Genomic DNA, 110143 nt, shown 5'->3' on the forward strand with positions numbered 1-110143 from the left:
TAACAAGCACGAGGCAAGTGGTTTCTCCAACTTCAAGGCGCACAGGAAAATGGCGGACGATACAGAAAATCCGGCAAGGGATGTAGATAGTCAATAGGGGTGATAAACTAATAAATATGAAAAATATGGCACAAAACATTTTATACATTGTCTTTTTTGCTCTTTTATACCCAAGCAATTTATTTTTATCTAAAATAATTCGAGATGCATACTACATTATGTAAAGTTCGTTTCCCTCGGTTCTAGATTTAGTTTGCGTTAAGCATTTCCGGTATATTTTAGCGCATGATATAAACAAGTAAATTTATTATCTAGTGAGTAAACTGTGTGCATATATATCATGTATTTAAAACACAAACTTCTTGAGAAATTGATATAAATCAAATTATTTCATATTCTAGAACATTTTTTTCGCAGTCATTTGATGCTTTATTTAATTTTTAAAGTACAACTGTAGCTCTGGTATGCAGGTATGTGAAAAAGAACTGAAGAACACAAGTATGCCAGTACCACTGAGTACGACCACATGTTCAAATTGTAATGTGTATTCGAGTTCAAAGAGAAATTCAAAGAGAAGATGAATGCATAGTTATATGCTATAAAAGGAGCATGAAGCACTCAATATGGTAAGTAAAAATATTGCAAGCCGAAGAATGGGAATGGGGTATGTACAGATTCTAACTCATATTGTCCTTTGGCTTGCAATAAGTTCCTGAAAGATTTTGTTACTGAAAGTGTAGCTGCAGAACTGTAGCTCTCCGATAAAATAATTATTGACCATGTTGACAGACTGGAGAGCTACAATGCCACCCACTGAAAAAGCTGTATATTGATAAAGCACATTAAAAAAAGGTTCAGGATTAATTCTATCAAATTTTTACCTCAATTGCAAAAAATCTAGATTCAAAAAATTCCTTACTCCTCTATCAAGGTAACTCTCGTGGTTTACATCTTTACGAGCTGGTTTGACCAAATTATCTTGTAAACCAAAATGGCAGTATAAATGGGCGAAATTTTTGATGATCTCAATTTCAGGGCTAGGAGGGCTATAAAAACAATTATAAAATTATAATTATGTGGAAACAGTGAAAGAATATGTTAGGAACATACGGTTAGTAATATTTTGAGATGAAAGTTTTAAACACATGGAAAAATACATTGAGAAACAGCGCACTTTTTTGTGCGCAATAAATATACAGTTTATAAATGGGTGGCACTGTAGCTCTCCGGTCTGTCAGTATAATTTTTTCGGAGAGCTACAGTTCTGCAGCTGCTGAAAGTGGAAAGTATTTTCTGCTAATATATAAATTCATTTATGGTGTTTAATAGTAAATATTTACAAATACAGAAGCTTCTTCAAGTGTTCATTGGTGCTGTGGTGCATTTATTTTTACCCTTTCAACACTAAAAATATCTAATCACTGTATGGCATCTTATACGTGTTATACCTGAATCTCTTTAAAATTTCCCCTGAAAATTTTTATGCAAATTAAACATGGGACAAAAATTCAGTCTCATTCCAACTTGAATAGTTACATTAAAACTGCAAATGAGAAAACTATCAGATTACTTAATTATTTGCATGTCTTTTCCACACCATAACATCATTCTACTGGTATTTTTTTTTAAAAATCAACAAGCGACAAAATTTAAGTCATTAATTTTATGGATCATTGGATCAATATGGAATTAAGCAAAATGGCCAAATGTATTCAGAAAACAAAAATTGAGCTTGGTGGGTTTTTGATATAATGTTAAAACAAGTATTACATTTTTCAAAAGATGAAATATTGGGGTTAGTTCTTCACATTATATTTGCTTTGATGGAACTGATTCATAACAGTTAACTTTTATATTAAATTCAGGACAAGCTGATTCAGGACAAGCCAAAATTATTTCAGGAATCACTGTCTAGTTAGTATGGTATGCCAGGGCATCAACGATAGTGGGAAACATGGGGTTATTTGCATAATGGACAAAGCCCGTTATGCATAAATTATCCCATGTTTGCCACTATCGTTGATGTCCCTGGCATACTATATACCTTATGATTCCTTATATTTCCATTTCATTGTGAAATAAAATTGTAAATTTAGACTTTTCAAATGTTGACTACCGTATATACTCGCCTATAAGTCGGTATTTTGGGAGTTAAATTTTAATTCAAAAGTCTATGTCCGACTTATAGGCGAGTCATAAAAAGACAGGAATTTTTCTGGATGGCAAATCATAGTATTCTATAAACATTTTCAACAGCTATCATTGAACAAAGTATGGATACATCATATCATTTATGTATTATAAGATTATACATAAGATACATTTTTAATCTTAAAAGGGCAGTATTTATTTTCTATGATTTAAATTTAAATAACGACTTCATTTCTTAAAAAAATAATTAAAAATTAGGGTAAAACATCATAGCATTTATTAGAAATTGTCATCTGATTCTGGCGAAAAATTGTACCGACTTATAAGCGGGTCAATGGCAAATCCCTGCCAAATAACCTTAAAAAATACAATCGACTTATAGGCGGACCGACTTATAGGCGAGTGTATACGGTAATAGATTAAAATTAAAAGGACTCCCATGCCAATTTTAATAGTCCTTGCCCAGTGATGTCAAACACAAAGGCAGCCGCACGTGATTTACATGCATATTTGGCCTCCTTAGAGTCAGACACGGAGACAGATGCGCACTAGAATTGCATATTAGGCCTCCTTAGCTCTTGACCTATCGGCCTGCTTAATTAACATTCCGGTAGAATTGTCAAGAAATCAACTCCGCTAACTTTTTAAAGAGTTATATCTATTAAAAATATTAGAAATGGAAATATTATATTTTACTGCACAAATAATTGTTTAATACTTACTAGATAGTAGAAATTTTATCAAAAATCTTTCAACTAAAAATATATTTTTTGTTTTACTGCAGCAGCTTTTTAATTAGTATAGAATTCATTGATTGTATTTAATTTGAAAAAACAAAATTCAAAGGCATTAAATCAAAATTTATTGTAAGAACTAAATCATGATGAAGATTTATTGAAATAGAATCACGTGCTTGCAGACAAACATGTACTAAAAGCTAAGGATTGAACCTCTGTTATTTATAATTCTGTAATATTGTAGTATGGTGTCCGATTTCTTTTATCCCAACATGGGAGGTGTGGAGAGCCACATCTATCAGCTGTCCCAGTGTTTGCTTGAGAGAGGCCACAAAGTGGTGGTAGTTACTCATGCTTATGGAGAAAAGAAAGGAGTAAGATACCTTAGCAATGGTCTAAAGGTAAATATAAAGTCATACAAATATGTTCACCCACACATTAGTTATAGGAATGTTGATGTTCTTGATCAGTATCTTACTATAATACAAGTATTCATGCACAGTTCTTTTGAATACTTTATACCTAGTCACTGTCAGACAGATTAAAACATCTACTGTTTCTTTTAAGCTCAAGTGAGGTTTTCTGAAATTTGTTCAAAATTTGTTCATGTTCTGTTGTAAACTTTTACAGTTTTATTTTCTTCTACAAAACCACTGGGCCAACTTCAACAAAACTTGGCACAGAATATCATTGGATAAAAATGATCCAAATTAATTCAAAGGGGATATAAAGAGCCCATTTACTGCTTTGGTTCCTTGTCATAAAAGGGGAATTACTAGTTAAACAAGATACACTGTAACATAACGATAAAAAATTTTGGGTAAAGTCATATTTTGCAATTTTTGGAAAAATCATTTTTAAAAAAGGTCTTCTTTTCTTGGCTAGAAATGATGAAATTTATTTGAAAGCTTCCTGACATAGTGTAAATTGAAGTTTGTTATAATCACCTTAACTGATTTTGCTAAGGCAAAAGATGTAAAGTATATATTAAGCTTTTTTTGTACTTTGCAAAATGGATATAAAGGGACACAACTCTTATTTGTTTACATATCATTTATTGAATTAGTTAGATGTATGGCTATTTTTGCAAAAATCATCTTCCAAAAAGTATTGTTTTCAAACTGAACTTTCATCTCAGCCAGGTAGATAATATTTCTTTAAAAAATAATCTAAGGTAGCTTTTTGTGGTGGTCAGGAGGCAGGTACATGTAGCTTATGTGGTAGGTCATATTCAGGAGATCAAGTCACAGGCCATTAGATCGCTTAGAAAAAAAAAATTGAGATGGTATCATACACATACAATTTAAAGTCTGAAATTGGTCTTTGACATATGATAAAATCCACTTGTGATTTTATTTTTTCATGATATATATCAGATTATAATACATATGTTCAGTGTGCTCTTCTTTTTCTTGATATAGGCTTATTATCTCCCTTTTATTCCATTTTACAACCAATGCATCCTGCCAACCATTTTCACCACCTTTCCTCTACTGAGAAACATATTTATCAGAGAGCAAATAACCATTGTACATGGACACTCGGTGGGTATATTATTATAATATGTAATATTGTCAAGTACAATGTAATAAATTATCGATAAAAATTCTTCATATCAACTCACATGTTATTCTTTAGTAATATTACAGACATGTTTTTATGATCTTTACAGAAAATTGCTTTTAACATGTTTAATTATATATTAAAATTTTAGATTTCTATAATTCTAAGAAAAATTACATTAAGAAAGCTCTTATAAAAATTTCTTTGGGAATTTCCTATTTTTGAATTTATGTTTCAATTAATAATTGCAGGCCTTTTCAACGTTAGCCCACGAGGCCATGTTTCACGCTCGTACAATGGGCCTGAGGACAGTGTTCACCGATCACTCCCTGTTTGGATTTGCTGATGCCAGCTCCATTCTGACCAACAAGGTCCTACAGTTCTCCTTGGCTGATACCAATCACGTCATCTGTGTATCTCACACTAGGTGGGGGAAATTTGAAAATGTATTAAAATCTGCTAAACTTGAAACATGAACAAAGCTGAAATTTGATTGCAATGAAAATGTATTAATTAAGATGTTCTAATGGAAATGATAGAAAGTTATAGAGATATCTGGTTCCAAATAGTATTAGAATGCAGAAATTAATTTTAATAATACTCAGGCCACTCAACATGGTCACCTAATTCTGTACTTTCATATTTCTTGTTAAGAGATAAGTTTTGTTGGGAATGAGTTTTCAATGCAGGTGAGAATACAAAGTACAGCAAGATCAAAAATGAACTACAATTAGTCATTACAATTTTGGATGGATTGGCAACAATGGAGGTCAATGAGATGGACAAAAATGACTTGATAATACTTAATATAAAAAAAAATTTTTGTATACTGTGAAATCAAAAATTTTCATGGGGGTTTAATTTTTGTTGTTTTCAAGGTATGAAGAGACCCATGAATTCATGTCCACCACGAAATGTAAAATGTTACATACCTAACTACTCCACAATACTTAACACTCATACCCCCCCCCCCAAAAAAAAAATATATAATTTTACAGTATGCAGTTATGTATAGAACTTTAAAACAAGCTGCAAATGTCTTTTTTAGCAAAGAAAACACAGTGTTGAGAGCCCGGATTAAGCCACAGATGGTGTCTGTTATACCTAATGCTGTAGATGGGACAATGTTTACTCCAGATCCAACCAAAAGACAGAAAAATAAAAGTAGGTAAGCATGCTTCATATTAGGAATGATAAAAAGAAAATATTAGAATTATAATATATACAAAAAATATGTTTAAGATTGCATCTGATTAGAACATTATGTTTATTATGCATATATTTCATTTTTTGGCATATACTGTTTCTCTATTATAAAATTAATTTCAAAATCATTTTAGAATTTACATTTAAAAAGATAATTAGAGATGGCCCCGTTGAAAAACAATTGCTGTGTACATGTCTGAAAGATTTTGTGAATATCAGGAAACAGTTTAGTTTTATGCATAACTTACAATAGAAATAAAAGATGAAAAAATATTATTCTTGTGAATAAATACAGCTTGCAAAATATATTACAAAATACATGTTTTTATTAGTGCTTTATTAGTTCATTTTCTGGATTAGTGGAAAGGTTGTACAGGTTTCATTTCCAGTAACACCATTGTAATGGTGCACACTAATGGAGTCAGACTGGACACATATTTTCAGATAATACGTAAAAGTTAGGAAGGTCTATGAAACTTTAAGACTTATATAAACCAAACTTGCACCTGCTGGCATGATGAAGTACGTCATCCAAAGTATCAAATCAAAACATAAATTTTGCATTTGCTCTGTTGGTTAATTGTGTCATCCAGATGTACAGTTCATCATAGGTAATGGCACACAAATACCTAATATCACTAAATTTTCATGGCCATATGATAGACATACATTAACTAATAGACATGCATGTATTAGCGGGGCAAAATTTTGAAGAATTGTTGTTTCTGCTCTTCATAATCTTTAGAAACACTTATATATGGGAGAATGATATTTTCATGAGCAAGCTGTCTCGCTTAGTTACCCTAAAATAAAGTTCTCATGAATAAAAAGTGATATACAGTATACAAAATCTTTTTGATCAACCATCAAACATTGTGTATTTTAAATTGCTTGTTTTCCCTGTTTATTCTCGTCCCTTTATTAATAAGGTGGGGAGGGACCAAAGAGGATAGTACTGGAGGAGATGAGAGAGAGCCATGACCTCCATGACAGAGTCCAGCTTCTGGGGGCTGTGAACCACAAGGATGTCAGAGATGTTAGTAGTAAAGTCTTAGTTCTGTACTCTGTAAAAATATCAAAGTCTTAGTTCTGTACTTTGTAAAAATTCAGAGATGTCTCTACATTTTTCGTCATAAATCAGCGCTTCCTCTCTTTCGAGTTATTCACTTGGTATAGAGGATGTTTTGGGTTTACTGCATGTTTTATATGGCAAGTTCAAATCAACAGACATTTGAAAGGCGTTATTCAATCATTTTTGAAGCTAGATCTCACCCGACACAGGTAGGAAATGTTGTAGAAATTGATTTAAATCAAGTGTGAACCGAGGCACCCCCAGAAATCCAAGATGGCGAGTGGTGCGCTCCTTAATTTACTCCCTTTTTATACAGTAAATATGACATTTTTAAAACGTGTTAATTTCAGCGAATTTTGATTTTTATTTGAATGAGGGTATTCAGACACACCTAGACACATCCTGAAACCAAGCGCCTATGCTCAAGAACAGTATACATGTATACCCATGATAAGTCATATAAAAAATGAAGCATCCTTAGTTTAGATTTCACTTTGTTCAAATAACCGTCAGTGGTACGATGAAGCTGTATTAAGCAATGAAAGTTTTATATAGATAGCAAAGCCAAGATTACATGTAGTTGTAATAATTTATAAGCAAGTTTGTTCAAATCATCAACTTAAGGGATAGGGTTGGACCTGGCACTTACATATTAAAACTTTTCAATACCTATCTGATTTCTACTTTTCTCTAATCAAAGTAATCTGATTTAAATCAGGTGAGAGATATGGCATATGGAATTTTCGTTTTTAACCTTTTTATACAATGTACAATATTTCTTCCTGTTTCTGTCAATCTGATAGAGAAATTTTCTAAAGAGTCTGCATGATTCATTAACTTGAATTTATTTTACAGTCCTCAAAATGACAACAAATATCTGTTATTATGCATATAGAAATATTCTATTTTTTTAAATGTACAGTGTATAGAATCTTAATAAATTAGTTAAATGATACGTGGACATGGATTAACTTAACCAACTTTAAAATGTTTTGTGCTTGCTAAAATTTTATTCAAATTTGTCCAAGTATAAGTCTGATATATTTATGAAAACTTATCTACATAATATTTGTGCATCCAAGTATGCAAAAAGCATCATTATTTTAGTTTGTTAAAAAAGAATAATAATAGAAGTAATTAATATAGCTACTGGGTTAAATGACTAATTATGAAAGAATTAGAGGCATGTAGGTATTTGACTGATTATGGACATCTATATGTGTACATAAAGTATATGAAGGGTATAAATTTTACAAATAATTGTATAGCATATGGTTCACTTAAATAGAAGTTCAGTCAGTTTGTTCAACAACACTGTCAAAAATGTCATTAGAAAGTCAAATAACAAGTCCACCATGAATCATGTTATGAAAATTGCAGATTGTTGTGGAAATAATTTTAATGAGCATTATTATCTGGCATTCTTTTGAATATCTCATTGTCTCTGGAAAACTCAGTAGAAAGAACATTGCACAGAAAAGTTTTTGCTCAATGAAGTTTTTTGAGGGGGGAAAAAATGAAGTTTATGCTAATTGATAGTTTATCATACAATGCCAACTTTGAGAAAAATCCTTATTTAGGATGAATTAGAAAGAGTTACATATATCTTTCTTGTCCAGAATGTTTCACCTCTTTTTGGTTTGATTTTTTATGACACACAGTGTTGGTCTTTTCCATGTTTGTCTAGATTTCTATGTAACCATCCATTTTTGTGTTAAGCAGTTGCATTTTTTCCATCCCAGACCTCTCCAATCCTTTACAACAGAGTTTTGAAGCCTAGACCTTCTTTATGATATTTCTTGATACTAGTATTTAATGGTTTGACTACAGCTCATTTTGCATTATATTAAATTGTTAAGAATTGCATCACAGAATTTTGAATGAACATCTGTAAAAGAGCACTGCACTCCACCCATAGTTTGATAATATGATCTTCTACACTGATTTTATACTTAGCTCATGTTTACATGAATATACATGTATCATTTAACTTTCTTCACACAGAAATATTGAAAGATTTTGCCTCCTTGGAGGGGGATGTAAACTTAATCCACTTTCATTGACTATGGCCTCACATTTTGAAAATTGTTCTATTATATTCTAAAAATTATATATATAAAAAAAATTTTTAAAAAGTGTTATTTGGTGTTTTGAAATGTGCTTATGATTTGTCATTTTCTTTCTGTCAAGATCACAGTGACTTTTCCATTTTGATTTTAAATGTATATGATACAGTTTCATTAATTTTTTCTTTCAAAATGGCATTTAAAAAAAATGGATATGTACATACATAGCAGGTATGGTTTAGGTAGTTTAACGAGATTTTTTACTATTCAGGTGCTTGTACAGGGAGACATATTAATCAACACCTCCCTGACGGAGGCGTTCTGCATCGCCATAGTGGAAGCTGCCTGCTGTGGGTCAGTATGTTAAACAAAATCACACTGTAACAATTGATTACCAGTCAAAATAATCAAATACTGCTCACTAATTGCAGCACAATGCATTTTTGACATTTAAAATCTGTCAGACTTTGACAGCATATGGACTGCTTAGTTTTGGATAGTGTGTCAATTTGTTATGTAACACTGGACTGTGAACATTGAGGAAGATAAAATCCGATGTAGACCAGGTGTTCCCTGGTTTTCCACAATCAGAACCTGGAATTTCCAATTTGTATACCCCCATAATCAAGAATTGGGGGTATATATATAGTTTTGTCCATCTGTCTGTCTGCAAAAACTTCAACCTTGCTCATAACTTTTGAGTGGGTGAGACTATGGCTTTTATATTTTGCAGTAGTATTCCTAAAGACAAGACTTTTCTTAGAGTACCACCAAATTTGACCTCTGACGTTGGAGTTTAAACCAATTTTATGAAAAAAATGTCAAACCTTTAATTAACTATTGCTCATAACGTTAGTTTCAGGCAAAGGTTATAAATTCTTGTATAAAATGATTTCTAGATTCACTTCAATACTGTCACAAGTAAAACACGGTATATATTGATTTGATGTGAAATTGTCAAAAACAAAGAGCAAAACCTTTTTTATTGGTACATTGTCAATGTTTTTTGCACAATATTTTAAATAATGAAGATAAATTACAATTCTTTTTCCAGGCATGCAATAATTCCTTTAATTTGGGGTAGGGTAGGAGGATGTCATTTAGATTAATTTTTAATAAATGAGCAACTTATGTGATTACAGTTGAGTTTTTCAGATATGTATAACTTATCTGTATGTCTCACTGTCTTAGGTTATCAGTAGTCAGTACGAGGGTTGGTGGTGCACCAGAAGTTCTGCCCCCTGATCTTATATATTTTGCTGAACCTAGTGTCAAAGGTGTGTGAATAACATAAGCATGTGCATAATGTAGTATACATGTACTACTATACTTGTACTGTATATCCAGGTATATTCTCTATTATGATAATTTCAACCAACACGTGATCAGGAACATGACATTGTATCTTGATGAATGACTTCCAGCATTATATGCAAATGCTGGTAGCATTTTTATTCCCCTTCATGATATTTTTACTAAAACTCAGACAATATGATACATATTGGTTATATAAAATTAAAATTGTGTCAAAATTTTATGACCTTGACCTTTCCCATTAACATTGACCTCTCTGTTCCTCAATTAGCATTTTGCATACATGTAGTTTCATAAAAAATGTTCTGTTATTTTTAACAGAATTTTCTGACCTTCATCTTTCCCATAACCTTGATCTCGCTATTCCTCAATTTGCACTTAGCTCAGTTTCAAAATAAAAATTGTAGACATTTCAATAACATAAGTTAAATACAGCTTCATAATGGAAATTTCTTTTTATTTTTTTGAAGATTTTGTACAAACTTTGCACAAAGCAATTGAGGACAGAAGAAAGGGAAAGTTTGTGCCACCTTTTGAGGCTCATGAGAGCATTAAAAAGATTTACACATGGAGGAACGTGGCCAAGCGGACAGAGGTTGTGTACAAGCATGTTATGGAGGAAGTTCCTAATGATTCAGGAGACAGGCTTATAAGGTGTTGATACAGTGGCTGGAACGTTATTGTTGACAACTTACACGAACGATCACGTTACACGAACGATCCGACGATTAACGCTCGATTAAACCTGTTACACGAACGATCTTTCACGTTCACGATTCTATACGTTACACGATCTTACACGATTTTTATGTCCCTTCACGATTTTCACTCAAAATAGTTCAAAATATTTAGGAATTCAATATTTTCAAAACGAAATACGGCTTAATAATTATTTAAGATTTCAAAGAATTATCAAAATTTTTTCATAGACTTTGAAGAAAAAACGGAAAATGATATTTCTGTAACTAAATATATGCAAGACTCAATATTTTAGATTAAAAATAGTTATTTCTAAGGTAATTCTCTGATTAAAAAAAAAACGGATTTTGTTCGTTCTATTAGACGATGTACATGTATGTGGGTCGTATAATTTGATTGAATTGGTTATCCTGATATGCAGAAAGGGGGATACGATTGAACAAAAATGGCAGCATGGAATGACTTAAATTATAATTACAAATTTATATCCAAATGTTTCCAATGATTCAATGTCTGATAAACTTGCCAATTATTCAACTTTTTTAGGGTTTGCAGAAATTTAAAATTAATTAATTACAAATAGACTCAAGAGATAAACACAGATCAACAAAATGAAAATCATGACTTGTCCATGTATATTTGTCGACTAACTAGTTATGTAAGCATTGTGAAATGTTTATTTCTTTGTAAAAATAAATATATATATTTATTTTTCAATTGAATTGATTTCAAGATTATCTTGACCACAATAAACCTTAATAAATAAAAATCAGATTTTGCACTTAGCTCAGTTTCAAACGGTTTATAAAAATTGATCGCGCTATTTCAATAACTTAATATTGTACGATTACTATATTGCTTGTTTACGGGCGAAATTTCTTTTTATTTTTTGTAAATTTTGCTTTTTCAAACTTTGGACAAATAAATTGAGGAAACAAACATGGTAAATGCTTACCTTTTAAGGCTCATAAAGAACTTACAAAAGAAATTTACACGATTCTACACGCACGATCTCGCACGATTAAAAACGCACAGAGGTTGTGTACAGGCACGTTTCACGAACGATCACTCACGATACACGAACGATTCTACACGATTGGTTTATAAGGTGTTGATATATTGAAATTCTGAAATTAATTGGGACATGTTTTCTGAATTTTAAAGTGGGTCCAAGTCTCAAGGCATTTAGTTGCATCTTCATCTTTTTAGCTTGCCTGAGCTGAAAGCTCAAGTGAGCTTCCCTGATCACCTTTTGTCTGTCCGTCTTTTGTTTGTCAGTCTGTAAACTTTTCACATATTCAACTTCTGAAGATTGATCCACTGGACCAATTTTAACCAATGTTGTTACAAAGCATCCGTGGGCAAAAGGGGAGTTAAAATTGTTAAAAGAAAGGACTAGGCACCCTTACATGGGGAGATAAGCTCATGTGAGCTAAAACAGCTTCTATAGCTTTTATGGCTGTTTGTACACATGTACGAGAGTAAAAGGTCAAGATGATTGATAAAAGCACATTGTGGGTCCTCATATATTTTTTTCAGTTCATTAGTTTCTGTAACAACAATTTTCTGTTGGTTTTTATCACATTTTGCTGTACATGTATATAAATTGTTTTAAATAAGAATCTCATTTCTTGTTGTATTGAAGCTTCTACAAATGTGGTCCATTGTCAGGGAAGCTGTTTGTTATAGCTGCAGTTCTCAACATGTTCTTACTGTGGATACTGGAGACTCTCTGGCAGCCAGCAAAGGTACCACTTAACTGTTAAAAAGGCATCTGTTGTATTCTGCAAGAAGAAAAATGAAATTATTTTCAGCTTTTCTATCTGCACCAACACTGCAAAACTGCCCATAGTTGATTTCATTTTTCAAGGCCTTCTCTAAGAATTCTATTGTGACATAAATACTGGTAGTTATCCTTTAACATTGATATAATAGGAAATCAGTTATTGATGTCTTGAGATAAAAGTTGACTTTTTCTCCTACAGGATATAGAGTATGCTGTGGAATTGACACCTTTACAGAATTTCAGACAAAGGAGTCAAAGTATGGAAAGTATAGACAGCAGTGCAATAAAAAGTAAACTGTCTGCAAAGAGGACTTGAACTAGTGCAATTTTTTATGTTATCTATAATTTATTTGAACTGTTACAGTTGTACATACATGTAAATGTTGATACAACATGTACTATGTACAAAGTTTTTAAATAGAATAAAGGATGATGTGACATAACTGCTATCTGGGGCCCCTTTTTGCACGATGAATTATATTTAATCTACAACGATGTTGGTAGTTTTCAAACACGAGTGAATAAATACGACCCTTTTTAATACTTTCAATAGTTCAGACATATTTTTTGATTATAAGGAATACTGCATTATCTTTCATTTTTTAGACCCTATCACAGCTAAATTCGGCCAGGTTTGTGAGAATATGTTCTTTTATGGAAAGAGAATGGGCGGGTCTTAGTACAATATAGGGATGTGCGTGTCCGAGAGGACCTTATATGGCTATTGTTATTATTTCGCAAAGAGTCATTGTCCAATCCGATGACAGAACATATGAACAAAACATGCTGGTTTACTACGTTTACATTTTATCTCAGACATGTGGTTTAGGTCAATTTACGTGTTATCCTTTTCTACATTTCAAATTTGTAATGGTCAGCCAAGGCTGTTTATACTTAAGGGACTCCGATCCTCAGCCAGGAAGGACAACTCTTTAATTTATAATTTATTTCAAAAAGTCTCAAAATGAAGCTTACAAATTAATTTTTTTCATGCAACAATTTTCATTATATACCTCTCAATGTGCAGTGCTTCAAGGTTCTTTGATGTTCTCAGTAAGGCCTAATAAAAAGTCGAAATTTTTACCCCGTAAAAGCATTTTAAAATTACATATATCAGGAAATTGATGTTTAATTTAATCTAACCATAGATGCTAATGTTTATTAACATGACATAAAATTAGAAGTGTTTTATGGTGCTTTGCAATGACAGGAGAATCTTTATACGCTTTGCATTGTAAAATGATGGAAGTAAATAAAAGAAATTTAAGTACATTATATTATGAAAACTGTGGAATTTCTTCAGAAGCCTGGATACCTATGATTTTTATTTTTAAAATGTGTTAATTGATCAAAATTGAATTAGAAAATGCATAACAGGTGTTTTTATTCGCAATTTCTGAAAATATATTTGAGATTTACTAATTTTCTCTATATAATATGATTAACTTGAAGGATGAAGTTTGAAGCATTATTTGGGTAAAAACGTGTTACTTTGAAAATTCAGAGACATTTTTGTGAGCATTTTCAATTAGTCAATGCTTGAATTTCAGAACATGAGGATCAGAGTACCTTAATAATACGCATAGATTTTCAGCATTTACGGTTTTAGGACAAGAAATGCACATGAAACTTGTATTCACTGATGCTCGGGAATTCGTGTAGACCTGGCGAATTGCTCACCAACACGCTAAAAAACTTGAAACATGTATATTTATCAATTGTTTGTAACTGTATATAAATTTTACTGTGATTTCGGAAATTGTACATATGTAGATCCGTGTCTAATCTGTGACTCAAAATGCATAAAAAATATCGGAAAGCAGTGAAATTCCAAGCATGTTTCTATAGTATTTTTGTGGTACTCACTCGTACCGAATTTCATTAAACTGATTGGTCAGTTAGAAAGTATCGCCAGTGCCTCGATTAGCATATGAATTCATTCTTACGTCAGAAAATCTAGTTCCGGCGATCTGTTCATAATGGGAAAGGCCAGCTAGATTTTAATTTCTTAAAAAATACCATGTGAGCACAGTTAGGTACAATTTTCTCCTTTCACATATAAGTAGATTTTAATAAAATACAGTGACTAGCCAAAGGAGAAAATTGTACCTACCTGCGCTCGTAGATTTTAAGGGCTTCAAAGAGTGGGGCGAGGTTAAAATGCAATGGGAATTGGATGTAAACATGATACCCCTACCGCAATAAAAGATCTATATCTTTCAAATCACGTTTCTATTTTTGTTAAGAATAGTACTGTAAATGATTTTTTATTCGCGAGAACTTTATTTTCGAGTAATTACGCGAGACGGTATGCTCGCGAAAATTTAATTCTCGCGTATAAAAGAATTCCTTAAGATTATATAGAGCAATGAAGTTGAATGAACACAATTCGTGAAAATTTTGTCTCGTTGATAAAGAGTCAATGACTATCTCGCGAAAATAAAGTGTCGCGAAAATTAAGTGATCTACAGTATTCTATAAAGGTACACATATCAGTGATTAGTTACATACAATAATTTGAATTAAATTTAGACATTTAATTTTTTGTCAATTTACCGGGGGCCGCAAGTCACCTAATCCTTTATATTGAATTCTCTCATATTTGTGCTTTATACCTAAAACTTCCCTTCTCCTTTCCAAATAAGGGTCTTGTTTCACTCTAACTTCAACATACATGTACATATAGGTGTGAGAGTACAAATCATAGAGTTAAGATAACTTAGATAACAATAGAAAAAAAATGTTATTTTTGGCTTGAAGAGCTACAGGCTTCACAAAATTGTACATGAATCCAAAAAATAATGTTAAGTTTTCTTTTTCATTCACTTAAAAAAAGCTTTTCTCGATGTCAATCCATTTTAAAGTACTGGGTTGGTATAGGAGGCAAACCATTTTTTTTTCTGCAAAGGGTGGTCTGATATATATGTGACATGAAGCAAGTATCAGTGTTGAGACGTAGAGTTTAACGCCTTTATTATTATAATTTATTCTATATGTCTGTTTTTGATTTCGATCACTTAGTACTAGTAACTATTTCTATAAGGGCTAAGTTACTGACAAACAAGTTGATGAAACAAGAATATTAGCAGTCTCATTATCATTCAGTCAAATGCTGACTGATGTTTTTCATACTAATTGTTAGACCATTATTTACACACTGAATTGTCGAAGGATTTCTCCGTTATTTATCGATCATGACTAGGAGCACACAGTGGATGTGACTGGTCAGCAGGGGATGCTCTCTCCTGTATGGAACCAGATCCCACCTCTGATACTTTGGAGGTCCGCAATTGCTCTGCTCCAATTGTATTGTTTAAAGGACTTAAAATTGAGCTTGAATACTGTTCGTTATCTCTATATACAGTGTATTTCATTCCTATATAGTTACTAAATATAGAAATTTAATATGTGAAATACTTTAAAACGCTATTCCTCCTACAGTTTTCATCTGGTTTTTATGCACTCGGATCAATAGATACGGGGCGTATATTGTTAGCTCACCTGAGTCGAAGGCTCAAGTGAGCTTTACTGATCACATTTTGTCCGGCGTCCGTCCGTCCGTCTGTCTAGCTGTCCGTCTAGCTGTCTGTCCGTCTGTCTGTAAACTTTTCACATTTTCGACTTCTTCTCAAGAACCGCTGGGCCAATTTCAACCAAACTTGCCACAAAGCATCCTTGGGTGAAGGGGATTCAAGTTTGTTCAAATGAAGGGCCACGCCCTCATTCAAGGGGAGATAATTGGGAATTAATGAAAATTTGGTGGTATGTTTTAAAAATCTTCTTCTCAAGAACCACTGTGCCAGGAAAAATGAAACTTATGAAACATCCTCTGGTAGTGTAGATTCAAGTTTTTTCAAATCAATACCCCCGGGGGTAGGGCGGGGCGACAATGGCCGACCAAAGTTTTACATAGAAATATATAGGAAAATTCTTTAAAAATCATCTTCTCAAAAATACCAAAGCCATAATTGATCATATTTATATGGAAGCATCCTCAGGTAGTGTCGATTCAAATTTGTTCAAATCATGACCCCCGGGGGTAGGGCGGGACCACAATGGCCGACCAAAGTTTTACATAGAAATATATAGGAAAATTCTTTAAAAATCATCTTCTCAAGAATAGCAAAACCATAACTGGTCAAAGGTTTACTTTTGGATTTAAACTTTTCAATAATAAACCAATTTCTACTTTTTTCCTAGCCACAGTGCTCAGGTGAGCGATGTGGCCCATGGGCCTCTTGTTTTTGTCCTGATTGGAGCAGCCAGACAATTTTTAAAAATAAACAAACAATGGATAATCATAATAATACATGTATTAAAACATCCCAAGATAGACGATAATTTCTGTAAATCATGACACCCCCCCCCCCCCTCTTTCGCAGAATAGATGGACCATAACAGGGAATCATAGTTATACAAAGAATTGAACGGAATGTATCGAAAAAAAATCTTACGAACAATAAAGCCATTATGCGTCATATTAATTCATATGAATCCTTAGGAAGTTAGTCCAAATCATACCCTCCCTCCAAAAAAGCTGATGTGAACCATGCAAAATAGTCAGTTTACATATGCATGTATTTTCGAATTCATGAGTGACTGTTCGGTAACTGTAACATTAATCAAGCACCATTTTCAAGTAAAATATTACTGAATGAAAGAACTTTATTCGGTAATAACCAATATTTGTCCCCCCCCCCCCCCCAATCAAACTTTGACGGAGAAATATTAACTATGCTTTAAAACGGGGGGATGTGTGCTGACTTCAAAGCACTGAATATTTTCATAAGCAATGACGTCATATGTTTGAAATGACGTCACGAAAATGATGTATATTTAAAATATCAGTGATTTCTACAGAAAAATGTATATATTACGTCGATATTTTGAGTAAAATTCACCGAGCGCAGGTCTGATCAGGCTCAATATTTTGATATAATGTGTAGAATGATAATATCAATTAAATATGTAAATATTGTTCCTGAGCAAACTTGCGCTCTATAAGTTTTAAAGGCTAAAATTGTTGAAAGAACTATATGCGGTATATTGCATATATTTGCCCCCACAAAAGTCAAATTTTGAAAACTTCCTGAAATGTGATGAACTCAATAAATTGTATGAGAAATATAAATTAACAGAAAATATAATAGTTTCTAAGAAGTGTATTCACAATTTTTTGTCTTTATGACGTCACAAACTAGTCCGATTTTATATCTTTTTTCAGAAAGAGGACAAATTGGACAAAATTTCAACAATTTTAGCTTTAAAATTTATAGAGCGCAAGTTTGTTCAGGAACAATATTGACATATTTCATTGATATTATCATTCTACACAATTCATTATATCAAAATATTGATCCTGAACACACATGCGCTCGGTGATTTTTACTCAAAATATCGACGAAATATGTACATTTTTCTGTAAAATTCATAGAAAACTGAAATTACGTCATGTTTGTGACGTCATTACGTACATATGACGTCATTACTTATGAAAATATTCAGTTCGTTGAAGTCAGCATATACTCCCCTGTTTAAGAACTTAATTAAATATATCTCCATCAAAGTTTGATTTGGGGGGCAAATATTGGTTATTACCGAATAAAGTTCTTTTGTCCATTTTGTCCTCTTTCTAAAAAATGATATAAAATCGGACTAGTTTGTGACGTCATAAAAACAAAAATTGTCAAAAAACTACTTTGAAACTATAATATGTTTTGGTAATTCATATTTCTTATACAATTTATAGCACATTCCAAGAATTTTTCAAAATTCGATTTTTGTAGGGGCAAAGATATGCAGTATACCGCATATAGTTCTTTAAAATACATGTTTATAATTGACATCAATTGAAATAAATTAAAATATATCTCAAATTACTTTTTTTCACCTTTATTAAAATAAAAATTCACTGCATTGTGTTTTCTGTGTAGGGATTACAATGTAATTACACTAAGAATATATGGACAGTGTACCATATATATCAGCCATCAGTGCATTTTCACCAATTTGTGAATGCAGCATATGCACCGTTTTTCACGGCCTATACCGATGAGAATTTGTCAAATGCATACCATCGGAAAATTTGTGTTACAGTGTAGTATCAGCGAAAACCGAACGGTACTGTATTGAAAATAAATTATATTTTAGATTAATTGATAAATTCAATTATTCATTAATTTTTGTGAATATGAATAAAAATATTTTTTCGCTTTGTATGCAAGAGGAAAAAAAATTACCATTTTTTATGAATATCATTTTAATTCCCGATTTTCGAATTCTCCTAAATAGAAAGTGTGGTATATGAAGTTGAAAACGATTAGATAAAGGATAGATAGCAAAGGACAACCTCTCCGTTTTCGCGTCGCATTTGATATTGGGTGTATTCTGGTATTTGCGATGAAAAGATTTCTGTTTGAGATAATTAAATTAATTTACGACAATTTATTTATTTATTTATTTTAACACACATTCCCCAAACTACAATAATTCGATTACCATGACACCTGTATGCCACTTCCAGTGCAGCCTTGGCGCTCCGCAACTGAAGCGTTTGTGTCATTTGAGACGCATATATGCTCTTATCCAAACGAGAAATTGACAACTCGAACCCCGCCCAATCAGCGCCCTCCTTTTATCACGTGATCAAAGATGGACAGAGAGATGTGGAAATTTGCATTATATTATCTTATAACAAACATATGCTTCATTAGTCAAAGATATTTATGATTCCCAAAATGTCGGAGACGAGAAATGAAAATTTTACGAATTCTGCTTCAGATGATAATTTGTATGACTTTAAAATGAGGTTGATGCGACCACCACCAAAATTTCTGGATACGGGATTTAGTGAAAGTTCTTTTGAAAACAAAATATTAAAACATTCCTTTTTGCCAAGCGAATTTTCATCAAATTGTAAATTTGGATCAAAAGTTTCATTTGGAATTGCAGCAAGGCTTGAGAACACTTCGAACAACAAAGAAAGTAAAAATGAAGAAACCGAAGAAAAATCTTTCGTGGAAACTAAGAAAATCAAATCGGAGAAACTTGAGGAAATCTCGAAGCCTTCAAACGGAAAAATAAAAACTGAAGATGAAAACAAATTCACCGACCCTGATCAGAAGCCACCTTTTTCGTATGTGGCTTTGATAGCCATGGCCATAAAAGAATCGACTGAGAAACGCCTTACTCTTAGTGGAATTTACCAATTTATCATCAGCAAATTTCCGTATTACGAGAAAAACAAAAAAGGATGGCAGAACAGTATTCGTCACAACTTAAGCTTAAATGAATGTTTTGTGAAAGTTCCCCGAGAGGGTGGCGGGGAGAGGAAGGGAAATTTTTGGACTCTGGATCCAGCATTTGAAGACATGTTTGAGAAAGGAAATTATCGCCGACGTCGGAGAATGAGGCGTCCGTACCGTGCTGCATTATCCCTCCCAAAGCCATTTTTTGCCCCAGAAACTCACTGTGGACCGTACAATCAATTTTCCCTGACCAAACCTTATTTCTCACCCCCTCCTTACTCTCAGTATTCCCAGTACCCAGGCTGGGCTCAAGCTCTGGCTCACAATTCTTCACAGGGAATGGCAAGTGCCATGAATCAAATCAACAATTACAGTTCTTGTACCCAGGGACGGGTACCTCCTCCGGGCGCCTCCATTGCACCGTGTAGCTACAACGCCATGCAACAGGCCATGCAGATATCCCCACCACACGCTCCCACGTACACACAGCTGAATGACTACCCAGCAGTCCCCACCCCCGGGACGGGGTTCCCCTTTACCTACAGACAACAGAGCGACACATTGAATCATATGCATTACACGTATTGGAGCGACAGGTATTTTATGTTAATGTTTTAAATTTTAAAATTGGACGCACTGTCTAAAAGAAGTCATTTTTCATAATATGGGCATAACTTTAATGTATTGAAATCTCAGGCACTTGTTTCGGAGATAAATTTTTAACCCATAGTAGTGTTATTATTATACCATGGGTTAAAAATGTATATCCGAAACATGTGCCTATGATTGAAGAAAGAGCATCGATATGCTACATCTATTACTTTGTTTATAAGCATCCCCATATTATACAAACTTAAATACATGTTTTGTATAAATATTTATGTAGTTATGTTGATATTTAAATTATTGGTGTCCTTCATTTTGTTTTTTGAAAACAAAAAATAATAGTTAGTTGCTTTAAACAAAATAAAATCAGAAAGCGGGAAAAAATATTTGCATATACAACGGTTATTATTTGGATAATAAAAATGACGTTTCACAAGAATGATAATACAATTTTAAAGGAATTAAATCTTAGAGCTTATCAGTAAAATAAGAAACAGTTTCAGATGTTTTCAAAACCCTGTTGCAATTTTTTTTTAAGCATGAAACATCTTTATCGAGATCTTTAGATCAAAATTTTCTTTTATATTTTTGAAGATTTCGATTTTTTTTTTCTATTTTGGTTTGATAGCATCATTTATTTTTTCATCTATAAGCATGAAAATAATTTTTTGCAAGATATTTTAATTATTCTTAAAACTAGAAAATGATATCGAAATAACGTAAAATATGTTTATTGCGATTTAACTATAGTATTAGATAAACAAAGGTTGATATAAAATATAATTCGATCCGCATTTTTGCGACAAAAATATTCCTTAAAAAATGCGCAGTGTATGAAAAAATACTTCCGATGGAGCCTTACTATCATGTCAATTTCAAGAAAACAATTTTTCTGTAAATATTATTCCGATAGTTTTATCATCCTAGTAAGTGGACAGTGGTATAATTTATTACAAAAAAAAATCAGATATTTTTTTTAAAAATTACCATAAAGTCTTCTATTTCATGTAGAGGAGATAATTTGCCGCGTGTTTAGTAATTAGTGCGCTATCTGATCGTACATGATCGTACGTGCTCCCCTCCCACTGATATAACAATAAGCTACAAGATTCCTCTCCGGTCCCGGGGGATTCCCCCTCGTCAATCAAGAGAGGCGCGGGTAAGCGCGTGCAGGTTTTTGTTTATCCATATTGGCCAACTGTTTATTTTGCATCTGTTTTTGTGGATAATCTCCACGAATATGAAACCTACACGGTTGTAAGTTACATTCAGTAGATGTTTGTCGTATGTTTCTGTTGCTTGAGACAGGACAAGGAAAATAAACCTGTTCAGTGTTATACACTACACACTATTTGGAAGTGTTGTATCCAATATTGCTTTGGCTTGCTATAAAATGTTTGGATATACAAGGTATAATTGATAATACTAAATAATAATGAAAAACGAAAAAAAAATAATGAAGAAAATCTGCCGAACTATATGAAAATGAAAGAAAAATTAGGTATCGACTACGTTCCGGATTTCCTTTAAAACATTTCTTTCTGGATGCAAAGTTCAATCTTTACCTCAAAAGATCTTTGGAATCTGGCCCCGGGATCATGAAGCATTTAGGTCAAATTTTTTTCTGTTGTACTAAAATATTGTGGAAGGCAAACAGGCCAAAATTAAACTGTTTCTCAATATTGTTTTTCAAAAGTGTTGTTATTTGCAAATCTAGAGATTTATTGAATAAATAATAAATATTTTACAGAAGATTGAAATTTTGACTTAATTCGAAGTTTGTTTCATGATCCCAGGGCCTGATGAAAATGTTAAGTGGTTTTTTTTTTCAGACAGACAGACACACTGAATACGTAAATAGAGATAAATTCAGATTCTCTGACGTAACATTAAATAAACAAATAAAAGAATAAATGAATAAAATTTATAAATGATAAAATATAAAATAAATTTTAAAAAGTGAATACTAGTAACTGAAAATTCGTAATAGAACAAATATAAAAACATTACACTTAATTACATTTATTATGCATATTGACAGTTGAATTTAATGTATAAATGATACCGGTATTTATAATCGTTTCAGAAAAAAGAATAATCACTTTATTACATGTGCATATATATTGACTTTTTTCTCTTTTTTAAAAAAATTCAATTTTGTTTTTATATTTTTATTTTAATATATATATGAATTCTCAAAATGTATTTCTTTTGTTAATTTTTTCGTTCGCTTTTTTTTCGATATGAATAGAAAATGTCCAGATGGGACCTCCTATTCAATATTCAATTCAATTCATTTATTATTACTATTACACGTTTACTCAAGTTAATATATTTATATATTAAGGAAGATTTTTTTTTATAAGATTGTCTCGAATACATAGTTTAAAATATTTGTCCTTTATCAATCTATAACAGAATTATTTTCTCCTGAAAGCTGTCATGTACATGTATGTACATAGACATTTATATTTACCTCGTAGTTTCAACAAATAAAAAATAAAAAAAAAAAGACAGAAAAAAAGAAGAAAAAGATCAAATCAGTTTCTAGTTAAAAAAAAAAGTTCAAGTGACTGATTAAACAGTCTAATAACAAACAAACTTGCAAATCAAATTAGTTGTTAAATATCTGTCAAAATTTATTTTTTATTTTTCAGATAAATGAAGGATATATCTCAGGAGAAGCAGTGTGCAGATCTCTGTATAAAATCTGGATCGTGAGGGTGTCATTCTGAACTGTTATTACAGAAAAACCATTTACATGTATCATTGTGCCATTCATAATTTATTCTGTTCATCTTTATCAATAATTTATTTGCAAAGAAATACCCCTATTGTGATAAATATGTATCTACAAATACAGTGTTGCAATTCTCTTTCACTTGGACAAAAATTCCACTTGAACCCAAGACCATTGAAATCAGAATTTTGTTTTCATAATTTAACAGCCTCCGGAGAAACAAACAAACGTGAAGTCCCATGCATGCTGGGAAGGAAATGCATGATTACAGAGACATATGCTTAATTCTCTCCAGCTGATACAAACCCACACTTAGAAATTTCTTTTTATCTCAAATTTCATTTGAACAAAAAACAATTTTTATATCCTGTCTTAAATCTAGATTTTTAAAATTATTTTTTATATGATTTTTTAAAAGAAACAGATTAAATATTTCATTTATGAGATGGAAACTCCAAAAATTTGGGGGGGGGGGTATAATCAACTTAAAATTCTTCTTATTGTTTAAAGGGTTCTTCGCTTTCATTGTTTGTACACAGTGTATATTTAAAATTAAATAAAAATAAATTTCCAATGATTCAGAATTTCTGTGTTGTGGATAAGGTTAAGTGAACTTGTATTCCGGAACCTTACCTTGCGAAGAAAATAATTAAGTTGATATTTACAATTTATAGAAAAAAATACTTTCAATTAATCAGGAAGCTTCATTAATCGGACAATTAACGTCCGGATGGAGAGGTTCGACTGTATTTTCCATATTGGAACATTTTAAATATTTTGTCGAGACTATCAAGCAAATATTTTGGAAGCAAATATATTTTAAACCCGACGATCGTATCACTGCAATTACGCAAGCATTTAAATGAGCGAAAGAAGCTGAAAGCTGAAAAATCTTCACTGTATAGTAACAAAAAGGTTTTAGACAATTTTGTGACAATGCAAAATGGGGATTACAACAACGACCTTTCTTACGGAAAATCGCTTAAATATTACACAGTCTGTGTGACCACTATTTATTTACACATAGACTTTTTCTTTTATTGGCTCTTTCTTCATATACTCGTACAATGTTATAAATAAAATGCATGCAACAAATTTAACTATAGACAATAACATTTATCTGCATCTTACAAGACAAGGTTTCTGATTCATAGATCATTAAAAATTGTTTGTGAAGCTTACTATCTGCATAAATTTACACACAGACTTATATTTATGTATTTAGGAAAAACTGACATGATGTCTGCGTAATTTTTAAAAAACAAAATGAATAAAATTATTTTTTTTATTTTTTTTTTTAACAAAAAAGAGAATATTTCGGTATAGCCTTTCACATACATGTATTCAGAATAAGAGATGAGAGGTTAAATTCCCCATAAGTAAAATAATTAATTTCTGGCACCATCCTCTTAAATACAAGTGCACATTAATTTTAAAAAAAAGTGTTTTAAAGAAGCCAAAGAATCCGAGGAATGTTGTTTGGAAGAATTAGGAATGGAGCTAATGTTAGTAATTTATGCAAACTAATATAATTATTTTGGGTGAAAGTGTTTTCAGATATGTTAAAGGTACCCTAGATCTTCAAGGTCAAGAAATAAAAAAATAACATTAATGGTACCCAAAGAAAGGTTTTGTCCCAGTAAATACAATTGTGACATATAAAGCCCAATTGCAACCACTCAGAAAATATTGATACGATATACCCCAAAAATCAAGATCTTAATATCAAAGACGTTGGTAAGCTTTTCTCGAAAAAAAATACACATATGACATTGGAAATTCCTAGCACCCCGGAATAACTCTTCAAAAGTTATAATTATAGCAAAGGTTTTAGTTTTTATGCCCATGATATCAAGGATTCGGGGTATATAGTTTTTGTCCTGTCTGTCTGTTTATCTGTTTGTCCGCAAAAACTTTAACATTGGCGAAAACTTTTGACTGCATGGTTCAAACTATGGCTTTAACTAATTTTAACCTTGGCCTTAATGTTTGAACAGTTTGTGCTAAGGTTTTCAAACTTCGTTTGTGAAACACTGATGCCACGTATGGCAGATTGCGAGGATTGAAGTTTTTCAAATGCAAGTCAAATCCAAGGTCAAGGTCAAAATTGTTGGCATCCAGAGAAATGTCTTATCACAAGAATTACACTTGTGAAAAATGAAAGCCCTTGTACAAACTGATCAAAAGTTTTGGCCTAGGTTAAAGTTTTTAAAAAGTAGGTCAAACTATAAGGGCAAGGTCAAAATGTCCAGAACTTTTAAACCCATTGAAAGGTATTGTCAAAATAAATATACACGTGAATAGCACCAACTGTTCAAAAGTTATGGCAAAGGTTAAAGTTTGATATTTTTTGTATAGGTCGGTCAAACTCCAAGGTCAAAGATAAGAGGTCAAAGTTTGTGGTACCCGCAGAAAGGCTTTGTCAAAAGGAATACACCAATGAAATATGAAAGTCATAGCCACACCCATTCAAAATTTATAGCAAGGTTAAAGATTTTGTGGACAAATAGACAGACAGACAGACAGAAAACTAGATAGACAGACGGACAGACAGGACAAAAACTATATACTCCTGAATCTTCTATTACGGGTGCATAAAGAACTTTAACTTTGGGCATTTCACATTGTATTTCATGTGATAAGACCTTCCTTTGGATATCAACAATTTTGACCTTGGAGACTGACCTACTTTAACCTTGGCCATACATTCTGAGATGTTTTGCTTGGGCTTTCACATTTCACATGTGTAGACCCACATTTAAAAACTTTTACCTTGACCTTGATGGTTAGTGCATTGGCTTTCACATTTCACAGATTTCCTCATGGCCTTGAACTTTGAGTTGATCTTTATTTAAAAAAAAAAAAAGATTTGTTTGTGAAACATCAGCAGCATCATTTTCATCAAAGACATATTAATTGAGAGGACAAATTATTTCTTAAAGTTACATTTTTTATCACTTTGGAGTTTGACCTGCATTTGAGAAATTCAACCAAAAGCTATCATACTGAAATTTAGAGCATACATGAAATGTTCCTTGTTTCTGCTAGGAATAACTTATGCATGCAATGGCCCCCTCCCTCGCAAGAAGCTAAACACCTGTTATTTGTCAAAAATGGAACCCCAACCCCCGATGATATTATCAATCTTGACTTAAACACAAGTGTTGCAATGCATTTTATTTCCATTGCCTTATTTTAAACTTTTTACATTGTATAGTAATACTTTGTGCCCTTGATTGCTAGATGATTGTATCTTGTTTAACGTCTCTCTCGGTTGAGAATTATTCTCTCGTATGGTGACATTGCCATTACTGGTAAAGTTCCTGTCGCGAGGGGATGCTCCGCCTAGCGGTGCTCTTGTTTTTGAATCGTTATACAATCAGTACGTGTGTGGCATGACTTAATTGTTAAATGAAATATCTGTCATAAATATTCAAAATTAAATCATACCTATACCCACTTTCCTTCTATAAAATGTTTATGATATATACATTTTTTTCCTGTTATTTTAAAATTCCTATATATTGGATCAACCCTTTATTGATTTCCTTCTTCCCATGCTGTTTTTAAAGTCTATGTTTACAATTTATCAATTATCATCTCAAAATGTACTTAATTATTTCGTTCGGAAATCAACATCTATGGATCCATGTTCAGAACCGAAAAACCATCTAAAATATCAATAAGTGACACAGACAAGACGATATACCAGACAAACATCAGTTCCTATTTAATCACAGAAAGAGATAATTTTCGAAAGCCATTATTACATTTCTATCTATTCATGTTCATGATGTTCAAAACCGCAAAACCATCGAAAATATGAATAAGTGACACACACAAGAAGATATATCATGCAGACAGACATCAGTTTCGATTCAGTCAGGAAAGAGCTAATCTTCGAAATCCATTATTATATTTTGAAACCCTAGCTGGTTCCCGTACCAATATTTAAGTGATCACCAACGATAAGAGTAAACAACCCCCCTCTCGTCTAGCGCCATCACCAGATCCCTTAATTACTCGGGAACAACGTTAATCTACTTTTATCCTCATGCCCTCTTGCAGATGAACAGTCAGGGGAAAAGTTTTGACACACGCATCCATGCAGAGTAAACATTTTGACAAATATTGGCTCACCTCAAAGAATTTTTTCCAAACTTTTTTGTGGCCAAAATGCAACTGGCGCGCGGGCTTTCACTCAACGTTGTATCGGAATGCTTATTTTTCCAGCGAATGTCATATAAAAAGTTAATTTTGTAACAACAACAAATAATCCTAATGGTGTTTTTAGTGTTTAACTGAATCTAAATGCCATGATGCCTCAAGTAATGGAACGGAAATTATCCATTTGAAAAAAAATCTTATGGAAAACGCATAGAACTACGTGTACTAGTATATTAATATCAAGAATTGTTATTAATAAAATTGATTAAAAATTGGATTTTTAAAAAAGATTATATTAAGCATATTTCCTCTTTCACTCTCCTTTTTAACTCACAATAATTAATTTAATTATTTTAATATTTTACATATGTACATTGATGTTGATAGTTTTGCTTTTATTTTTTTTTTATTTATCAATTCATAATTATATACCGGTATTTATTTATAAATTTATTTATTTCAAAGATAAATATTTTAATTCTTATTCATATTTGCATAGATTTATACTTCCTTTTTTCTACCATTCATATTGTTCATCATCATAAGGAATCAATTTGGGAAACATGGGATAATTTGCATAACGGGCGAAGCCCGTTATTTATTTCAAAGATAAATATTTTAATTCTTATTTCTAACTAGACAGTGATTCCTTATATTCTCATTTCATTGTGAAATAAAATGGTAGCTTTAGACTTTAAAAATGTAGACATAGAATTAAATTACACGAGGACTTCCATGTCAATTTCAATAGTCCTCGCCCAAACAACTAGGCAGCCGCACGAGATTTACATGCCCATTTTGCCTCCTTAGCATCAGACACAGAGACAGATGCGCACGAGATTTACATGCATTTTAGGCCTCCTTAGCTCCTGACCTAACGACCTGCCTAATTTACATTCCGGCAGAATTATCAAGAAATAAACTCCGACAACTTTCAAAGAGTTATCGCAGAGAAAAAAAATTAGAAATGGAAATATTTTGGAATTAATCTTCTTTAGCATATTTGTCAAAAATAAAATGCATAGAATATATAAAACTCTATAATCAGGGTATTGAAAAATATTTCTTTACACATGAAAATACTTTGTTACCAGAAATATGATACGGCTTTGATAGGTCTAATAAATCTGAAAAATAATAACAAATAAATGTACTAGTCTAGTATTTTTTGGAATGCAGAATGGAAAAGCGATATTTAGGGTATATGACTTCAAATGAGCAATCCTCTACAAGGTTCTAGAGGGTCCTGACTCTAAGTAACAGTCCTATGCACGACTACGTCTCCTTATGTTGTAAGGATGATTTTAGACTTTATGTGGAGGCGGGGGGGGGGATAAGTTAGCAATATGAAAATTATAATACATTTACATAAGTTTCAGAGATCATCAAATTCAAATGTACATGTATTTCATAACAATGAAGGGTTAATAAATTATGTGGAAGTACTCGCTGACATATTTCTAATAAAAATTGAGACTGATTTCTTCTTAGAGTGCAGTTAACATAATTATTACCTTTTTAAATAAAATACACAAATTCAGGTCACTGTGAAAAGACTTTCAGGGGGCGAGACTATCTCAGCTAACATATCGGTGTCGTGTGTATTTATTTAGCTTGAAAAGTCCTACCCTTATATCAATATTGAACTCATTACCAATATTTGATTTTTTTAAAAGGACTTCGGGTACAAAAAGCATACTTTATTTTTTACCGTTTAAAAACTGTAACACCATTTTATACAGCTCTCCATAACACAGCTCAAACTCTCACTAGATAAATAAATGCAGTGTAGCATTTTAATTTCAGATATTTTTTTTGTTTGTTTGTTGTTTGTGAGGGTGTGTGTGTGTGTTTGTTTGTTCGTTTGTTGTTATTTTTTTTTTTTAGTATGTTTTTGTTTTGTTTTGTTTTGTTTTGTTTTTGGCTACTGTAGTCACAGGTACTTGTTTCGGAAATAAATTTAACCCATAATATAATAGTCTTATTATTAGTACTACGGGTAAAATTTATTTTCGAAACAAGTGCCTGTGACTGTAGTTCACACTTAGTTCGTTGATTGTTTCTACCTCCGTTACATATAGTGACGACAAATTTCCATTATTATACAAACTTCTTCAAAGAAATGTTTTCATCTAAGAAAAATATTTACAGTATCTGCTCATAACCTGCGAATCTTATGTTGAATCTCACAGAACCCTATATTTGTTTTCTTTCCGGGATTGTATTCACTTCTGACTATTTATTTGTAATTTTTCTTGGTCCATCAAAATTCATCCGACCTCCCAAGCACCCAGTCATGTTGTGAAGAAAAAAACACCAAAGCATAGCTCTTTTTCTTCGTAATCGTATATTTAGTTTTCCGCATAGATTATTTTTTCATCTTGACGTTGGAATTAAATGAACGAAATGCCCTTCCGTGCTGTTTTCTTGCGCACAAGTCAAAATTGCATCTGCATTCATCCGAAATAATCCGTAAAACCCACCGCGTAAGCCCCGATAAAAGAGAAAGTAATATAGCATTTCGCCAATGTCCTGTTCGGTTTCCTGCTTTCAATTCGTCCGGTGTGATTTTTAAGTTTTCTCTCCAAATCTATCAGCAATAATTAGCCTTTTTCTTTATTTTATCTTCTAAACAAATGCACGGATTTCTTGTTCAACAGATGTTTTTGTGTAGCTCTTAACTCTGGCATATGTTTTACAAACAAGATACTGAAACGGAAAACGGTTGCTGAAAGCTCGACTAATCATCGGCGAGGCGGGCGATTCGATGTCCCATTTGAACCATGGGATTTGTTGAGTCCTCTTAAACTGCAGAATCATTGATGTTTCTGGTGATAGAACAGAAGACAAGCATGAAACAACTGCCCAGTAGCTACAGATTCCTGCATTGGTACAGAACTATCGATGGTATACACTATATACTTATATACTTGCTTTCATTTCTTCAACGAACTTACTGGGTAAGATCCCGTTTGAAGACTATTATCAAAACATCATCAGCTAATTCAGCTGAATTCTCCATTCATTTTTTATTCAGACCAGTTGGCTGGTAGTCTATTCCTTTTTATGGCTCTGTGATCAAAGACTCGATTGGAGTCAAAGTTTTTGGTCTATCCGTCTGTTTGTCTGTCAATGAGTGTCTCTTATCTGTTTGCATGACGGTCTGCAAAAACTTTGGCCCTGCCCATAAACGTTGATTGGTTGATGCTAGGTTTTCATAGGTATTCCTTTCAAAATCTCTCTTTGGACACCAACACACATGAATTTAACCTTTTGAACTGGACCTCAGAGTTAAAGCTACCCTTTGTAAAAATTTGAAAAACTATTATTAGCTTTGGTCATAAGTCTTGAATGGTTGGTGCTATAGCATATATACACTGTATATATTTCATTCTACACTACCTCAGGTTGCTTCTACATTAGTTTCAGCTTTTCTGGCCAAATGGATCTTGAGAATACTTTTTAATGTCCCCACCCCATTTTTGTCTTTTCTTGATTATCTACCCTTAAATTGGAAGCGGGCTTGGTCCTTGCTTTTTTTACAATTCAAAACCCCCTTTACTCAAGGATGCTTTTACCTATACTTACATTGTAAGTTAAAATTTACCCAGTGGGTTAATGATAAGAAGGTGAAAATGTGAAAATGTTACAGACGGACAGACAGCTAAACAGACGGACGGACGCTGGACAAAAGGTGCTCAGCAAAGCTCACTAATTGAGCCTTCGGTTCATGTGAGCTAAAAAGCCTAACTTTGGCCTTGAACTCCCATACATGTATGGCATCGATCAGTGTTTCACAAAGTCATCGTCATATATTTAAGACCCTGAACTTAATTAATTTAAATCTGTAGTTGATTGTGAATAAAAAGGCATCATTATGTGATAAAAAGAATTTACTTAACTTACTTAACATTTTTAAAGAAATACTAGTATTTATATAAGATACTTGTGTAATACACTGTATTATAAATGTCAAAGCCAATTAAGTTTCATCAATTCTGGTGTACTTTAACCGGGTTATGAGCGGAGATTTCCTGTAACTTTTTCTATATGGAAAATTATAGTTTGAGTTTATAAATAATTTTCACTATATACTCATCTTAATTGTTCAAGGGCGGATGATATCAAGCGTGTATAACTAGCGATAGACATTCCAAAAAAAAAAACGACAATTATTTTTGCAATGAATGAAGTTACTTCTTTATCCATAAAACTTTATTTTAACGATGGAGTTTTGCATCATCACCTGTCCACCTCAACTCAATATAATAAACTCTGTTGATGTGAATCAATTGGCTCAGAACCTTGGGCTGACTTTCAATTGAATGATAATTTGAAAAATATGGAAAGCGACCAAAAGCACGTTCACAGCGATTTAACATTGTATGTCATTCGTGTACCTGAAAACATGCAGCTGTTTAATCAATTCAAACTTAATCGATCAAAAAAATATATATTTCATACAGTGTATAAAAATAATAAATATTTTAAACTTTAGGAAATTTTTTTATGGCACTATAATGTGTTTTAATACTGGATGGACATGCATGTGTATTCATAAAATAATGACCACATATTATGTTCACAAGTGCAAAAATTTAAATGCTTAATTGAATCTTTGTCTTTGGAATATTTTCAGTTATCACATACTGGCGCTTTGAGTTGGATTTTTTTCACGGTTTTCAATCGTCAAAGTTAACTAAATATGTATTTGGAGTAGCATCTTTCACATTCCCTAACATAATTAATGTTTCAACAAATCTTAGGAGTATATGTCAGATTTTAAGTCGGTGCGGTTAACAGTCAAAAACAGTGATATTTACAAAACAAAGACCTAGGTCGGGTGAGGTCAATGCGATCCTTTGGAAGACCCTGATCCTCTGCGCTTATGGTGTCCTTTCTTTCGGCCTTTTCCGGAGCCTTTTCGGCTATGTCCGGAGCCCTTTCGGCTGTGTCCGGAATGTGGGCGGGGTCCTCCACACTTACAGAATTTGTTGACTTCTTTCATGACTCCCCCATTTCCTTTACCACTGCAGCATACATTCCCCATCTGAGACAGACATAAAATATTGATAAAAATCTTAATATACCGGTAAAAATATCTAAAGTTATAAATAGTTTCATAGTTTGAGGTGTTTTTTACTTGTTTATACAAACACTTTACTAATTGTGTTTGTGGAAAAATCGAAACAACAACACACTTTTTATCAGAATGTCTTCTATACACTGACTCAAGGAAAAAATTCATCGACCCATTAGGACCAGTCACTTTACACATTCTCTTATTTGGAGATTCTACTAAGAATTATTCCTTCAATACCAACATTTTTAAACATGTGCATCAATTTATTTCTGCCTCTAAAAGATTTGTAACTTGAATATTACTTGTGGCCGTATTGCTATTATGTTTGATTTTGTACTGCAATGTATGACTGTGTTTATTCCTCATTTACTATCAATGTTAATTTATGTTATGATATCTCTCTCTACATTTTTTTTTCTTCTCAGTTTTGTTTCATCTTTATTTTTTATCTGTTATTTTTCCCATTATACCTGTCATTCAACAAGGGCAAATGTTTATTTATAGTTGAAATTTAACTTAAGGAAACGGATTAATATAAGTTGTTACAACTTGTTTCGGAATCCTGTTTGTATTATGTATTGTGTATATATATGATGTCTAATTTAAATGAAATAAAGTTTAAACTAAACACTTTACTTGTATTTTTCATGCAACTTCGATATAACCAGATTTTGTTTTAGAATTGGAGTTAAACAAGAATACATAAACACTTAATATGGTGTTACATTTGTAAATTTAATTAAAAAAAAAAAATCAATAAAACATAATGAAAATAAACATAAAAAAAAGAAACAAAATTCGAAAAATAGAAAATATATAAGAGAAGACAACACCCCCTACCCCCTTCTCCCCAAATAACATGTACGTCCCTTAGAAACAGTCTCACAATTATTGAATTATATTTATTAGAGATCTTTTCATTACATTTTAAATAGATCGAGTAATATAATGCACGCTTACGTCAACAGTTGGATTTATTTGTTTAGCTCTCAATCACACGTAAACGCACTCAATACTCCCTGCCTAGTTTCGCTATACTGTCCCTTTTGTGTCTTTTACAATACTCTGCATTCAGTGCATATCACTAAGAATACTTCGCTTTCAGTTGGCCTTTATGCATATATTTAATTGCTTTGTCAACGATTAGAATTTTAAAAAAAAAATTATAATAAAGAGAATTCGTTTTAAGCGATTTAAACAATTGTATTAGTTCAATACGCTGTAAGAATACCTGCCCCATTAAGATTTTGTGTCATTTTGATGCAAATTGTTTGATTTCTCCTGATATACATACTGTAACTAACAACAAATCTTTGCATGGGGAGCCCCAACAAAGACCGTTGTGACATGACCCGGCGAGTTTTCCTTTGAAGTCAACCGTACTGTAACTGCGATACAGAACACTTTTTGTGGGCGTTTCTTATGCAAATGAGCAGAAACTGTACTGTATCTGCAAAATATCAAAGATACAGTACGGTTTATTTTTAGCGATGACGGAAAGCTGTATTCATATTCAGACACAACAATCGTTCAATTCGCATGATAGCACTGTTAGTAATTACTCAAAATTTGAGGTGATTTTATTAAGAATAAAATTTTACAAAATAAACTTATATGAGTGTCAGATTCAAAAAATTTAGAAAGGAGGGAGTGGGGCAGATCAAAAAGGACTATCTTGACCCCCCTAAAAAATCCCTGAAAATCGTATTGGGGGGGGGGGGTAGGTTTATAATCAACCAAGACACTATGTGCGTGAAATCGTTACTTGTTGATAAATTAAAAAGAGTATGTATATACGATTGGCAAAAATAATTTACAAAAGCGAAAAAAGAAAAAAAAAAACTTTAAGTTGGGTGGGATTGGGGGGGGGGGGGGCAAGTGTGAGTACTGGACCCCCCTTTGGTTACTCTACATTTTATTAAAAACATGAAAGTAAAATACCCCCCCCCCCTTTCTTTCATCTGTTTATTTCAATTTTGTATATGATTACAGGTTAGAGGATATTGTCGGAGATTTCTCTCAGTATACGATATCCCCGAAGCATTTTTGTTTCAAAATATGATTCTTATATATAAAAATGTTTTGCATTAATTCATAGCTTAAATAAAAAAAAATGTCAGCAAGAGCTGAATTGAGAAAAAAAAAGAAACATACCCAATCAAATCTAAATAAATTTTTTGGAAAACAAATTATATAATGCATCCCTCAAATAATTATTTTTAAAATAATAGTAAATAATTACCTGCACGTCCACCTCACTCGGCATTTCAGTTGCGAATGCTTAAAATGGGATACTAAATCAACTTTCTGCTAAAATCATCTGATTGGTTGAGAGACATGTACCCAAATATGAATGTAAATTGGTGAGGTCATTAGAAAGATCATGTCACAAGTCATTTAGAATACTCGTTTCCTTGTATCAGAGATACATGGCGGGGCCCGGCTCGAGCTATCGCTCTCGCCTCAAGCCCCGCCCTGTATCTCTGATACAGTAGGGAACTCGTACTCTAAATAATACTTAATATTAATAGAAAAAAAATCGATTTTAATGTTTTGTGATATTTATTTTTCGTTTGCACAAAACAAGTTGAATTTTAAAATGCAAATATTTTTGAGTAGTAATTTGAAAAAGAAATACCATCTAAAATCTTTATTGTGAATATTGCTTTATGGTTGTTGTCAAATCAACATGCAACTACATGCATAATTCCTGTCAGATGAAGCATATGAGGATTTTTTTTAAATATTAAATTATTTTTTTTTTATTTCATTCAACCTGATCGATATTTAATTATGTTTTATATTCCAGAAGACATGGTCCCCAACACTGCCTGACTAAGTACACAAAATAAATTATAAAATCTGGGTAATTTTATTTATAAGGGGTTGTAAATCCCTTCCTGCGAACTAGATTGTTTAGTTTGTTAAAGGGAGAAAAAAAAAACTTTATTGTAGGGTGTGAACGAATTTACTGTTTATCTTTATCAAGCATCCTTATACGACTTTAAATATATAAAGATCATTTAACAGTTTCGCGAAATTCATTTCGAGGAATTCTAAATGATTTTTATAGCATATTAATTGATTGGGAGAGACTCTCTCAGACACAATCACGTACACACACAATAAATAAAGCATACAATTTATATGTTTCAAAGTAATACACATGCAGTGCAGTCTCATTTTTTTTTTTTTATTTCGACGGTTATATTTTTCTTCAACGCTTTTGGTACTGGAGCATTTTTTTTATAATTTATAACTAATAACTTGATTGTACTCTATTCCTATAAAAAAAAATCCATTTTTCATTTTGTACAATTGTATAAGAATGATCTTATATCAGTCCTAAGGTAGTTTTTATTAAGCAGTGCGCTCTACTTATATGTTATTATTATTATTTATATCAAATTTCTGAAACCGCTATACTGAATGTCACAAATGATAATATACTAGTAAGTGTCTTTATACTTTCTGATTATTATTTAAGGCTCGAGCTCAATGAACCTTTAAGAAGAGAGACAACTCTCGCTTTGATTGCAGTTTCATTTCATGCAAATTGTCAAAAAAAAAAGCGATTTCTTAAAGTTTGTACCTAGATTTGTTTCCATGTCAATGGCAGATTTCTTTTACAAAATTTGTGAGACTGAACAAATCGAAGATGAACCGAACTAATTCCAGAATTCTTTTTCTATATATGGAAAATATCTTACGAGAGTAAGAATAGCTGAAGCAGTTAACTGTAGGGCATCCGTTTAAATTTTCAGTTTTTACATCATTGTGATATATTCATCCATATTTTTTCTTGATTTTTACACATACATATGCTTTTTCAAGAAAATTGATAAAATGTATATTTTCTTGCAATTTTTGGCAACAGTGTCCATAGCGTTAATTTATATTTTTAAAATTATTAAAGATTTACAGCAAAAGTGACAAACTAGACAAACATTTTCTACAGTACAACTTACCTTTAAATGTAATTTATAAAGTGCAGTGAAGCCTCTCGGTTAGAGATTCTATTTGCAGTGAAGTTACGCTGGTCGGCTGCTAATATGGCGGTTACTAAGGCGCTACCCATCAGAATCGATAACAAACAAAACACAAGGACCCCTACACAAGAGCTGATTTGAAAAATATAACTAGACTTTGAATAAAAGTGTTGACTTGTATATTAATGTGAACTTTTAAATTCATGTTTGTTCGTAGGTGGGGTATTTGCTTGGACAATTCCATAGGACGCGTTCGTTGCATGGTCTCAATTTATACCCGGTATAAAATGCATGATCTACGATCATTTTGCACTGATTGTAATATTTGTATTTCAGTTATATATACGTACGTAGTAGGCCAAAAAATTTACAACATACAGTTACAATTTTTACTCCCCACCCCCAATCCAAAATCTTATTCCGGAAGGGGTTGGATGGGTCTAAATTCCTTTTTCGACTAAATTTTATCAGTATCTTACCAAGTAACCATGTTTTAACTGTGCTACAAAAGTGGGGAGGGGTATTGAACAATGGTATGATTAATAGTAGCAAATAACTCATATAATTATATTCTTGCTCTAAAGTAAAGGATTATATTTATGGGAAGAAGAAAAGAGTGTGAGCATCTGTGTAGATCCCATTCCCGCTGGTTCCCTGGTTCTACAGAACCTGCCTGTATATTTTTTTTTTAAAATCATAGATACATGTACCATATACCTAAATAAACATGCATTATGTGAAAACATTTTAAACGTTAGTGATGATATATTTTGCCAATCGAACACTTGAAAATCCGTAATCATTTAAGTTTTGCGCGTTCATCAAACAAAGTTATAAAATACGATTCATTTTGTACACAGCTGATTGTACAGATATCCTTCCTCATAAAATTTACATATACAAAGTGCTTTATTATCATATACATATCAAAGGCATACACTTTCAGTATAAATCGTGTTTTACAGGCGCGCGGATCAAGGATTTTTTTCCAGGGGAGGGGCTCCACCCAGGTCAACATAAAAAAAAAAACGTAAATTCATACTACATATTTCGGGAAGGGGGAAATTAATCGTTGATTTTTAAAGGTTCATACCTTTGACTTAATATTTTCATATCATTTTCACATAGATCCTCGTTTTCGGGAAGGGGTCCGCGTTTTCTAGGGGGTCCACTTACATGTACTTACATAAAAGGATTCGGAAAGTAATAAATGAAGTGTTATTAGTCTTTTTTCTCAAGATAATTTATGATCAGCATGAATTAATGCATTTTCCACTATGATAAACCTACCTATAAATTATTTTGAAGGAAGAAATTCTTGAATGATGTAGGCGAATCCATGCATATATGTCCACTTCTTCAAGTTCAAGAGGATATATGGGGAGGGGGGTTACAGTATGTCGTGCACCAAATACTTGTGCAAAATTATAGTATACATGTACTTACTTTATGCCCCCCCCCATATACATGTGTAATCCCCGAAAAATGTTTCCTACGAGCCTCGATATACGTCCATGTCTCTTTATGTATTATGTGCAGAGCCCTACTAATTATTCCGGATATATTTTATGGACCAGTTCCAGTTTTTCAATTTAGCGTGTTTGTAAAGGGAGGTAACATGTAAACTTCCTGTAATGTTCTCGATGCTGACCATGTAGATATTTCATTGAATAGGATTTCCAATTTAAAACGTAATTTAAGGGTAACAAGATCAATTATATAAATATTTAATACATAAAGATATTGATGAAAATTAATGTATCGATTTCAAATCTTCTTTTCACGAAATATCACATGAAAGAAGTCATATGTGGACGAATTGCAATTCGAAATTCAGTTTTATAACAAATAAATTGTTATCGCTATTGTAAATGAAATCCACAAATGTTGTATGAATTATTTTTATATGTAATATATTATTGACGATATTGCGTGCTGATACTTACAGATATCTAAAATGACAGACAAGGCTACCCCTAATCCTCTTGAACAGTTTGTTCTGTTGGCCAAAACTGCAAAGGGGGCAGGAGCTGTAGAATTAATCAAGCAAGCTCTTGATGCTCAAGGCGTATATGTATTTGGAGAACTTCTGGATATGCCACATATTCAAGAGGTAAATACTGTGAATCACAAGATGTTGACATCTGACAACACGATTCTAGTCTACATGCAGCTGATAACATTCTCTATGAAATTGTATTTCTTTAAAAAATTGATTAAGATCAGAGTTCTTGAAATCTTTTTTTCACTGTCAGTCATTTGGACTGACTGCCATGTGAAGTCCGTCAGTCCAGACAGATTTCTATCAGTCCAATGTAAATTCAATAAAAAGATGAAAACTTTATTCAAATTTTATTATCAATATATTGTGCACCCTTTGTCAATAAACACTGCACACTTCATTCTGATTTGATCGTCAACTTTCTTTGAATTATCTCGGTGGTTGTTTCTTCATAGGTTTTTAATCTAGTTCGATTTTCTCAGAAATTTTTCAATGCACATTTTAAAAGCAGCTCAATATTTTAAGTAAACCGTCAGTCAAACGTTTTGATTGCAAAAGAAACTATCCTCTGCCACCTTTGAAAGATTACGATCAAACGGTTATTGGGAATTTGTACGAAATTTAGTTGGATTTTCGCAAGTTCGTCTGTAAACACTTACCGGTCATTTGGACTGACACAGAACGCAAAGTAATCAGTCCTTGGTTGTTTTTATCCGTCTTGCCGACAGGACCGAAAGATTTCAAGAACTCTGTAAGATGAAAACCTATAACTGTTTAACAAGTTCTTGTTTCTATATTCTTATACAATATTTTTGCAGGATTTTATAATATACCTTCATTTGTTTACGTATTTTTCAGCTTGCCTCTGGTCCTCATTCACAGTATCACAATCTCCTCAATATATTTGCGTATGGAAGTTACAAAGATTACAAAGGTACTACAAATGTTTTATTTAAAACATAAGATTATTGATTTATCAAATTCTTATTTTTGTTCAGTGAACTTTCTTATAAAAATATGATACATACTAAATTAGTTATCTTTATGACTTACAGCAGGTGCTGCGAACTTGCCAGCACTTAGTCCAGCACAGCTTACAAAACTGAGGCATCTGACTATTGTGTCATTAGCAACAAAGAATAAGGTATTATTTTACTTTCTGTAAAAAATGAAAAAAGCAGTTGCTTGTTCACTCATTTAACAGACAAACAGTGATGACTACTGAAGAACTGGAAACTTTGACAAAGTGGAAATGTTGACGGAATAAACAATTGACTCAAAATTGTTGACGGAATATACAAATCACTAAAATTGTCAGAATTTACACTGGTCAGCTTTTACATTCATAAAGATCACTGTTAAATAACAAGTAACTGTATATCAAAGTCTTTCAGATATACAAAAGTTATCAAACTTTCAGCACTTCAATGTAACCATGTTTATGGCATGTATTGAGAGGGTGAAATTTTGGAAATACAGGTGCTATATGTTTTGTCTTTGCAGTGCATTCCCTATTCAGTTCTTCTGGAGGAACTAGACATACAGAATCTAAGAACTCTTGAAGTAAGTCTCCATAAAAAAAGGTCCATCTATTCTGTTAGTTTTGAAAGTACATATAAATACATGTATATAGAAGTAAGCCATATGGCAGCCAAATGACAAACTATCAAGATTTGAACTTTGTGTTTCTGATATGCTATAGATGTTTGAATAAAAGATGGGTAAAAATCTTCAGATTTTGTATGTTACTTTATTTTTATATTTATACTAGTATTCTTTTTTGTAGGATTTAATTATTGAAGTGATCTATGCTGATATAGTACATGGAAAATTAGATCAGAAAAACCAGCAGTTAGAGGTTGATTATGCCCTGGGGCGAGACATTCGACCAGAGGCCGTCCCCGAAATCGTGTCTGTTCTGCAAGACTGGTAAAGTACCATGATGTATAAACATGTACATGTATTAAGCAAATTATACACTTAACACAGGTGATCAAAAAGTTTGAGGACTGGTTTGATAGAAAACTTGACATGTTTATCTCACATGATGTTGATGTAATTGCACCACTTAACAAACTTTTTGATCACCTCTTTTACATTGCAGCTATATACAGTGAAAAAGTATAAGGTGGAAAGACAAGTATATGTATCAGTAATACACTTACAAAACACAATACAGCAATGGGATGAAAAAACTATGAAACATACATTTTTATAAGGCTGAGCTCACTTATTAATAAAATGCATGTGAAAATTGACTTTGTTAGGTTAAGTTTATTGTGTAAAAAGCATTGTGAAGAAAATTGTTGGACAAACTTTCAGGTGTACAGGCTGTGAGGCGATGCTTCAGAGTATAGAATCCCAAATCTCCAAGGCGAACCAAAATAAGGAAAATAATATACGAATCAAACATCAAATAGAACAGGAGGTAGGACTTTTCATAAATTTTATGCTTTACAAGTCTCTCATTTGTTTTACTGGAATTACGAAAAAACAAGAACTTTCATGTTTGGAACACGATTTTACTGAATTAAGAAAAACAGCTTTAAAAACTACATTCAAACCTCAGTATGGAAAATACTGTGGCTTCCAGAAAAAAAATGTTAATTAGTGTATTCTAAATGTGTAAAAAATTATTATTATTTTATAATCAGGTGATAAATATAAAGAAAACTCTGAAGAATACACAGCAACAGGAATCAGAAGAACAGATGGTGACAGATAGCCAAGTGTCCATGTCCTGTGATAAACCCAGCAAGAAATCCTCCAAAACAAAAGGGTAACTATATATGCCACTGGAACAAATGTGTCCTTGTTACTTTACATACTGTACATTTTTTAGGGTTGTCTGGTAAAAATAGTAAGCATAGCATTTTAATTGCGCACCACCAAGGAATAAGATTTTTATAAGGGAATATGCTAGAAGTATTAAATAGATAAGGTTGGGGTAAAAATTATCAGATTTTTAAGTTCGCTCTCTATTATGTTGTCATTTTGAAAATACCAAGGAATTTGCCTAATTTTTGGCAGGAACAGTCTTTGAAATAAGAAATCAGTAAACATACTGCAAAATAAAATATGACGTTTGAAAACAAAACAGCTCTCTGAAGAGCAGTTCAGTTTGACCCTCTTAATATTTACAAAATGTAAGATATTCAATATCACCAATACATTAAAATACAAGTGGAATCGGTATTTTTCAGCTGAAGCTTTTTGATTAAGTCCTCGGGTACGTCAAAACAAACAGACAACCATCTTCATGAATTTGCAATATTAATGAAATACACTGCCAATGCATACTGCCAAAAACGACAGCAGTTTTAGTTAAGAGAAAGCAAGAGTATTTTCCATTTCTTAATAAAATGAGTTTTCATAAGGTGCCATATATATGCAAGATTGGTTCTCAAATGAAGTTCCAAGAATTGCAAATGTGATGTTGCTTTAGGCATTTTGATGTTATCAATAGTGCCCTGTATCACCAAACAGCACATAACATAAAATCTCATATATTTTTTTATTTGAGCATGAATTTTGCTATGTTTATTGACCAAAAAAATGTGCCAAAGATGTAGAGGAGGAAAAATTAGAGCTGATTATTTTTCACTCTAGATTACATGTTCATGATTTCACCAGATAGCCCCTTTTACGTATTGTACACAATATATTTTTAGCTCACCTCAACGAAGTTGGGGGAGCTTATGTAATACCCTCGGCGTCGGCGTCGGCATCCGTGTCGGCGTCGGCGTCCCAGGTTAAGGTTAAGTTTTTTGGAGCAGTTTTCTTTTTAAGTACTTTTATGTCCTATATTGATTAGACATGCATGGAAGATGGTTCTACTGTGTTTCATTGTACCATTCAAAGTTTCAGATGCTGCAGTTTCAGCAAAGGAATGACCAGGTTAATGTTTTTGGAGCAGGTTGACATTTTTGGTGCAGTTTTTGGTGTAGATTTCATTTCCAAGTTACTATAAGCCCTATGTTGACCAAACTTGCATGGATGATACATCTAAGGATGCATACTACCGGGCTTGCTTCGGATGCTGAATCTGACCTACATTTTCCGGTTGAGTGAACAGGTTAAAGTTTTTGGTGCAGGTTTCATTTCCAAGTAACTATAAGTCCTACGTTGACCAAACTTGCATGGATGATACATCTAAGGATGAATACTACCAGGCTTGCTTCGGATGCTGAATCTGACCTACATTTTCCAGTTGAGTGAACAGGTTAAAGTTTTTGGTGCAGGTTTCATTTGCAAGTAACTTTAAGCCCTATGTTGACCAAACTTGCATGCATGATACATCTAAGGATGAATATTGCCGGGCTTGCTTCGGATGCTGCATCTGACCTACATTTTCCAGTTGAATGAACAGGTTAAAGTTTTTTGTGCAGGTTTCATTTGCAAGTAACTTTAAGCCCTATGTTGACCAAACTTGCATGGATGATACATCTAAGGATGCACACTACTGGGCTTGCTTCGGATGCTGAATCTGACCTACATTTTCTGGTTGAGTGAACAGGTTAAAGTTTTTGGTGCAGGTTTCATTTCCAAGTAACTATAAGTCCTATGTTGACCAATCTTGCATGGATGATACATCTAAGGATGCATACTACCAGGCTTGCTTCAGATGCTGAATCTAACCTACTTTTTGTGGATGACTGAAAATGTTAGTTTTTAATACATGTTTCATTTCCAATTAACTATGAGCCCTATAATGAGCAAACTTGCATGGACGATACATCTTAGGATGCACACTAATGGACTTGCTTCGGATGCTGAATTTGACATACATTTTTCAGATAATAGACCAGGTAAAAGTTATGGTTGCAGGTCTATTACCAAAAACCTATAAGGCTCATATAACATAGTATAAACCGAACTTGCACAAATGTTGCATCAAGAGATGAAAATCTCAAATTTGCTTCAGATGCTGGATTTTGATTACATTTTTATTAAGAAGAACTAGTTTAAATTTTTTATGTAGGTCTATTTCAAAGTATCAGATCAAAATTGCTTAAATATTTTCATTTTTGGAATGTACACTTTTTTTTGGTTAATTGTGTGACTTTGCCTTACTTAAAGACAACATTCGTTGAGGTGAGCTCTGTAATCTCTGATTACCTATGTTTATGCCCCGCCATGAATATGGCCGGGGCATATAGTGTTTGTCATGTCCGTCTTCCGTCCTTCTGTCCTTCCGTCACACTTTGCATTTAGCTCTGTTCAAAGCTAAATTTCAAAGAAACTAACCAAGATATTTTCATCAAACTTCATATGCTGATAGATATTGATGAGAGCTATGCAACTGCATCAACATTTTTTGACCTTGACCTTTCCTTTGACCTTGACCTCACTTTTCTTAAATTAGTGTTTAGCTCAGTTTTAAACATACCATTCAAGATGGTGTTATCAAACTTCACATGTTGATACAAACTTGCACGATTGATGCATCTAGGGATGAACACTACAAGACTTGCTTCGGATGCTGGATCTGACCTACATTTTCCAGATGAGTGACCAGATTAAAGTTTTTTGAGCAGGTTCATTCCTAAAAACTATAAGCCCTACTCAAACCAAACTTGCACGGATGATGCATTTAGGGATGGACACTACCAGACTTGCTTCGGATGCTGGATCTGACCTACTTTTTCATTCCCAAGTAACTATAAGCCCTGCCTGAACCAAACTTTCATGGATGATGCATCTAGGGATGGACACTACCAGACTTGCTTCGGATGCTGGATCTGACCTATATTTTCATTCCCAAGTAACTATAAGCCCTGCCTGAACCAAACTTTCATGGATGATGCATCTATGGATGGACACTACCAAACTTGCTTCGGATGCTGGATCTGACCTACATTTTTATTCCCTACTAACTATAAGCCCTACCTGAACCAAACTGATCAAATTTTATTCAAATACAAATTTTCATGTTGCTTTACTAATATATCCTCGGTGGGGCATTCATGTCCTATGGACATATTTCTAGTTATTTTATACTTGTATAAGTAGGTCATATAGTAACATGTGTAATGGTTATACATATATACCCTTTGATTACATTTTTTAGCTCACCTCGACGAAGTCGAGATGATCTTATGCTATACCCCCGGCTTCGATGTCGGTGTCGGCGTCCTGGTTAAAGTTCTTGGAGTAGGTCCATTCCCAAGTAACTATAAGCCCAACCCTGACCAAACTTGCATGGATGATGCATCTAGGGATGAACACTAACAGACTTGCTTCGGATGATGGACCTGACCTACATTTTCCTGATGAGTGACCAGATTAAAGTTTTTGGAGCAGGTTCATTCCCAAGTAACTATAAACCCTACCTGGACCAAACTTGCATGGATGATGCATCTAGGGATGGACACTACCAGATTTGCTTCAGATGCCGGATCTGACCTACATTTTTCAGGCGAGTGACCAGGTTAAATTTTTTGGAGCAGGTCCATTCCCAAGTAACTATAAACCCTACCTGGACCAAACTTGCATGGATGATGCATCTAGGGATGGACACTACCAGACTTGCGTCGGATGCTGGATCTGACCTATATTTTCTTGATGAGTGACCAGATTAAAGTTTTTGGAGCAGGTTCATTCCCAAGTAACTATAAGACCTACCTGGACCAAACTTGCATACAATGTAGATGATGCATCTAGGGATGGACACTACCAGACTTGCCTGGGATGCTGGACCTGACCTACATTTTCCAGATGAGTGACCAGGTTATGGTCCAAACTTGCATGGATGATGCATCTAAGGATGAACAATCAAAACTTGCTTCAGATGCCAGATCTGACCTACATTCACAAACGAATAACCAGATTAAAATTTTTGGAACAGATCAATCCCAATGAACTTGAAGACCAATTTAAACCGAACTTGCTTGAATATTATTGTCAGAATAAATATTAACTGTTAAGAAAATATGATGTGAGATTTGCATTACTTAAACTGATAACATTCGTTGAGGTGAGCTTCGTAATCTTTGATTACCTATGTTTTTCAAATACACATGTACATGTATTTATATTAATTTATAACATTAAAAATGTTCAAGAATTCATGCATTATAAGCATTAAAACAGGAGTTATTGCCCTTCAAATTTCATTCATTTTCCTGATTTGCCAGTTTCCTATTTGTTATTTTTGCCTATCTATTATTTTACAGATTACGTGGTAGTAGTGGAACAAAGCTTTGGAAATGACATTGGATGCATGGATAATAATGAACTCATTGTGTTTTATTTGCAACAATGTGACAACTCATTTCACAGCGATAGGAAATTGATACCAGTTCTTTTTATAGATGACACTATTCCTCATGGATATTCCTCTGTATTATAGATATTATATGCAGTCAGAAACTCAGATCTTTAGTGCTATGTGAAAGATTTTGCCAACAGATTGCATTAAATGTAAATATTTCCATTTGTGTCTTGTTCTTCTTGTACCTGCAGCTCTGAAGAGTCTACAGTATATATAAAATACTCAGTTAAAATAGCAATTCAAAAGTTATGTTAATGCTGGACCTGAAAACTAAACAAAACATACATACATGTATACAGTAAATTAAGCAATAATTCAAGCTGGATCCTATTATTTCAAAATAAGTGCATGCTGTAATGTGGTCTAAAATTGTTATATATGTACATGTACTTATATTACAGTGAAACTTGTAGAGATCTACCAATAATTATCCAGATATGTATTTTCACAGAAGACAAAAGCAAATCTGCAGCACTAATTTTCAGGTCCATACATGTGAAGTCCAAGGGCAATAACTCTCATTTGCATCAGTTTGACCCATAGTTTCTTCAGCAGTTTATTTAGAATAATTTCCTCTTTATTCTCATGAAACTTTTCATTCCGAATTGTGGTCTTAGTGGATGCAGGGAATACTTCAGTATTGTTATAGCTAACCTTGGGTTGATGCTCTTTAGAAAAGGATAGTTTGGATTAAATGTGGGAACATGGGTGTCGATACCCTAAGTGCCAGAGATACTGAGGTCAAGTTCTGCTTAACTTTGATTGGAAGAAACATAACCCCCTTTCAATTAAAAATGTGTGTGCCCCTAAGAACTCAAAAATAATGAAATTATAATTTTTATTACTTTAAGATCTTCAAAATTCAATATATTCAATTTTCATTGTTTCAATAAGGTTTAAACAAAAAAAAAATTTTTACTTCACTCTTGATATGACCATACAATTATATTACCGGTATTTGGTATTGTTGTAGGAAAGGAGAAATGCATCAAGAAAATATCTGGCTGGACTTGGAATCAAACTCATGACCCTTGTATTACTAGCCAGATGCTCTAACACTGAGCTACCCAGGCTAATATCTGTGGTCCATATACCGTATATAAGTGGAAATTTTAGCGAGATGCAAATTTAGAGATTTGTCTTTAAAATAGGGTATTTTATTTTTAGTGAGATTTAATTTTAGCTATTTGAAAATAGTCACTAATAAAGCTACTGCAAATTAAAGACAGTTTATTTTTAGCGATATTTAATTTTAGCGATCTCAGAACCTTCAATAATAATGCCAAAATTAAATCCTCACTAAAAATTCTACTTACACACTGGTATGTTCAATTTGAATTCATCTACAACAGACAACCAGTAATTTATTCACAACCTTTCTGCATGAATGCATATTCTAACTCAAAAATTACCTCAACATAATGATTACACAAAAAGCCAACCTGCTTGTAAGCAGAATGTCTTACAGTATCTTCAATTATTTTTAGTACTTTATTAACTAATTACACTAACAAATCAAACAATACATTTGTTTGATTAAGTCTTTTATTGATAAAGTTCAATTTTGTTCACACAGACACAACAATAATATATTGCCAAATGTACAAAGATGATTGACTATAGAAATTCCTGCTAAATTAATGACGTGCGACAATAATTACTCAAGTTATTACATAAGTTAAGCAAGAACTACTGACTGATAATATTGGGTTAATCTTCATAAAATACCCTGTGTCAACACTAAAAATTTGTTTATAAATGTTATTTTGCTACCAAACGTGTGATATGCCTATGACAAACAGTACAATAGACACTGATTATCAAATACAAGTAGCTCTTAAACCAGTGGTGAAGTTCACTCAAAATTTGACCAAGGTCAGTCCTGCGTTGTCTCAAAATGAAATAAAATTTTAAGCATGCAAGAAAAACAATTTGGGTATGCATGGTACTATTACTAAAACTCTAAAATATAATGGACTGTTGAATCGCCTCTTAAAACCGAAAAATTATGTGGAAAATAAATTGTATGAGAAGTCTTGACTTCATTCTTTAAAGTGTAAAGCCCCTGGCAACCTAGGATTTCAAATGCAAGATCTGATGGGAACAAAAATAAGTTGACAGATAGAAGAAGCCATATCATATGATAGCAAGGCATTTGAATAGAAATAACTGGACGGAAAAAGAAATAAACCTTCTACAGCAAATACATCTATTACTAGTTCATTAAGGGCTCTATGAATTTTTTACTTCCAGTTTCAATGGCAGAATTGTGTTAAAAATATTCTTGTTTCCGATATTGACAAACTACAAAAAATTGCAATGAACATAGTTTAACAACATCAACAAAACATAGGTAATCAGAGATTACAGAGCTCACCTCAACGAATGTTGTCTTTAAGGAAGGCAAAGTCACACAATTAACCACAAAAAGTGTACATTAAAAATGAAAATATTATGCAATTTTATCATGATACTTTGAAATAGACCTATATAAAATATTCAAACTAGACTTTTATGTAAATAAAATCCAGCATCTGAAGCAAATGAGAGTTTTCATCCCTTGATGCATCATTTGTGCAAGTTTGGTTTATACAATGTTATATAAGCCTTATAGCTTTTTGGTAATAGACCTGCAACCATAACTTTCACCTTGTCTATTATCTGAAAAATGTATGTCTAATTCAGCATCCGAAGCAAGTCCATTAGTGTTCATCCTAAGATGTATCATCCATGGAAGTTTGGTCATTAAAGAACTCATAGTTACTTGGAAATATCATAAAAACTTTAACCTGTTCACTCAACCGGAAAATGTAGGTCAGATTCAGCACTGAAGCAAGCCTGGTATTATGCATCCTTAATGTATATCCATGCAAGTTAACACATAGGGCTCATAGTATATTAAAATTGAGACCTGCACCAAAAATTTAACCTGTTCATTCAATCGGAAAATGTAGGTCAGATTCAGCATCCGAAGCATAGCCTGGTAGTATGCATCCTTAGATGTATCATCCATGCAAGTTTGGTCAACATAGGGCTTATAGTTACTTGTGTGAAATCTGCACCAAAAACTTTAACCTGTTCACTCAACCGGAAAATGTTTCAGATTCAGCATCCGAAGCAAGCCTGGTAGTATGCATCCTTAGATGTATCATCCATGCAAGTTTGGTCATTATAGTGCTCATAGTTATATATGAGACCTTCACCAAAAACTTTAACCTGTTCACTCAACCGGAAAATGTAGGTCAGATTCAGCAAAAATGGAAATGTGCATCCTTAGATGCACCATCCATGCAAGTTTTATCACATGTCTTGGAAAAGACCTGCACCAAAAACTTTAACCTGTTCACTCAACCGGAAAAGAGGTCAGATTCAGCATCCAAGCTCAGCCTGGTAGTATGCATCCTTAGATGTATCATCCATGCAAGTTTGGTCAAGATAGGGCTTAGAGTTACTCTGAAATAAGACCTACACCCAAAACTGCACCAAAAATGTTAACCTGCTCCAAAAACATAAACCTGGTCATTCCTTTGCTGAAATTGCAGCATCTGAAACTTTGACTGGTACAATGAAACACACTAGAAGTATCTTGCATGTCTAAAATATAGGACATAAAGTACAAAAAGAAAATTCCAAAAAACTTACCTGGGATCACCGTTCTACCATACGCCGAATATATGCATAAGTCCCCCAACTTCGTTGAGGTGAGCTAAAAAGACTTTAAAATAGAAAGTTGAAAAAAAAAACACAAATACAATTAATAATGATTTAAATGTACATAAATGTATTTCCCTGACTTTTATAATAAAATTCACATATGAGAAATCTAGATGTTAAGAAATTTTAACTCATCTATAAATCTAATATTTGAGAAAAAGAACAAGCACTACCTTCAACGATTAACATTAAAACTTATTTTTGCCTTTGTATATAAAAATCTATCAACAATACACAACAAAGAAAGGATTTAGTACAAATATCCCTCAAAACACAACTACATTTTTGATACTTCTACATGTATGCTTTTCAAAAAGCACCTTCTTTCAAATACTGTAGACATACTTTTTTCCATGTGGGACTGAATGCATTGTGTGTACAGTCACAAATTTTCTGCAGAAAAGTTTGTAACATAGCATTTTGACACCACAGAAAAAAAGTTTACAGTACCTAAATATATATGACACTTGCATGCAGGTAATATTATCTGTAAAAAATTAACATTCAGAATAATTTTATCACATGTCTTAAAGATTAATTATAGAAATATACATGTAATTTACTTGAATAGCTATTTAGTAATAGTATATGTAATAATTACAGACAGTGTAAATAAAAAAATCCAATATTGAGAAGTTGTTCCTCAATCCTGATAAAAACTTGTATTCCCCTTGTGTATTCTAATTCAACTGCTAAATATTAACCATGTTTTACACAATAAAAATCATTATGCAAGAATATCAAGACTTTTAACTTGTGCACCACTTTTTCGCTTAATCAATACTGGAAAAAGACATAATGAAAAGACGATAAACATAAAAACTAACTCTTTCATAGACAACATTACACAAATAGACTTATCTAAAATTTAAATAATTATTGCAAGGTTTTGTCTATACCAAGAAGAGGTAGAACAAATGTGCAATCAATATCAATATGATTCAATGGTTTTGTTCAGTTACTAGATTATTTACATGATCCTATGCTTCCTTCACTAGGAGCCAGTTATGGCTTAAACACGTTCACTTTTTCAATCTTCCCCTTGTCGTCTTCTGAGTCGGCCCTAAGAATGAGAAGCGCGTGTCCGTACCCACACCCCACGGCCTGTACATATCCACCATAGAGGGTCTTCACTTCCTGAGGAGTTGTGGAGGATTTGGCCTTGTCTTCTCCATAACACTGCAGTATACAAAAGCACTTTATCAAGTCACACTTCCAATGATATATTATGTTCAGGTAGCGATTATTCTATAATTCAATCTTCGTTCTTAAGCTGAAGAAAATCTTGTGTTTTTGGTAATATTTGCAACTTAATTACCAGCTCTCCATAAGTAGGACTTGGCCCCCAGGATATTAAGCTTTCATCTGCTGCTACCAGGATGCTTTTATTGCTGTAAAATAAAACAAGGGACATAAATTCAGACAGAATACATACCCCACAATATCCATGATAATGAAATTCTAAAATGGACCATTTCTAATAATAGATATGCTATGTTAAAAAAATTCATGCTAATTTGGGGTATTGAAGACCTAGCTTTTGGACAGAAGTTTATTTAAGATTTTTGATTAGAATCAGTTTGTAACAATACTTAAGCTTGTAACATTGACCTTGAAGGGGGGGGGTGCAGAAAATATTTACTCTTAGGTGATTATATACTAAAATGGTTTTAACTGGTTAAGCTGTTCCAGAGAAAAAGGTGAAAATGTTTAGAGATTACAAATGGCACCAGACATGTTAATGGAGGATAGCAATACACAGTGTAAGTAACTCAGGCACACAAAAAACAAAGCAAACAAAACAAGAGGCCCATGGGCTCAGGTGAGCTAAAAACTGACCAGCATCCCACACTTCGGATTCTCCAGCCACTGAGGTCCTGGACTAGTTTAGGATACATGGCTGCCTCACCCACTGACTTATTTATCCCCCACATGTAGAGTGCACCTGGCAACAAAAATACGTCATCAGCTAAATAGCTTACAAAGTAAATATCAAATGTCAAAGTAGACAACTTTGAAATCATACAGTTTTATAAGTTATTGTCTTAACTAGCATTTGTTCACCAGACTTGAAAATCACGAAGGCATTCTCTAGCATCAAGATCAATGTACCAGGGAGCCTTTAATGAAATAATATAGACATCACAACACGGTACATGAATAAACCAATGAAAGAGGCCAACGATGCCATGAAAAAATTGTGAAAAAAAAGATGGTGATCATTTTTCAAAACTTTAATTGTGCACTGTCAGAGTGAAATTTCTGAATGCTTCAAAATTAATCCTAATGCTATACAGAGTAATTCTTTGGTGCAAACATTGTATGACGTAAACAGTTATTTATTTCCTCTCTATAGTACAAATAATTCTCTTCTTCAGAAAATAGAAAAAAAATTTACCAAATTCATTTGTAGCCAAAGTGAAAGTTGATCCAGCATATATCTGGGTTGCTCCTCTGTTAGGCCCATCAAAGAATTTCAAATGACGTGGCACCATTTCATCTTTAGGTTCAGCATGTCCAAGCCGACCATATCCTCCAAACCCCCAAGTAAAGACCCTCTTCTTAGAATCTATGATTGCCTGCAATGGGAAGAGGTGATTAGGTGCTTGGAATTATTAAAATGTTGTACTCTTTAAAACATTTATTTATATTTATTTGACTTATAAATAAGTTCGAGTGTGTAAAAACATTTTAATACATGTGAATATTGTTGCCTCTTTGTAAATCCTCTTTTTAAGACACAGAAATAAAGGCAATTTTACACATATGAATGGATCCGTTACCTGTTGTAATCCAACAGTGACAAAATGAATGCATGTGTTATTAATATTTACCTCCCCTGAAGCCTGACTGACTTACCGTGTGATTCATGCCACACACCAGCTCCCTGATTTCTACGTCTGTTACAGGTACAATGTGACCATCCCTCGCCTTCTCTATGAAGACATTCACCTTCCTAGGTCGTGTCTCACATCGAAAGGACATCTTATTGCTAGTAACAAAGTACTTCCCATCTGTGTTGTGACCTAGTAATATATTTGTAAATCTAAATAAACTGTACATTCATGCAGCATAGCATAGTGTTTCTGAGAATTCAATCATACAAAGATTTATAACTTTATTAAATATATTTTTCAAGGTATAAATTGATGAAAAACTTCTTGGATAATGATCTTTAAGTGCCCTGTGTTAACGTTGTCCGTTAGTCTCAATATATTTTCATTCGGACTAATAAAAATTGTAGCTAATTAGTCCGAAGGGACTAATAAAATTTTCTTGGGATTCAATCAAAGAAACAGAATTTACCGATGTTCAAGTTTTCGACAACTTTCACTGGAAAACCCCATATTTATTTTTAGCTTTCTAGCTTCTAGGCGGGAAGTTAGGTAATTTTGATTCAATTCGGTGCTTAATTTTAGGACTCATCGATATGAAATTGAACATTTAAGTGATCATGATTTAGTATGACACATAAATAAAGATGTCGGATGTTTAGATGATGTAATCATAACTTTATTGTGCGATTTCAATATATTTCATGTAAATGCTTTGTTTATTTCAAAAAAGTACATTGCAACATTAATCCTATTTATTGTTATTTTTGACGGACTAATAAAATTACAAGCGGACTAGTAAAAGTAAAGAAGCACTAGTCCGGCCGGACCAAAGCCTAAAAATGTTAGTGTCGAACCCTGCTACGTTACCTAATTGTCCATACTCTGGACACCCAAAGGAGTACAGATTTCCTCTTATGTCTGCTATCATAGAAAATTCCCCTCCAGCAGCTACTTTTCTGATAGGAGGACCTTTGTATGATATCTGAAATTCCATTTATATTATTTTTTACTTATATAAAACTACACATTTTATGGCAACATAATATCAAGAAAATTTCATTAAATTCTCACAATTTAATTTTTTTCAAATAATTTTTTTTTAATTCAGGCATTGTAATAACATTTTTTCTGCACCATTAAACACCACTTTGTCTACTCTCACCTTTGTTGGTACCAGAATTGTGCTGCTCTGGTGCCCTAGGCCTAACTGTCCCATTTTGTTGTCTCCACATGCATACACATGACCTTTGTCTAAAATTTATAATACATTTGGACATCTTAATAAAAAAAAAAATGTCCTCTTTTGACCAAGAATAAAAAAAAATGTCAGTTATAGATAGGAATTTTCTATATGAATCAGTGTATTTTAGAGATCGACCCCGTTTAAGTTTGGGCTGATGTTGGATATTTCTTTTTCTTTTTGTATAGATAGTGATAACATAAAATAAAACAAATGGCCCCATGTGATTATAATATACTGTAAGTATACCACTGACTGATTTCATATTCTACCTGTAAGAAACAGTGTGTGGTTTTTGCCGCAGCATGCGTCTACAATATTGAGTCCCTCTAGGAGCGGAACTTCTGTGGGGAGGTCCTTTCTGTTCGTGTCACCTTGTCCAAGTTGACCACAGTCATTTCTACCTGCAGTTGTAGTGTATAAATCATAAAATAAACGGTCTGTTTTTCAACTGCTGTTGACAGCCCGGTGGTCGGGCTAATTTTAATAGCCAGATATATACGAGAATTTATTTAGTTTATTAACAAAAATCTGCAGACTACGTGGTGTATCTCGCTAATTTATAAACCTGTCTGGTTTTATTACAGCTGAATTAAGTGAAACTGCAGGGCACCTGTTTTGCTACTGCATCGAATACTCTGTCGGAACTCCTCTAGATTTTACACTCGGGTGTATGAAAAAATTGTTACTAAGTGTGTGCAGCTATCGATGTCTTGCCAAAGATGATTGTGTGAAATGATTTTAGATCTTTTTATCGTCAAATAATTTATTCATGCTGTACTGTGATACAGACATATTTTTTACTATTTAATTGTCGAGTTTTTAACCGTCTAAGAAGTTATACGTCTTGATAATCATAAGTAGTTCAATCAGCATGCAGTTAAGTGCATCATTTTTTTTTTAGAAAAAGAATTTAAAATTGAAAACGAATTTTGAAGAGAACAAAATAATGACTATGCCAAGAGCTGAAAATCTTAAACAAGAAGAGAAAAAAGGGGGTTCATCTTTTAAAGGTTAATTGTGTTAATTGTGTAAAAAATTAATTTTTTAAACTAGGTTGTTTAAATTGACCTACATACTATAGGTCCCTGATAATACAAAATAACTATTATAATGTATTTATAAGTTATAAACAATGATTTATGAAATGTTTTTATTTCTAAAGAGTTTAATAATGATTAAGGTGCACCACGTAATCCACTCGTCTCCCTAAATTTCTCTGAGGGAGAAGTGAACTCTCCATTAATTTTGGGACTAGGTGGTCTCTGGAAGATTTATATAGATCACTGATGACTAGATTAATTAATAGTTTTAAAGCATGTTAAACTTAAAATATGCATCCCCTGGTTTATGATCAGATATGGTTTCCAATGTTGTGTAAAATGTGAAAATTGCAAGGGGATGTAAGTCCTATGTTACAAGTGTAAATATAAGCTTTATTTATATAGTAAATTCATAATGATGAGCATTTTATCAGGACTCCTGGTAACTTTTAAAAGTAGCCAGTCCTATGGCTGGCTGCAATTTTTATAAATATATGAATAATTGGAACATGTGACATCAACTCCTCTTTTTCATTATCTTTTATAAAGATATGTCAGGATTATATGTGATAAATCATCATGTCTTCTTTTTTTTAAAAAGATAAATAACTATTTCATAAGTTTCTTTATTCTTACCAAAAGTCATAGCTTTTCCATCAGCTGTGATGATGACACTATGACAAGCAGTGCACCCCGAGATAGCAGATCTAACCTTTACTCCCAGCATGTTACATATCCTGTGTGGACGCCAGAGATTGGGACCACCCGCATTCTTAGCTGAATAGAACACAAAATCATAAATGTGTAAATATTAGTAACAAAATGTTCCATTCATCTGCATTTAAGTCTTCTTCAATGACAAAGTAACATAATGTAAATTTACCTCCCTTTGGCACAGATTTCCTTCCTATCAGGTCCCAGTTTGTTCCCCCACTGATCAGCAATTCTCCAGTGAGCATTGATCCCTCTAGAGTCTAACAATAAATTAAGCTATATTAAGCTATTTAAGGCTTGATAAAGCTATTTCTAGCTTTTATTTATACAATAGCAGGGTTAAATAAAATTGTCCCTTAGACTTGGGGTTGAGGAATTTCCCTGCTTATAACGACATAATTCCTTATTTACTTTGGTATTCCTCCTCGCTCCCTTGTTAGAAGAACCCCAGATCCTCTAATACTCTATTTATTCCCCCTCTCATTCAAAATACATATTGATTCATTTAGCAATTATTTCCCTTTATTTTGCATATTTACTTCACAAACATATCAATTTTTTTTTTTTATTTCTTTTACTGATTTGACTTGAAATTTTGTCTGATTTTCCTGTAATTTGACATTTTTGTTCACATGACCCTCTTTTGGGAGTCTTTTTCTTATTTCAAGGTTCTTGAAGTCTTTCGGTCCTGTTGGCAAAACCGGCAAAACCGATAAAAACAACCAAGGACCGATTACTTTGCGTTCCATGTCAGTCCAAATGACCGGTAATTGTTGACAGAAGAACTTGCGAGAATCCGACCAAATTTTGTATGAATTGTCTAAAACCAACCGATCGTAATCTTTTAAACGCTTTTCTGAATCTTGTTATGGCTTCTTCGATGAACGCAGGTGCCAAACTATGATTGGTAAGCTAGTTTGTTGACAGCGCTGGGGTAAGCCAGGGGAGAAAATCGGACTAGATTAAAAACTTATGAAGAAAATAGACCCCCACGAGAATTCAAAGAAAGTTGTTATACGACGATCAAATCCGCATGAAGTGTGCAGTGTTGATTGACGCTGGGTGCACAATATACTGATAATAAAATTCAAATACAGTTTTTCATCTTTTATATTGAATTTTTTTTGGACTGACAGAAATCTGTCTGGACTGACAAACTTCACATGGCAGTCAGTCCAAATGACTGACATTGAAAAAAAGATTTCAAGAACTCTGTCATTTTTTGGTGACTCTGAAAGCATGTTTTTGAGTTCATGTAGTTTACTAAAGGGAAGTAACCGCATTGAGTTATAACATCATTTAGTATTACTATTAGTACATGTAATCAATTGCAATAGATGGTTGATTAGGGCATACGATTAATATGATAAATTCTAAAACTCTTGCTATAACCAAATTTGCTATCATTCATACAGCTTTGGGAAGCATTTGTTCCTGATGCTGGGCGACCAAACCGGTGTTCAGATGAACACATGATTTCACTCAGACAGTGACTGAGCTAATATCTAGTATATCGTTATGTACTTTTAATGTTCGAGTTACCCTGATAGATATACATAGAAAAGGAATAACTCGTGTGTGAAACTTACAACATCGTAAGTTTCATCTGTTTCCGTGCCATTGTTTGTGTTGTGGTCCATTTCTCCACCGGAGTCTATATCATCAAACTCTTCAATATCATCATTTTTCTTCTTTCTTCGTTTTGCTTGGGAATTTCCCTTACTATCTGGATTCCTTTTCTTTGGTGGCATTTTTTCTTTATTAGAAATTTTATCGATTTTGATAACAAAGACAACCCTGTCAGATGCTATTTCAACCGACGAATTCCCGCGAAATTCTTCCTTCTCGCGAGAGTTCAGCGCCGAAAATGAAATGAAAGGAGGCTTTTCATTTGTTCAATATCGAAGGGTCACGCACCAAGTATTCGCGCGGATCAAGGTTTTCCTTTCCCTTAAAACAACAAATAATTGCACTGAACACAAGTTTTTTTGAATATGTTTGTGAACGAACATATCATAGAATTATCCGATATTACATAAAAGTAGGATTTTCATAATTATTCGAGACCAGGATAAATAAAATATTTACATTAGTACATGGTATCTATATTTTATAAAGGAATTGAGTTGGTGGGTGGTGATATAAGCCAGAGACACCCCCCAAAAAAGAACAATTGACGTGTTAAAAAAAGAAAAGAAAAAGAAAATTATTCAAACTCCAAACATAAAAATTCGAGTTGGGGGGGGGGTGTTCCTGGTTCAACATTTTTAATTTTCAAATGTTATTCATACATTACCACAAAACACAAATTTCACCATGTTCACTGCCCATGTTTAAAAGAATTTTTTTTTAAAATACTTACAGATAGTGAATAGGCCCAGAAGGAAGGATATAACCCAGCAGAAAATTCATTGACAAGCAATCCACAATTTTGAAATCAAAATAACAACAAAGCAGACCTTTAATTAGACGTTTATAGTATGTAATTCCCCGATTCTCCTCTCCCTCGGACAGGCCGCAGACGTCTAAGAAGCTTGTAAAAAAAAAACACAACGTTTTGTGTATATACTCCAGAATTATAAAAAAAACAAACAATTTATTATCAACTCCTTAATCCTGTTAAAATGTATACAGCTATGAGAAAATTCTGCTATACAATTGACTGAAAGTAAGTTGACTGAAAAGAGACTAAATGACTATATTGTCATTTACCCACCTTTTCCGGACCTTTCAATGACTATACAGTTAAAATTGACTGAAAGGCCAGGCTTCATCCAGTATTAAGACCAAGTTTGATGATAAAAATTTTGAAGATATTTTTTAACAGGCTATATGGTCTGAATCCCCCCACATTCAGTATCAATACTTAATGTTGAATCTAAACCCCTTTCGGTTTTCAATAGGGTCAAATTTTTTTGTTACCACAGCTTTCAAATTAAAATTACCCATATAAAGTAGTTTTATAAAGTGATATAAATATCTGTTTTTTTAATTTAGAAAGGTGTATGATTTGCAAATTAAGTTGGATATATAAGTACATTGATCAAAAATCGCGAAAGTCAATGGTAAAAAGCAGATCGCTTTAATCCGACTTTAAAAAATGAGGTGTATAAAAAAGATTTTTTTATACCTCAATTTTTTTCAGCGATCGAAAGGCCTGTAATAAAAAGATGACAAAATCTCGGAGATGTGACTTCGATATATACTAGTAAATGAAATGAAAGCATTTCAAAACCAACAAATATGTGATGCCACGTACGGATCGACATCTTAGCAGTAATGGTTTTTTTCTCTCTCTCGAGACTACAATTTTTATTGATTGTGGGGACGGTGACACCCTCTCTAAATATCTGTCGCATTTAAAAAAAAAACAATTAACAACATATTAATATTAAACTGTGGTACAATAAATATCTCATATAATTTAAGTGCAAGGGACAATATGAATCGCTATCATTTACTAAATATTTTTTCTTAACCCCATGCAGTCTCCATCCAGAAAGCTGACCTTGCAGGTGAAATTATGTATACAACTTTCATCACCCATCTGTTCAAAGTCCGCATATTTTAGATAAGAATTTACGTAGAATCTTTTTTTAGACAGTAAATTTTATTAAATATTTAGATCTTGCGTTCGGGACTCCCTGGTGACCAGAAATACCTGTAAGCCAGAAGGACACCTACACTGCGTTATGTATATAAACGTGCTGGGTGTATGTGGTATTATTCAGGATTTTTCCGTTGTCAGTTCATTCTGTTGTTTAGGATTTTCTTTTACGATCCAAAGTCCAACTGGTATACTGGAAATTAGTCACCCAAATGCCGTAAACATGCTTTTAGACATGCTCAAAAACTATTAAATGATCAATACATGAATTTTAAGGACATGTTTTTCAATATATTCTAAAGAGTTCATGTGGGTTTATTCAAAGTTCAAATTCTTCAGAGAATTTTTGCTAGTTATGTTTCTTATATTTTCACATTTCCACAATTTTTCTGTGTATAAAGAACTTTTTAATATTAAACAACCGTAATTCAAAACATTGCTACCCGTAACTGACAATATAACATCAATTTGCTTCTTTATAACTAGCTCATCTCCAAAATGAATTTTATTTAATGATATAAATAAAAGCCAAATTCTCAGAAATTCTTAATGTTAACATTAATAATACTGCGACAAAAGAATAATCAACACTGCTAAATTTTAGAACAACTTCCAATTGACAACAAATTACTTTACCAAAAAATAACATGCAAGTGACATATAAGGACCTTTGACCGTCAATGTGGACTTTGACACCTGTTAAAATGAAATATCATGGTGAAATTGTAGCAAAAAAAAAAATGAAATCACGTGGTCATAATCAGGTACAAAAGACGGAAATATTGACAGTCAGCTGATTTTGTTTACACGGACCACGGGAGGATTCCTCCGTTACTTCACAGACCCGAGATAACTCGATATTAACACGGGTCTACCATTATTTTGATTATAACTCGGGTGTATTGCAAGTCCACAGGATAACATTAGACATTAAGATATAGTGCAAAGAAGAAAAAATCCAAAACTATCATGAAATTGCCGAAAACAATCATACCAGTGATTCTGGTTCTATGCTCTGTCTTTGCTGTTTGTCGCGGCAAAGTTACTGCACAAAATATGAGCATCGGAGACAAAGCAAGATGGGTTGGTTCTTTCGTGGGTATAGAACAACCACAAATAGGTGCATCCATATATGATGCAGGGGCCCATTTGGTTTCTCAGATGGGGGCCCAGGGAGCATCAATTCTTCTCGGAGGACTGCTTATGATGTCGAAGGACCCCAAGGCGGGAGCTGTTGCAGACGTGATCATCGACCATTTTGCAGACGCTTACAACAAGTCGGGGGTGGCAAAATGGAACCAAACGATGCTGAAGGCTCATCAGGCCCAGTTAGCGGGACTGGTTCTTAGTAAATTGGACATTGTAGGAACAGTGCATGATGTCACTAGAATGGGCAGTGCTCGGATGGTCATGCCTTTAACCAAAGAATCGAAAGTGAACAAAGATTGTTACGAAGATGCCATGGACGTCTTAGACGCTGTGAATGAAATGCAAAGGAGCGACTTGTCGTGGGCCAGAATTAGTAAGTAAGATATATTATGTGCATATGCATGCTCACTCTGCTCCACTAAAATTACAAATAAGAACAACAAAGCACTTATAATAATTCGTTCGACAATCACTGTAAAATTATAATTATTATATATATGACAGGGAAAAGTTAGCAAGAACTTGTTACCAATCCCTTTGTATGAATTATGCAATAATATCTGTTCAAAACAACAACACACTTTCGAAATAAAGCCAAATTTCAAATATTGCTAGACAACATTACTATCTAGTAGTTTAATCAATGGACTTCTTGAAACAATGAAGATTAATTGCTATACATATATATTTTTAAATTTGATCGATCATTATAGGTGGTATCATTATTATTATGAACAACTTATACTAAACGAAGATGCATACCACATTTAAACTTTTAAATTAACCGTCACTCATTTAAAATGTTTAAGTGATGTAAATCTTTGAGCAATGTAATTAAGATCACCATCAACGTTACGGTAATTGAAGTTTACATAAACTATTTCTGTAGCTGTTGTAATGTTTTCCCCACACATTTTTAAATGTGTAAATGTCTTAAAATATCCATTATCTTTCGAATTATTTATATAAATATTGAAAGTCCATGAGTTAGAAGGATGTACTCGGATTTATTGTTACTCAGGAAAATCCCTACTATGTTTATATTATTTATGCTTATGTACGACAAAAGTGAATAAATATACAGTGCTATTTTCATTTATCATCATAACTAGTATTTGGACACAACTTATCTCTCATATTTAATGCATACATCGTATACATACCATTGTTTGTGAAAGTGAAGATAACCGATTTGTTTGTTTGATTTTACACGGATGAAATGTGATAATAAGGACTTGCCTGAGTGTTGACCACCGACTATGTACCTCCGCAGACAAGTGTACTTGTTACCTTTAAAGCACTAATAATTGTACCCTTGAACTTTCAATCAATAAATTGTATCACATTCTTATTAACTAATTAAAGTCATATGAATTGTCTGTACATAATTGGAGCAAAATACGTGTACTCATGTACTTGTATATGTAAAAAGTAGAGACTTTCTTCTGATAAACCCTTAATGCATTTCATATTTTTGCTGTAAAAGTTTCGTTACATTAGATTTAAATCTAAAATGGTTTTAAGCATTAGCAGATAAATCATTTTGTACGTAGAAAATTGAATATGACAACCCCCATCCCCCCCCCCCCTAAAAAACAAAACAAAAAACAAAAACAAAAACAACAGCAAAATGAAAATTGAATTATATAGCAACTGTGCAACTGTTTAGGTCTAACAATATCGACTTTGAAAATAAGATAATACAATTCAGACATACTATACTGTATATGCCGGTAATCGTCACTAGGAATTTATCTCTTGATGGGCAGATTATTATTTATTTTTCTCATTTTACATATTTGAAATCCCTATCTATTGGGGTCAAGAATGCATGTGTACTTCAACAGTGTGTTCAAGCAGTGAAAAGAAAATGTTCCCAGAAACCGGGTCATCTTATCTTGTAATACGATTAGAACAAAAATATTGATACTTTTAATGTAAACATAACAAGCTTACTCTAGTTGCATGGAATCTCTTGTTGTGAAGAAACATATTGAAAAAATAAAATCTACGACTAATTCTGTATAAATTATTATTTGCTTATTGGATGAAAATAGGAAGATTTATTTCAAAGAGCAGTCTAAAATTTTCATCGTTGAATTTGTTTCAGTGTTTGACGCAACAGGAAAACTGCCATCTGGAGTCCTAAGAGGACATATGACGGCGCTGGGATCATATGAATCCTGTTTAGAAATTCATGGCAGAATTCCTAAAAACATAAGGATTGGCGCCCTCAACAAAACGTCATCACGCTACCCACGTGATTTTGACACCAAATATTGCCGAGCCACAATGACGCTGAAACCAACCGTGTTTGGAAGTGGAGTGGTCAGTCAAGCAATACACTTGTTAAAAATTATATTTATGATGAAAAAAGGTTACGCATGCAAAGACTTAATATTATATGTGTAGATAGAAGGTCTCCCCACAAAATATGTATTTTAATTAAACTTATTCATGTTATTGTAGGATGACAAAATTTTGACGAATCTCTTCTTCATATAAAGCATTAGTTGTTTGATTTGTATTTTCTTTTCACAAATTTTATTTAAGAATAAACTTTCTTGTAAGTAGTTATATCAACTGTAGCAACAAAATTTATTTTTAAATAAAATCTTTTGAAAGACAGTATATATTTATTTCTCAAGAACCACAGCAATAGCAAGTTGATAAATTCCATATGAAATTTATCATTTATTCGATTAAATAATATTGATTTTTTATAAAGTATGATGTGGTCTACTCGCAGGCTTAAAACAATTACTGACTCATCATCCATTAACTGTTTTACAACAGGACACCCACGGCATCCGTCCCCTGTTGACCCTCGGGTTGTGCCTGCCAGATTCCTGCAAAGCCCAGGACGTGGAAGGAATTTTGAGGCTCGGTAAGAAAATTTAAACAAACTACCTAGCTAACCTACAACTCTTGGATATTTCAAATTTTCTTTTTCAAAGAAACTGCTGGAAATTGAATTCTATGCTTTGTCGTAACAGGATATGTGGGTAGGAGCTTAGGGTCTGGAGTGAATGATACGGAGGTCTATTGTCCCGAGGAACGTTCTATGGAAGGAGACACACCTGCAATTGTTGCCGTGTAAGAAATTATAGATATCAATAAAGATAAATGCCTGTTTTAATCCAAAGCTTGTTCAAATTAAGATCTTTAAAAAGAATCTTTGCTGTCTTTAAGAAAATCCAAGTGAATGAATTTAAAATTGAATATTAGGACAGTCTAACCAAGTTGATTGACTACCCTTGTAGAGTGATATTATCCATATTTGGATGTTTGGTACTCTGTGGAACATTATATGAACTTCGACAACAGTTTACCGTTATAGAGAAAAACTCTTCCTATAAAACTAATCTGAAACAGGATGACCATTATGATGTCATAAAGGAAAGAGCAGAAAACTGTTATACTACGGTGAATCCAGCTTTTGTTCCTGACGAATCGAAAACTAATGGTGACGTGAAAGTCCAAAACGGAGGTGGAGGAATACAAAATGGAAGCACAGGCGTAGGACTTCCATCTGGTTACATGCACCATAAAGAGGGCGACAGTATCCAACCTTCTGGAGCTCCAAATGGGAGAGGCACAGAGACGGGCTCAAATCACTACGTCACAGTTACAGTTAATTCCAAAGAAAAGTCTGGAACAGAGCGAAAAGCGCCTCAGAGGAAAGATGGTATGCATGCAGTATATATTTATTTTAATCTTACAATTCAAAGATTTTCGAATAGGATGTATTCCGCGGTTAGTGTGCACGTGTTAATTTATCATAAATGCTATTTTAGGGACTCTTGGGATGTTCTTTAAAAGTTTCTCGATCATTACTAACGCCCCAAAACTTTTGTCTGGGAAAAGTGGTCCAGGAGCCATTACGTGTCTCCATGGAATCCGGTTTTTCAGCATCACATGGATTATGCTTGGGCATACCTATAACTATGGACTAGTGAAGACTCCGGGAGTCATGACTACAGGTATAAAAATTCATCATTAGACTTTTTCTAGATCTTTCAATGCCATCTAAGTTACACATGCAGGTATGCACTGCTAAAAATGAATTACAGTAATTATTTTTTACTTAAAGTAAATTTTGTGGATGCTATACCAATGACACAACGGTTTTCCTTCCAAGCGGTTGTTGGTGCAGGGTATGGTGTCGACACTTTCTACATGATAAGGTATTATATATTAACTTCATCGTTAGAAAAAATTAAATGGTTTGGAAATTAAAGATATACATATACATACATGTATATGGAACTGTTTTATTATATACACACAAGTACTCTGAAGTTGACATAAAAAAAGATACTTAAGTTTCTGATTGACAATATCAATGTGGCTTTTAGAGACCATGTTTTCCAACATTCTATTGAAGTTCCCATGGGTATCAATTGCTCCCCGTTATTAGCAGACCTATTTTTGTATTCATATGAAGCAGAATTTGTCCAAAATCTTGCTTGCAAAAAGAAGAAAACACTTTCTGTGGCCTTCAACTCGACATTTAGATATATGGACAACGTATTGTCAATTTACAATGGTTATTTCCATTCTTATGTAGGTATGGTATATCATTGAGATAAAAGATACCACAGAGTCTGACACATCTGTTTCATACTTGCATATTTAACTTGAAAAAGACGTTAATGGTAATCAAACAACCAAGCTCTATGATAAACGTGATGACTTAAACTTTTCAATCGTCAACTTCCCTTATTTGAGCAGCAATATACATTCATCAACTACATACGGCTTTAATATCTCTCAGTTGATTCGATACGCAAGAGCCTGCTCTACGTATGTACAATTTCTAGGGAAATCTACATATGCGCAATGTCTAAAAGGAGGTAAACTATTGACAAACAAGTTGCTGAAACAAGATTATCAACAGTCTCGTTTAAAGTCATCATTTCGTAAGTTCTATGGTAGATACAATGATGTCAGCAAATACAATTATTTATCATTGAGTCAAATGCTAACTGACATTTTTCATACTAATTGTTAGTCCATTATTTACACACTGAATCGACGACGGATTTTCCGATCATGACATGGAGCACACGGTGGGTGTGACCGGTCGGCAGGGGATGCTCACTCCTCCATGACATCTGATCGCCCTGATGTTTTGGAGGCCCGTGTTTGCTTTGCTCCTATTTAGTATTGTTACGAGGGGTGATCAAAAAGTTCGCAAACTAATTGAATAACTTCCATACAAGAAACAATATTTGGTTTTAATGTTGATTATATTTTAAATTAGTCCTCCCCGATTTTAATGCACATCAACCACCGTTCTGCGCATGCGCGAATCATGTGATATTGGCGGTCACGTGACCCCCTCCGTAGCGTTCTGTCACAAAAGTTAAAAGATTTTTCCGAGTTTTATATTTCTTTCCATGTGAGTTAATTTTTATGACAAGAACAGTTAATTTGTCAGAAATGGTCATATCTCGGCAACAGAATGGGTGGATAATAACATCCTTTCCAAAAATAAGCATGGCGACCATTAAAACACAAATCTTCTGTCTCAGGAGAGACCTTTATTCAAGGTGGATAGAGAATGGGTGCATCCTTTTTATCATATCTAATATGTTTAAAATCTAAAGTAAACGATATCTTAGGTATTTAATACTTATATCATTGTTCAAATATTCAACTATTTTTCAAAGTGCTAATTGGAGGTCTTTGATAGCAAATTGCTTGATTAAAAATACATATATTTTCAAACTTGCTTTCACTGGGCAAGATGACAAGTATCATTTTTAACCATCATCCTTCCTTCACTAAAATCCTAATCCAATCTTTAATTGAATTTATAGGAACTCATTTATCTCAATACTCTGTGTACAAATTATTATATGATACTGTAGAGGGATTTCTAAGATATTACAATAAATTGTACAGTCGTTTGGTGAACGAGTTCGACTGAGACAACCATTTTTCGTCACAAGTGACCTAAATAGTGACGTCATTTTCACATTGTGACGTCACAAACAAGGAGAGAAACTTTATTCAGCATATGCTATTTATAGACCTTGTGTATGGCTATGTGTGTACCGAATTTCATTCTAATCTGAATTGTGGTTTTGTAGATATAGAGATAGTTTGCGAACTTTTTGATCACCCCTCGTAAATGGAATTTTGAGTTTGAATACTGTTCGTTGTCTCCATATATTTCATATATCTATATCTACAAATGATAATTTAAAGAATATCCTTTATATCCTGTATATATGAATTAACCCCTAGCAGATTTATACTAGCATTAATATTTCCTTTGTGTGGAAATATAATCTATAAATGATTCACAAATCGTGATATATTTGATAAAAATACACATATTTGATAAATATCAATTGATTAGCTCTGTTAAGTATGTTTATTCCTTTGTTCCATTTTGCAAGATTAAAAGGTTGTTCAAGGGTTGTCAATTTCCTGCTCGAAAAATTAATTTAAAAAAAAAAACAAAGATTTACATTTAGTTATCTTTCGAAATATTTATGTCAACCGGGTCAGAAGATCTTTAATTATCTATTTATGTCCATTGTCATGCGTCGTACTTTCATCTTAAAGTTCACTGAAAAAGTGCCCAACTAGTTTCCAATTTATGCAGCATCAATAGGCGAAAATTAAACAAACCTGTCACTCTGTCTCCCTTTTTGGTTTTGAGGCATGTGGTCAAAGCCATCGCATTTAATACAATCTTCAAAAGTCTTCCTCTTTAGTCATACATTGTATAACTTATGATTTATTATACAGCGTATCTTTTCTTTAATCCCGAACTAATCTAGAAGCTGCAAAATATATAAAAGATTATAGATTGTTTTCATAAAACTGTCAAAATGTTTTCACATAGGTAAAAACCAGATTTAGATGTGCCTAAAGTTGTCATAGTCTGAGAAACTAATGATACTTAAATGACTGTCAAAGCCCATGGACCTCTTGGTTTCAGAATAAATAAAGATTTTAAAAAGACAACTAATTAAGACACCCAGTTCCAGAACCGTTTGAGTGATCAACTGTAATATTCTATTACATCACGAAGGCATGTTTCATCTTTTTCTTTTAGTGGGATGCTTCTTGCATTTATCCAGCTAAAACAAATGGCAAAACTCAAAAAAGACCCCAAGCCAGGGAAGATCGGATATTATGTGTTCTACTACTATTTCCACAGATTTTGGAGGCAAGTGTCACATATGTACACCCTGACTTTCTGATCAGGAAATACTGAGATCTTAGCTAATTTTTTTTCTTTCATATAAAACAGTTAAAGAGTTGGAGAAAATTCCACTGGATATAATGTAATGTTTGCACTCATTAGATTGAGTGTTCATAACAAAGAAGAAACTAAATTCATATTAGGAAAAAAGGGAGGAGGAGATCGTAAAATACATAACTTATCTTTTCTTCCCAGGTTGACTCCTATGTACATGATAATCTTGATGATCTATACCTGCCTGACGTTATATCTGGGTAACGGTCCCATGTGGCCCAAACAGATTGATTCTGCGGAATACTGCCGTGAGAACTGGTGGACAAATATTCTGTATGTCAACAACTTGGTACATACAGATAAACAGGTGTGTAGATGAACAAGCAGATAGATACCATTTCTTCTTTTTTCTATCCACTTCCTGAACATCACAGAAGATGTGTTAAGATGTATTATTTTTTGGTCCTTTTTAGTGTATGGCTTGGACATGGTTCCTAGCAAATGACATGCAGTTTTACGTGGTTTCAATCATTCTCCTTTTCTTCCTAACAGTGTAAGTTTTTATGAAAGTCTATGATAATCGGTTCAATGAACCAGCATATAATCAACTTTTTGATCATTTGATGGAACTCATAAATTCACTCAACTTTTCATTGGTCATTTGCAAAATTATTTTGTTAAGGAACATTCTGATTGTATGCACCAGCACTCCGAAGTTGATATTAAAAAGATGCTTGAGTTTCTGATCTATGTGGTTTTTGGAGATCAGGTTTTTCCAACAATCGATTGGGATTCCGTTGGGTACCAATTGCATGCCTTTATTGGCAGACATATTGTTGAATTGATTTGAAGCAGAATTTGTCTAAAATCTTGTACGTGAGAAGAAGGAAACACTTGCTGTGGCCTTCAACTCGACATTTATATACATATATTGACGACGTTTTGTAAATTACGTTTTGTAAATTAACTATGGTTATTTCCAGTCTTATGTCGATACTAAATATCCTGGTGGGAAAAGATACCACAGAGTCTGACACATCGATCTCTTTCATATTTAGAAATTTTCACTTGAAAAGACGTTAATGGTAATCTTAACAACCAAGATTTATGACAAACGAGATGACTTTAACTTTTCAATCGTCAACATTCCTTAATTATTCAGGCAATATACCTTCATCACCTGCATACGGGATTTATACTTCTCAGTTGATTTAATACGTAAAAGCATGCTATACGTATGAACGATTTTTAAAACGAGATAAGTTATTGACAAACAAGTTGACGAAACATATATAAACAAAGTTTTGGTTTACTTGTTTCATATATACCAATTGGTAGTCTCTACCTGACCAATAAATATGACTCACAGCGGTCGTGACAGGTCAATAGGGAATGTTTACTCCTCCTTGGCACTTGATACCACCTCTGATGTTTCTGGGGGGTCCTTGTTTATGCTCTTTTCGAGGATTTGTATCGGTTACATATTTTGTTGAAATCGATAACCGATTTTTAAGATTATGTAAGATCACATTTTTCCGAAACAATTTAAATTCTAAATTTCAGGAACATCAAATTGGGGTCGTTCTTCGTTTTCCTGCTTATGTCTGCCGGGATAGTGTCTGCTGGAATTAAAGAACACAAATACAATGGAAGCTTCTTCACGTAAGACTTAATTATCCCAATCAAATTTCAATTAAATCAGTATTTTTGTTATAGAAGTGATATTGTGTAAAAACCCTTTTAGTTTTATCCATCTTGTGAAAATTCGATGTTATTCAGTTTCGTTCCCCACAGTCTCTAGAAGAAAAAAGATGGATTAAATAATTTTATGTTAACTTTTTTCAATATTTATGTTTCGAAGTCGAGATCCATAATACATAAGTAAATTGTAAGATTGTAAGTCATTTTTTACAAGTTTGCTTTTTACAAAAAGTGAATCATCCACATTAATTATCAAGAATATGTCAGTTGCAGGTCTTAACTGTTAAAATTCATTTGCTTCATCTATTGGAATTATCTTATCAAAAGTTCTATTGTTATATGACCAAGGAAGTGTATGTTATCTTAAGGAAAAAATAAAGAATAATAAGATTAAGCAGCCACGATTATAACTAATATATTTTACATTTTTACAATTTTTGTTTAGTTTTCAATGAAGAATATATGTAGAATATTTTTGATAATGTACAGAATGCAGTCTGACGGCGGAGCGTTTTGGAACAATGTTTACATTACACCTTGGTGCCGAGTAGCTGCATTTTGTGTGGGCTTATTTCTTGGTGTCATTTTCTACAAAAAACCAAAAGCCAATCTAACAAGGGTATCATCATTTATTTTGTTAAAGCTCAAATTTATAGAAGCATTAAACAGTTTTGTGAAATATATTTAAAAGTTTATGTACATTAGAACATTGTACATGTTGCAGGAAATAAAAATGAACGAGTACAAAACACGAGTATATTACGCATCATTTGTGCTTTGTTTGTTTAACTTCAAATATAGGTATCTAGAGAACGAATTAAAGAAATTAAAATTGTAAACATTTTCTTACCTACAGACAAAGGCCTTCATTGGATGGTGTGTAGCTGTGACTGTAGGATTTACACTTGTTTACTGCACATACAGCGAAAATAAGAAAAATGGAGAAACGTGGTCACGCAATTTCCGTGCTGTGTACGAATCTCTTGGAAGACCTTTGTGGTCTGTTTGCGTTGCCTGGGTAATTGCTGCCTGTCATTATGGGCGTGGAGGTAAGATTTAAAATAGATTGAACAGATTTGATATTTACATTCTCTATTTCGCTTTCCAAAGTAATGCTGAAATTTTCTTGCCTAAGTGTTGCAGTGATTGAATATTTCATTTTTAATTTCATGTATTCCCCTTTTCCTAAAGGATACATTTAATTGTCGTCTCTATCTTTAAGATGTCGTGAATTTGTTTCATGTACACCATTTTCCTATATGATGCATTGAATTGTCGTCTTTATCTTTCAGGTGTTGTAAATTCCATCTTATCCTGGAGTGGGCTGGTCCCTTTGTCTAGAATGTCGTACGCTGTGTATCTTGTACATCCAATAATGATGATGATTTACGTGTTCTCAAAGAGGTCACTTGTCTACATCGCGAATTATGACATTGTGAGTACTTACTTTCTAAAAAGACTATATTTATATGAAATAGAAAAATAATGAACTCTAGAAAAGTGTAATGGTAAAAATTTCTATGGTCTCAAATATTAGTATTTCACTCCAAATGTTGTTTTCATATGACTTATTGGGTGCAAATAAGATTGAAATGTTAAATGGAAATTTCAAAAAATGTTCAGACACGTACTTGTCACATTAAAGTAGCCTATATGGACAAGGATTCTAAAAATTGATGTCTACATATAATAAGATTAAGAAAGTTGACATATAAAGAATATTCTGGTATAGTTTGCAGTAAAAAGTTCTAATACCATATAAACTTGACTTTTGCAGATTTATTTATTCCTTGGGCATACTGTGATGTCATTTATGGTAGCTTTCGTGGTGTCACTGGCTTTTGAGGCGCCCTTTATGGCTTTGGAAAAGTTAATTATCGGTGGAAGAAAGTGAAAAAGAGGAAATAAACAATATCCAATATTTTTCTCATTTTTATGAACAGGGACTGATAAAATTTTGTGTGCTTTCAGATACAAATATACTTTATTGTACATAATCTCCATTTAACTGATATTTATTAAATTTTATACTATCCAAATATTGTAAATTAATACATGTACATATGTATGCCTTTTGCTTTCATTTGTATGACTTTTGCTTCATAGAAACATCATATCAATACATATCTAGAATGAGTGAACAAGGTTAGTAAACTATGTTAATAATAAGGTTGTTAATGATTAAGGAAAATAGAGTGAAAAGTAATTTTTCAAACTTCTACATCAAAGCAATTATGTCATGAACCAATAAATGAATAAATTGTCCTTTCATGTTGAATGTTCAAAGTTAAAAGAAAAAGTTCATTATGATAAGGTTTGGGCATTTACTAATATTTTTATATTGAAGCTTTAAGAATACTGTGGAATCATCAATGTTCCTGGGGGATCAATGTCCATGGCTTTCGTGGGTGACCCTGACCCACGAATTTACATCTCCACAAACATTTGTTTTATTATTCATTTAAAGTTATATTACGAAATAGAACTTGTTACCAACGAAATTACGTCCCCATAAACCAGGAAAGTTTGGCTTCCCACGAATACTGACCCCCACGAATAAAAATGATTTCACAGTACGTAGTTCTCAGATTTTTTACTTTGAATTCTTTTACAATATTGGTTTATTTAGTTGTTGATACATTTCACTTCAGATCTGTGATATTTTCTGTTTCAATAAACTTTAATAATTATACTTACTTTATATGACTTCATTTCCAAAGAAAATCATGTCTCACCAGTGAAATAACTTTTATTTCTAACCACAAGGATTTGATTTCGTGTTTATTAATTTTTCTTTTCTTTTCTTTTCCTTTCTATTCTTTTTGGAACAGTACCGCAAGCAGCAATTGAAAACATTGGTGAGACACCATGTATGGCTAAATGATTTGGGGATTTAAAATTGTTTACATGATTTTTTACAACAAACTGGAGAAACTTCAACCATTTATTAATTATTTACTCTCGCCGAGATACAAGAGGTAGTATTTACTTTATTTACTCTTCGTGAAATATATGAAAATCTCAAGGTTTTTCTATTTTTGATATTTTTACAGTGAAAATATCATTTCGATTTTTCTCAGTGAATAGTATCATTTCGATTTTACCTAGTGAATTATATCATTTAGATTTGTCACAGTTTAAAATGAAATATATTGGGACAACGAACAGTATTCAAGATCAAAAGTAGAGGGTGTAATCAGGTGCCATGGAGGAGTGAGCATCCCTTGCTGACCTGTCACTCCCGCCGTGTGCTCCTTGTCATGATCGGGAAATAACGGCAAAATTCGTTGTCAATTCAGTGTAAAAATAATGGACTAACAATTGGTATGAAAAACGTCAGTCAGCATTTGACTCAACGAAAAATTGTATTTGATGACAAGGTCATTGTATCGACCGTAGAACTTACGAAATGATGACTTTAAACGAGACTGTTGATATTCTTGTTTCATCAACTTGTTTGTCAATAATTTACCTCGTTTTAGAAATTGTTCATACATAGAGCATGCTCTTGCGTATCCAATCAACTGAGATATATAAACTCTGTATGCAGGTGATGAAGGTATATTGCTGTATAATGTTGAAGATAGAAAAGTCAAAGTCATCATGTTTATCATAGAGCTTGCTTGTTAGATTACCATCAACGTCCCTTTCAAGTAAAATATTCAAATATGAAACAGATGTGTCAGACTCTGTGGTATCTTTTATCTCAAGCTCACCAAAAAAACCTTTAAATACACTGAAAAACATTATTTACCGCTAATATGTCATAAAATGAGATACTAGCCAAACAAAGACTTTGCTTACATGCACATCACTCTATACATGAATATAATGGTGTCAGGGGGATATTAATACAATAATCAAACAAACAGAAACATTAATAACCAATTTTATTAGAAAAAGTAGACTATAGTTATTGATTGGTAATCCCATTTTGATTCCCTAGTTTTCTAAATGTAAATGGAATTAACGTGACCTTTAATTTATGTACATCGAAATAAAAGAAATATGAAATATGCACATACTGAAACAGTGGTTGTCATAAAATACTAAGGTATCTGCATTCTTAAGAACTAAAATCTAATTCATGTATACATAGATTAATTTCAGATTTATATAAACGTATGAAAGATGAAAGAGGTAGGAAATCACAAATAAACATCCATTTATGTATATTTACAGAAAATGCAATCTAGTTAAAATAAGACATATTCTTTCTAAATGAACACACGAGTATGTCAACCTGTCAAATTTATTGGCCATTTTCGTCAATGAAAATGTACATAATATAACAGGACAAATGCCTCATTAATTTCCTTCTGTAGTAGTATGTATGTTTTTTCTTATCTGAAAATGGTCCATAAAATGTAGGGTATTAGGGCCTCTGTAGTATCGAAAATGAATTGTTATCAATGGAAACTGAGATATCTTTACTATTTATGTAAAAGGATTGCTCCGTTTTTGGGAAAAAAAAATGTATACATGTGTATCACATGATATTTTCCAATCTCTGTAGACAGAATATAAAATTCATATCCCTGTAATTATAAAATAATAATCAGAAGAAATGACAGATTCATTATCAAAATAGTATAACACTAATGCTCTCTTTGTAACAAGCATCACCAAACTCGACATTTTTTAACTGGATTCATGTAAGAATTTGCAGGACAATTAAAAACTTCTGAAAATTCTGGCATGCTTTGCAATGTTCCTATAACCCTGAAAAAAGAATAGCTTCATTTACTTCACACAGAAAAAGAAATTTTCCTTTTACATTATGAACGAAATTCACAGTTATTGAAATCTTTAATCGAAGTACTACAGAGATAGGTAAAAAAATACCTGAATTTTCCAGGGCTATGAAGGGTTGTTCGGATTCTATTTATAACTGCTCTTGGTCTCATTGTACCACACCATACCTGTTGTATCATTAAAGTCATTCAAAGTGATACATAGTTGAACTAATGTTTATACTGTAATCTGAGTTAATTTGTGTCCAAATAATTTTTTTTTAAGAATGGTATCGAATTTAACGATTTGATCACTTTTTGCCTATTACAGTACAGGTTGTGATGAGTGATAAGGGATTTGATTTTTTCAAAGAGGATAAAACTTTTTGAACATTTTACATGTTTTCAATCAGAATGTAAATTTCTTTAACTATTTAACTATGTCTTTCTTAAAGTATTTCTAGTAAAAAAAATGTTGTTTTCTACAAATTGATATTTTTTTAGGATCATAGCTACGGACATAAATAATAAATCAAATAAATAAATAATTGATAAATCTAAAATGACCATTAAAAATGATTAACCTAGAATTACGAAAATGCTTTTCAAAATGTATAGTAGACAAAACATACGGTATATATTTTTTAAGATAAATTTTGATTCATTAATTATACGTTTTGAATCATAAATACCTGAGCGAAATTCAGGAAGAATAGTTGTTTGTTGCTGAGGTGTGATAGTCCTGGAAGTCTATCAGGTTCTCGGTCTTGTTTGTGTATCCACTTCTCATAAGCCTTCATAAGACATGTTAAACATTAACATTGATATTAAGATAAAAACGTAAATCAAAACATACAACGAGGCATTATTGTTAAAATATTTATAAATTCTTAAGCAATTACTCTCTTAAAAAGACCAGAAGAAAATTATAACTTTATGTTCTCTAAAAATTTCCAGGTGTGGTCCACGTTTATTTGCCATCATCTCTGAAAATTCCAAAGGTCAGTGTTTTTTGCCCTCTTCACATGTTTGTATTGTGTATGGATTTTGTTTTGATCACTATCTGTTATCTTTACTTTTACATTCATAATTAAATTTCCAAGAATTTTCAAAATGAAGTGAATGTGAACCCTTATAAACCAAGTACAATCATGATCTATAGTTCTTAGTTATACCTCCACTTATAACTTTTTTCACAACACTATAGCAAAAAGTGAATAACACACATTAAGCGCATTTTCAACTTCTTTACATCTTAATCTTTACTGGAGGACGTATGCAATAATTGCCCGAATATAACCTACCCTATAAGCTTCTTTTAACCCTCCATTGTCTGCTATATTTTCTCCTTGTGTTTGAACTCCGTTCAACTGCAAATATCAACACAAAAATACCATCAAAATTAAAGAAGATACCATAAAAACCAAATATATACAATTGCGGTTAAATTATCAATTTTAAACCAGAAAAAATGACATTGCTTAAATGATTCATTTAACATTGTATATTATTCACTTACATTTATTCCAACCTCAGGCACTGTGTAATTTCCATACTGCTCTATTATACACTGAGCTTTCTCCTTGAATTTAGCTATCACTTCATCATCCCACCACTGTTTTAGATTTCCAAATTTGTCAAATTGTCGGCCTTTAAAAGATAACAGCACGTGATAAATTAATACTGAAATGTTAGACAATCATTTACACACTGAATCGTCGGCGTATTTTTCGGTTATTTTCCCGATCATGGCGAGGAGCACACGGCGGTTGTACCGAGTGACAATGAATGCCAACTCCTCCATGGCACCTGATCCCACCTGATGCTTTAGATGTTCATGTTTACTCTGCTCCTTGTACTTAATGAACTTCGGAACTCGAATACTGTTCTTTTACCTCCATGGCATTCATTATATTGGGAAAGTATTCTTCATATGCTCAATTTTTTATTTCTGGCACCATTTTAGAACATTATAAATCTTCTCAATGTATACATATTTTTTTAACAATAAAGATTCTCACCTCTATCATCAAATCCATGTGTAATTTCATGTCCTATTACCATGCCAATACCACCATAATTTAGAGATCTGAAGGAATTCAAATTGGAGAAATAAAAATTATTATTGTTATCACAAATACAAGAATTAATTTAAAATTCAAAGAATTATCTACCTTGGGTAACCTTTACTGTAAAATGGAGGTTGAAGAATCCCCGCAGGAAACACTGTTTAATGTGAGAAAGTCATTCGCAATGAATTCAAGTACTTAGAATCTTCAATATTCATTGAGTTCTAGTGATAACTTTTACCCTCGAATTTATCTTCCCACAAACAAAAAACAGTAATATAAATAATTTGCTTATCATTTTCAATATTAAACTATTTTTAAGCTGATTTAATATGAAAGAGACATGAAAATGATACATAAGTCCACTTTCATACTTATTTGATTTTTGGTTGAGCTGTAGAATGCATTCACTACCACTGGTGTAGTCGACCATCTATTGAAAAATAAACATTCTTTATTATCTAAGTTCATTATGGAAAAAATGCCATGTAATTAGAAGTCAAGAATCCATGAACTATTTTAAAGTTGATATTTAGAAATAGATGCATACTTAGTTTTATCAACAGGCTCCCGCAGTTTTTTCGAGTTGCTCCAAGCTATCGACCGAATATTTTCCAACACATTTTCGAAATATGTATCAGAGGAGAAAGTTACCTTTAAATTGAATTAGAATCAAATTTATTAATTTTCGCTGAGACAAGAATATCAATTTAAACAACTCACAAAGTAGAAATTACTTAAATTCATTATTCTTTTTTTTTTTTAAGGAAAAATGTTAGACAAAAGAATAAGCAACATTGTTCATTTAATTACATACTGCATTGTAGCTTTCATCCAATGCTGTATCGTTCAGAATGAATGGTGGGTATCCTATTTTTTCTGCCATAGCCTCAGCCTTATAGAGATCAACATTTTGTTATCAAAACAGCAAATGTTTACATGTTGTTATACATAAGCAATAATTTAAAAAACCTGTGAAATTCAATACTTGTACCTTTTCTTTAGCCACTTGTCTAGTTTTCTGATCCAGCCACGACACTTCTTCCAACAAATCATAAAAGGCAGCCCTGATGTCATGAATCATATTTAAAGCCTACAATAAAAAATGTAATGTCATGATACTTAAAGATATATGAATCATCTAGTTCATAACCTATACATCTGTATAAATATACGCTGTATCAGTGTTTTATTAGAATTTTTGGAACAGCAGTGCTGTTGATTTAAACATTGTACATGAAACAATTTCAGGAAATATAGGCATTAGAATACATGCAATCGATTGTGAATTTAACTATATGTGTATCACTTTTATATATACCAAAAAATAAATTAAGTTGGGTTAATTTTTCTTCGACCACCAAAATGCAGTTGGGGCTGTTGAAACGGCCTATTTTGAAATGACTGTATATATACTTCTGGGTCACTTAAAAATTAAAAAAATAAACGACTATGGTTGTTAAATGAAGCCTCTTAGGTCTAACCCTTTGCCTGCGGACATACCACTTCCTTTGCTCCTGTATCGAAGTGATCCTTCACAAACAGGCGCCCTACAGCGTTACCCATGTTGTCATTGACATAGCTAATGCAGTCTCTCCATCGGGACCTCTCCGTGTCCGATCCGTATATTTTCTAGAAAAGTATGTAGAAAGTACCACTAATTTATTGAATATTCTTTTTTAAGGATTATGTAGAAATAATTCACTCTGTATGCGATATTCATACCTTGTAATATTCTGTTCGAACATTCCTGTACATCTGTGGTAAATTTGTAACCCGGTTCATCATAATTCGCCAAATCATATAATTTGCCAACAGCCTGATAAATAAAAAATACATGTTTTATCAAAATTACCACAATAGAAAAGTAAATACAATATCCAGATAAATTAGTTATACCTGTTGTTTGCTTTTTCGACTGTTTTCACCATTTTACTGAGATATTCTGGGGCATAAACGACAATTTCCTCTGTTTCAGGAATTGTGATGTTTACTTTTTCAAAAATCAGATTGAGATACAACAGCCAGTCAAACTACAAATAATAAAATCATTACCATTACGAGGGGCTATCAAAAAGTTCGTGGACTAGCGCCATAAAATTAAAACCGCTTCAGGTACATCAATGAATTTTGAAATATTTAGTAAGCATTATCTTTTCTATCTATAGAATAAACCACAAATCATAAATTTTATTTTTAAATAAATTAGTAAAGTTTTTGTAAGCAATGGTATGTCCAGGCGGCGCAACCTCAAAAACGACGTTTTTTCGACCTGAGTGTAACTACGATAAACTAATTTGATATGAACATTTGACATCCAAAAGTCCCGTTAATTCAGGTATGTGTTGGAACAATATTTTTCCATAAAATGTGGAATTTTTACCTCATTCTGGAAGTTCTATGAAATTTTATTGTAAATTTTACATGGAGTATCCAAACAAATATTGCCTTGAAAATGACGTCAAAAGGGGGAGGGGTTTCCTTTTTAACATTCTATAACGTTTTGCCCCTAGAAAAACTGGTATACACCTAGGAAATGTTTAAACTGGCTACGGAGGAATAATATGCATCCATATTACTTGTTTTTTAATGCCAAAATAGATTCAGAGAGAAAAGGGATGCAAAGTTAATGTCGATTTGTAGTCAAGGTTTGAAAAATCTATCTGTCAAATAATGACGCTGATGTGTTTTAGTTATATTGAACTAATAAATCCATTTACAGTAATATATGCATCGAAAGCTGCTGTTCATGACATTACGGGTTGAAGTCCAAAACAAGACGGGTTGAAGTCCTTACTCAACTTAAGGGAATCTCATCAAAATACTGTAAGTGTACGAGGTATAAGAAGCGGACATTGAAAAATAATGACGTTGTCGGACGTCATGAAACTAAGCAGCGATGGCGCCGGGTGATCATATAATGTTGTTTTTATTTTATAATAATTTGGGAAATAACGAACGTATCAAGCTAAAATTTTCAACATTTCTTTATTTTTTGCTTTATGTTCCGTATAAAATTTGCAAGCTCAGATAAAATAGTACTTATTTTATAGCCTTAGTCCACAAACTTTTTGATAACACCTCGTACATTAGTTGTCATGAATGCCATATTCATTCATATAAATATTGCAAAATTCACAACACAAATGACAGCATGTAACGCCGTTAGTATACCCCAGGAATTCTTTCGTGAAGTTCTTTGACTGTCATTCTATTGTATAGCTCCTCTCCATCCCTACGTTGTTCTTGGGGTGTAGTTATCTGTTAATATATTTTGTTCGTTATTCTTATGATGATAAAACATTAAATTATTTTTCCTATCATTTGTAACTGTGTAAATTCATCTTCTGTGCCTAAATCAAAGGCATACATTAATATTTTACGTTGACACTGAATTCTAAGACAACATAAATTCAAACAGCCTGATTAAGTATAAAAATAATGCTTAGTAAACTTTTGTTTACTAATCATATATTCCATTGTTGAATGATATAATACATGTATATATATATATACATAAATAAATTACATTGGCCAATTCTATCTCTAACTCGACCATTTCCCTCATGTCTAGTCTTGCTTGAGTCTCATTTGCTCCAAACATCATTGCAACATTAATTGCAAACTTTTCATAAATTTGAACATCCGCATCTTCAACTCCTCGCAGGTAATAATCACGTGATGGCATTCCAAGTTCCGGTTGGTCTAACTAAAATGAATATTCTATTTACAAAATATACATATATATTTTTACCTTCACAAATCACAATTACAAATCACTCAAACTTTTGCATTAAAAGAAAGTTTTGAACGTGATTTATTATTTGAGTGATAACTTAAGAAGTCAAAAACCTTCATTTGTTTTCAAGAGAAAAACGAGAAAAGGTCAAAAACCGAAGAATTCCCTCTCTCACCTGTATTATATTAACATCCGAGTTTTTATCGTCTGCGCTCACCCACTGATCAACAAATATTTTGTTATTGTAAAGTTTCAGCTTCACTAAAAGCTCTGTAAATTTGAACTTAGATTCGTCCCATTGTTGACTTGATTTGTAGGTGACTGGCCATCCCCCGAGTTCTTCAAGAAACCTGTTCACTGGTTCAAGCCCTCGCTCCTCAATCATTGCTATTAAAATCATGAAGTGATAGAGCTTGAGAAAAATAACAATGCCTCTTATATTAATTTCAGAAGTTATAATTTATATTATTTTCTGTTTGGCAGTCATAAACCAATGATACACAATTATGCATAATGAAGCAGTTTTATTTTATTATCATAATTTTTTTTACAATTTGTGGTAACATCTCATACGTAAGGAGGTGTTTATACCAAATTAAAATAGGGAAAAAAACTCGATTAATATATGGTTCCGAGGAAAGTCCGTTTTTCGATTTCATGATAACGCAAACGTGTATTTCGTTGATCATATAATTCGTTGATTCGTATTTCGTTGATCATATAATTCGTTGATCTGTCTCAATTTACACCAAATTCAAAGAGAGATAATTTTTTTTTAATTGCTCACTTGGAATACATTTAACTCTTTGTGTATGGGACAAAATGTATGTCCTATTAAAACTACGATTGATAAATGAATTCGAGGAAACTATATTTGAAGATTTCATGATAACACAAATGTGAAATTCGTATACATGTATCCTCTAATTCATTGGTCTGTCTCAATCAAGAAAACATGTGCCTAAAAATTATTTGAAACCATAGCTTTAAGGATGTCAGCAAACTATTTTACATTATACAACGAATAGGAAAATAATTCATTCAAGAAGTTATGCATTTATTCAATGCCATTTTTAAATCCTTTTTTTTCCAAATCACAAATCACATTTTAACATCATTTATCAAGCAATGATATTTACATCAAATGAATATCACATCCCCTTTCTTTCTTATGAAAATCACTGTATACTTTAACACTGCTAAGGAATCCATTGCATAGATTTCTAGAGCATGAATGAAACATACAATGCATGAAACATATAGAGAAAACGAACAGTATTCAAGATCAAAAATCCATAAGACAATTCAAAACAAGAGCAGATCAAACACGGACCTCCAAAACATCAGAAGTGGGATCAGGTGCCATAAATTCCATATTAATAATACAAAATGTAGCATACATACCTAAACCGGCTTTACAATAGAACAAACAATAACATATACCTTTATTTGACTATGAGTACGGGAATTAACGTAGCATCAATTGCAGAAAAAATGCAAAACCCAAAACCTGAAAAAACCTCAACCAGTAAAGTACGTATTTCTCATTCTAGTTTGAATTTACCTTAAAGTACGTATATTTCAATTTCTTTACCTGGCTTTTTCCCTGCTCATTTTTTTCATTGTTGAATCTGCCTAACTGAATTTTAATGGGAGCTTCCATGGGAAAAAAATCATCTACTTTTTTCATTTAGACTTCAGATGTTCTTAAATTGTGTCAAAAAGAACAATTTTAAGAGCATCTGTAAATGTTTTTGGAACTTGTGTCCAATTCCTCCGACATGTTCTCAATAAAACAAAACAAATGTTTTCAAAAGAAATTTTGTTCTTCCATCCTAGCATTAAATAAATTAAATCTCGTATATTCCTATTGATACTTTCAGCAATCATAATTTAATAGGAAAAAAGTAACTGCTGAATCTATCGGTTATTACTCCTCTCATTTTATATAATATTGTATCTGACATTCAAGATCTCTAATACTAGTATCACATAAAATCCCACCTGTTTAGAATTTAATTGATCAATATAAGGCATTTGCTCAGCACCTTAGAGAATTGTTATCAATTAAATGTGTCTTTCATTCGATAGATTTTAAGAATAAGCTTACAGTGTACTTCTTATTTTTTTTAGAAACATGTAACGACCCACGCTCAAAATCTATGTATGTCCAAATTCAAGAAAATGTTCAAAAGCTACGAAGTACGAAACCATGCTTAATTGTAACAGGCGAGGAAATCCAAAAGTGATTGCTGAATCATACTCTATTGCTTTTGGAAGTTCTTCCCCGAACACATACTAGTAATTTCCAACTATAATACAAATGAGACTCTTTGTTATGCCAATTTAATATATGAATGGGCGTGGTTGGTATGATATCTGGATACTCGTGATTTCCACTCAAAATTTCAAAATAAACATCACTGCTATACTTACACTACCTCTGTATTATTTATGATATACTGACTATAGAGGCAGAAAGAAGTGAAATCGTGGATAAAATATTGTGGATTGATTTCAAGCAAAAGATCAGGATCCATGGTAAACACGTTTTCTCCTATTCCAACAATAAACCACGCGGACGTTTTGATTGATGATCTCGAAGATAAAAAGAACGTTGGGGTTGTTCCTGGGCAGAGAGGGGGTTAAACAATAAATATTTGCAGTGGCAGAACTGTTTATCCAGGTGTGAGTGTTAATTTTGTTAATTAGCAAGAAGAAAGAAGATAAAAAAAAACTCAAGACGTCGAAAATCATACGAAAAGAAAATCATACGAAAAATGTTTAGAAATTAGACAGATAGGAAACGTATACTTATATATATACATAATAAGTGGGTACTTACATTCATTAACACATGACCTGTAAAGATGCTTGGCTTTTTGAGTGGCCTCTGGTTCTGTACTTGATATTTGTTGTTCCAGTAAATCTGAAAATAAATTTTATTATATACGATGGAATTAAATCTTAAAAGAAACATACTTTAGGATAAATAAGACATTCAAAATCAATGCCCGCTCGACTGGCATCTATTATGGATCTGACTGGAAAAGCTCAATAGTCACCAGAGATGGAATTAGTTTTCTTTCATTCTAAAAATGTAATGATCACACTTTCAACAATATTCAACGATACTTCTATCTTCTCTCTATATAACTGTTTCTTACAACAGTGACAATGTCTCTAAAAACATATATCAATATAAACATACAGATCCTTAGTTCGGCTCCAAAAATTTATGATAATTATACTGGATTATGTATATCCGTAAAAGGTTTTAACTTTTATTTTACAATTAAGCATCAGATCAAAATGGATTAAAAAAAAACAAAAAAAAAAACTTTTTAAATACGTGACAATACACTGTACATTAAGATGTCTGTGCTTAATGTGGTAGTTTTGTTTAGAATGAAGGCATTTGTGATTAAAAAAATTAAATATGAATGTATCTATTCCGATTAAAACATTGTATATCTTGGACAATAAAGAAGATGTGACTAGCAAAAGAAAAAAAAATATTTATGTTTGCTAAGAAATAATGATTATCGACACACTCGAGAGAGAAGAGAGTTTTCCTCGAACACATTTTAGTTATGTTTGAATGCAGCCATGCTACGATACCTGTTAAGTGTGTTGTCATTCAATCATAGAGATAATAGGCCCATTAAATTACAGAAAAATGATGTTGGCAAACATACGTAACCTTGAATGTATGATATTGTGTATAGAAAAGTCATTTATCAATATTGGAGACAGCAATCTTAAATATTTTGAGTAGGTTTTAACAAGAATTTAAAGCTGTGTACAAAACTGATGCAGATGACTATAAAATAAGACATAGTTTAGGCATTACAATGCCATGCATCCAAAAATCTTTAATGTATCTATCAACGAATTCAAGCAATCGAGATAAAATATCCCAAATAGATTTTCTTGCGTCACCTCTTGAGATAAAATTAATGTAGTAATCAGGAGCATGCATTCTAGCTGGTGGGTTCAATGAACATTCTAAAGATTAAGAGTGAAGCCTTAAAAACAGTATTGTATGTAATGATTAGAAGAAAGGAAGTCCTTATTCCTAAAACAAAAAATTCTATAATTTTCAAGAGATCCCGTTCATCATTTACTCGTTGGTATTATTTAAAAATAAATGTTTTGATTACTGGTATCAGTGACAGCATCTGTACTATACCCTATATACCTTGGTATTTTAACTTTATTAGGTGCTTCTTCCTCTAAAATCAAATTAGAGAATTCTCTATACACTTATTTTTATTCTCCCTCACTATGTTCGTTCGAATCTAAAACAATTAAATTCTATGTAATAAAATAATAGGATAAGAACTCGAATGCAAGGAATGCTTTCTCGCTGTAAACTTTTATTTTGCATTACATTATATGATTATAACTTAAATTCATTTTATTACAAATTAATTTTATATTTTGATGAATACATTCATAGAAATAAACGTTCACATAAAATACTATATATTATGTCCATTTCCTTTTTTAATATATGTGTATACACGTAGGTTATAGCGACACTCGATAATGAAACATGAATGATCGTGGATATTGAATGCTACAAATTTTATTTTATGCAAATTTTAAGAATTTGAGAAAATTGTATCGAATCGCGAACCTCGAAAATTTGAATAAACGAAAATTTGTGTACAGTACAAATTACAGTATATAAAGAAACCTCTGAGAAATCCTTAAAGATATAAACTGTCATTATGTAATAAGAAACGTTCATACTAGAGCTCAAATGTTAATTCAAAATCTAAATTTAACTATTTCAATGCGCATCATTGTATCGAAAATGATGTAAACATGACCAAAATTATTAAAAATTTACATCCATATATTATACACATAATTTGCGGGAACTGGACAAACTCTAAAATAAGGTTTGTTAGCTTTCTTTCAATGTTAACATACTGAGTTTTGAAATAACATACTAATTTACTGAATTCAATGTTCTGCTCTTTATACCTACAAATTTGAAAATAATAAGGCTATTTTTTTTTTAAATACGTCTTGATTACAAATTTATCCCCTGTAATTCAACCTAATGAGAAACAAACGATATAAACAGTATGATTTTAAAGATTTACCTTTTAGAATAACTTGCAAGTCATCGCGTAATTTGGCAAATGTATTGTAACCTGACCTGTCCTCAGGTATTACATTAATTTTATTCCAAGATCCACAAGCGTACTCAAAGAAATCATCGCATGGATCTATAGTCTGATCCATTCCCTTCAAAAGTCGAGCAGCTGAAACGTAAAATTTTTATTAAAAAACATAAATATTTACACTTGAACACATAAACAAACTTTGCTTTCATTTTCCGTTCATTATTACAATTTCAGCTACATTTATTGGTGATTTTTCACCATATAAAATATATAATTATCTCATTTGCAGTTGTCAAAACATAAAAATATACACTGTCGATTCTACTCTTTTCTTTTGAATTTCAAGGACTTGTTGAAGAATAAGTACATGCTTTCTTTTGCATGGGTATGATATTTGAAATTAATAGTAATTATTATGTTTATGTTCTTGTTTTGAAGACTAGGACGTTAACTCTGGATTCTGATAAAATTATTGAGGATCTGAACATTTTTCTTTCATAAGGAGTCATAGATCAATGGAATTTTATTTCATTCTGAAAAACATAAAAATATAAATACTGTGCTCTTAATTAATATCTTGAAAGGAACATAATGATTTGAGCAACCTTGATGCATTTTTTACTCTTCAATTTCCAGTAAGAATTTAATATTCTTGGGGTAATAAAATATATTCTTAAAGTAATATCCGCTATCATTTATGTTTTACATCTCCAATACAAAGATTTCTTAATCAGTTTTTAGGCCGTCCGTTGGAAGTTATGCGTTCAGGGGAATAACATTATATCGAATATAGATCTATGCTTACATGCTTTGACACATTCTTCTGTCAAACATATCCCGTGTTTAGACTCTTCTCCTTTCCGTTGATTTTCTCTATCGCTCACTATAAACAAAAAAAAAATATGAACATATTTACTTAGACTGGATATTCGAATTACATGGTATTTAAAATCGATGAAGAAAGACACATCAATTTACCTCTTGTTGTTTCTATTACTATTAGGATGGTCGTAACGGCAATGCATATAAGACAAATGAAAATAAGGATTATTTCAAGGCGGGTTCTCTTTCTATTCCACCATGGTTGATTGAAATCATTTTGTGATCTACAATTAGTTGAAACAAATAAATGGCAATTAGCTTCAAATCAAGTTGCTCGGTATACATGTTTTTATGAAATCATGAGAAGCACACAAAATGCACCCGATCCTACATTGGTTTTCAGATGTCCGTTTTGGTGCTGCTCATAATTTGTAATGTGTTTAAATGGACATTAAAGAGTGATCACTTTTTGTTTTCTTTACATTTCTAACATGAATCATATGAAGATAACGAACAGTATTCAAGCTCAAAAGTCCATAAAACAATACAAAATAGGAGCAGAGCAAACACGGACATATATTTCTGCTGGTAGACAGTCTCTCCAATGGTATATTTTTGGATTCGTTCCCTACTGGGCAATCAAGAATTTAACTCAGAATGCTTTTGACTTCTCTGTTTTCCGAGGTCAGTGTTCGCTCTTCTCCTAATTTGTATAAATTAAATTTGAGAGTGGTTCCCGTTCGTGATCTTCAATTCATCTTTAAGGTTATTGGGAAAAAGCTTGCTAGATGCTTAATTAAACCTATCGTTTAAATACCACTTAGGCCAAGATTGGCCACTGGACATAGCTGGGCAATAGAGTCCTCCTCTCTGTTGGTAGCCTAAGTTTTAATATTCGTGTTTTGATTGAAAAATTTGAAATCGTGAAGATGCAAGAAAAATGTTTCCTTCATCAGCTGAATATTTCATTCCATTCAAATTGTACTTTGAAGTAAGATTACTGCAAATGATTAACTGCCAATAAAGCAAAACTGTGTTATTGAAGAGGAAAGCTATCGTTCTGTAAACAGTGGACGTGTGAAATCCCCTTGCTATCTGTTTGTAATGATATTAGTGATAATCTTATCAGCTCTTCTGGAGAAATAATGAACGAGTAGCAAATGTAAAACTGATCTACAAAATAGTTGAAATATGAGTAAATCTTAGGTATTAGTAAGTTTATATACAGTTTGAACAATATTTTTATATAATAATTTAGTGGCCTTTAAGATTTATTTAATTTATAATATAGTGGGTTATTTAGATTAATAAAATGTAAGTATAGTTCTTATAATTAATCAAAAATATGCTTTACATACGATAAAACTCAAATAATATGGAAAAGACGTAAAGATGGCATTCATATATTGAAGAGTAATGGTTGTCAGTTTCAACCCCTATCTAAAGTAACAACGATATCATCCATTTTGATTCAGCTGAGAGTATGTCGACGTGTGAATTATTATGTGATAACTATATCAACATCGGCATCTTGGGAGGAAGTAATAATTTGTAAACATTTCTGACAGGAAACAAGATTCACGTTCACTGTGATGAAAACAACACATTTTCTTCCTTGGCAGAGACATTTTAAACACTTGGGAAATTGCTTTCGCCGAAATGTTTCAGACAGCTTACATGATAAGATATTTTATCGTTCACTTCATTTTCGCAAAATTCAAGTTGTATTGTTTATACTCAATGGCTTTTGTGTTTTCTTTTTCAGCTTCATAAACTTTTTAAAACGGACAATATTGGCCATCTCTACGCATCTGATGATCTATATAGATTTATCTCTATCAAATAGAAATGCAAGACATTCGTGTAAAAGTAAAAATAATATACGAAAACAAAAATGAAATCCGAATAAAATGTATAAATTTCTCTTAACAATTAAAAGAAATTTGATCAAACAAAATATTGGCTCTATTGCATATCTTTACAGTCATGATATTTCATTTCTCATTTCTTCCTTCCATTTGAAATGACGGTTAACTTTCAAGTCTTCGTAATACACTTTAAAAAATGAAAGTTTAAGAAAAAATAAGGAGTTTGGGATTTGAAGCATGCAGCATGGACAATTTTAAAGAATTATTAATTTATTGTCCTTTTTTAAAAAATTTAATTTCAAAAAAAATAATACGTTTATCATACCTATCATCAATTTATTCTTTGACAATTTTATATTTTTTTCTTTGGTTACCTACTACCTTTAAAACAATTTAGAAGAAAAGGTGCAATAGTGAGGTTTAAACTAATGAAAAATGTTAAATTGCATACATAATAAGTATGTTAACTGCTCAAGCAAATTGATTATATCTTCAGTTCCATTTATGATAATATGTAATATAAGAGAAACATATCTAACAAAATTAGTTATCAAGCAATATATTGGAAGTTGGTCAATTCAAGAATTGCTTCATCTAAATATCGTTTTGGTCAGCTTAAGGCAATTTTTTAAAGACGTTTACAAGCTCAAAAAAAAAACATAAAACACACATAAAAAAAAACTTATAAATCTTTTGCAACGACTGGTTTTCAATGCCACAAGAACACAGTATATCATGATGTTACTTTTAACATAATTACTTGTAGTACGAGATCAGTGATTGAACTTTTAGATAATAAAACATATGAAGATAACGAATAGTACTCGACCCCAAAAATCCAGAAAAGAATACAAAATGGTCCTGAGCAGAGAAATACGGTATAAGTAATATTAAAGTTAGTATTATGTCGAGACCGTTGATATAAACATACTCTTCTCTAAAAGGAAAACCAAACCGATATACTCATTCCTAAATAGACCACATGTTACAGATGTACTGTGGTGTGTGAATCTCATAAACTCCAAAGAATTTCAGTATCGTTTGACTTTCTGACACTGCACATTCATCCCTTAGGATAAACCGAACATTTATTTTTATTTTACTCTTCTTAATTCATTTGTTTGTTCTAAAAGGCTTGATGGTTGCTTGAATACAATATATCTTGCTATTCTTATACAGGTGAATAGAAGAGAAACTTTTTTTCGAAGTTCATTAGATCGGAAGGTTGCAATTGTGAATTCGAATCTCAGACGCGACAGACCTAAGTCGAGAAAAATAGCAACAACAGTTCCTTCGCCATGCACCCGGCAAGTTGAAGTGAAAGTTGTGTGTTATTCAGATGAGATCGTAAAAACCGAGGTTCTGTATCGAGTGCCGAGTAAAGATCAAAATTCAAAGCCTTCATCGGTATATGGTGACGTCTTTATATAAGTGAAAAATTCTCGAATGTGGTGTAAATTTAAACAACATACAATCAGCTTTTTTACAAATAAAATATGGAGGGAGAAAATGAACAATATTCAAGCTCATAAGTCCATTCAATGCAAACCAGGAACATCAGGGGTGGGATCAGGTGCCATCGCGGAGTGAGCATCCCCTGTCTACCGGTCACACTCCGTCATACAAAGAATTTCCCTGTTCAAAAGAGCCCTACAATAACACCAGAGTCCCTATCCCAGTGGTTTTGAATTTGTCACCTTTGCTAATTACATATGTACAATTAGATGCACTGTTCACAAAACACCTCCTCCTCCCTGCAGAATTTTTGAAAGTGTCTATTTTCAATGTCGTAAATGTGACATTGAACTTGATGAAGTGACCTTGGTAACAAATGACATATCAACTCGACATACAATAAACTCTTAACGAAATATTAAGATCCAATATTTCTCCATTAGGAAATTAAAGATCTGTCATAATAATTATATGGAGAGAACGATCATAGGCAGTTATGCCTGCTGTGCAATCCATTTCTATGAATGAAATATATTTTAAACTATAATAATTATACGATATATGTGGCAGGGAACCCAAACTTTTCACAGTGACCTTGGGTTAAAGTCATAATATATCATATCGTCATGTCATAAACTTTTTATTTTATTTTAAAGTTCCAGTGATTTTTATTCCAAAGATATAGAGCGCATATTTTTTCTTCCTTGAATATGCCAAAATGACAACTAATCAAGCACTCTAATCCAAGGGGATAGGGACAGTGAAATTCATAATTTTTGTCCCCCTTTGCCCATAGATGATAAATATCAAAATTACTGTGAAATCACCAATTTTCGGGGGGGGGGGGGGAATCTTTGTTGTTTTTGAAGTATGGTGGAACCCTCGAATCCATGGCCATACTCAACACTTCTCCAACCACGAATTCAAAGCTCTAAAAAACAACATTTCTTTCTCGAACCTCGAAAATTTAACCAAACGAAAATTATGTGATTTTATAGTTGTTTTTAAAAACAACTACCAGTGGGTCGTTTTGGACTGACATTATGCATACTAGTTTGAGGCCATTGTTTTATACAAACTTTAACTATGGATTATTCCTTCATATGGCTTGCGACGGGTGTGACCAGTCAGCGGGAAATTCTTTCTTCCCTTAGACCTGATCCTACCCCTAATGAAATTTACAGGGGTTTTATTTTATAACCTGTTCACGAATTAGTACTCTTTAGATGATTTCTGAGATCGATCATTGTTTTTATCTTCACCTTTGACGTACTAAGTCTTTGTGTAATTAGTAGACTTATCCACAGCTTACCCTTTGAAATCCACTTGATTCGGGTCATCCGTTATATAATATTTGGATTTTCCATTGGTTTCCATATTGAAGTCATTCGACTATAAAATCTAAAAAGTAAAAAAGCATGCCTTTAATTTCATTGTTTCTTTGATGATGATTTCGTTTTTAAATGAAAACTGAATTTTGACACAACCACATGACAGAAGCACGTACGTGCATTATTTTTCCCCCTCTACGTTCTACTTTAAGAAAAAGAAGCTATATAATGAAACAAGTTTAATAAAGTAAAAAACTCTCGAAGCAGAAAATATCTCTGACCAAAAAGAGGAAAGAGACGTAGACTCTAAAATAAATACATTTCAACTTTAAAATTTCAGTATTGATATATTTTCATTTTTTTTTTCTCATGAAAAGAATCCTAAACGTTGATTGGATAAAACAAATACTTACACACACTGTGATATATGTTAAACTTTCAATTCTGAGAGATTTTTTTCACAAAGTTTTTGTAAGAATTTAGTTGCATTTTTTGAAGATAAACAAATAAGTCTAAAAGAACATTTAGCTGAAACAGTTTGTTTTTTCACCTGAAAAATTACGATAAAGAGTATCAGAGAGATAGAGAAGATTTTTTAGAGAGAGAGAGAGAGAGAGAGAGAGAGAGAGAGATTAATTGCTCTCAGCTTCATGAATGATGTTTATTCTAAAGATAATACTTGTGAAGACAACACCCCATTTTTCCTGAATCAAAAGAGGACAATTTATTTTCATCCCTTATTAACATCAAATTCGATAGATAAATTGTTTGAAAATGATAAAAAGCAAACAATTATGGCAATTTAAAAAATCTTGCATTGAGAATCATAATTTGACTTAATGAAAATTACTTAGTAACATAAACGATTTGAGAGTTAAAGAAACTACATATTTTGATACCGTTTATCGGGCAACATGGTAAAATTGGGCAAAAATGTACAAACTATTCTAGAGCCAAATCATTTTGTGTGTAAGAAACTGAGCAGTGAAAACTTCAAAATATACCAAATGGAATTTGAAACAATGTGTAAAAAAAAATTGCTTCTTCACTAAAATGAAAACTCAGTTTGAAGTTTAAAATGTAGGACCATTTGATAAAGATACAGTAAATATTGATAAACAAAATTATATCAATGTTAGTATTCTGAACGTTCATAAAATAAGTATTTGTACAAACTGTTTATATCTGAAGGATTTTGAACAGAGCTTGCACTGTCTCATTTGTGGTATGTTTGTCTAATTCCTATCTCCTAATGCCCGTTTATAACTATGCCGACGGGCAGGAATCAATATTGAAGCCTCACAAGACTCATGAATCTATCCAGCACGTCACAAAGACGAAAATTAAATCTAAGAAATCTAATTCTTTGTATAATGATGAGGTTTATCTAATAATATGGCTGGAAAGCCTGTGAAAATTACCACTTTTTAGAAGCAGTTGTAAAAAGTCGGATCATTGTTATCTTTAACCAGAAAGACAAATCGCCCTTGTTCTGTGAGTGGTGATTACTAGTGTCTCGACTGATATAACGGGTTAAGGAAATGTAATATGGCTATTGATGTCTACTGACATTAGAAAATGTGTCTTATTTTTTGACAAAATAATTTGGCAAATAATTTACATTTATAGATTTATTGTGTAAAGAATACAGAGTCGTGAAACTCCCTCCAGGAATTAATAATTATTTCATGCCTACGTTTTTTTTTTTGAAATTACAATATTGTAAATAAAAATATTTCAAAATGTAAATTCGTATGACATGTACCTGTTTCAAGTTGTCAATACGTCATTTAAAACAACATTTTTTAAAAATCACTTCGCTTCAAGCGTAAATTTAAGTGTGTTCGCATTAAAGGTACGTTTGTTTTCCTTTTTGCTCTATTTTATTATTACTTCACTCGAAAAGCAAGAAACACACGGCTTTATTAATATTTGCTAACAAAGCTACGAAAGCCTATTAGGATCAATCTAGAGAGGAAAAAAATTTAAAAGGCGTTATAACGCCTTTCCATTCCAAAAAGGCGTTATTACTCCTTTCCATTCCAAAAGGCGTTATTACGCCTTTTTAAAAGGCGTTATAACGCCTTTCCAAAAGGCGTTATTACGCTTCTAAAGGGCGTTATTACACCTTTATAAAACGCATTATTACGCCTTTCTAAAAGGCGTTATTACGCCTTTTTAAAAGACGTTATTATGCCTTTCTAAAAGGCGTTATTACGCCTTTCTAAAAAGCGTTATTACACCTCTCCAAAAGGCGTTATTACGCCTTTATAAATAGAGAATATTACATACTAAAATCCATATCAGATGTCACATCAGCCCGAGTGGCCCCATATGATATGGGGCCAGAGGGCTGATGTGACATATGATATGGATTTTAGTATGTAGTATTCTATTTATCATATATTTAAAACACCTAATATGCAAGTTCACATATGGTCATAGATGAATATTTCGTGCTTGTTTATGACATTTTCTTTTAAATCTTATAAAGCCAATTTTAGGTAACTGAAAAAATTAAGACCATAAATGTCATTAAAAATGATTTATTATGATTATCAAAATAAAATCAAGTAAATTGACTTTTAAACGTTATACAAACGTTACTTCCGGTTTGATATGGATTTTCGGCCCGCCGGTCCGATACGTGATATGGATTTTCGGACCGAGCCGTGATATGGGGTATTGTGACGTCACCCGTATCACACCGTGCAGAATCGGTGTATTTACTACTAAGTATATGATAAAAGACGTTATTACACCTTTCTAAAAAGCGTTATTACGTCTTTATTTTGAATACATGACTAAACATATTTAGCCCAACCGAGGAGTGGGGGGGGGGGGGGGGGTGTGTGTGCAGAAATCTTACCTTCGGGACATGAATTTCACAATTTGATATAGGACTAATTTCTCAAAAAATAATTTAAACAGATAACAATTAGATTTCCAGGAAAAAAGATTTTTAAATGCGTCATATATTTTCAATGTTGAACCAACAAAGTCCTTCTTAAATACCAGACACACCTCTACCAAAGATCATTGATTTCAATTGCTCATTATACCAATGCAAATAGTTTGCCTGCAAATGACTTGAATTTTAATACATGGCAAGCAAAGCTCCAAGATACATCAGCCTATATCGTATCTTCACAGGTAGAGTGTTGCCTTCTCTAAATACGAATGCAAACAGTTGTCAGTGAGATGTGCAGGAATATAGAGAATTGCTTAAATTAAAGATTGTTTTAATTAAATCTTTCATATATTTATTAACATGAAATAACGCCTTTCCATTTTCCTTTTCAAGTAGGCCAGTAGTACGAGTGCGAATGGGGTACCCCCCCCCCTTCACATACACACTTTTGGGGAAAAGTCTTCAGTGCTACAGTTTGGATATTATAATTAACTATTGGATGCTTGGTTCCTGAACATTTTGTTGTAGTCTGTAAAACTGTGGCAAATTATTGCATTTAAACAAAAGTTTTACCGAAAACTCCCGAGTTTGGCCAGTAGAGTTGGGGTGGTGGTGGTGTTGGGGGGGCGGGGGGGGGGGTTAAAAGCACGGGCCTGTTAAATGCAAAATAATGGTTATTCAAAAAGAGTTATAACCCTTTTGGAAAGACGTAATAACGCCTTTTAAAAGGCAAAATAACGTGTTTTAGAAAGGCGTAATAACGCCTTTTGGAAAGGCGTAATAACGCCTTTTGGAAGGCGTAATAACGCCTTTTAGAATGGAAAGGCGTAATAACGCATTTTAGAAAGGCGTTATAACGCCTTTCGAAAAGACGTAATAACGCGAAAAAGGCGTTATAACGCCTTTTAATTTTTTTTTTCTCTAGATTGATCCTAATAGGCTTTCGTACAAAGCATGTCACGTCTTCAGAATTATGTATCTTTTCACCATTTTTTGTATTCCTGTAAAGAGGAAGTCTCTTGCTGTGGCCTTCAATTTGACATTAAGGATGAAGTTTCATACATTTTCTTTATTTGTTAATTTATTGGTCAATGTAGTCTCTAAGAGTTGAGCTTTCGCATCTTGATCAGAAAGTCTGTGTTCGAGGGACTGCATCGAACTAGGAAGTGTCTTTTTCTTCGCAGTACGCCTGGCATTAGAAGTGGTAATAAATACCAGGGTTTCAGATGATACCTCTAAAAACGATTCTTGTAATGATGTGATGGAGCGCTTTCATTTCTCATTGACCCTGAGTGTCGAGTTTAAATTTGAAGCCGTTTACCTTATGTGATGACGTTTCTATGAATATGAAAAAATCCTCTAATTGGATGTAAAACAACATACGATTAATTAAACAATCAATCAAATAATCTTTCGTTGATCTGATCCTTTTTTTATTTATAAACAGAAGGCAACAAAGAGTCAGTCAAATTTGTTTCAAATTTTGATATTTTACTAGACTGATGGCAAAATTACAACTACTTATTAAGGTATCAACAATCTCCTTTAGAGCCAACATTTCGCAAATTTTATGGTCAATAAAATCCGTACCTTGTTTGCATCCTTTCGATACATCGAATATTGAATACAAATCATTGTCCGCGACTGACCCCTTAAAAATGGGTAGCAACTGAAAGTTGCGGGTCCTTCGGATGAGACCTTAAAAACAGAGGCCCCGTGTCCTGGCAGACGTTGGCATGAAAAGGATCCCTCGCTGCTCAAAGGCAATGAGTGCCGAGTAAAGGTCAAACTTTGAAGCCCTTCACCGGTATATGGTGACGTCTCTATATGAGTGAAAATTCATGAATGGGACGTAAAACAGCATACAATCAATCAATCAATCAATCAATCAATCAAATCATTGTCCATCATTTCCACACCGAACAAGCTATAACAGAATTATCCATTCATCCATGCAATCACGAAAATGGGGTAACGTAGGGTTTGACCAGTTGACACTGAATATTTGCTCCACCATGGTACCTGTTTCAATTTTTGAACTTTTCAGGGGTATGTGAATGCCCTGCTCTCAATTTATATCGTTTATTTGAACTTTGAAATCTACTGTTCGTTATCTTCATATTTTATCTTTACAAAAAACTGCCTTTATTCAATAAAAGAAATTGCTTTTATGCTTGAAAGAACTCTTGAACTGATGACATGTATATTTCATCCTATTATTTCTTCCAAAGAACATGTATTTTCGAACAATGACCTCTGAGCATTTTGTTTACGAACAAAACGATTTTGTTCTGAGAGTCGGATAATGAGAGTTTTGTGACGATTGCAGAATTCATGCAATTAAACAGGAGACCCAAGGGCCTTAAAAATCCCCAGTGTATTTATACAGCACCTGTTGTTAAACTTATGCATGAAATACATGGAGATAAATATTTAAGCTCAAAGGTCCATTCAAACAAATACAAATTAGAGTAGAACAAACATGGACATCCAAAACATGGAAGTATGATCAGGTTCCATGGAGAAATGAACATCCCCTTCCGACCAGTCACACCCACCCTATGCTCAATGATCGGGAAAAATGGAAAAAAAGTAGCCGATCCAGTATTTAAACTAGAGGTACTCTGAGCACTGAGCTCACTAAATGATATCCCCGTCTCGCGTATGATTACGAGGGATGATCAAAAAGTTCGCAAACTATCTCTATATCTACAAAACCACAATTCAGATTAGAATGAAATTCGGTACACACATAGCCATACACAGGGTCTATAAATAGCATATACTGAATAAAGTTTCTCTCCTTGTTTGTGACGTCACAATGTGAAAATTACGTCACTATTTAGGTCACTTGTGACGAAAAATGGTTGTCTCAGTCGAACTCGTTCAACAAACGACTGTACAATTTATTGTAATATCTTAGAAATCCCTCTACAGTATCATATAATAATTTGTACACAGTTTATTGAGATAAATGAGTTCCTATAATTCAATTAATGATTGGATCAATCGTTTTAGTGAAGGAAGGCTGATGGTTAAAAATGATACTTGTCATCTTGCCCAGTGAAAGCAAGTTTGAAAAGATATGTATTTTTAATTAAGCAATTTGCTATCAAAGACCTCCAATTAGCACTTTGAAAAATAGTTGAATATTTGAACAATGATATAAGTATCAAATACCTAAGATATCGTTTACTTTAGATTTTAAACATATTAGATATGATAAAAAGGATGCACCCATTCTCTATCCACCTTGAATAAAGGTCTCTCCTAAGACAGAAGATTTGTGTTTTAATGGTCGCCATGCTTATTTTTGGAAAGGATGTTATTATCCACCCATTCTGTTGCCGAGATATGACCATTTCTGACAAATTAACTGTTCTTGTCATAAAAATTAACTCACATGGAAAGAAATATAAAACTCGGGAAAATCTTTTAACTTTTGTGACAGAACGCTACGGAGGGGGTCACGTGACCGCCAATATCACGTGATTCGCGCATGCGCAGAACGGTGGTTGATGTGCATTAAAATCGGGGAGGATTAATTTAAAATATAATCAACATTAAAACCAAATATTGTTTCTTGTATGGAAGTAATTCAATTAGTTTGCGAACTTTTTGATCACCCTTGTATAATGGCAATTAAGGTCATGTTTTGCTCTGGAAGACCCGAAAGTGTCAGATCAAAATGTTAAATATTGTTGCATTATGTAATAAAGACTCTGTGAAAGTATCATTAAATATTCAGTGGTATAGGAGGAGTTTCGGATGAGAGATGGGTACCCTTTAATATTATAGAAAGAATGGCAGTATAAATTAATCTTTGTCGTATGAAACCCGAAATGAGTCCGATCAAAAAGGAAAGTAGAAGGTGCACAATGGCACTATGTATCAAAGATTCCATGAAAATCTCATTAATTAAATTTCACTCAGTTGTAGAAGACGAGTTGCGGATAAGAGATGGGTACCCCCAAGCGTAACAGATTGACGGACGTACAAACAGACAGTCGGACATCCTGATCACTTTAAACCCTCCCACTTTTCAAGCGGGAAGTATAAAATGGACAAATAATAAGTATGAAACCGTCAGTCAGCATTTGACTCAATGGTATATTGTATTTGCTGGCAAAGTCATTGTATCGACCAAAAGACTTTCAAAAAGAAGACTTCAAATGAGACAGTTTTATCCTCGTTTCATCAACTTGTTTGTCATTAGCTCATCTCTTTTTAGAAATTGTTTATAAATAGAGCATGCTCTTCTGTATTGAATTAACTGAGAACTAATATAAACCCCATGTCATCGCCCGAGTGGCCTAGTTGTCAGAGCGTCTGCTCTAGAGTCTCGAAGTAGATTTGACCCTTACGTCGCAGGTTCAATCCCACTGTGCAATGTGGAGACCAGTTCTTTGAATGAGACCGTATATAAACCTAAGTCCCTTGTCAAAGAAGGTGTTGACCCGAAATACCGGTAGATCCCCCACTGCTCAATGGCCCTGAGTGCCGAGTATATGTCAAACTCTGTAGCTCTCCATCACTAAATGAAGGCGTCTCCATATGAGTGAAGAGTTCTCGAGAGGGACGTTAAACAATAAAACATTCATTAATACCATATGCAGGTGTGAAGGATGGACTGCTACATAAGTAAGGGAGTAGAGGTCATCACATTTAGCTTGGTTTTTGCAAATTGGCTGACCATTAACGTCTTTTCTAGTAAAATATCAAAATATGAAAGAGATGTTTCAGACTCTGTGATATCTTTTATTTCAAGATCACTAGGATATATCGAGTTGACATACAATGGAAGCTATCGTTAATTGATAATACGTCGTCCATATATATAAATGTAGAGTTGCAGGTCATCAGTTGTCGAATGTACGTACTTTCAGAATATTTTTAGTACACGATTTGAACCAATAAAATGCCATTTTCCCCCACCTCTCCAACATTACTCAATGTTTGCTAGTGAAGAAGAATTTTTCAAAAAAATAAATATGTATTTTTAAATTACTGTTGAACAGTGGACAGATTGCCGGTAATGTAACATCGGTGGCTTAGAACTTTTTAAAATAATCTCTTAACCCCATTACTTGTGATTAACACCATCTAGTCCCGAGTCTATACAGTGTATACATGTACATGTACCTTAACACTTTTTTTGGGCTTGAACCCCTTTGGAAGCAATTTTAGACGCGTGACTAACGAAGAAAACAGCAATAGCCAATAGGTAACTTAAGTGTATCTAGTGATTTGTATTTCGAATCAAACACTTAAGAGTTGATAGCATATTTAACCACTTACAAGGAATGGCTACTACATGTATACTCAGCTCTGTTATCAGAAAGATACGCATACTATACTGGCATGAAAGAAAAAAGCCACGCATATCAGACGTAAAAATTGGGTTCCTATACATCTAAGTATGCTATATAAAAGTACAGTCTGGCATAAAATGCGGGTTTTGTTACAGGTTTTCTTCTTTTTTTAATTAGATAACAAGATAACATATGTAGAATTAATCAAATAAACTCTGCCACACTGAAGTTTTATAAAAAGTTAGGACAAAACGAGAATCGTTTAGCCTCTATAAATTGTCAGATGATTGTAATCGTAGCATTCAATTGGTTTCTTTTTTCAAAGTACTTCACAGAAAGATATTTGCATTTGCAGAATTTTATCATAAATTCATGAAGTTTATTTATTTTATTTATTTTTTTTTTTGAAACTAAAGGAAAGTTGAATTGCTATTAAAGTTTATTACAAAACCTGTTTTGTAGATACATATATGGATAAGAGCGTGTTCTAAGCATGTATAATTTGCAAAATCTTAACACTGAAAGGTTGCGCAAAAGCTAGACTGTTATTTGTCCCCATATAAAATCATTAATAAACATTTTTCTAAGAACAGGAAGCATGCATCAATATATATCATTAACACGATTCATCTACATGATTATAATATACTCTTTTCTGATCTCCATACTTTATTTTGAGAAAGGTATAATAAGGGTAAAATATAGGGTAAGATTTTAAAGGTGAGCTGTGGGCTAAGTTGTTGCAATCAAAAAAGTATGACTTTTGGATATAATTGAACATTATACATATCTTAGAGCAAATGAAATTAGCGAAAAACTGTGTCATATTTCATATTTGATTTTAGCTATCAAAAGAGTCAAATACACAATCAAATACGCTCAAATACACAGATCAAATACTAGCGTCAGGAAAGTAAATGATAGATATAATGATAAGTGTACTTAATAGAGAACTATCTACTTGTGTAAAGCAAGAAGAAATGACATGTATACATATCTTTCTGATCTATTTCCTATGATAATATAAGTAAACTTTCCTTAATATATTTTTTAGAAATTGATTTAATAGTGAATACATGAACATGTGAACGTTCTTTCACTCACAACTGATTTTTTTTTCTTTTTTTTTTTTTTTAAGTTTATGACACTCGACATATTTTTTGTTTAATTTTGCAAAGAGAAAGATTTTAAATCAACTTAAAAAGGAAAAGATTCAATAAATCATTCATATCTTGATTAGAAATACAATTTAAAGAAAACATTCGAAAATCAGCACAACGAAAGTTTTTTTTTTCTAAATAACATTCTACTATTACCCTCGGTAAGACTACGACATACAACATTTTATTATAATCCTTAATATTATTTAGGTAAAAGTTGTTTTTAACGCAGATCGTTAAAAAATATTTGCACAAAGTTAATTAAAAGTAAAATGAAAACACAGAAGAAGCTAGTCCTTACCTCTTGTCTTTAGAATAATCCCTGAGTTAGTAATCATTTTTGATGCGCAGCACATGTATCATATATCACATTTTACCCTGGACAGCTTACTCACTATATTGGGGGAGGCAAATTTATTTTATCGTTTTCACCTTATTATCTGAAAAGAATATATATTTGAATATTATAGAAATTGTTTTTATCAATTCTCAATTCTCCTAGATCGCGTTTTGTAAAAGAAATAGATTTATTTTTTGAAATATTATCTGCGTATTTCTAATTTTAAGACTTTTTTAAGACCCTTTACCTTTTTTCCGCAATAAAATCATTGTCTATATATCGGATATTAGGAAAATTCTTGTTTTATGAAAAAAGTCAGCATGTAACACAACATTAAAAGCCTCATTAATTTCATTTAAACAGCGCTATTTCAAATGATGATAATTTCGTAGAAGCGTGTGTTATGTTACCTAAACCCCAACAGTATATATCTCCTTACTCAGGCAGTAGGCAGAGCATTTCCTAGAGTTTTCGCCACCTTCTTAGCACAGATGGCTAGTGTATGATAATCATTTCCAATTGATTTACCCGCAGATTGGTTTCGTGTTCCAAAACATCCGCCATTATTCTGTGTTTGTGAGTCGCCTGGATTCCAAAAGATGTCAAAGCCATTTCCTTTGCCTGCGTTCTTTGGTGAAGCATTGAGTAAACATTGCTCAGCAGCGAGTATTTAAAAAACAGACTTACACACAAACGAAATATTTTTTGATGTAAATATTTATACAGGGTGAACTTACTTAATTTGTAAAGCAATAAGTCCTCTCGAAACTTTCTGAAAAATATTTGGTTTGTTTATAAAATGTAACTGTTAACAGATGCTGATTGAATTTTCCTAATTGTAAAAACCTAAGAACCTAAGTTGGTGCTTTTCTTGTTTATATATTATGTACAAGCAAACTGACCAAACTTGACCTCACAGCTTTTATCGCTTATTTCATCGCAGAGATTATCACCTTCAGATCCAAAACCAAACGATTGTAAATAGATAAAAACAGTCGTAGAAAACAAACAGATACAGTGTATATATAATTTGTTGTGATCTTTTCTAAATTAATTTTATTCTCTGTATTATGCAAAAATAAAGAAAAAACAAGATGTGTTTGTGAAACACAGATCCCCCCCCCCCTCCCCCCTCTCCTCAGAGATGAAAGATGTTGTTACTCAAAGAAAGTACTTGTATTACCTGTGAAATATAAAACCCCAAGCACCAACTATTAAAACGTTATGGCCAAGATTAATTTTTTTTAAATGTGGATCAAACTTCAAGATCCAGATCAAAGGGTTAATTAATTGGAACCCAAGGGAAGGTCTTGTCTTTAGAACAATACATATATATGAAACATTCAAGTCCTAACACCTACTGATCGAAACTTATGGCGACGGTTAAGTTTTTTCAAAGTTGGTCAAACTCCAAGGTCAGGGAAAAGGGTGAAGAAATTTTGGTTTCCAAACGAAGGTATTGATACAAAGAATGCATCTTTTAAATATGAAGGCCCTAGAACCAGCAGTTCAAAAGTCGTGACCAAGGTTAATGCTTTTTAAAGAATTGATCAAACTCAAAGGTCAAGGTCAAAAGGTAAAAAATTATTACAAGTGAGTCCCTTAAAATTCTTGTTTAAACAATAAATATTCACTTGAAGTAGGAAAGTCCTAGCAAAAACTGTCCACAATTTATGGCCAAGATTACAGTTTAATTTTTTTCAAACTCCAATGTCATAAGGTCAAGTATGTTGGGAATCATGTCACAAGGAATACATCTGTGAAATTTGAAATCAATCAAAAGTTATGAACAAGGTTATAATTTCCGTGCACAAACAGACAGAAAGACAGAGGGACGGACAGGGCAAAAGTTATATATTCCGAATTTTAGGTTACGGAGCTATAAAGATAATGTTTCGTTAATTATTATTTTTCTGATACTTTTCTTCGAACAACGATTTTGTCATTTTACAATAATAGAAAAGCCATATTATGCACACAGTTAATAAAGAGATTTTAAATAAAAGCGCATTCATGTACATAGTTTAATTGCTCGACTGCAGTTTGTTTTTGTTTCTCTCGGCCTTTCGTCACTTTTAGTTACTAATACATGTATTTACCGATCTATAACCAGAGAGAGAGAGAGAGAGATGAGTGGGGCGTCAAGTTTGGCATTCTGACTTCTTCGAACTTTTGTCATACTTGCAGGGGTCTGACCAAGGTATATACATGTATTTTTAATAGAGGCCACACGCTTCATTGTAATACTGTATACAGGGAAATTTTCGCCCCCATTTTATTTTCGCCCCTTTCGCCCTCTTCTTGATTGGGCGAATTTAAAACGGGGCGAATTCAAATTACACAGCATAATTTCTTAAACAGAACTATGACTGGGCGAATTTAAAACGGGGCAAAATTGTTTGCAAGTTCAAAAGGGCGAAAATAACACGGGGCGAAAATAACCCTGTATACAGTATTTCATATTTATTTCCAAACAACCATTCATGAGCAATTGACAGAGCGTTCAACAATTGCACATTTTCTTTCTTTTTTTCTACATTAAATTAAATAATGACATTGGTCACATGTACAAGAATTATAAGTGAGCAATAGACATTGACAACGTCAACACGTGCACCCTCTCCCTTTAACCGTTACATATTGTATTAAATCATTAAATCAACAGTCTTCAATAATACAAAAAAGTGTTTTGAGAAATTCTTCATTTGTTGGATTGAACTACTTACACATGGACGTACGTTGTGAAAATATAATTGCATGGTCAAATTTCGAGTAGAAAGTTCACAAGTTCCCTTGTTTCTTACTTCCTGAAAAAAAATCAATGTCAAGTACAGAAAATTATAGAAAACAAATTGACATCTCCAGGGGCCAGTGTAACATGTCCTTTATTTTCATCGTCTTTTATTCTGATTATATTCAAGATCTGTAGCTGGGTACTCCTAGAAATGAATTGATAAAAAGGTTAAGATGCTCTGAAAGGCTCGTAAATCAAGTTTCACAGATAAAATATCCTTAAACATGATAGAACTCTGAGAAAAATTGCTATCTTTACTATTCATTTCAGGTTCTGGCAGTGGATACAAAAGCCAGAAAACCCAAATGAATCTCTGTAGTCTGCCTTTTTTCTCATTGCAATTATTTGAGATTCTTTGTTAAAGTTGCCTGGTAGAGCCGGGGATGAGTGGCGGTTGTAATTACTGCTGCTCTCCGGTCCTTCTCGACTTGACAGCTATGGAATCATTGTCAGCTCTGTTTTCTATTGTTTCAATCAGAAAACATTCCGATGTGAAATCTACCACTTGTGGATCAATATTACAAAACGTCAGTCAGAATACTAGTACTATTATCTGTGTTTAATTTTTCTTTCATTTTAAAGACTTTACAAATGAGTTTCATATTCACTTGAAAATATGTAATTAAAATCAATAACATGCTGTAATTTTTTTTCATTGAAAATGATTTTTTTCAACACACAGTCTTGAAAATACATGTAAGTATGTACATGTATTGTAGTTGATATGACAAAGAACAGTTAAAGTAGAAGTAAAGACCGAAGAACAAGTGGCATGAAGAGTCGGGGTAAATCTTAAGTAGAGAACAATGAATACCCCTCCGAAAAATGGTTAAATATATACCGTGGTGGGCTTTTTACTCGCAGAAGGATAAAACGTACGCTCAACTAGGACCTCGGGTCCCCCGCAAATGGTTCGTCATTTTGCGTAGTAATAAAACATTTTAGGAACTCTTCAGGCATTAAAGGCACAAAAGTAAATTCATCGATGTCAATACGGAGACCTCAGGTCACCTTATATATTGATTGAATTTTATATGATAGACGGTTTTCTTTGTCTTACTCCAAAATAATCATATTTATAACTTTATATAGAACAACTTTTTAATATACCCAGTATATATCAGCAGAAACGTGAAAGTAATTATGGGGACCAGAGGTAACCATATATTATACTGTACATCAGTAGGGAGACCAGTGGTAACATTTTATTGCACATCATAAGGGGGGCCTGAAGATATCTTATATTGTAGATCATTTGGGGGACCAGAGGTCATCTTATATTGTATATCAGTACGGGGACCAGTGGTCACCTTATATTGTACTGTACATCAGTAGAGGGAACGAAGATAACCTTAGATTGTACATCGGTAGGGGGACCAGAGGACATCTTATACTGTACGTCAGTAGGGGGACCAGAGGACACCTTATATTGTACATCAGTAGGGGGACAAGTGTTCACCTTATATTGGACAGTACATCAGTAGGGGACCAGAGGTCACCTTATATTGCACACCAGTAGGGGGACCAGAGGAAACCTTATATTGTACATCATGAAGGAGACCTGAGGTCACCTTATATTGTACATTAGTAGGGGGACCAGAGGTCACCTTAAATTGTACATAAGTAGGGGGACCAGATGACACCTTATATTGTACACCAATAAGAAGACCAGAGGGCACCTTATCTTGTACATCAGTAGAGGGACTAGATGTCATCTTATATTGTACATCAGTATGGGGACCAGGGGTTATCTTATATTGTACATCAGTAGGGGGACCAGAGGACACCTTATATTGCACATCAATAAGGATACCAGAGGTCACCTTATATTGTACATCGTTAGGGGGCCTAGAGATCACCTTATATTGTACATCAGTAGGGGGACCAGCGGTCACCTTATATTGTACTTCAGTAGGGGGATCAGAGGTGATCTTATATTTTACATCAGTAGCGGGACCAGAGGACACCTTATATTGTACATCAGTAGTGGGACCAGAGGACACCTCATATTATACATCAGTAGGGGGACCAGAGGACACCTTATATTGTACATCAGTAGTGGGACCAGATGTCACCTTATATTGTACATCAGTAGTGGGACCAGATGTCACCTTATATTGTACATCGATAAGAGGACCAGAGGTCACCTTATATTGTACATCAGTAGCTAGGGTGCTAGAGGACACCTTATATTGTACATCAAGAAGTAGACCAGAGATCACCTTATATTGTATACCAATAAGAAGACCTGAGGACACCTTATATTGAACATCAATAAGAAGACCAGAGGTCACCTTATATTGTACATCATTAGGGGAACTAGAGGTCATCTTATATTGTACATCAGTAGGGGGACCAGAAGTTACCTTATATTGTACATCAGTGTAGGGACCAGAGGTCACCTTATATTGTACATCATTTGGGGGACCAGAGGACACCTTATATTGTACATCAGTAGTGGGACCAGAGGACACCTTATATTGTACATCAATAAGGGGACCAGAGGTCTCCTTATATTGTACATCAGTAGGGGGCTAGAGGACACCTTATATTGTACATCTATAAGGAGACCAGAGATCACCTTATATTGTATACCAATAAGAAGACCAGAGGACACCTTATATTGAACATCAATAAGAAGACCAGAGGTCACCTTATATTGTACATCATTAGGGGAACTAGAGGTCATCTTATATTGTACATCAGTAGGGGGACCAGAAGTTACCTTATATTGTACATCAGTGTAGGGACCAGAGGTCACCTTATATTGTACATCATTTGGGGGACCAGAGGACACCTTGTATTGAACATCAGTAGGGGGACCAGAAGTCACCTAATATTGTATATCAGTAGGGGGCCAGTGGTCACCTTGTATTGCACAGTACATCAGTAGGGGGACCATAGGTCACCTTATATTGTACAGTACACCAAGAAGGGATCAGAGGTCACCTTATATTGTACATCAGTCGGGGACCAGAGGTCACGTTATATTGTACAGTGCATCAGTAAGGGGACCAGAGGTCACCTTATATTGTACATCAGTAGGGGACCAGAGGTCACCTTATATTGTACAGTACATCAGTAGGGGACCAGAGGTCACCTAACATTGTACGTTAGTAGTGGACAAGACATCACCTTATGTTATACATCAGTAGGGGACCAGAGGTCACCTTATATTGTACAGTACATCAGTAGGGGACCAGAGGTCACCTTACATTGTACATTAGTAGGGGACCAGACGTCACCTTATGTTGTACATCAGTAGGGGACCAGAGGTCACCTTAAATTGTACAGTACATCAGTAGGGCACAGTTTGGTGCAAAAAAAATTACTTTCTAATTTCCTCCAGCAATTAAACTGCCTCCCCGAATACGAATATGAACAAGACCACTTAAATTTAAGAAAATTGCATATAAATTTGTATTTGTGCTCTTGCAATTCTCTGCTGTTCTCAGACCTTTGCTGTATTTTTGTCAAGTACATCTTATTGTAAAGAACTATATGCGGTATTTACCAACATTTGCCCCCCAAAATCAAACTTTGATGGAGTAATATTTAATTAAGTCCTTAAACAGGGGAGTATATGCTGACTTCAAAGCACTGAATAATTTCATAAGTAATGACGTCATATGTACGTAATGACGTCACAAATATGACGTAAATTTCAGTTTTTTATGAATTTTGCAGAAAAATGTACATATTTCGTCGATATTTTAAATAAAAGTCACCGAGCGCATGTGTGTTCAGGATGAATATTTTGATATAATGTGTAGAATGATAATATCAATGAAATATGTCAATATTGTTCCTGAACACACATGCGCTCTATAAATTTTAAAGCTTAAATTGTTGAAATTTTGTCCATTTTGTCCTCTTTCTGAAAAAGGATATAAAATCGGACTAGTTTGTGACGTCATAAAAACAGAAATTGTGAATACACTGCTCTGGAACTATAATATTTTCTGTTAACTTATATTTCTCGTACAATTTATTGAATTCAGCACATTTCAGGAAGTTTTCAAAATTTGACTTTTGTGGGGGCAAACACATGCAATATACCGCATATAGTTCTTTTGTTTTCAGGGTTTTAAGCAATAGATTTAAGTTTCATTATCTGTTTGAAATTCAAACAAAAGTGGATAACTACAATTACTGATATTTTTAATAATTGTTTACCTGTACATGCAGTCGTTTTCACTCATTTTTTTCAAACATAGGGTGACTTTTGAGTACTAAGCTTTTTTGTACTGTCAAACGTTTCTTTAAAACAGTGTGAACTACTCCCGAAATGATGTCCATCAACTTTGCTATGTGTCGTATAGTCAATCGTACACCATCAGTGATTATTTGTTGAAATTTGGCAAACAGTACATTAATTGTTTAATTTTTGGTTTGCAAGGACAGTATCCATTTTTGATGCCCATTATATAATTTTTTATCATTGAAATCCACCTGCTCAATTGTCTATAAAACAGACATTGATTGCTGTAAATTTTACATATTTCAGTGAGTGTTTCTTTGGGATTCTTAGCAAGTTTTACAGCAGCTTTAATGAACGGTTTAATTTCACTTTTGTTTACTGATTTTTTACCATTCATATTTAATGCAGTGTCTCAAATACCCTTGTTTTCCAGCTTCTCACAATGAAACTATGCGATGAAAAGTGGTCACATAAACTGTTGTTAATTCATTAAAGATTCAATAATGAGAGAAAGTCAAGCTTTATGCCATATGATATCTGTATTGTATGTCATAGAGTTCAGGACATTATTTATTGAACAGCCCTCGAGTACATAAGTAGGGAGACACGAGGTCACTTTATATTGTACATCATTAAAACTAATGATCACACTATTTTGAACGACAATGAAGAAATCGGAAGACACTTTATATTTTACATCAATAAGAAGACCATAGGTCCTCTTATATTGTAAGTCAACAGGGAGACCAGAAGACCCTTACATTTTACATAAATATTGAGACCAAAGGACTCCTTATTTGGTCACCTGACTCAACTCACGTGACTTATTGCTATCTGTTTTTTTCTGGCGTCGTGCGCTGTGCATTGTGTGTAAACGTTCGAACATTTTCAGCTTTTCTCTGCACATGTACAACCAGTTTTGGCATAAAACAGCTATGGGTGAAGGGGAGATTTTTTAAATCATGGTCCCTGCCCTCCACCTCCTAGCTGGAGCAAAACTACTACAATTGATGAAATCTTTAAGAATTTTCTTTACTCATTGACATCAAGCCATCTAACTGTTGGCATAATTATTATAAGCATTGACTCCTCTACCAAAATTATAAAAATTCAGTGTCCCAGGGTCAGGGGCCCTGAGGTTAGGACAGGACTATAAAAATTTATATCATGAAATGCATTTATTCTTTGAAAATCTTTCCCTCTGCCCCTGGATATTAAACAAACTAACGATATGCATAGATATGATGAGGAAGGATATTCTCTCCAAAGTTTTGAAATTCGTTACCCAAAGGTCAGGGGTTCTGGTGTTACGGTAAATTGTAAAGTTAAAATTCATTAATTCTTTAAAATGTCTTCCTCTCTGCACCTGGATATTAATTAAACTAACTACATATAGTTATGATTAGCAAGGGAGCCTCTTCCAGAATTATAAATTTCAAGGCCCCTGGCTCATGGGTACCATTGAGGGTTGGGGGCTCTAATTAAATACTGTAATTGAATTAATGCTTTGAAATTTGTTCTTCCGTATAAACCAAATTTTTTTATGAACAAGGGTGTCATTTCCAAAATTGTGAAATGTATGACCCCAGGATGAGGAAATTTGTGGTCAATGGGCACTACTAATTATTGCTAATTATTACTGATTATTTGAAATGCACTTTTTGTTCCCCTACGGACCATATAGGTATTAAGTATCCAAACTATGCATGCTAAGTATATACATTGTAGTTATGTTGAGCAATGGTGTTTTTTTTTCAAAATTGCGAATGTCATGGGCTCTTGTTCAAAGCGCGAACCAAATTCAACTGTTTTAAAGTTTTTACATGATGTTCATATGACCTATAAGACCCATAGGCCTCTTGTCGTGTTCTTATAAGAGAACCTCTAGTATCACGTTAATATGCATTTTATCTGTAACCTCCGGTCCGCTCTTATTTTTCTTTTTAGATGTCTCTTGGTTAAGACGGGTCTAGAATCGTTGATGCCTTATCTCTGCATTCATATAAATTTTATTTTATGTCTGGTTTCCTTAAAAATGTACAACAAAGGGGACCACTGGTCTCCCTATTTATGCACAACACAAGGTGACCTATGGCCCTTCATGTGTTGTAAAATATAAAGTGACCTTAGGTCCCAATAATGATCTACAACATGGGGTGTCCTCTGACCCCCTATTGATGTATAAGGTGACCTCTGTTTCCCCTTTGATGTACAATATAAGCTGACGTCTGGTCTCGTACAGTATAAGGTGACTATGTGAAGTGCTATATAAGGTGTCCTCTGGTCCCCCTACTGATGTAAAGTGCTATATAAGGAGTCCTCTGGTCCTCCCTAGATGTACAATATAAGGAGACCCCTGGCCCCCTACTGATGTACAATATAAGGTGTCCTCTGGTCCCCCTACTGATGTAAAGTGCTATATAAGGTGATCTCTGGTCCCCCTACTGATATACAGTACAATATGAGGTGTCTTCTGGTCCCCCTACTGATGTACAATATAAGGTGACCCCTGGTCCCCCTACTGATGTACAAAATAAGGTTTCTTCTGGTCCTCCTACTGATGTACAATATAAAATGACCTCTGGTTTCACTACAGATGTATAGTATAAGGTGACCACTGGTCCCGTAACTGATGTACAATATAAGCTGTCCTCTGGTCCCCTACTGATGTACAATATAAGGTGATCTCTGGTCCCCTTACTGATGTACAATATAAGGTGACCTCTAGTCCCCCTACTGATGTACAATATAAGGTGACCTTTGGTCCCCTACTGATATTCAATATAAGGTGACCTCTGGTCCCCCCCCCCTGATGTACTATGTATAAGGTGACCTCTGGTCTCCTTATTGATGTACAATATAAGGTGACCTTTGGTCCCCTACTGATATTCAATATAAGGTGACCTCTGGTCCCCCTACTGATGTACAATATCAGGTGACCTCTGGTCTCCTCATTGATGTACAATATAAGGTGACCTCTGGTCCCCCTACTGATGTACAATATAAGGTGCCCTCTGGTCCCCCTACCTATGTACAATATAAGGTGATCTCCGGTCCCCCTACTGATGTACAATATAAGGTGTCCTCTGGTCCCCCTGCTGATGTTCAATATAAGGTGACCCCTGTTCCCCTACTATTGTACAATATAAGGTGACTTCTGGTCCTCCTACTGATGTACAACATAAGGTGACCTCTGGTCCCCCTACTGATTTACAATATAAGGTGTCCTCTGGTCCCCCTACTGATGTACAATATAAGGTGACATCTGTTCATCCTACTGATGTACAATATAAGGTGACCTCCTGTCCCCCTAACTATGTACATTATAAGGTATTCCCGGGT

The 110143-nt window shown here is 33.1% G+C and overlaps 6 protein-coding genes and 1 long non-coding RNA gene across 8 annotated transcripts; 4 read left to right on the forward strand and 3 right to left on the reverse strand.

The window, feature by feature from the left end:
- The first annotated feature begins 485 nt into the window (after positions 1 to 485).
- On the forward strand, positions 486 to 13137 carry LOC134249570 (phosphatidylinositol N-acetylglucosaminyltransferase subunit A-like). Its single transcript, XM_062731904.1, has 12 exons — positions 486 to 626; positions 3133 to 3289; positions 4310 to 4432; positions 4703 to 4878; positions 5500 to 5615; positions 6245 to 6268; positions 6587 to 6693; positions 9067 to 9149; positions 9987 to 10072; positions 10580 to 10763; positions 12454 to 12556; positions 12794 to 13137. Exons 1-12 carry the CDS (start codon positions 541 to 543, stop codon positions 12908 to 12910), a joined length of 1362 nt encoding a protein of 453 aa, XP_062587888.1. The 5' UTR covers positions 486 to 540; the 3' UTR covers positions 12911 to 13137.
- Positions 13138 to 19270: 6133 nt separating this feature from the next.
- LOC134249580 (forkhead box protein L2-like) lies at positions 19271 to 23489 on the forward strand. The gene is made up of 2 exons (XM_062731916.1): positions 19271 to 20437; positions 23105 to 23489. Exons 1-2 carry the CDS (start codon positions 19320 to 19322, stop codon positions 23106 to 23108), a joined length of 1122 nt encoding a protein of 373 aa, XP_062587900.1. The 5' UTR covers positions 19271 to 19319; the 3' UTR covers positions 23109 to 23489.
- Positions 23490 to 31847: 8358 nt separating this feature from the next.
- LOC134249588 (uncharacterized) lies at positions 31848 to 36626 on the reverse strand. The gene is made up of 2 exons (XR_009988318.1): positions 36406 to 36626; positions 31848 to 32404 (listed from the first exon to the last, which is right to left on the reverse strand). It is a non-coding gene; the product is annotated as an uncharacterized LOC134249588 (long non-coding RNA).
- A 1406-nt stretch (positions 36627 to 38032) lies between these two features.
- On the forward strand, positions 38033 to 45863 carry LOC134249624 (COP9 signalosome complex subunit 7b-like). 2 transcript variants are annotated; one of them, XM_062731967.1, is made up of 9 exons: positions 38033 to 38128; positions 38375 to 38539; positions 39287 to 39362; positions 39484 to 39572; positions 39932 to 39991; positions 40215 to 40357; positions 40751 to 40856; positions 41083 to 41207; positions 45604 to 45863. In XM_062731967.1, the coding sequence occupies exons 2-9, from the start codon at positions 38384 to 38386 to the stop codon at positions 45638 to 45640; spliced, it is 792 nt and encodes a 263-aa protein (XP_062587951.1). In that variant the 5' UTR covers positions 38033 to 38128; positions 38375 to 38383; the 3' UTR covers positions 45641 to 45863. The 2 variants fall into 2 exon arrangements, with proteins under 2 accessions (XP_062587951.1, XP_062587945.1); XM_062731961.1 differs by having other exon boundaries at positions 38033 to 38117.
- Positions 45864 to 50098: 4235 nt separating this feature from the next.
- LOC134249636 (protein RCC2 homolog) lies at positions 50099 to 57110 on the reverse strand. Its single transcript, XM_062731974.1, has 11 exons — positions 56839 to 57110; positions 55419 to 55509; positions 55172 to 55312; positions 53765 to 53896; positions 53415 to 53503; positions 53120 to 53234; positions 52275 to 52441; positions 51814 to 51994; positions 51255 to 51360; positions 50734 to 50806; positions 50099 to 50594 (listed from the first exon to the last, which is right to left on the reverse strand). The coding sequence occupies exons 1-11, from the start codon at positions 56998 to 57000 to the stop codon at positions 50421 to 50423; spliced, it is 1431 nt and encodes a 476-aa protein (XP_062587958.1). The 5' UTR covers positions 57001 to 57110; the 3' UTR covers positions 50099 to 50420.
- Positions 57111 to 59808: 2698 nt separating this feature from the next.
- LOC134249649 (nose resistant to fluoxetine protein 6-like) lies at positions 59809 to 71617 on the forward strand. Its single transcript, XM_062731984.1, has 15 exons — positions 59809 to 60378; positions 62116 to 62333; positions 62802 to 62892; positions 63002 to 63101; positions 63269 to 63693; positions 63803 to 63988; positions 64099 to 64192; positions 67081 to 67194; positions 67426 to 67591; positions 67698 to 67777; positions 68788 to 68886; positions 69415 to 69544; positions 69782 to 69974; positions 70218 to 70360; positions 70703 to 71617. Exons 1-15 carry the CDS (start codon positions 59826 to 59828, stop codon positions 70817 to 70819), a joined length of 2709 nt encoding a protein of 902 aa, XP_062587968.1. The 5' UTR covers positions 59809 to 59825; the 3' UTR covers positions 70820 to 71617.
- Positions 71618 to 72798: 1181 nt separating this feature from the next.
- LOC134249659 (neprilysin-4-like) lies at positions 72799 to 100126 on the reverse strand. The gene is made up of 24 exons (XM_062731994.1): positions 100054 to 100126; positions 99768 to 99906; positions 90065 to 90153; positions 85586 to 85713; positions 85413 to 85490; positions 84584 to 84745; positions 82312 to 82395; positions 79642 to 79853; positions 79257 to 79436; positions 78902 to 78988; positions 77627 to 77760; positions 77453 to 77546; positions 77231 to 77359; positions 76722 to 76820; positions 76545 to 76622; positions 76278 to 76381; positions 76102 to 76160; positions 75833 to 75884; positions 75680 to 75747; positions 75178 to 75308; positions 74963 to 75028; positions 74351 to 74452; positions 73771 to 73847; positions 72799 to 73647 (listed from the first exon to the last, which is right to left on the reverse strand). The coding sequence occupies exons 3-24, from the start codon at positions 90127 to 90129 to the stop codon at positions 73548 to 73550; spliced, it is 2289 nt and encodes a 762-aa protein (XP_062587978.1). The 5' UTR covers positions 90130 to 90153; positions 99768 to 99906; positions 100054 to 100126; the 3' UTR covers positions 72799 to 73547.
- Positions 100127 to 110143: the final 10017 nt, after the last annotated feature.

Source organism: Saccostrea cucullata, unplaced genomic scaffold, assembly GCF_032062105.1.
Source record: "Saccostrea cucullata isolate Sc308-1 unplaced genomic scaffold, CSIRO_AGI_Scuc_v1 ctg511, whole genome shotgun sequence".
Lineage (NCBI taxonomy): Eukaryota > Metazoa > Mollusca > Bivalvia > Ostreida > Ostreidae > Saccostrea > Saccostrea cuccullata.

Excerpts from the sequence above, each read along its gene's own strand:
- LOC134249649 (XM_062731984.1), top strand. The coding sequence starts at position 59,826 with ATGAAATTGCCGAAAACAATCATACCAGTGATTCTGGTTCTATGCTCT. Across the intron at positions 63,694-63,802 it reads AGCGCCTCAGAGGAAAGATG|GGACTCTTGGGATGTTCTTT; the intron begins GTATGCATGCAG and ends ATGCTATTTTAG. Across the intron at positions 63,989-64,098 it reads TCCGGGAGTCATGACTACAG|TAAATTTTGTGGATGCTATA; the intron begins GTATAAAAATTC and ends TTTTACTTAAAG.
- LOC134249624 (XM_062731967.1), top strand. The coding sequence starts at position 38,384 with ATGACAGACAAGGCTACCCCTAATCCTCTTGAACAGTTTGTTCTGTTG. Across the intron at positions 39,992-40,214 it reads AGAATCTAAGAACTCTTGAA|GATTTAATTATTGAAGTGAT; the intron begins GTAAGTCTCCAT and ends TCTTTTTTGTAG. Across the intron at positions 40,358-40,750 it reads GTGTCTGTTCTGCAAGACTG|GTGTACAGGCTGTGAGGCGA; the intron begins GTAAAGTACCAT and ends ACAAACTTTCAG.
- LOC134249659 (XM_062731994.1), bottom strand. The coding sequence starts at position 90,129 with ATGGAAACCAATGGAAAATCCAAATATTATATAACGGATGACCCGAAT. Across the intron at positions 76,382-76,544 it reads TGGATGAAAGCTACAATGCA|GTAACTTTCTCCTCTGATAC; the intron begins GTATGTAATTAA and ends TTCAATTTAAAG. Across the intron at positions 75,748-75,832 it reads TACAGTAAAGGTTACCCAAG|ATCTCTAAATTATGGTGGTA; the intron begins GTAGATAATTCT and ends GAATTCCTTCAG.
- LOC134249636 (XM_062731974.1), bottom strand. The coding sequence starts at position 57,000 with ATGCCACCAAAGAAAAGGAATCCAGATAGTAAGGGAAATTCCCAAGCA. Across the intron at positions 55,510-56,838 it reads CAGATGAAACTTACGATGTT|ACTCTAGAGGGATCAATGCT; the intron begins GTAAGTTTCACA and ends ATTTATTGTTAG. Across the intron at positions 53,897-55,171 it reads TGGAAAAGCTATGACTTTTG|GTAGAAATGACTGTGGTCAA; the intron begins GTAAGAATAAAG and ends CTACAACTGCAG.
- LOC134249580 (XM_062731916.1), top strand. The coding sequence starts at position 19,320 with ATGATTCCCAAAATGTCGGAGACGAGAAATGAAAATTTTACGAATTCT.
- LOC134249570 (XM_062731904.1), top strand. The coding sequence starts at position 541 with ATGTGTATTCGAGTTCAAAGAGAAATTCAAAGAGAAGATGAATGCATA. Across the intron at positions 9,150-9,986 it reads GTGGAAGCTGCCTGCTGTGG|GTTATCAGTAGTCAGTACGA; the intron begins GTCAGTATGTTA and ends TCACTGTCTTAG. Across the intron at positions 12,557-12,793 it reads CTCTCTGGCAGCCAGCAAAG|GATATAGAGTATGCTGTGGA; the intron begins GTACCACTTAAC and ends TTTCTCCTACAG.